Source organism: Antechinus flavipes, chromosome 2 (genome assembly GCF_016432865.1).
Source record: "Antechinus flavipes isolate AdamAnt ecotype Samford, QLD, Australia chromosome 2, AdamAnt_v2, whole genome shotgun sequence".
Classification (NCBI taxonomy): Eukaryota; Metazoa; Chordata; class Mammalia; order Dasyuromorphia; family Dasyuridae; genus Antechinus; species Antechinus flavipes.
In genome coordinates this window covers 567,848,611-567,992,789 of record NC_067399.1, presented here as the reverse complement: position 1 = coordinate 567,992,789, position 144,179 = coordinate 567,848,611, and the positions used below count along the sequence as shown (strand labels likewise).

Sequence of the window (144,179 nt, the reverse complement as noted above, 5' to 3'; positions counted from 1 at the left end):
GAGGGATATTGTAAATTCTTGAGGACAGAAAAGAGTCAGAAGGCCTACTCTCTTGTTTATCTTGCTAATTTATAACCTTAGAACAAATAGTCCTCAGTCTTACTGGGTCAGAGGGGGATTTACAACTAAAGAGATTGAGACAGAACAGTTAAGGAAACTGAGACAAGGGAAACTCGTACAGGGAAACTGAGTCAGGACAGTTAAAGAGAACTGTGGCATAATATAACAAGCTGTATACCCTTGGGAAGTCAAAACCTCATGAGTCTCAGTTTCCCCATCCATAAAATAAAGTGATTAGAAATGATGAGTCCTAAAGTTCTTTGTAGCTCTACATGATTTGGAGATTAAACAGATCTTATTCACTTAACCAGGGGCAGGGATGGCTCAAGTTGATAAAACACTGGAATTGGAGTAAGAGTTCAAATGTGACCTCAGAAACTTAACTGTGTGACCTTAGGCAATCCACTTAACCTTGTTTGCCTCAGTTTCCTCATTTGTAAAATGAGCTGAAAAATGGCAAACCACTCTAGCATTTTTGCTGAGCAAACCCCAAATCACACCACAAAGAATCAGACAAGAATGAATATCAACAACAACTCACTTAACTTCCATGATTAAACATGAACCCTGGCTTTTCTCTTTTCATATAGGGAAGCCAGAGCTTGATTTGGTTTTATATTGCACAAAAAGGAATTTTATGGTTCCCAGAGATAGGCAGTTCCTTCTAGTTCCCAGCTAATTTCTAACCCAGAACTCCTCAATTGTTGTGATTGATAAAGAAGAAATGTAATACAGGGATCTGGGCTACACTGAGAACTGACTTTTTTCCCCTTTATTCCCCACTTGAATTCAGAGAAGGAACAGATGACTAAATGTGAAGAACTCCCAAGTAGCCAAATCCACTTGGGTGGGACAGGTCTTTAGTCTTTAGGTCTGCTAAAAACAAACAAACAAACAAACAATAACAACAACAACAACAACAAAAAAAAAAAACTTCAGGTTTTCAATCTTTGTTATCCCCTCTACTGCCACCTGCATATGATTTGATAAATTTCTCCTTGGGCTATTCCCTAAGGAAAAACCCTTGCCTTTTATTCTTCCTATTTTCCTACATCACTTCTCAACAATAGGGTGCATACAGATCAATTGTTAATGTCATGAGAAGAACTTTGGACAGAAGATTAGGAAACCTGGCTTTAAATCTTGTCTCAGACACACTTACTGGCTATTTGACCCTAGGAGACCATTTAAGCTCTCTATGGTTCAGGTTGTTCATCTGTAAAATGAAAGGGTTGGATATGATCTAGTTCATAAATCTATGTTGTTTTTTAAAGAGAAAAGAAAAATATCCCAACATATTCTGGCAAAAATCTGATGTGCTATAACATCTACTAATTGGTCCCATTGCTGTTCTCCAAAGCTACACAGAAATCTGATCCCACATCCAAAATGATAACTCTTCAGGTTTTTGGGTACAGATATCTGATGCTCCTTAAATCCCTTTTCCAGGGTAACCATCTTTAGTTCCTTCAACAATTCCTCTTTTGATTGATTTTTGAAAATATGACAGCTACATGTTGAGTTGTGAGTTGAATTATAAAGCTTTGCAGTCTTGTATGTTAGGATGTTCTCCAATGCTGGTTAATAGGTGTAATACCTATATTAGGAAACCATGGCCTAGATGTTTGCAAAAACGACATTTGGAGTTTGAGTATGCAAAGGACAAAGAATGTTAATGTTTGAAGCCAGAAGTGAGTGACGTGACTATGCAGAAGCAGAGAGAGGGACAGATAACATTGAGCTAAGAGATTTCTGGTATAAACTAAAGAAAGATCAGCTGGGTGTGGGTCCTGGTGCAGACTCCTAGAGACAACCCAGCATTCAGAGTGAGTGAGCATATGTAAGTGGAATGAATTCTAAGGGCGACTTTGTAGATGCCTTGAAGAGGTTATGTGGTTTTTGTATGGTTTTAATTCCCAGTGCCAGTCTCACAGAGTAGTATCAATACCTCAGAAGTCTTGAGTGCCAATTCCCATAAAGTGATATCAATACAGAGTGTCTCAAAAAACCCTATATTTTAGGGTGAATACAAACAATAACAAAGTCTTTGCATATGCATGATATTTTACTGACATAATTCTGAGTCCTAGAAGATTTTATATAGGGAAAAAAATTATTGAGGAAGACTCAGAGTCAACTTTAAGATTGCATATGAAATAACTTATATCAAATTGCTTACTGTTTTGGGGAGGGATAGGGAAGAAAGGCAGGGAAATTTGGAACTCAAAATCTTATAAAAATGCAGGTTGAAAACTATCTTTACATATAACTGGAAAAAATAAAATACTTATTAAGTTTAAAAAAAAAAAGGTTTCACATGTGAATGGATCTGTATCAATGCTATAATTTTTCATCTTTCTGGACACCCTCCTCTGACTATATCCCTATTTGTCAATAATTCCTTTAAATATGATGTCCAGAATCTATTCTGTGTTTCCTGTGATGAGCCCAGAGCCCTAGATAAGTATTTAACATTATATTTCTATTAATGTGCCCTAAATGGAATAATAAGTTGGCATAGTAGATTGTATGTTGGGTCTGAAGTCAGAAAGACTCAGCTCCCTGAGTTCAAATCTAAACTTAGATGTTTCCTAGCTGAGTCACCCCATTTGCCTCAGTTTCCTCATCTATAAAATGAGCCAGAAAAGGCAAACCACTTATCTCTGCCACGTCCAAATAGTGTCACAAAGAATTAAACACAACTGAAAAATTACTGAATGACAACAAAATGGAATTAGCCTTTTTTTTTTTTTTTTTGGCAGACATCACATTGTTGACTCATATTGAGCTAACAGTCGATTAAAAGTTCTAAATCGTTTTCACAGAAATTGCTATTAAGTCACATCTACATTCTACATCTGTTTAGTTAAGGCTTTTTTAAAAAAAGAAATCTAAGTGCAGGATTCTGAACTTACTTCTAGTGTTTCATCTAGTTAAGCTTTGGCCCATTTGTAACAGACTGAAGATTTTTATGGATCCTGATACCGTCATCTAGAATATTTCATTTCATTTCAGCCTTTTCATTTTCATATCATGCACAAATTAAATAATCATACTATTTATCTCTTCATCTAAGATACTTGTAAAAAGTTCGAACAGTGCTGGACTTGGAGGCACTCCTCTATATACAAATGTCAAAGTTGACTTCAATCCATTCATCAACACTCTTATTTAATCACTTATGAAAACATTTAACTGTATTATGATGTATTCTATATTTTCCTAACTTGGTCCCCAATTAATGCATGAAATTGCAAGTATTTATTAATCACTTATTATATGTCAGGAACTGTGCTTGGTGTTAGAGGTACAAAGATAAAATGAAGCAGTCTTTGTTCTCAGCAAGTTAACATTCTGTTCGACAAGAGGGAAAGAAACATTTTTAAGCTTCTACTATGTGTCAACCACTGTGCTGAGAGTTTTACAAGTATTATTTCATTTGATCCTCAGAACAATCTTGGAAAATAGATGCTATTATTATCCATCCTGCTTAGAATAAGGTAGCATGGAAGAGGTAAGAGTTGTGATGGGGAAGGGAAAAGTTATTTCGTAGAAGTCATAGATTAGAGTGGGAAGGGGCCTTGGAAACCATGGACTACAAGCTCAATCACTTTTATAAGACAAGGAAATGAGTCCCAAAAAGGGAAGTGATTTCTCTGTGCAGAGAAAGGCAGAACTGGGATTCAGGTCTCCTTATTTCTAATCTAGTGCTCTGGATTTACTAGACCAGATTTGAAAGTCCCAATAATGTTGTGGAATTGGGCCTACTCTACTGGGGGTACTGTAGTCCCAGATTGGTAGTTTTTCTAAAGATCTATAAATCCCACCTGGATTCATTGAATAATGTGACCTAATCTTTTATGGAAGATAGAAGAAAATTAGGTTGACTTATTAAGTTAGCTGAGACAAAAAATTCTAGACCTTCCTTTATAGAACTTTACCATACCCTTTTCTGGCTTCACTTACTGCTATCTGTGATGATTAAAAAAATTCTAAGAGAAATAATTTCTGGGTGATTTTGTCATTAATAAGCTTACCACATTATTAATAAAAGAAGTATCATTTGACCATCCCTCTCAGACCAAAGATTCTATGACACCCTTATAAGCTCACAGTTTACATACCCTTCAAAGAATAGGTATTCTTGGGGCAGTTAGGTGGTGCAGTGGATAGATCACCAGCCCCGAAGTCAGGAGGAATTGAGTTCAAATCTGATCTCAGACACTTAACACTTCCTAGCTGTGTGACCCTGGACAAGTCACTTAGCCCCAATTGCCTCAGCAAAAAAAAAAAAATAATAATAATAATAATAATTTTTTTAAAAATAATGTTTCTATTATAGTATATCTAATATCCTATGTTCTGATGCCCATAGGAAAGAGTAAGGGCATGGGGACAGAGAGTGGAGATGGCCAGCAGCAACAAGGGAAGGAAATTACCAAGGAAATTTTTGGACCTCAGAATTTTGAGATGACCTTAAGGCCAAGGAAGAAAAGGTAAAAGGATAAGCAATAGGATAGCAATCACATTGCAGAGAGACTGCACATCCACTTATCCCAACTTGTCATCTCTCTTTTTAGTCCATGCCTGTGATGGTTGGACTTCTTATCGCCTCTCTACTAGGCAAGAGGGACACATATATTATGTTTAAGGAAGGACTAAGTTCTTAGGTCTATCTAATTTGTTTTCTATCTCTGACATCATGGATGGGGAGATGCTAGGATTTGGATTGGATACAATCATGGGACTTGGGAGTTTCTATCATGGATATGAAAATTCCCAGAAAAGGGTAGGCTATGGAGGACAAGTCTGCAGCAGAGATAGCCAGCTACAAGTTTTCAGAAAAACAAAATATACAAAGAAAAAATTTTTTTGAATCATCACCCATGGTTTAGTTTCATAGATGCTTCCTTTCTCTTGTTATCAGATCATTCACTGGAGACCCAATTTCTATTTTGCTCCTTACTTTAGCAGATACTCAGTCTTTGTTTCTTTGTTTCTAAAATTCCAGGTTCAAAAACATTCCCGGTCAAGTCCTCTCCAGAGAAGGGGAATTTTTTTCCCCATGGATAATTTAATTTTCCTCTTGTCTTTTAAGTTTAACTCTAACAATTTGTTCCCTGTTCTAATTCAAGGCCATTGTGCAACTTAACATCAGTGAGACCTTTCCTAGTCGGGACCATCTGTCAGTGAAACATGAAACTTTCCCACCTTTAAGAAGTAGTATAGTTTTTTGGATAGTTGTGGAAATGATGATGAGGCGGTGGTGGTGGTGCTTTTGATTAGCATTCATGGTGATGTAGAGAAAAGAGGCATCCAAACTGGAGTAAGAAATCTCATACTAGCTCACTAACATGACTGTGACTGTCATGTCAATTCTCTTTGATCCAATTTTATCAACTGTAAAAAAAAAAGAGATTGGAATAGCTAATCTTCAAATTCTCTCCAAGCACTAAAATTCTGATTCCTAATTCCATTCTAACAATAAATAATGAAGTTGAATCTCTCTAAGGAGGCAACACGATAAAGTGTTGATTTCCAGAATCAGAGAATTTCGTTAAAATATGTTTCACTAATTACTAGCTATGTAATCTCAGACAAGTTACTTAATCACTCTGTTCGTTTTTTCATTATTAAAAAATTAAATTAGAAAACATAAATTTATGAAGCTGATATGATATGTAGCATCCTAAAGAGTTGTTAAGGAAAAACACATCAGGAGGGAAAAGATTGTTGTAATATTAACTAGTAGTCAGGAGGGAGGCAGGAGGTGGTGCTATTAAGTCCTTGATAAACCACCTTTATGATCATTTATCCTATCCCATTTGTACCTTTGGCTCAAGCGTGCAGTGAATTGCAAAACACAGCTTTGGAACAGGCGATTCCGCCCTCTTCGCCCAAGTCCCAGCCCCCACCCAAGACTGAAGTGTTGTTCTTAGGTTAAGGAAACCGTTTTACTGACGCCAGGCCCTGAGTACTCCTAGGCCAAGATTATGTCATGTCTCATGTGAGGTCAGCACATGTATTGAATTAAGTGCTTAAATCATGCCCAAGGTGGGTATGCTCTGTCTCCTCCTTGACCTTCCTGTTCCCACCCATTTTCTGTTACTAGGCTTAGCTCAAGGTCATGGCCAGCACTGAGGGCCCGGCCTTCACACCCCACCAATACACCCCGTCAGAAACATATCTGAAGAAGAAAGACCCAACTGTTCCTCAGGCCAGCCCTCACTCTTTGGAGGGATTGAAATGGGATTTGTTCCTGACAGGGAGAACTGAGAGTTCAATACTCCCTCATGGCCTGAGCCATGTCACATTTTCCTTCTTAATCGACAAAGCTGGCCTTTGAATTTACCATTGGCTTTCTTGGAGAAGAAGAAGAGTTTTTGTTTTGTTTTGTTGTTGTTGTTTTAGCAGTAAGAGGTGGGGTCTAATTGCCAAGCTTCTCCGTGTTGCTGGGAGAAAAAAAATAGGGTACTATGAGTAGGGAAGGCTATGTCTCATATGTAGCATAGGGTGTCATGTAGCTCGAAGGGAGGTTGGATATACATCTCTGGCTTTTTCTGCTCCTATTCTTCTCTAGGGGAGGGGTTAGGACAAAAATTTGATCACTGCTCAAAAGAGAGACAGAGAGTCAGAGACATAGAGAGACAGAGAGACACAGAGAAAGAGACAGAGACAAACAGAGAGAAGATAGAGAAAGAGACACAGAGACAAAGAGACAGAAAAGAGAGAGAAAGAGAGAGAGAAAAAATATAAATATAAATATATAAATAAATATATATAAATTATAAATAAATATATAAATATATAAAGAAATGTATCATATGTCATTAGTCTAAAGCATGTGGTTTTCAAATTGAGCTCAATTTCTGATCACTGTTTCTTAATGAGGAAAGGACTTTATAGCTAATGCTCATGCTTCCTACCAAATACCAATACAACAATGAATATACATAGTATGTAGCTAAGAAACCCATTTATCCAAGTCAATAACAAAACGGAAATCAAAGAAAATCTACATAGGAGAATATATACCAAATGATACAAAGTAAAGATGCTCTCTGCTAAGTGAAATGAGCAGAACCAGGAGATCATTATACACTTCGACAACGATATTGTATGAGGATGTATTCTGATAGAAGTGGATTTCTTTGACAAAGAGAAGATCTAACTCAGTTTCAATTGATAAATGATGGAGAGAAGCAGCTACATCCAAAGAAAGAACACTGGGAAATGAATGTGAACTATTTGCATTTTTGTTTTTCTTCCCGGGTTATTTTCACCTTCTGAATCCAATTCTCCCTGTGCAACAAGAGAACTGTTTGGTTCTTCAAACATATATTGTATCTAGGATATACTGCAACATATCTAACATATATATGACTGCTTGCCATCTAGGGGAGGGGGTGGAGGGAGGGAGGGGAAAAATTGGAACAGAAGCGAATGCAAGGGATAATGTTGTAAAAAAAAAAAAAAAAATTACCCTGGCATAGATTCTGTCAATATAAAGTTATTATAAAATAAAATTAAAAAAAAAAGATGCTCTCACATGGGGAGTGAGTTCAAGGGAAGCAAGGTGGTACAGTAAATAGAATGCCTGCTCTGTATCAGAAACACTCATTTTACAGAATTCAAATCCAGCCTCAGACACTTAGTAGTTGTGCGACACTAAGCAAGTCACTTAATCCCATTCGCCTCAATTTCCTCATCTATAAAATAAAAGGAAATGGCAAACTACTCTGGTATCTTTCCCAGATGGGGTCATTTATAATTGGACAGGATTAAAACACTGAGCTACAATAAAAACCCAGCCTGACAAGGAGAGAGAGTCTCAGATCTCACTCAAGAGAAAATTTCAAGTGTCTAATGTAGCAAGCTAGGCATAGGGACATGGTAGAGATTGATAAATGCTTTCCTAGCACTTAACTGAGACTCAGACATGTTACATTATCTTCATTTTATGGAGGAAATTCAGAGAGGTCAAGTGATTTTGCCTGAAATTATACACACAGCTACTATAGTACAGAAAGGAGTGAAAGGAAAGAGAAGAGCTCACTTCATAGTTTAGTGAGAAAGCAAAGCTCATTCACCCTCTTCTTACAGTTCCTAATTTCTTTAAAAATTCAACTTGTGTCATTTCCTGTGTGACGCCCTTCCTAATTTTCCCAGATGTACATGCCTCTTCTGTCAAATATTACCATATATTTACTTATCATAAATGTACACATGTTGTTTCCCTTCCTCAGTAGAACGTAAGTTCCTTGAGGTCAAGCATGCTTTCATTTTTATTTTTGTATTTCCTGTATCTAGCACAATTCCTAGTTAAGTGATTAATTGGAACATTGCCTCAGTCTCCTTCATAGCGCCATTTAGTCACTTCTTCAAGGTTATTTGAATCATTACAGAATTTGAAAGTTTCAGGAAATCTCAGTACTTCTTTAACTTGGCCCATTATATAAAATGAATTCATATCATATCATACCATACTCAACAAATAAACAGTCATCCAGTCTCTGATAGAACTCCAAGCATATAGAAGAATTTATACCAGATACTAAGCACAGGGTACTGATTTCCTTTGGACAGAGCCCATTCTGCTTTTGAATAGTTCAGTACAAAAATCCTTCCCTGGGATTTTTTTCTGTTAAAAAAGTCTCATTGGGCTATCATCCTAAGAATATATATATGTGTGTATGTATGTATGTAGCTTTTGGAGCTTGTGAGCACTGTATTATCCCCTGAAGATCCCTTTCTTTCACACTGCTTTGCCAATCTAGCAGAAAAACAGACAAGAATTCGGGTCTTTGTGTTTTAGTATTCTTTCCAGTAGACCATAATGTAAATACATTAGTATCATTGAGATCATAGCACAGTCCTTACTTACATTTCTAACAAGCTCCTTAAAGTGAATGGAATAGTCTTGTGAGTAAAAGACCTTTTGAAAAGAGTACATCCTGCTGCTGCTAGGTTGTCTGCCTTGAGTGAGATAAGAATCAGGGTAGTAGCCTGGAAAGAGAAGAGGAATATAGGGATGAGCTATAAAGGGGAATATTATTTGGTGGCTTTTTGTTTCAGTTTGTTATTCTTGTTAACTTGGTGCTAAAATCAATCATTGTTATCAGTTGAAAATCAGTTGAAAAAATTCATTTGCTCCAAGTACCTTCTATATTTTGGCCACCTGGGGCAAAGCCCCAGTCGCCTCATCCTAGTTATGGCTTTGATTTAGAGTACAGAATGCTATTACACGGTGATGAAATCCCAGGACAGGTCCTTATACATGTTTAGCTGCAATACAAAGGGAGGTACTGGAGTCTGAGGGTAACCACAGATTTTTCTACCTGGAGTCCTGCAGTCTAAACCCTACTCTGGACCTGTGTCCAAGATTTTCCCCACCCTTAAGCCACAGGGAGAAGGAAAGACCTTCCAGTTTTTAGGATTCAACTTTGGAGACAGATAGGGTGACCATCACTACACTGTCTGCTTGCAGGGCTGAGGCAGGCAGTGATGAGAAGAGTTTTGGGAAAAGGACTATGGTGTAGGGAAGCCGACTCTGGCCAGAACCAACACAGCCTGCTTAACACTTGGTACAGAGCAGTTAAGGGGACAGTCAGAAAAGCCTGGCTCAGGGCAATTGGGCAAGGAAAGAATTTCACGTCCCCAAATCTGGGGCAAGCCTGGAAGTTGGCCAGAGAGAAAATAGGACCCCCTTCTCTTGCTTCACAGCCTACTTACAGGTGCCTGTTGGAGATAATTACATCTCCACCCCCTTTCACACCCAGCATAGATAGATGAGTCCTAGATCTCTACTATCGCAGCTCATCATTTGATAAAGTACTTGGCTTAAATGAGAATAAAGAGGAAATAGGAGATTGTATCACTATCCAACTTTTACACTGCAGATTTCTTCACCTAGGGGAGAGAGGCAGGGAAGTAAGGGAGGAGAGACAACAGACTGTCAGAGGCAGTCGCCCCAGCTCCCAAGTCCCTTTGAGCTCTGGAAAGGCCCAAAGTCTCTGCTGAATGGAACTCTTTCATATCAAACAACCAATGAAGTGAGATGTAATATCCCTCCCCCGCTTCACAGAGCTCTCTTAATCCAGGCCGCACAATGCACTGTTCACTCAACTCAGGAAACAAAATAAATACATTTTTGCAAAGATACCACAATGGGGCTTTTTAACAGCAAAGGCCAGGGAAGGATTATACCTGGGCCAAATAGGGAGAAAGAGGACTCAGCCCAAGGTGAGAAAGTGTTGTATCACTTTATTTTCCTTCCATTCATTGCTCCAGTGCTGGACTCTGCCCTTGGTCATTAGCGACCATACAACCCAAGATCCATTGCTGGCACAGATTGGTGTCACAGTCCCTCAGTGGGAGACCCTGGATCTGGGCACTGCCTAGGAAAGGGTTTAGCATGAGCTTTCTCAAAGCCAAAACACACCTCAGGCTTAAAGGAGGAGGTCAACACTGGTTCAATCAATTAATGTTAGGCTCACCTACCCAATTATTTTGCTTCCATTTCAGCTTCCTTGGCTGGATCCTTCAAGTTTTAATGCGTATGGTTCTGGCCCTGTCTCACTTCTTCCCTCCAACCCAGAATCCTATGAACAAATACCTAGACTAGGCTTCCTAACTTGACTGCTTCCACACCTACAGACTCTGGTGACCTACTTCTATCAATCAATCAACAGGTAATTTTCCAAGCAAATTACTATTTGCCAGGCACTATGCTAGTTACTGAAAATTAAAAAATAAAATAAAACAAAAATAAAACGTCAGTAGTGATTTGCCCAAAGTCACACAATCATTAAATGACAAACCAAAACTTGCGCTGACCACAAATTCAATACTCTTTCCATTATACCATGCTAACAGCGATGGATTTAGAGCTGGCAAGTGATCTTTGGAACCATTCCTCATTCTATAAAGGAGGAAACTGAAGCCCCAAAGTTAATTATCTTATTCACAATTAACTAGGTAACTAAGTAGCTCAGTTGGAATTTAAAACCATTTCTGCTTACTGCAGATTCCAACTTTCTTTACAATACTCCAAACTGCTACTCTTCCCTTTATATCTACAAAAATGTCTTTGACTATATCTGTTCCCAAATCCCTTTTTTATTCCTATCTCACCAGTCCATGCCTACCTTCATTACCTTTTTCCTGGACCTTAGCCATGAATTACCTTAAAATCCCTGAATTCTTCCACATTCTCTCCCTAAACTCTCTCCATTACCCCCTTATAATGTCCTTATTTATAATGTCTCTGTCCACTCCTAAAAATCAGATAATCCTCTTTGAATTTCCATTTCAAAGAAGACATAAGAACTTTCAAACAATTTATACTTATTCTTAAGCATTATATGAAATGGAGACAGGATTCCAAACGGGAGGAATAAGTATGAAGGTGGAAATGCACAAATGTGTTTGGGAGACTGGAAGCAGAGAAGTTTTGTGAAACAAAGAAGGGAAGAGTTAAAGATAAGATTAGAGAATTAGGTTGAGGGTAGATTGTCCAGGATTGTCCAGTAGCAGATTACTGAATATACATCTGAATGCCTATGGTAGCTTTGAGTTAATCAATTATGATGTTGGCATTCTTGTTGGAGGGAGGAGAGCCAAAAGGCAAGACAATTAAATAACCCAGAAACATGGTGAAATCATATTTTCCATGATCAACTGTAGTGACTGATGAACAGCTCAAACCTAAGACCAACATCAAGTTTTCCTGCTTTTGCCATTGAGTGACTAAAGTATCACCATTTTGGAGAGACAGAAGAGTTAACTAAATTTTCCTGATTTTTTCTTCCATCGTGCTGAAGTTAAAAGAGATTAAGAAGAATTGGATTCATACCTCGAGGAGAAGGAAATTTTATGCTTATGTTTCTACAAGAAATTATGACTAAGGCAGTTCCTGATCAATTTGATGAGTTTCCTGAGAACTAATCCTTTTGCAGGCATAAAATTCAGAGCTAAAAGGATTATTAGAATATTTGATTCTTGTTTGCTTGCTTTTTGTTTTTTTTTCCTTTTTGATCTGATTTTTCTTGTGCAGCATGATAAATATGGGAATATGTATAGAAGAATTGCACATATTGAACATATATTGAATTACTGTTTAAGGGAGGTGGGGGGGAAGGAAGGGAGAAAAAAATTGGAACGCAAGATTTTGTAAGGGTGAATGTTGAAAACTATGCATATATTTTGAAAATAAAAAGCTAAAAATTAATTACTTAGTTAATTTTTTTTAAAAAAGAATATCTGGTTCAATGCCTTTACTCTATAAATGATGAAACTCAGGCCCAGTGAGAGAAAGTGCTTTGGCCATGGTTAAACAGGCAATAAAATGAAGAACTAGGATGTGAACCCAGGTTCTTTAAAACATGGAAAAATGGAAAAAAATAATTCTCTGTGGTCAAAGAACCTGAATTCAAATCCAACCTCTGATGTTTGTAATTAGTGTAAATACAGAAAAAATCATTTAATGTCCCTGTGGATTCAGTTTCCTTACTTATAAAGTACAGAGGGATTAGATTAGAAAGCTTCAGAGGTCCCTTGCAACTCTAGGTCTTGATTTTTTTTTTCATTACTTGATCAATAAGGGATACATACCTGCTTATTGCCATTTTATTGAGGACAAAAGTCAGTTATCAATTAAATTTCAGTTGAGTAGAATTACCCCTAAGATTATCCAATTAATTTAGAGTCTTTTAGAGCAGAAATATCAAATACTTGGCATAGCCTAGCATATTTCTTGTGTATTAGAACTAGATTAAAACATAATTGAGAAATTTTTAGCAAAATAAATTTAAAAATCAGTATAACATAGATAATGTTACATTTTACATGTCACCCTTAGGAATCGTTGGAGTATATGTTAGCATCTCTCCTTTCTATTTGAGTTGGATACTTGTCTTGAGCATGGTTTTGCCAGTCATTTGGACTCCAAGATGAATGATTGTCTTGGACTTTTAGGAGGATGGATTCTTGTGAAGAGACCTTACTTCCACCTTGAATTGGTCTATTAAAAAAAAAAAAAAAACCTCTCATCAAAGACTTTGGACCCTTTTAAAACTTTTTTTCATTACATCCTTCAAAAGCTGTCTACTTCCCAATTACTTTGAGATGATAATGATTGTGTTGGGGAAGAAGCTCAGAAACATTTCCCTTTGCATACAGACTTCCTACCAGACTATCTCTAAACCCCAGTGAAACAGTCAAATAGAAAAGACTTGCTGCTACCAGAAGTGCCTTCCTCCTTGCTGTTTAATTGCTACTTGTTTTGAGTGATTTGAAGTATTCAACCATATTCCTTTCATCCTCTGCTTGCCATTGACTTTTAAAGTTCTCTTATATGTTTCTGTGGAAATCTTTACAGAGTGTCATTCTAGAATAGCCTGGCTAAATTTTGAGAGGTTCTCCATCAGTACATTGACTATAAGAGATAAATTATTGTTGGCCACAAATATCCTGGAAGACTACCTACTAAAGTATAAAAGCATTGCATTAATAGATTGAAAACCAACACAATAAAATCATGGATCTTTAGAGAATAAAAAATATTCCTCCTTTGTCATTAACATTTCTTCTCATTCTATATCCTATTGTTTTAGGTTAGTTGAGGGTACAGAGTCTGAATTATACTATTTCAGGATAGTCATATGGTCCTAGATTGAAAGCTAAAAAGTATCTTAAAGATTATCTTTCTCTTCTCCCTAATCCCTATTTTAGAGGTAAAGAACCTCAGTCAATTTCTAAGTCACACTGGCCCAAATCCACAGATCCTGCATATCAGGACTATTCAAATCCAGGTTTTCTAAAATGTAGGACTATACATCCAATTTTCTTCCCACTATAACATATCATCTATCTAGGTAAAAATAGTATAGCAAATCTAGGGAAAGGTAAGAAATTCAAAGTGTAAAGAGAGATGAGCAGGAATCTAGAATTTTATAGAAAAAAATTTTTAGCCTGAACTTCTTAGCTCAGTTAATGTATCAGAGCTAATAGCTATAAGGAAAAATTTGAATAAAATAACAAAATAATGAAACTTTATATCAGAGCAGTAAATTAAACTGGTTATTTGCTAGTAGTAGCAAAATTTAGATGGCCTTTTGGATTCTCGAACTTGGAAACAACTAAAACAATTTTGGATTAACTATGATGTACCAATAGAGGCTTGTTGGCCAGGAGTAGAAGTTTAGGAGGCAGTTAGATGTCTCAATGGGCATGGAGTCAGAAAGACCTGAGTTCAAATTCAGCCTTTAATACTTTCTAGCTGCAAGTCACTTGATCTCTATGTACTTTAGTCCACTGGTAAAGGAAATGGCAAGCCAGAGGGAAAAAAAAAACAAAAACAAAAACATGGACAGTATTCACATGTGATGGTCCATGAGGCACAAAGAGTTGGACATGATTGGATGAATGATTGAACAACAAAAGTCAGAAATCTAGTATATAAAAAACTATCTGTGAATCAACAAATAAGTGTCAGATATCTTTTAGGTGCAAAGTGCTGTGCTAGAAACTGGGTGCATAAAGACAAACAATTCCGATCTTTTCCTCTACATTTTCACTTTCTTTCCTAGTCATCTCCCTATTCCCTCAACCACTGTGGCTCAGTGGTCTATAAGACTTTTCTGCTCACTTGGTTGACAACTAATCCTGAAAAGGCATTAGCTGATTAGATGATGATAAAAAGTGAGAGGTTGGGTTGGATAACCTTTAAGGTCTTTTGACTTTAAGACACTTTTAACCTACTGGCCTCCCCTAATTGTTTTCATTTTAATATGGAAGCAAGTAAGGGATAGTGAAACCTCTAGATTTGGAGTTCAAATCTCAAAAGTCCTGGGTTTGAGTCAAGGCTTTGATCTTAATACTAATGGGTAACTAGGTGGCTCAGCAGATAGAATGCTAGGCCTGGTATCAGGAAGACTTATCTTGATGAGTTCAAACACTTAGGCTATATGATCTTGGGCAAGTCACTTAATCCTATTTGCCTCAGTTTCCTCATCTATAAAATGAGCTAGAGAAGGAAATGGCAAACTCCTCCAGTGTCTTTGCTAGGAAAATCCCAAATGGGATCCCAAAGAGTGACATGATTGAACAATTCAATACTAGTTATGTGACCTTGGCAAGGATGTGTGTGACTTCCACCCCTGAATTTGTAGAATAAGAGGTTAGACTGAAAGGTTTCTAAGAGCCCTTTAACACTAATTTTGGAACCATTGATAAATTGATCAGATGGCTTAATAGTAGAATTAGATATGATTTTATCAGGGGAAATGGTATTAAAGAAAATGTGTAATCATCTATTTTACAGATGAACCTTAAAGACCATGGAACCTCTCCTTTTAACTTGTAGCTGAAACCTATGCTATAATCTTCTCATTAGAAATGTGAGCTCAGGGGCAGCTAGGTGGTGCAGTGGATAGAGCAGGAGGACCCGAGTTCAAATTTGGTTTCAGACACTTAATACTTACTAGCTGTGTGACCCTGGGTAAGTCATTTAACCCCAATCGGGGAAGCAAAAATAAATAAATAAAAAGAAAGCAATGTGAGCTCCTTGAAAATAAAGTTTACTTTTCTATTTGTATCCCCAGTGCTTAGTATAGTGCTTTGAATATAGTAAGCATTTAATAAATGTCTTTTCATTTCATTGATTTATACAAATGAAAGACAAGGAATAAATGAAAATGGGGTGAGTATTTCCAGACAGATAGTCCTACTCAACCCCCTCCACCCACCTACTACCCTCTATAGTGAGGTCACCAGCCTGTCCAGGGGGCTCTTTCTATTTAAGAAATGAGGCGTAAATCCTGCATCAGGAAGGCAGCCTCAGGCGTCTGTCTCCCCCCACCTTTTTCCAGCCTCTATGCTCTGCCCTGTTTAGCCCGTTGCTCCCTGTAGTAGCTACAGCCAATTTGAAATTGCCGTTGCTGTGGCTGCTGTTCCAGGTTTCTGTTTCTCATTTCTCAGTGGCTGGGGATGCTGAGACAGCAGAGTCTCTTTGGCAGCTAAAGTTGGCTGCCCCTCCCCACCTGGCTGCAAGATGAAGGGGCGTGGTCCAGACAGAGCGAGTAACATCACTGCATCTCCAAATGCTACTGTTTCTGCCATCTCCCTCCCTTTCCCTCTTCTTCAGTCATCTTCCATAAGTGGAACACCTCCAACCTAGCCAAAGGCAGGGCAGTCTAAGTGGGAGGAGAGGAGCCCAATTGTAGTAAAACTTCAAAGCTCCAAAAGATTGAATTTAGGCAGATGCTTTTTCCATCAGCCTGGACTCTTAGTAAGAGCTGTTGCCCAGGATTTCCTAGTCTGCTGGAAGGCATTAGTACAATGCAGATTCCCTTCGGTAAAGGTCTTCCCAGTCACCAGCCAGACTCTCACACTAGCTGATAAATGTTTGGGGCAACGGTCAGGGACTAGTCATCACCTTCCTACTCCCAGTCAGTAGCATTTATCAATAGTAAGATCTAGTAGGCTCATCCACATTCTCAAACTACGGCCCGCGGGCCAGATGCGTCAGCTGAGGACGATTATCGCCCTCACTCAGGGCTATGAAGTTTCTTTACTTAAAGGCCCACAAAACAAAGTTTTTGTTTTTACTCTAGTCCGGCCCTCCAACCGTCTGAGGGACAGTGAATTGGCCCCCTATTTAAAAAGTTTGAAGACCCCTGCAGGCTTGTGGCTTTCTTGCAATGTAGAGGCCAATGGTTCTAAGGGAAGGTCCAAGTACAGGGCGCAGAAGCCTAGTTTTATCCCATGTCACAGGAGATCCAGAGTCTTGAAAGGCTATCTCAGTTATAGGACAGATTCAGGGCTTTAAATCTACCCTATAATATGGAACAAATTTGGTTAGAGATGCCAAGAGCATTGAAGATCCAATAGCTCTCTGCTGAATCCCTTAAGAAGTCTTAGAACTAGTTGACTTCAATGATAATTGAGTGTCCATTTTGGGAACTGTTTTATATCAGATGCTGTGATGGCATACAAAAGAAATAAATTTGGTCTCTGCTCTCAAAGAACTTAAAATTTAATGGAGGAAGTGATACCCTACTAGACCCAAGCCCAAAGAGACCAAAGAAAGAAGAAAAGCTCCTATGTGAATAACAATATTTATATCAGCTATTTTTGATGTGGCAAAGAACTGGAAATGAATATATACATCACTGGGGGATGAAGAAACAAACTATGCTATATGAATGTAATGGAATATTACTATACCATGTGAAATGGTAACAAGAAAGGTTTCAGAGAAATCTGAGAGACTTTATTGAAATGATACAAAGTTAAGTGAATGGGAGTATAAGTTATATAATAATAATGATGCGGGAAAGCTTGCTTTCTAGATTCCCACCCTCTCCTAGTTAATAATGTAAATTGCTCTTTAACTCACACATCCTGGTCCTTTTGAATTCCAATAGAAGATTTGGCCTGTTCCCAGCCCCACCCGTATATGAGCCAACTTTGGGGCTACACCCGAAAGCCCCTCGAGCTAAGTCTCCTATTATAAAAAGGCCACGCTGGGAACCCCTCTTTGCAGAGATTCCAAACATGGCTACCATGTGAGGACCCTCTGTCCACTGGACCCTCTGTCCAGTGCCCTCCTTATCTCTACCTTCTCCTATACTTTAACTTTGCTTATATAATAATAAACCTCTTTTATCAATCTAGCTCTCTGGGCCAATAAATGCTTTTATTGGGAACTCGCGCCGCTACTAGACCCCCTTGCGTCAAATCTGTACCCCAAACCTGCCACTAGACTTAACCCTAATTTCATTTAGGTACCCCAAAGCTAGACCTCAACATTTGGTTCCCTGACCGGGAATCGAACACCGGAAGCTAGATAATTTGGCGATCAAACTGGATCAACCTTTTCGGGGCACTCGGAACCAATCTGGGTTTTGAGCTGTTCAGGCAGTATTCTTCCGGGAAGAATCTGCGTTCTTTCTTTGGTCTCACTCTATCTCTAAAGGTAGTGGGGAGAATATCTGTGTTCCGTCTCACTCTACTTCCATTTCAGGTGAAAAGGCTTCTTTGATCTAGACACTCCCCTGCCTCTAAAGTCTTTCCTGGAGCAGATGCTTTCTTGAACAAACTCCCACTGACCAAATCCTTTGGAGAGAGAAAGGCCCTTCCTTTGCATCTCAATGCATTTCTAATCTTTTTTTTTTTTTTTTCGTCACCAGATAGTCCTGCTCTCCAGCAGGAACTGTTGAGACACGAGAGGAAGTGTCTCTTTAACACCACCCCAGACCAAAGAGTGGTCATGTGGCCGTTCTGGGGACCTTACCCTTCTCGGGGGTCCCAGGCCAGCGCTCTCTTTGCTCTGTTCTGGGAGATAGCCGGAGAAACGTAAGAGGAGCTGTGTTTGAGCCCTTCTCCCATGCCACTGTTAAGTGCAATGGAGTCTCTAATGGTCAGGCTGTAGCCACGAGGAGAAAGGTCACTAAATTAGGGTGAGTTTAGAGAATGTCTCTGCCCACGGCAGCTACTCCCTGGACAGGGGTAAGCGGTCTTCCCTTCAGGTTTTGCTCTCCAGCAAGATTTGGGGGCTTAGATGAGCTGCCCCGCCTTCAAGTTCCAGCCTGGAATCGCCAGAGGAGCCCTCGCCATTCAAGACGCATTGTGCTGGGTAAGATGGCATCCCTTCCTCCCCCACCCTCGCTCTGGCCTTTCCTCCCCTTCTTCCATGGAGTGGGGAGTGTAGAACTCGAGGCCTGGTTCGGACCTCTCCCATGTGGCTTGGCAACCTGCCGTTTAAATGCTCCTCTCCTGTCCCCTTCTTGGGGTTACTGTACAGTGGGGAGATTGAGGACTCAATCTTAATCTTCTCAAATCTCCGGAAAGGTTGTCACCAACTTTTAAAATAGAAATTTGCTAGTAATTTGGACAAGTGGGCCTTGCCCCTTCCAGACGTTTACCTGGCTCTTAAAGCCGCAGCTTCCAGCCCTCAGGAAGTGTGCTCTTCCCATACATTTTAAACGGGACTCAGTTCCCTGATTTGGTCATCCTGCGTTAACTGTAGAAGCCTCAGAATTATGCTTTCGCATGCTCACAAGGCTGTCTACAAAGACGGGATTTTAAACTGCTCTCGGTTTTTTTCTTAGCCTCAGGGCACTACTTAAAACCATTTCTTAGCTGCTTGTGGAGAGATAACCTAGGTAAGGCAGGCTAGGTCTGTTTGTCTCACACTTTCCTACCTAACCCTACAGGTGGGAACTCTTTTGCTCCTAATTTTCTTAGTCCTAAGACCTTTTGCTCTTAGTACACTCGGTTCTGGTTCTATTCTTTTCTGGATTGGCATTCTATGTCCCTGCCAACAAAGGGTGTTTTCCTGGGCTCCAACCCTGGCCAGGTTGCAGCTTCAAGAAAGACCTTTGGAATGATGGCTGGGAATAAAATTTTAGGTCAAGGCAAATTAAATTCTTTGGAAGATGGCTTTTTATTTCTTTTCTCCCCTCATTCCTTGACTGCAGCAAGAAATGAGTTAATGGGAGAAACTGAAGCCATTTAAGAATTTGGTGAATACCTTTAGGAAAGAAGTCTGTCTTTCCCGTGTGCTTTTCTATGTTCTCTAGACTTGTTCCCTGTTTTCCCTCCTCCATTCTTTGAGAAGTTACTGAGGGACTAAGATGGGATAGTTTACCTTCCTACTTAATGGTGTGTTTTCTAGAGGTATTGGGCAATTTGTAACTTTGAGTTATGCCTTAAAATTTGTCATCTCTGTTGGGCAATTATAAGTTATATGAAATTTGGTTCAGTTACTTGTGAACTTCAAGATCTGTGTAATGTTAAATTTAAAACTGTCTACTTAGATAAGAAAGATAGCTGTATAAGCTGTAAACCCTTTACTGTGATTCTTGAGAACTAGATTCATCTGAAGTCCTTGATTAATGATAACTGTAGAAGATAAAATCCTTTGGGACTGCAGCTAATATTTGCTGGGAGTTTTGAGTTCAGGCGCGACTGCATAGACCAGAAGCAAAACTGCCTTAAGTAGCTATTGTAATTTGTGGCCACACTATGGTTGCTGCTAAGCTTTTTTACTTCCTGGGGCTAGAGTTTCTTTAAGGTTTACTTTGCCCAGGTACTTGGGGCCACTCCCACCTTGCCTTTTGAGAAAGCTGGGAATCTCATCGCCCTGAATAGGCTTGGGCCTAGAGCCTTTTACACTGTATGCTGATGGAAGGCAGGGCTAGGCCCCTGACTTGCTGCTCAAGGAGCCCAAGGCTATAGAATATGCATACTGTCTAGTGTTAAGAGAGGAGCTATTGAAAGGAGAACACACCCACTCCTACCACTTCTCTCCTTTGCTACCTTGCCCTCAATGTTGGTGGCCCTCTTAGGAGGTTTCCACTGAGGCAAACCCACCATGTCATGCTTCTATAACGGGGGCGGCTCAAATGCCCGGGCTAATTTGAGCTCGCTGGGAGACTCTTGGCAGTCTTGGGGGGATTTGTCGCTCATAGGACGCTGTGAGGTCGAAATCCTGTTTTGTTTTGGCAAACGGTCCTCTGGGAGGGCCCTTTGTGACACCTTCTAGAGACGTCTAGGAAGGTTACGTTATAGAATGCGAAAGTTTTTGGGTTTTGCCATGAATTAGCTTTCTTAACTCTGGACAAGGTAAAAGACTTTTTTTCCTTCCTTATCTTGCAGTGGACACCCAAAGCCCTCGGGTCGGGCTTGGGTCGTCGTTGGGAGCTCTAAGCTCTGGCACAATTCTTTAAGAATTGCTGCGGATTGACAAAAGGCCTTCTTTTGTCGGCTCTATCTCTAAGAGATACGAGGGAGGCTGCAAGGATTTGGAAGAATAAAAGTTTTTTACCTGTCCACACCCCATCCCTATGGAGATTTTAAGCTTTCTCTTAATGCAGAGACAAACACTGGGCTTGAGAAAAATGCCTCATTCTCAACACCTGAACTCTGAATTCCCAGTCTCTCTGGACAAGTACATCCTTTAGCTTTTTTCTTTCTAATCCTGGGACTGATTAACACTTATGCCCTCAGGCAAAAGCGGCGAGCCAAAACACACCCAGCACTCTTGTCTCTTTTAAAGCTGAAAGACTCAGCCTAGTGAAACCTAGGACCCTCCCACCAACCTCCAACTTTTTCGGGGTCCAAACCTCAATGTTTCTTCCACTCTGCTGCTAACAGCTGTTGGTTTCCCTTTAACTCTAACCTGAGACACTGAGCTCTTTTCTCAGGACAACTTCTGCCTCCTGAAAACATTTGGAGCGGAAGCGCCGTTTAATACAAATCTCTCCCAGACTTAGGCCTGTAGGTGCCCTGGAAACTGTCCGAGGAAGACCCTCTCTGTCCTGAGTTCGAGCAGGAGGAACAACGGAAAAACTGCGTCACACCACAGGGGCTGAATTGGCCCCCAGTCCTACTCTCCGGTAGGGAATTGGGGTCTGGCCCTGTTTCCCTTTTTATCCCAGGACAGTCCCAACACCTCAGGGGCCGGTAAGCTGGGTTGGCAGTGCTGAGATACTTTGCATTCCCTCTGACCCCTTCCACCCCTCCCCCATAAGAGTGGGGAAAGTGGGGGAAAGGCTCAAGATCTTTGCTTATTGAGGAACCAACTCTTTTTAAAAAGAAAGGCAGCACAGTTAAAAGATTTCTAAGAGCTTAAATTGCATTCTTATCTTGATTAGATATATAGGCCTCCAGTTTTCCCCTGACTTCTCAGTCTACACCCTGGACCAACACCAGGAGAAATTAGCTTTCCTGGAAATTAAGAGTGAAAGGGCTAAATTCGAGGCTACTTAACACTTTTTACTATAGACAAATAATCTTTTGCTTCCAGCATTTTCTCCTACTTCTCCTTGTTAGATGGGCCATTAGCATTTTACAGGCAGCCCACAGAAGGGACCTGATGCATCTCCTGCTGTCTCCATCTCCACCATGGATGACACCCCGGTTTTAACCTGCTCCCGAGATCTGGGCTTCAACCTTTGGACTCTCAACCGCCCTTCAGCCTGGAGAACATGGGACAACTGACTGGGAATGACTAACCGGGACACACACCCCTTAGATGCACTGCTGTCATCCCCAAACCCCACACCTCATGCCTCACCTCCTGGCATGAACCCCCAAATATCTACGACCCTTGCCAGCTCGAAGCAGTTAAGAGGAGATCGGCGCCCCTTTTCCCACATGCCTTTGGAGGTGACTGCTTGAGGGGGGGGATGAAGAGGGGACTCCTGAACTTGGAAATTCCTGGAAGGAGAAAATCTTCAATTCTGTCTCAAGAGACTTTGCCCTATTTCTTTTTCCTTAAATGAATTTAAGTTCCAACTGCTTGAGGGGGGAATGATGCGGGAAAGCTTGCTTTCTAGATTCCCACCCTCTCCTAGTTAATAATGTAAATTGCTCTTTAACTCACACATCCTGGTCCTTTTGAATTCCAATAGAAGATTTGGCCTGTTCCCAGCCCCACCCGTATATGAGCCAACTTTGGGGCTACACCCGAAAGCCCCTCGAGCTAAGTCTCCTATTATAAAAAGGCCACGCTGGGAACCCCTCTTTGCAGAGATTCCAAACATGGCTACCATGTGAGGACCCTCTGTCCACTGGACCCTCTGTCCAGTGCCCTCCTTATCTCTACCTTCTCCTATACTTTAACTTTGCTTATATAATAATAAACCTCTTTTATCAATCTAGCTCTCTGGGCCAATAAATGCTTTTATTGGGAACTCGCGCCGCTACTAGACCCCCTTGCGTCAAATCTGTACCCCAAACCTGCCACTAGACTTAACCCTAATTTCATTTAGGTACCCCAAAGCTAGACCTCAACAATAATATTACAAAGACAAACAACTTTGAAAGACAAGAACTCTGATCAAAATGCATGGATCACTTACAATTCTAGAGGACAGATGATGAATTATGCTACCCACTTCCTTACAGAGAGGAGATAGACTGAGAGTATAGAATGAGACATATATATATTTTTGGACATGGTCAATGTGGAAATTTTCCATACTTGTCATAAATGTTTTCTTTTTCTTTTCCTATGAAATCGGTGGGGGAGGGTGGGAAATGGGAGGAAGAGATAATAAATTTTTGTTATTGAAAAAATTAATTTTATTTAAAAACAATCTAATGGAAGCTTTTTGTAAGGAAAAGACAAACTAAAATCACACATAAATATCTATCTGAAAGGTGAAATATCTTAGTGACTCAGTAAAGACTGAACTGGGAGAGAGGAAATTTGGTTTCTAGAGCCATCTTTGCTTCTCACTTTCTCTGCATCCTTGGAATTCATTTAATATCTTGGAGACTCAGTTTTTTCACTGTAATATCTTGGAGTTTCTTCACTTGTAAAGTGAGGATCATAATATCTATCCTATCTGCCTCACAATAAAAACAAAATGACACCAGCCCTGAAGTCAGGAGGATCTAAGTTCAAATCTGGCCTCAGACACTTAACACTTTCTAGCTGTGTGACTGGGCAAGTCACTTAATCCCAATTGCCTCAGCAAAGAAACAAAAAACAAAATGAGATAATCTGAATCCTCTATAAGTGGTAAAGAATAGCATGGATTGGTATTATATTCAAGTTGTATATAACTATATTAATAAATTTCAGCACAATTTTGGAGGACAGAATTAGGAATAGAGGAAGAAAAAGAAAGGCATTCTTCAACTCAATATACCCCAAATAAAACTCATTATCTTTTCTCTAGCCCTATCCCTTCCTAACATTCCTTATAGACTTATGATTTTTCATCTTTCTTATGTACAGATCTAATCATATTACTTCTGTGGATAAAATATTTAGTGTCTTTCCATTGCTTGCTAGATAAAGTTCAAACTTTTTTGCACTTCACAATATGAAGAGATTCTACTTTTTTAAAGCTAACATTACTTCTCCCCATCAGTTCAAATGACCTATTATCTGCCTCCACCCATGTTCTCACTTAATTCTGCACTCTTCCCTCTTTTCTTTTGTTTACATTATCCCTTATATCTAGAAAGTACCTCTTCACTATTCTTAATCATCCATTAAAACCCAATTCATGTCATCTACTCCATAAAGCCCTCCATGATCTATTTTGTCAATAATGACCCTTTCCTTTTGGGTTTCATGTGGTATTTTTTTGTTTTGTTTTATATTTCTCTAATGCATTTATGAAAGAGTGCATTATATAGTTAACTATGTTAGTTTTCCCCAGCACCTGAGAAGAATGCTCTGTACGCAGAAGGGGGTATAGATTGAATTTCCCAAGATCACAATGATAAGTAGCAAAGTGAGGATTTAAACCAAAGCCTACTCATTTCAAAGTAAATGTTATTTCCACTGTACTTCAGCAATATTGAATGCAAAGAGATCAAGGAAAAGGGTACTGAGAAAAGGTCATTAGATTTGGTGGTTAAGATGACACTGGTAAGTTTGGGAGAGAACAACTTCAGGAGTATGTAAGGGAGTTAGAATATAGGGCATAAAGGATTAAGAAAATGGAGAAGATGATTAAGAATCATTCAGAAAAAACCAAACCAAAAAAAAAAAAGAATTATTCAGGAAAGGCAGATAGGTTGGGGTTTGCCCCAGTAGAAGGAATACTTCCATCAACTATATCACAGATCCATTTGAGACTCTTAAATATTCTTCCTGATGAATATTGTGTTATTATTTTGCCTAATTTCATAAAATTTGCTTTTCCTTCCTTCATATATCTTAGATTCACAATTTTGGCATTATCTTCAATTTGTCATTCTTTTTCATCCTTCATATTCAATCAGGTGATAAATTTCCATAGTTTCTGCCTTAACAACATTTTTTTACCCACTTCTTCTTTCCACTAACATATCATTGCTACAGTTTCCTAATTGATGCTTATGCCTCAAGTCTCTAATCAATCCAGTCTACCTTACAAACTGCTGCCAGTTTGTGTGGTTCCCCTACTCAAACAATTCCAGTGACTTCCTATTGCTTCTAGAATAAAATGTAAACTCCTCTTTTTAGCTTCTAAAGTCTACTGCCTGGCCCCAATCTAGCCTTCCAGCATCATTAGCCATTTTCCTCTTCCTCTATTATACAATTCAACCAAACTAACCTTTTCTCTATTTCTGACACACAACACTCTATCTTTTATCCCTTAGCCTTTGCACTGGCCATCCAGTTCCTGGAATGAACTCTCTTCTTACCTTATAATAATAGAGTCTCCTTACTTTTAATAAACAGCTCATATACTATCTTTTCCGTGAAACCTTTCTTGATTGCCCTTCTGCTATTATACTTCTTCTTAAATTGTCTGAAATTTAATTATTTTCTGTGTCCATGGAAAAAAATTTAAAAAAACACATTTCCTGGCATATAATGGGTACTTAACAAATACTTATAAGTTGGTTGATTGTTGAACAACCCTAGAAAATATGTGGTGCAAATATTATTTATGAATGAATAAACAGGGTTTTTGAGAAGTCGAGCAATTTGTCCAAGACAGTGTCTAAGTTAGAATTAAAATATAAATCTCTGGACTTGCCATTCTATAATGCTGCTCCTCAAAAGAGGTGAGGGAAGTAGGAAGAGAATTATGAGGATGTTCTCTTACAATGCAAGGACTGAGAAATGGAAGATGGAGTATTGTGACTGAGGAAAAGGGAGAAGTTGAATTTGACTGAATCAAAACAATCAAGGAAGGAGTGTCATGTCCAGTGATGTTGGAAAGATAGGTCAAGGCCAGCTTGAATGAATATGCCAACCCAAATTGGTAGGAGGAGATGGCCAACAGTACAAAGAAATCAGTGACTATGAGACCTTTGGAACCGGTAATTAGGTGGTTACTGGTGACTTTTGAAAAGAAAGGAAAAATAAAGGTAATAAGCATTGACATGGAACCTACTACATGAACAAAACTGTACAAATATTATTTAATTTGATCCTGACGACACTCTTTTGAAGTAGATACTATCATTATCCCCACTTTGCAGTTGAGCAAATAAGAGATTGAGTGACTTGCTCATGATCTAGTTGATGTCTGAAACCAAAATTCTTCCTCATGTCTTCCTGATGTTAGACCCAGTGCTTTATCCACCAGCACTACCAACTGCCTGGGCAAATCCAGTAGAATAATAGAGGTTGAATTATAAGAGCATAAATTATAAAATGGATAGCAAGATGTGGAGTCCAAGTTTGTTGTTCAAGAAGTTTAGCAGTAAAGGAGAGGATCGAGGAGAGTATCCACATAGGGTAGAAAAGCCAAAGGAAGACTTTTTTAGGATTATGGAAAGCTGTGGGTAACTGTAGGCAGATGGAAAGGAGCCAGTCGAGAAGAGAAGTTGATGACAGGTGAGAGAAAGAGATATAGTGCTAGAGCTTCCTGGAGGAAGCTAGGGGGAAATAGGTCAGGGTACAGTTAGAGGATTAACATTGTGGAAAGAAGGAATACCAAGATGTCAGAATGGGTGATGCTGATGAAATATTTCAAGAAATTGGGTGGGGGAAGGCAGAGAGATGAAGGATCGATGCTGGATAATGATGATCTTCTCAGCAAATGAAGGGATATCATAGCATACAATGTGCTCCAAAACTCTTTAATGAACATGCTGGACAGAAGAGCAAAAATCAGGCAGCGTAAGTTGTTCAGTCAGGTCTGACCCCATTTGAGGTTTTCTTGACAAAGATATTGAATTGGTTTGCCAGCTCATTTTCCAGATGAGGAAACCGAGTAAACAGTATTAAGTGACTTGCCCAGCATCACACAGCTAGTGAGGATATGAGCCCCAAAGAGAACTCAGGCAGATGAGCCTTGCCTCCTGGCCAAGTGCTCTATAAGTTAGTATGGGATATCTGCTAGTAGGTCTGTGGTTCCAGGATCCATCCTCCAATCATCAACTTGTTGAGTGCTTGTCTTCTCAAAGCACTGGGTCGTATGCAGGAGACATGTCTGTGACATGTACAAATGCATAAATACACAAGTGGCATCAAACCAAGTCATTTCAGTGTAGTTGATCAAATAAGTCTCATTCTGTTATGACCCGAACAGCTAGTTGTTTTTCACTAGGTGCTTTTATTTAGACATAATCTTCCTCTCCTGCCTATAGCTGAGCTTCCATTATATATCTAGTTTCACATAGCAAAGAAGATGGTATTTTAAAAAGTGGTAGAGGGGAGTATCTAGAGAATATTGTAACTTTTAAATAGATAATTTAACTGGTGTACAGAGAATGCATTCTGTCTGTCTGCATGATCTTAGCTATTTACTCTATGGCTTTGCTAACTCCTTGCTGGACCTCCCTAAACACAATTTTATTCAGTGGTTTTGAATTTCTAACTGAAATGTCTACTAGACTTAAAAAAAATAGTTTAGGTCTCAGGAAGGTTTTATCCAAATGGAGAAAATCTATAAGAAATGAATAGCTAATAAACATCCAAGCCAAAATTGCATAGCAAAAGAGGCCAAACCAAAAAAATTCAGCTTTCCTGGCTGTCAGGAAAGTAAAGGCTTTGTCTGACCAGAACAGCATTTCAAAAGATCATGGGTTGCCTTTCAAAGAAGAAGAAGATTGGCCCCATAGGATTCAAATTTAGGGGTTGTGAGCTGGAAAACACATAGAAACCGTAACAGCCATAAAGGTACAGAAGGAAAGATATAGTCTCTACGGCAACCAGAACCCCAATCATAACAGCATCTCTTTCACCTGAAACCAAGGTTTCAAAAAGCAATTCAGACTGGGTCCTGGAGGTTCCCAGGGCTGAACCTCCTATCTCGTGGTTGATGATGTCATTGGAGCCTCTGATGAAATTATTTCCTTGGAATTTGTTGCAGACAGATGATTGAACCTATATATAGAGCATTGCCCATAAAATGAAAATTAATCTAACAACTCCGTGCTTGAAGCAAAAACTAAGTGGGGAAAAATCTGATTCATGACCACTCTATTAGTCACAAAGCTGGCAAAACATGTCAAAAGCACTCCCCCACCCAGGACTCTTAGAAGTCAAGGGAGACTTTTTCTTCCTTTCACAGAATGTTAGCACTGGGAGGTTCTTTAGAGACCAGTCTACCTTCCACCCACCCCCTTTTTCAGAGGAGGCTCAGTTCCAAGCAGGCTCAGCTATCACAGGAAAGTGTTAACATTTTCCAACAGCAGCTCTTGCCACTGTGCTTAAGTTCTCTTTTACACAAAAGCTTATGTCTCAATTAAATTAGCTCCCATACCTTGGACAGAATTATTGGAAAGGAGGCAACTGAGCAAGAACTTAGATAAACCACAGAACTTAGGTAAAAGCCCCATAATGCCAACCATCCAAAACAACTCCTTCCTATTTAGTCAGAGATGGAAAGACAAATGGAATTGCTTCTGTAGCAAATGTTTCTTTGGACTTGGCAGTGACTGTGGTGGCAGCTGCTTGATCAATCACAATCACCTGCTGGGCAGCTCTGGGAACACAAGGTCATGTTAATACAATAAGAAATGACAATATGTCTCATGGGGCATTGCAAGGCACCTTAGAAACCAGCTAATCCAACCCCCTCATTTTACAGATGAAGGCATTGCCACCTAGAGAAGTTACGTGGATTGATCCAAAGTTATTCAAGTAATAGGTGACAGAGCTAACTGTCATCCAAATGTAGACACTTGAGTCTAGATCTAATCTTTCTTATGCCATTACAGTGTAAAAAACCCAATGATCCTGGCAAATCCCTTTTTCTTCCCTTGGGATTACAGGGTAACAAACTCCACAAAACAATTCAGACTAACCAAGTGTTTGGGGTTAGTGGGAGAGAGGCAAGGATGTGCTCCAGCCTCCGAGCAAATGAGATAACCTGTCTGGCTCTTAGGGAAAGGAAATGTTCAAAGCCAAGTCTGCCAGGCATGTGCTTTCCTGGATCTTTCTGTGCCAGGATTTGAGCTGTCAGTGTTTGTGAAGTTCTTTTTCCTTTTGATTTCTTTTCTCCTGGAGCCAGTCTTGCAGGGAAACCCAAATGAGCCTACGTTCTGAATAAGCATCACAGTGGAAAGGACTGCAAATTTTGATACATTCATCTATGCTATACAAAATCACAAAAGATCTGGGGCAGCGTTGAGGCAGGGAAAGGGGTGGGGATAGAAAAGAAAATGGGGTTCTTTTAAAAAATATGGAAAGAAAAGAAATAAAAGATTAAGGGCTAACAATCTCAAGTCTGTTCTGGAGTTGAGGAAAAAGTTAGTAAAGTCTAAATAAGACAGAGAGAAAATTTCAGGGTTTCCAAGAATATCTAAATAATTACTGCTATTCCTGCCCTCAGATTGGTGGTTCATTTGAGTAATAGCTTTGACTGTGTGCCACAGTTTCTCCTAGAGCCCAAGCTAGCCAACCCCTCAATCCTCTGCAATTTGGTTTCCAACCACAACATTTAGCTGCGACTGTTCTATCCACGGTCATCAGTGATCTTAGTTGCCAAATTCAGTGCCTTTTTCCTCTGTCCTCTTCCCCTTTGATCTTTCTGTAATAGTGAACATATTGACCAGCTTTCTCCATCATAATACTCTCTCTTATCTTATTCTCTTAATTTTGGTAACATTGCTTTCCTCTGGTTCTACTCCTACCTGCATCACTGATTTTTCTGTTTCTTTCATTCAAAAAAGGTTTATTTTTCTTTTTCTCACCCCATCACCCATTTCATAAACTGGCATTCATATACCTGTAGATAGATTTCAGAGGCCCATGAACACAGATGTATTACATCTTTACTTCAGTATATTTCCTTTTTGTAATTTATAATTCCACTTATTTTTTCCTATGTGTTTAAAACATGACTCTGAGAAGAGATCCCTTAGTTTTCACCAGACAAAAGGATCCATGACATAAGAAAGGATTATGATCCCCATTCTAAATGGTGTCTCCTTATACTTTCTATTCTATTCCATTCTCTTTTAAACCTTTGGTGATCCTACCCACTTCCACTGATTCAAACATCAGTTCTGTCCAAAGGAATTCCAAATGAACATCTCCAGTTTAATTCTCTGTCTTGAGTTTCAGTTCTATACTTCTTGCTCACTGGTCTTGCTCACCTATTTGTCCTTGGACTCAACATGTATAAAATATTATTCTTGATCTTCTCAACTTCCCTCTTTGGTAATATAACTATTATCTTTCTAGTCACATAGCATTCTGATATTGGCCAGTGCCTTATATGACTGGGATGATCCATTTTAAAATTTGGTGGAGTTATTTAAAAATTGATTTACATATATAGAAGTCAGGCTAAATGATGGACATAGCCCCTATGTGGAATTGGATTAATAGAAACAAAATGAATTAATATGTGCTAAAACTAGATCACCATCCATGTACTGCTCCCACTTGGGAGTATATCCCAAAACTTTGTCCTGGAATTTCTCTTTACTTGCTTTTCTTTTTTACTTCATCAGCTCCTGTGGGTTCAATTATTATCTCTATATAAATTGTATATATGAATTCATATTTTATATGTGTATATAAATATGACATACATATATGTGTGTATGTATATATCCAATTCTTCCTTGACCATTAGTCCTGCTTTATCAAAATTTACAAATTATCTCTATTGTTTCTTGGATAAAACAAAAACTCCACTGTTTGACATTTAAAGACTTTCATGATCTGGCTTTGGACTACTTTTCCAGGCTTATTACCTTTCTCCCCTTTGAGCACTCTATATTCCATGACTACCTGATTAGTGATATTCTAAATTTCATTTCTTTGATATGGCTGCCCTCCTTATTTTTGCCTCATAGAATCCTTAACTTCCTTTAGAATCTAATTCAAGTGACACTTTCTTATATGAGGTCATTCCTATTGCATCTCACTGAGCTCCCCTTCTCTACCCAAGTTGGCGATATCTCCTAGAATTTATTTTTATTTCTTTTACACATATTTTGCATTTACTTATATCTGTCTATGTTGTTTTCCCACAATAAAATATAAGCCCCTTGAGGGCAGGGTTTTTGTAGTCCTACCACCTAGCACAATATCTAGTACATGATAGGAACTTAATAAATACTTGTAGAAGGATTTTCAAATATTTCCTTCTTCAGAAGAAAAAACATGTTTATAAAGTGTAGTATACTGTAACTCTTTTTGCTTGTATTTTATAAGTTGATACTTAATAATTCCATGCATTTAATTCCATGCAACTTCTTAGTTTGCCAGTTAAACAGTTTTCTCTCCATTGTAAGCTTGGTGAGAATAGTAGCTTCTTCAAATGTATTAAAGGCTATCCCATAGAAAAGGAAGTAGGCTTTTTGACTCCTGAAGACACAATCAGGGGTAATGGGTTAAAATTGCAAATAGACAAGTTTACTGTTTGGTATCAGGAAAACTTTCTAACAAATAAAAATGTTCCAAAGAAGAATGGGAGGCAAGGAGGACTTGGGAAATTTGTGGGTTCTTTAAGCCAAGGTGTGTGGCAGTAGAGATTTTTTGGGGGGATTCAATTGACGTCTATCTCAACTAAAAAATGCTGTGATTCAAGGTCATCTTGGATAATTGGATGAAACTGCTAAGTATAAGTCTTCCAAATGTTAACAATTAACATTTGTTATGGGTATGAGATATGAGAAAAAGGCTTCAATTCCCCCAAAATTCTAATTAAAGATTCATAAAGACTAACCACAAGCTTAGTCACAGGCACCATTACTTAGTCTTTTAGGCCAGAAAATTGGAAAACTCTTGCAAAAATACATAAGAAAACAAAATGTTTTTCTATATAAACAATAAAAACTCAGCTTCAGATCCCATTGTTGTAAATGATGTGCTCCTGATGAAAATTCCCTACTTCCTATGAATGTGGAAATCCACCATTGGAACAGTCTTAAAACCCCATTGTAGGTCTAGGAAGATCAAAGACAATTGCATTTTAGCATCTTTCTCTATCATCTTGATATACATAATATACTTGATATACATCTAAGTATATCATGTCCTTCAGTAAGCCCCACTTAAATAATTGAGTTATGCATGGGATTTGCTTTTATTCTTTAAAGAAATGGTACTAACAATGATGATATAGTCCATGGGTCTGTTTTCTCATCAATTTGGACTTTCCCTCCAAAAATGCAGAGGACTCTGGTCTACATCCTCACATAAATTTACTGTAAGATTTCTATCCAGTGTGCTTGGAATTCTTCTTCACTGTTTTCTTATATCACAAAGATATCAGTAGAATACTCAGAGCATCTACTTGTTATTATTCACTCTTACTTCATGACTTTTCACTTTGATCATAATTTTTATTTTTCACTTTGTCATAAACATCCTTTGTTCCTGATTTTCTTTGAAGTTCCATAGTTATTTCTTTTACCCACCATGTATCTCTCCATTTCCATCTGCATGATACTTTTGGTGATCTTTTTCTTCTTTAAAATAATGGTGATTCTCTCTGGGAGAAATGCAGTTTTCTCGGGGATGTTTTCTGGAGGCAGCCTTAGTATCAGTTCAGATCAATAATTACCCCAAATGCAGCCAGGTGATAAAAAGTTCAGATCTTTTATTGTTTCCAATATAGCCCGGTTAGCTTAGAGGCCTATCTCTCTGGTTGGTTCCAAGAGCTCTTGCAGCTTTGTCCTTTGCTTCTGCCTCTGCTTTCTTAAGCCTCCAGAACCAGCACCAAGTTTTATCTGTCTTGCCTCTGAAGAGCTCTCTCCTGACTCTAGCTCAACTCTGACTCGTGGCTTCTTCTAACTTGACGCTCCCCTCTTCATGTAATTTGGCTGAATTCTCTCCACTGGGCTTCTGCTTTCTTCTTATATACCAGAGAGAGGGATTATGGATTTTCTCCCATAGTGCTTTCTGACCCTAAGAGCTTCAAGGGAGGTGTGAATTCACAAAGTTACAAAGTTTACTTTGTGAATATCCCATACTTGTGAATTCCACTGAGTAAAGGTGTAAACACAAGCATTATATTAATTAGTTCTACTTCGTACCTTGTTTCAGGTTCTGGCCCAAAGCATCAACTCTAATGAGTTAGCAGTTTGTAAAGATTCCAACATCTCCCCCTTTCTTTTGTTTTAGAATATAGTTTGTCATGACCTCCCTGACTTCTCAAGGAAGTGAGAACCCCCCAAAAAAGGTGATCACGCTTTCCCTGACACCTCAGGAAGGGAGATGAAAACACCAAAGGAAATAGGAAGTCAAATCAGATTAGCGGGTTTCTGAAGGGGCTCACTTGAAACAGGTACACATAAATCCATCAATATGGGCCAAAACTTGAAACAGATATACATGCTATACATAAATCCATCAATATGGGAGGCATTACACATAATTTACATAAGCACATAGCAATATAACACAGGCTAGTAGTAATGTAACAAATAACATTAATCAACATGAAAATTTAAGTACTGCAATAGTCTCATCAACAATTTTTCATCTCAAGAAGTCCAATGATTCTTGCAATTACATAAAACACATAAGCACATAGCAATATAACACAGGCTAGTAGTAATGTAACAAATAACATGAATCAACCTGAGAATTTACACATGTCCATAAGTCCTAGAAATAGTCCAAAAGGATTCCATTGTCCATTAGTTCATGTGCCAGGAATCTAATAATTCCTGTAAGCTCTGAAGTACTGCAAAAATTCTCATCAACAATTTTTCATCTCAAGGAATCCAGTGATTCTTGCTGTTTTTCAAGAACTAAAACAGTCTCATCTTGTGTTAGGAAATCCAATGAGTCCTGAAGATTTTTAAAAGTTCTTTTAATAGTCTCATTGTCAGCCATGCTCTTTCAGTGTCAGATGCTTCTTAAATCTCCTTTGTTTTGAAGTTTTTCTCTTTTTTCTATTTCATCTCAGGAAATCCAATGATTGTTGCTGGTTTTTCAGGAACTGAAAGCTGAAAATTTTAAAGTTCTTTTAACAGTCTCGTTGTCAGCCATCTGATTCCTTCTCCACCTGTGGAAATATAAGCAGACCCTCTTCCCCAAGCAGTTAACCTATCTAATTCCCTTCTATTTATCACTTTTGGGATTTCTCCTAATCATTTACTAATTACATTGGAGCTGTTTGCACTGGACACTGCCCAGTTGGGTTAAAAAATCTATATTCTCCCCAACTATAATCCTGATTGCTTTTCTGTTGGTTGATGACATCAGAGTCGTGAATTTCTAAAGTCTCTCTGGGTGTAAACTCAGCTGCTATCATGCCCCACCTATCTTTTGATTGATACTTTGGAACTGGGCCCTGCCTCTCATTTCTCTGGGTCACTCTACCTTCAGAGGCCCAGTGAAAGCCTTGGTTATATTTTGGACATGGGGTTTTGGGTTTTTTCTCACCCTGTCTTCTTACTCTATTTCTATATCTACAATGAGCTCTCAAATGTCCAACTTTTCCACACTGAAAACATCTACGAGTTTCTCTAGAAGTCCCTTGCCAAGAGGGGCCCTGTCTTTCCATGTTCATCATAGTCTGGGCATAATATGCATTTGTGCCCACTGTGGCATAGCATCTTATGATCTCCTCTAAAGGAGCATCTTTGTCTAGCCCCCATATAATTCTTTTGCAAACCTCATTGGCATTTTCCTTAGCCAAATGTCTAGTCATTATTTCTGTTGCTGCATTGTCTCTAATGGTTTTTATTACAGCTGTTTGCAAACATCCCACAAAATCTGCAAAAGGTTCATTGGGACCTTGCTCTATTTTTGTAAAAGCTTTATTTCCATCTTGCTGTCCAGGAGAGAATTCCAAGCTTTTATTGCAGCCTTAGAAATTTGCTCATACACTGTTATGGGATAATAAATCTGTTCTGAATTCTCTCTATACTGATCTTCACCAGTTAGTTGGTCAAAAGTGATTTGTCCAATAGTTCCTGTTTGCCTATTGTGTTGGGCTTGAATCCTACATAATTTATGAAACTCCAAAAGCCACAATAAATTTTGTCCCGGTTTTAGACATGTCTTAGCTATGGATTTCCAGTCATTCAGGGTTAAGATTTCTTTTCAAATCTTTAATTTTTTCCAAATTAAAAGGAGTGTATTTTCTCTCTTTTTGACCTGAAGAGTCAAGCTCTTCAATTACAGGATATGCATTTATAAAATCAGATATGTCTTCTCCTTCATTTTTTGCCTTAATTAATGCTTTTTTTAATCTTGTCATATTCTGCTTTACAGGAGAAGCTGACTGTGTTTTTGCCTCATCCCCTCCCCCTTTTTCCTCCACCCAGGAAGGGTTAATTGAGGGGGGAGGGTCATGAGATGTGGAATGACCTAATTCCTCCTGTTGTGAAGTATCATGCTCAGAATTGTAATTAACTCCATTCCCATCTGATTCGTCCTCCTTTTCACCTAGTAAAGTTGGCACTTCTCCCTCCTGCACTTTCTTTTTCTTCATTCTAATACTTAAATAACTTCTTATAACCAATTGTATTAAATTATATGTATTAAATATGTCTTTGAAAATTGCATTTTTATTGTAGAATTGACAAAGATCCTCTCCTTCTAATTTCCTCTCCATTGAATTTAGATTAGATCTATAGTATTCATCCAGTTTTTCTCCTATTAATTTCCACTCATCTAAATCCAATTCCTTTTCTGTAGAGAACCAAGGACACATGTACTTAACAGTTTCTAAAAGTTCAGTGATCTGCTCCAAAATTATAATTAAACCTTGTCTTTCCATAATTTGACAGTGCTCTCTAAACATTTTCCTTGAACAGAAACAGAAGGCTGTTTTCTAAACATCTGTCCCATCTTAGATGAAATTCTACTTCAATTCTTTTAACAAAATTTCTTTGTTGCACTCACCCTAATTTTTGGGTCAAGAAGACTTTTCCACTGGATCAGGATCAGAGGCTTTTCTATTGGATCAGGATCTGAATCAGCCCCACTTTGGGCGCCAAAATGTTGAGTTCTTGTTCTTCTTTAAAATAATATAAAGGTTCTCTCTGGGAGAGAGCAGGTTTCTCAGGGAGGTTTTCTGGAGGCAGCCTTAGTATCAGTTCAGATCAATAATTACCCAAATGCAGGTAGCTGGTAAAAATGCAAACATTTATTTTCTCCTTCCAAAATAGCCTAGTTAGTTGAGGCCTATCTCTCTGCTTGGTTCTAAGAGCTCTTGCAGATTGTCATTTGCTTCTGCCTCTGCTTTCTTCAGCCACCAGCCAGCCAAGTGGAAAATGGAATGGATCTCTCTTGCCTCTGAGAGAGGGCTTCTGGCATAATTCAGCTGAAATCTGACTGAGAACCTGTCTGTCTTTTATATATGAAAAAGAGGAATTGTGGGATACGAGAGAGAGGGACTTTGGGTCTTTTCCCATATTGCTCTCTAGCCCTAAGAGCTTCAAGGGAGGTGTGAATTCACAAAGTTACAAAGTTTATTTTGTGAATCTCACATACTTGTGAACTCCAATGAGTAAAGGTGTGAACACAAGCATTGTATCAATTAGTTCTACTTAGTACCTTGTTTCAGGTTCTGGCCCAAAACATCTTCTTGTAAGATCAGATCAATAATCTATCAACTCTAATGAGTTAGCAGTTTGTAAAAATTCCAACAGTTTTTAAGTTATCAGAAACTCTAATATTCCATGACTTAACAGTCAATATTGGCACTAACAAGATTGTTCTCAGGAGAAGTTAGGGTCATTAAAGAAGCTTTGCAGTTTTTCAAAGGCAATCCAACCTACTTTCCTCTTTCTGCTTGCTTTCAGGAACAATTTACTGACCATTTGTATTGTTTGTCCAAGATATATGTATATTGTCCAAGATATATGAAGGCTATAGGTTGTTTACTTAATTGCATGTCATAATCTTGATTGATATTTTTTATTCATTTGGAGTTTTTCGTGTGTGTGTATGTGAATAGTTAGGCCAAAACTTCTAGAATTCTTAGGAATCTCTTCCAAGGTTTTCTGCAGTATTCTCAGACTTGATACAACTAGTAAAATATCACCTCACAACAGGAGTATCCATAGCTATGGAGGCTCCATTTGATCATTTCTATTGATGAGGAATTCAATGTTACAAGAGTCAAATCAAGTCAAATCAACAAGAATTCACTGGATAACTATTATGTGCCAGCCATTGTGGTAACTGATAAGAATACAAAGAAAGGGGGGAAAGTCCCTGATTTCAAAGAGCTCACAGTCAATGTGTAAACAATTGTGTACAAGTAATTTTGTACAGGATTTGAGATTATTTTAGAGGGAAGGCCTAGTATTATGAAAAACATGGTGAAGGAAGTGAGATTTTAGCTGGAATCTGAAGAAATCCAGGGAGCCAAAAGGCAGAGATAAGGAGGCAAAGAATTTCAGGCATGAAAAATAGCTAGTGAAAAATGCAGAGAGCTGGAAGATGGAGTGTTCTATGGGAAGAACACAAAGAGATTATTATCACTGAATCAAAGAATATATGAAGAAGAGTAAGGTGTATAAAGACTAGAAAGGTAGAAAGGGCCAAGTTATAAAAAAGCTTTCAAAGATAGCCAAGTAATTGGAACCTGAAGTATGTAACAAGGAGCCACTAGATTGAATAAGGGTAAAATATGGTCAGGCCTGTACTTCAGGAAGATCCCTTTGGCAAGAAGTAAAAAAATGGACTAAAGTGGGAAAAGACTTGAAGCAAGGAAACTAAACAACAGAGTTTTAATATTGTCCAGCAAGGAGGCAATGAGAACTTAGAGTGATAGCAATATAACAAGGAACAAATGCAATATTTATGAGAGATGTTTCAAAGGTAGAATTGATAGGATGTGACAACTAATTAGGAAAAAGAGGATGACACTGAAGTTGTGAGCTTATGTGACTGTCCTAGAGAATGATGATGACCTTGGTAGAAATAGGGAAGAGGAAAATATTTAGGAGAAGGGAAGATAACATGTTGAGTTTAGGGTCTAAAAAAGGATTTACAGAAATGAGATTGGAGGCTGGGAGAGAGGTTAGGGCAGATAACTATATCTGAAAAATAAATTCATGAGAATTGCTGAGGTTATCAAGAGGAATACAACCAAAAGAAGAGATCTCAGTAGAAAATCTTGAGGGATATCCATAGTTAGTGGACACGACTTAAATGAAAATCCAGAAAAGAATGATAAACAGTGGTTACACAATAATTTAAGAGAATAAAGGAAGCAGTGTCATTAAAAAAAAAAAAACTAGAGAGAAGAAAATATTAAGAAGAGAGTGATAGATAACATTGAAGTTGCAAGAAGGTCAAGAGGAATGAGGAATTAGAAAAGCCTACTAAATTCAGCAATTGAGGTCATTGGTAACGTTGGAAAGAGCTTATTTCATTTGTTCAAAGTTCTACTTTGTATAAATTGTCTTGCTTCTACTTCACCCAAAACTACTTACCTATAACTTCTACTCATTTGTCCAAATTCTCCCCAGGAACAAAATAAAAGAAGTCTATTCCTTCTTTTATATGAGAATTTTTCAAATATTTGAAGCCACTTATCATTTCCCACCCCCAAATCATCTCTTGCTTTAACTAAACCATCCCTCCTATGCGACTCACATATTTCTTTAACTTTACCTCTTATGACATGTGTCCTAGACATCATATGAGTCTAGTTGTCTTTCTCTTGATTCACTCCATTTTGGCAGTATCCCTCTTAAATTGTGATTCCCAATATTCCAAAAATTGTTTGACCAGTAAGTGCCAAGTCTGATAGAATTATTATTGCCTCCTTTGATCTTGACACCATTTCTATTGTTTTTATCATTGTTATGATGATGATAAATATTATTATTATTAAAAATAACAAATCAGCAATCATGTATTAATAATTACCATTTCCCAGATGTTGTAATAAGTCCCTGGATATAAAAATATAAAAGTAAGACAGTTACTCTTCTCAAGGAGTTTAAATTTTAGCAGGGATTCTTAAACCAAGGTCAATGAATTTGGTTTTTAAAACTCATTTAATTGTATTTCAATGTAACTGGATCTCATTGTAATCATACATGTTTTACTATATGCATTAAAAACATTATTCTGAGTAGTCCAAAAGTTTCATCAGAGAGATCCATGGTACAATAAAGTTAAAAATCCTGGAGTAGGAGAGCATAAGACATTCGTAGACAAATAATGTATACATGAATTAAGATGATAAAGATGTCTATATATACATATATATATATTTATGTGTATATGTATATGTATGTGTCTCTATTTTTACGTATCTATCATCTGTGTATACATGCCCTCACATTCGGGCAGCTCGTCTACCTTTGTTATCTACCTGTCACCCAGTTCTCTCTTGTGTCTCCAAGAAGCTACAGCATGTGCAGCAATCCTACCCCAGCAAAAGCATCTTGTCAGATGAGTAAAACCAGGGTGAAGTCCTCAACAGTCCTCAATCCTTCAGTTAGGAGGATGTCTACCTCTAGCATGTGAAGACTTCCCCCAGCAGAATGAATAAATGAGAGCAATTTGTTCCAATGGCCATGAAGGTGGCTGAAGCAGTGCTGAGGATTGCTTAGAGCTTTGTCAGATCCTGAAGACCCCTAGGCCATCCACTCATCTGGGGGTTTCCCAAGCATCTTGACTTTTGTCCTATCACTGAACTTCAATGACTAAAAGAGACTGAAGCTGACAACTTTGCACAACTCTGCCTCACTTAAATCCAATTCATGCACAAGACATCAGCCACAACGACTGTTTTACTGTCTTACTGTTTTATTCAGCTACAGTCAAACATGCTGTACCCCAACTTTGTGATGTCATTGGTATTCTTTTGCTTTAAAGGGAAAACTATATATGTGTGTGTGTGTGTGTGTGTGTGTGTGTCTGTGTGTCTGTATACATACCTATATATTGTGTATACATAATAACTAGGAGAATCAGAAAAGGTCTATTGAAGGATAATAATAATAATTTAGGCATTAAGCATTTATTATTTTGTAGAACACCTTATAAAATAGGAAAAGATAAAATTCATATCCTCAAATGGTTCAGGTCAGAGAAAATCTAGGGAAACTCTACTCATAAAAAGGATACTATATCAATAGACAGGAAAAAGGCCTTCTGATCCAAGCCTGAGACTTTGGATATTTGTTTAGACCATCACAAACTTGTATTAGGGTCTTCAGGACAAGCAGCTTTCAGATCACACTCTCTGAAGTTATCTTTGGACCCCTCACAAACCAACCAAGGAGAAGAGAGGAGAGGAGGGGAGAGAACAGGAGAGGAGGGGAGAAAAGGGGAAGGAAAAAAAGAGTGGAGAGGAAGAGATGGGAAGGAAGGGGGAAAATGGATTGGACCTCTTTTTTTTTCAGTGGGATGAATGTGTCACCTCATATAGTCCCCAACTCAAATATGGTCTGATACTATTAAAGATACAGACTAATTCTTCTTGGTAGGAGTTGTTTGAGCAAGAACAGGTTAGAGATATTGTGTATGGAAGAAATTAAACCTTTCTGTCCCCGGTGCAGCCATAAAAATCTTGAAAGCCAACTTAAAAACTGTGCCATTCTGCTTAATTTCTAGGAATTGAGGGGCCCTGGTTTCGATTTACATCAGAGGAGAATAGGGACAGCTCTGAAACCTAAAGAAGCTAATTGCCTAGTATGTAACCACAGTTCTGGGAGCCCAGGCTGAATAGCTGTAGTGTCTGGGACAGAGTCCCCTGTTTCTAGCCCATGCCTGGGCTTTGAGAGGGGCACACAGAGGGGGGAAAGGAGGTCAGCAGCATTTATAGAAGGAAAGCATTTTATGGCAGAGATGGTTGTATCAGAGTGGCCTGGAAAGACCGACACCAATCTTTACTCTTTTCTATTTATTCACTGTGCTTTGGTGGAGTAATTGGGTGGAAGGGGGGGCTAGAGGAAAACTCAGGTCAGAAGACCCCACTGTATTTTGTAGAAAGTAATCCTTAAGGCTGCCATAGACTATAACTATTTTCATTTAGAACCTTGATGCCTATTGAGAAATACTAACAATAAGATACAGCTACCTTGACTATATCCTTAAATGACCTTTGGGGCTATCCTTAGAAGCTGTAGTCATTATAGCTCAAGAATATGGTCAGGAAAACCCCAATCCTCAGGTTTTGAGAGGAGGTAGTCAGGAGAATATTGGTGCTGCCTGGCTCTACCCCAGTCTATATGGGGATAGGATGGAAGTGAAGAATGCTCAGTAAATCTAGATGAAAAGGAATTCTTTCTTGCCTTCTTATTTTCCTTCTTCAAATCTTACATATATGTTTTGTTCTATCTTATATGTATGGAGTTCCTTTAGAGGGCTGCCATGTTTCCACATCCTATTAAAGAGACTCTTTCATCAGGGACAGATTTTTGTTGTGAAGAGATACTAAAATGGAAAAGACAGGTATAATGAATGTTAATAATAATAATAATAATAACAATAGAGAGAAGAAACGAGAAATGAGAAAGGTGCTAATGGCCACTTCTTTCTGTATGCTTATAATATTTTTTTTTGATGTGAGAGCTTTGGATTATGGATTCGTAAGATATCCCTGGGTCTTTTCCTTTCTGGGCTCCTTTTAGATATCAGGATATCAGTGGATTCTTTCTATCTTGACTTTGCTCTTTGGTTTTTTATAAATAAATAGTTTTCATATATGGTTCCTTGAAATAATTTTGGTACTTTTTTGGTTGTGATTTTCAGGGAATCCAGTGACACATTTTATCTGTCCATGGCCAATTGTTTCTAATATCAGAGATGTTTTTTTATCTTATCCTATATTTTAAAATCTTTTGTTTTATTCTAGCATTTCTTACTGTCTCATATGGGCATTGATTCTGTTTGGTCTAATCTAATCTTCAGGGAGTCCAGTTTTGAATAATGTTTACCATTTTCTGTTTTATTTATTTTTTCCAATTATTTTCTCCAGAGCTTTTATTTCATTTCCTAGCATTTTCCCCCTTTTGCTTAATTTCTTGTAGATATTTATTTATGAACTACTCAAGGAAAATCTATTTTTTCCTTTGAATATAGACTTGTAGTTGTTATGGAGTTATTTGCTCATTCTCTAATTTTTCAATAATTTTTATACTGTTAAATTTTTTTTGGATATACTCATCTCTTGAACTTTCTGAAGTTTGGCTCCAGGATCAGTCTTTGCTCCCTGCTATGATTTTAAATGAAACAGTTAGCTTGCTCACTCTCATTCTTTGTTCCTGCATTGACCTCCATTTCAAGGAATTAGACTTCCTTGTATCTTTGAAGTTCAAAGAACCAGATGAATGTTCAGGTCCTCTCTGCAGAGCATAATGGAGCCACTGAGTCTAAGATGTTCCAGTATTATCTTGGTTTTTGGTGACTTGTCACTACTATTGTTTTTTAATGTAATAATAGCTTTTTATTTTCAACATTATATATTTATATTCAACATTTACCCCTGCTAAATCTTGTGTTCCAAATTTTTCTCCCTCTCTCTTCTCTTCCACCCTGTCCTAAACAACAAGCAATCCTATACAGATTAAACACGTGCAATTCTTCTAAATATATTTCCACATTTATCATGCTGCACATAAAAAATTAGATCAGAAAGAAAAAATGAGAAAGAAAAAAACACACAAGCAAACAACAACAACAAAAAGGTGAAAATACTGTGTTGTGATCCACATTCAGTCCCCACAGTCCTTTCTCTGGGTGCAGATGACTCTCTCCATTACAAGTCTATTGGAACTGGTCTAAATCACCTCATTGTTGAAGAGAGCCATGTCGATCAGAATTGATCATCATATAGTCTTCTTGTTGCCATGTATAATGATCTCCTGGTTCTGCTCATTTCACTCAGCATAAATTCATGTAAGTCTCTCCAGACTTCTCTGAAATCATCCTGCTCGTCATTTCTTACAAAATAATAATGTTCCATAACATTCATGTACCATAATTTTTTCAACCATTCTCCAACTGATGGACATTCACTCAGTTTCCAGGTTCTTGCCACTACAAAAAGGGCTGCCACAAACATTTTTGCACATGTGGGTCCTTTTCCCTTTTTAAAGATCTCTTTGGTATACTGTGACATATTTAACATGTATAAGACTGCTTGCCAATTGGGGGAGGGGGTGGAGGAAAGAAGGGGAAAAATCGGAACAGAAGTGAGTGCAAGGGATAATGTAAAAAATTACCCTGGCATGAGTTCTTTCAACAAAAAGTTATTTAAAAAAAAGATCTCTTGGGGATAAAGACCCAAGAGAGACACTGCTGGATCAAAGGGTATGCACAGTTTGATAGCCTTTGGGCATAATTCCAAATTGTTCTCCAGAATGGTTGGATCAGTTCACAACTCCACCAACATGTACTGTAGTCACTAATAGTCTTCAGGGTATCCAAGATCCCCTCCTGGAAGCTTTCTGATCACCCTGACATTTGGGAGGAAGATTTCTCCACTCTTTTTGCCTCCCGGTATAGAACCTTTCAGGATGTACATGTCCCTTTTCTCGGTTGTGCTGAGAAGATACCTTGTTTTGGCATTGATTCTTCTGGTGCCCTTCTTTTCCATTCAAGCTTCTGGTTGACTTTTGTGTAATTCTGAAACTTTTGTGCAATTCTGGAATAGAAGAAATCAGTGTATTTTCTCTTGTTCAGGCTTATGCTATAATACATACATATATATATATATATAAAATCTGGCTAGTCTGCTGAAAGTCTCCACTTTTCAGCCACTAATGATCTCCAAAATTTCCAAATCTAATGACCTTTCAGTCCTCATCCAATTTTACTCCTGGATAACAACATGTAAATAAATATTAAGCAATCAGCTTTCCAAGAAAAAAAAAAAAAAAACTTAAATCTAGACAAACAACAAAATAATAATAAACCTAGTCCTAATTTGTAGAAATTCTAACAATGATATCTACTAACAATGAATATCTCAAGAGATGGTTCAAGCTGGTGCCAGCACACTCCTTCCAGGGAGTCTCAGACATGATGATCTTCAAGCCATGGAAAGAATACAAAATTCACAATGGCTAAGCAAGAGGTTATTTTGTGAATGCTTATATATGTAAATGTATCTCTTTTCCCTTTAGACCTTAAACTCATTAAAAGCAAGAGCCTTTATCATTTTAGTCTTTTCATTCTTTGCACCTAGGATAGTACCTGGCAAAAGGCCATATATAGGCACTTAATATATGCTTGTGGATTGATTGGTCACAAGCTTCCAGATCCTGGCCAAGACTCACCCTGTACAGGGCTCTTTCCCTGATCTTAAACCCAGTGGGATTTTAGTAGACTTTTGAAAAGACTTCTTAAATTGCATTATAATTGTTTGTTTTGTGTGTTGTATGTAAAGTCAGTAAACCCAAAGAGAATAAGACTCCTCTCTTAATCTTTGGATCTCTTCCAGTATTTAGAACAATACTGTAGGTAGAGTAGGCAATTAGAAAATATTCAAAATCAAAACCTCAGGAACTACCTCTGCTATATAGAAATATGGAAGCAAGATGGGCCTTCTATATCAATAATATGGAATTCCAGAGAAACTCAGAATCCTTTTTTATCTCTCATCCCATTTCTTGCCAAATCCAGAGGGAAAGCATTACCCAAATTCACCGAGTGAAGAAAGAAAAGGAATATGGTTTAGGATACACTTCAATCTTTCCTCTATGGTTGAGGTGTGTGGGAGTAGATGTCTTCCTGAATTCCTGGAGAAGAGTAATCAAAAGATTCTTACATGTTCTCTGCATGTATCTCAACTCCTGTTGTCATAATTTCTGTTCCTTGTATTCCTCAATACTGAAGACTCATCCGTTCTTTCCTCCTTCTTTCCCCACTGTCCACATGGACATCAGACTAGTTCTCCAGAAAATATTGAGAATGAGAATTTAGCAGTCTTGTTCACTTGAGTAATTTCACTCCCCTTCTATATTATGTCTTTAAAGTTCTAATTACTATTAAATCTAAAATCCTGAAGGGGAAAGGAGGTTTCTAGTCACTGACCTTTTAACACAGGCTGATTCATAAGGAGCCGTCTCTCTACTGCCTGCCTGGACTGGAGCATTTTGGGGCCTATGAATGAGATCTTTGTCAGAAATCACTGTGTGGTCATTCAAAGGCAATTGGCTGGACCCTTTGGAGAATTTTAATTTTTCCAAAAAAGAATGAAGGGAAAGAAAAGAAGAAAGAAAGAAAGAAAGAAAGAAAATAAGAAAGAGGAAGGGAGGAAGGGAGGAAGAGGAGAAGGGAGGAAGAGAAAAAGAGGAGAAGAGAGGAAGAGGGGAAGGGAAGAAGGAAGGAAGGAAAAAAGGAAAGAAAGAAGGAAGAAAGGAAGAAAGAAAGAGAGAGAGTTAGATCAGATGGCCTTATAGTACCATTTAACTCTTAACATATGATCCTATAATCATAATATGCTAGAGCTAGAAAGCACCTTAGAGATCATCTATTTGAAGAATTACTGAGTCAAGGAATTGGGAAATGGGAATCCATTTAGAGCAAGCTAGATCTGGCTAAGAATTCCTTTTACAACACTGATCACAAAGGGTTCTTCAGCATTTGCTCCCCTGCAGAGAGGGACAACCCAATACCTCCTTGTAATAGGACTAGGATTCCTCCCATTTCCCAGCAACAGGAGAAATTGGAAGTTTTTCCTAAAAGATAATAAAATTGTTCCCAGGACTTGATTGGCCCCTGCCTCCCCTGATATCACTTCCTGGTTACTTATAAACATAAAATATCTCACCCACTTTGAATTGGGGCGCTCCCCAGGTTGGTGGATGTCTGTAGACCACAAGAATTGTTATGGCTTGTTCCTGTTGACCAGACTCATTTGAATATGTAACTAAAAGATACTATGCATGTAAAAACTAAATGTCATTTTTTCCTTGACACATAACCTTGCTGTGTAAGGACAAAGTAAACTTCTCTTTATTAATGGGTTAACAATTCATTAATGTTTTATTTGGTTCTCCAAATTAATCTTGAACCAACAGGGAATTGGCATCAGGCCATCCTTAATAATCTGCAAGTAGATTATTCCAGTTTTAGATAACTTTTAGTGTTAGGAAATCCTTCCTAACAATAAAGTCTAAGTCAGCCTGTTTGCTGCTTCCAGCCATTATTTATCATTTTCTCTTTGGGATCATGCAGATTCCAATTCCAGAAGTATCATGGTCCTGTAAGTATGCTTGTTTCCAGGATAAACATTCCCGGTTCCTTCCATTAATCTTTATGTGGCTTGGTTTCCAGTCCACTCCCCATCCTGGTTTCCTGGTTCTGGTTGAACTTGAATCTCTCAATGTCCATCCTAAAATGGAACACCCAGAATTGGATAATAGTTCAAATAGCCTAGGGTAGAGTACAACTCCCAATTTCCTCTTAGACATGGTGCCTCTAGCTTCACTTTAGCTCTCCCCTCTGACCAGGAACTCCAAATCAAAAGCTCCCCACTCCTGCAAGTCAGAAGCATCCCTGTCCAACTGCTTCTGCCCTCACCAGGTGTACTGGTTCTTTCTTGTCCAGGGCTGCATCTCAGCTTGGGCCTCATGTTCCTAATCAACCGAGATTCTTTCAGTTTTCCCAGTCTCAGATCCAAGTCTCTAAATGGTTATCTGGGAAGTGAAAGTTTCTGTGGTTCTTGCCAAGGTTCCAGCCAAGTTTAACTAGCCCCAGAGCTCCCCACTTGGTGTTTCTGTGGAGCTAGCCTGGAGGTGTTTGCACTTCACATTGATTATTATTTATTCAGATCTTCTTGGGTTGTACCAGGAGAACTCCTGTTCTGCCCCAACATTTCTTGATTTTTCACCAATGTGAAGGGCAAATATGTTCAGTTTGTAGGGAAAATCTAGAGAGCTTGAAATTTACCAACCTACTCCACCATCTTTCCAGAATTCTCCCCCTTGTTTTTTTTTTTTTCACTAAGTAATCCTCCAAATAGTTTCCAAAGCAATTTTTATAAGTATAGATCTAACCATGTTATTTCTTTATTCAATGAACTCCAGTGGTTCCTTATTATCTCAGGTATAAAATATGAACTCTTCTATTTGAACTTTTAAAACCATTTACAACCTGGTTTCAATCTATCTTTTCAGCCTGATTACATATAACTATTTTAGGAGCATTTTACAATTCAGTCAAGCAAGCCTTTTCTACAGTCCTCACAAATAGCACTCTTATTTTTCATCTCTATAACTTTTCATTAGCCACAATTTCCTCCTCCTACCTCCAATCCAGGACCTAGAATGAACTCTTTCCTCATCTCTACTTCACAGAATATCCATTTCCTTAAAGATGCAACTCAACCACCATTTACTACAAATTTTTTCTGATCTCCCCAGCTTCAAGTGCTCTCCCTCCCTAACTTCCTTGTATGTTTATATTATTTATTTATTTAGCTTATGTTTTTATGTCCCTACTAGAGACAATAGGAAACATAATTTTCTTGAGACAAAACCAAATCATTTTGTGTCTTGCATCCCCAGAACCTGACAGTGTCTGGCCCATCATTTTAGTAATTTTTCAGTTGTTTTTGATTCTTCATGATCACACTTGGGATTTCTTTGGCAAAGATACTGGCGTGTATTGCCATTTTCTATTCCAGACTTGGCACACAGGTGGTGGTTAATCAAAGTGTTATTGATTGATTGATGTCCTCAATCTTTTATTTGTGAAGTTCATTTTTTAAAAATTAATCTTATTAGATTTTGGCCCATCTTTCTGGCTTGTTGAAACTTTATAAAAAAGATCATATTATCCAATATGTTAGTTTGCCATCTTCAGATTTGTTATAGCAATGCCACAGGGCCAAAGCCAACTCCCAGAATTGTGAATCCTTCTATCTTGACATTAATATTTAATTACTCTTTGACTCCAGCCATATAACCACTTCTAAAGCTACTTAACTGAATTATCTTCAAGCCTTTAATTCTCCATCATTGGCTAAAATCCAAACATACCATTCCTCCAGCATTCCTCTGTGTCACCAGTCTAGCTCTATTTTGATTTAAAAAAAAAAAAAACTAGGCCTTTAATGTTTTTGGACTCTGAAACTATTCCCTTTGCTGATGAAGAGCAGCATTTGCTTTGCAAACTGTAGTTCTGGAGTCACTGAGCACATAAAGAATTTAAGTCTCAAGGCCAGGATACTTCAATGGTGGAACTGAAACTCAGATCTTTCGGGCTTTGGAGGAGGCTCTCTATTGGCTATACTTTGTGGTTATTTGCTGATTTGTTGTTCTACAGTTATTTTAATACCTGACTCTAGCTGATCCCATTTGAGGTTTTCTTCGTGGAGTGGTTTGACATTTTCTTCTCTGGCTCAGACGAGGAAAGACGAGAAAACTGAGACAAACAGGCTAAGTGACTTTCTCAAGATCACACAGCTAATTGGAGGCTAGATTTGAACTCAGGAAGATGAATCCTCCTGACTCCAGAGACTAGCATTCTAGCCATTGCTACTTTTTAGCCCAGTTACCCTAGTGGAAAAGGAAGAGAGCTAATTGTAGTATGATTTGTTCTCCATAAAGTAATGCTGGCTTTTAGTGATCAAGGCTTTTCTTTTCAAATGCTCAAACTATCCTTTTACACTGTATTCTGGAACCATGCCAGGATTAGAAACCAAGTTCATTGATTTATATCTTCTAAACTCCTCCCCCTTCTGTTTCTTTTTGTTTTTGAGAATTGGGATGACATTTACTCTTCAGTGCTGGGACACCTCTTTCACTCTTTACCATCATTATTTTAAACAAGAATAAGAACAAAAGCACATTTTATTGATACCTTTACATAATAGCTTCTTTACATACAGAGCATTCTTCTGTGTTGAATCTTCCTTTGTCACAAAGAAAAACAAATAAACAATAATGATAATAGTACTTGACATTATCACAATAGCAGTTAAGTGGTGAAGTTAAGTGCTGGACTCAAAGTCAGAAAGACTGAAGTTCCTGAGTTCAAATGGGGTCTCAGACACTTACTAGCTGTGTGATTCTGGGCAAATCACTTAACCTCATTTGCCTCAGTTTCCTCATCTATGAAATGAGTTGGAGAAGGAAATGACAAACTACTCTAGTATCTTTGTCAAGGAAACCTCAAGTGGGCTCATGAAGAGTCAGCATAACTGAAAAATGACTGAACAACAATAAACAATAATATTTATATAGGGCCTACTATGTTCTTGTCACTAAGTTAAGCTTTTTACAAATACCTCATTTTATCCTCACAACAACTCTGGGAGGTAGGTGCTATAATTATCCCCATTTTACAAATGACTTGAGAAAGACGGAGTATGTACCCTTTATGGAGAGTCACATAGCTAGTTAGTGTCTGAAGTTAAATTTCATCTCTGGTCTTCCAGGCCTGGCACTTTATCCATTGTACCTCCTTGCTTCATGCTGAATTCAAATTCAATAAAACTATAAATAATATTAATAGCAAAACAGTAAAATAAAATTAGTATACTCATGTCAATACATGCATAAAAAGCTTTTGACAAAAGATAATATCTATTTTTGTTAATAAAAAATGAAATAAATAGATCTTTATTTAACATGGTAAATATAGATCTAAACCAATATTATCTCTAATGAAGAAGCATTAGGAGGCTTTATGATATTAATTATTAAAGTAAAGATGCCCTCATCAATTCTCTTATTTTACATAATTCTAGAAATACTAGCTATTATAATAAAATAAACTTCTTCTTTTAATCCAAACATTCTGGAAAGTTAGTTTGAACTGTTCCCAAAGAGTAACTACCTACCCCTTGCCATAATAATACTGTTACAAGATTTATACTTCCAAAGAGCTAAAAGAAAAGAAGAAAGAACCCACAAGTATAAAAATATTTAAAGCAGCACTTTTTGTTAGAGCAAAATATTGGGAACAAGTGATTGTCCTTTGGGGAGTAGCTGATCAAATTGTGATATATGAATAAAATGGAATATGGTTTACCAAAAAAAATTATGAAAATGAATCAGAGAAATCTTAGAAGACTTAAGTGAACTGATATATAAAGAAGTGAACAGAACTAGAAGAACAATTTATATAATGACTACAAAAATGTAAAGAAAAATGATTTTGAAGTACTAAAGAACTCTGATTAATGTATAATAAATTCAATAGTCCCTTCCACTGAGATTATAGATACTGTTATTATAATTGTTATTTGTCATTTGTTCTCAAGAAGCTCAAAACATCAGGAGAGTAATATCTTAACTTGAAAATGAATTGAATTTAAGTGAGGCAAAGCTGTGCAAATTTATCAGCCTCTTTCCTCCAAAGTCATTTGAGGTATAATAAAGAGATATAGATAAGCATAATTGGTGACTGTCACTGTATTTTTAGAATTAATATTCTCTTGAGAGACTAGGAGGTTAGCTATCATTCCAGAGTCTTTTTAAACTGTCATGGCTGGAGAGCATCTGTGAGAAGTCAGAGAGAGAAAGACTAAAATAACTTTATTGAACAATTCTGTTACCTATTATGAAAAAATCTTGAAAAGGTTTTTATTAGCATCCTGAGAGAGCTGAGTTATGGGTCTTTGCTTCCAGAATTGAAGATAAGTCAAAAGTCTCTTCAACAATGAGATGATTCAAACCAGTTCCTTGTTCAGGGATGAAAAGAGTTATTATCTACACCCAAAGAGAGCACTGTGAGAACTGAATGTAGCATTTTCACTCTTTTTTGTTATTGTTTGCTTGCATTTTATTTTGCTTCTTTTTTTAAAAACTCATTTGATTTGATTTTTCTTGTGCAGCACAATAATTGTATAAATATGCCTATCTTAGATTTAACATATATTTCTACCATGTTTAACATATAATGGACTACTTCCCATCTAGGGGAGGGCATGGAGGAAGGGAGGGGAAAATTGAAATACAAGGTTTTGCAAGGGCTAATGTTGAAGAATTGTCCACACATGTGTTTTGAAAAATAAAAGGCTTTAGTTAAAAAAAAAAAAAAAAAGATAAGTTAAATGTACTAATAATGATTAGGGGTATCTCTCACTGTGATTTTTCTCCTACTTATCACATTATAAATGATTAATAATGATTTTGCTTCATTGTTTGTTATAATAATTTGTATAGCCAATAACTTTGATTTTTTTTTTATTTTAACATAGAAGATTAGGGCTTTGTTATACACAGAGAGATGAGTGAAAGATAATGAGAAAAAGTATTTTCAACAAATACTATTTAATAAAATAGAATGGGTACTCAGAACTTATTGATTAGTTAAAGACAGATATGGTCATTTTAATCCAGTGATGATTCTATATTTATAATAAAGTACAACAAATACAGCATCATTACTTCAGAATAATAATGATAAAACATTTCCCACCTCTTGTTAAAGAACTGATGGATTACAGTGATAGTTAAGAAAGACCAAATAAGGAAAATAATACATGAATTTGTTTTGCTTGTCTGTGCTTAACTGTTACAAATGAGTGACTTCCAGAGGGAAGTGTTTTGGAAGGGAGTGGTTGTATAATGATAGTAATTCAAAAATTAAAAAAAATTAGTGTCAATTAAACATTTAAAATTATATAGATAAGATTAGGATAAAAGGGAATACAAACAAGTAGTAGTAACTATCATTTTAATTTATCTTATACTTTTTAAAAACAAGCTGTACAAAATAGTCATTTGAAAAATAGTCTTTTTCTGTTCTTTGTATGTTAAAGAGCTCAAAAATAAATTTAATGTTCTTGAATAGATCAGATTGATATAGTAAAAAAAAATCACATTACTCTCCAAGTTAATTTATATTTAATACAAAATCTATCAAAATAACAAGGAACTTATCCACATAATTAAACAAAATCATAATGAAATTTGCATAGGGAAAACAAGGGAAAGAAAGGTAATATTGAAGAGAAAAAGTGATGAAGATAGTTTTTCACACATAGATTTTAAACGTATTACAAAGCACTTAATATCGGGTATCTATTTTTGGGACAAAAGAGAAAAAATAATCAAAGGACTAGAGAAGATATATTGGATATCCACCCAAAAGTATACAAAAAAATTAGCATTTGATAAGTCTATAGAAAATAAAAATTGAGAAAATGGTTAATTGCTCAAAAAATGTACTTGGGAAAATTATTTGGCACTTTGAGGGGGAAAGCATGATGGTTTATTTCCTATACCACAATATGAAAAAGGAAGAAAGAAAGAGGGAAAAAGGAAAAATTTATTAAGCACCTACTATATGCTAAACACTGTGTTAAGAGCCTTTTAAGTGTTATTAACACCCCCATTTTACAGTAAAGAAAACTGAGTCACATAGTGGCTCAGTGAATTATGCAGAAAGTATTTGTAGTAGGAAGTCTCTAAGGCTGGATTTGAATGTATTTATATCTCAATTGTAGACTGGGGATTTATTTTAAAAATAAAATAGGCATGTATGAAATTACATTAAAATTAAAAAGTCTTTAAAAATAAAAACAACACAACTGAAAGAAAAATGGATAAACATAGTTTTTGCAAATATGTTGTTAAAATTCTTTACCTCAAGAATATTTTTCTCCCTTAGTGGCTGAAATGATGCTACCTAGCCTTAAGCACTGAATGGATATGGCCTAGTCAAACTGAGACCTGTTAAAGATTTTAGCTTAAAAAGGCCAGGATCTCCCATTGCATCCAGAGCCATCTCTAGCCTTCCTGATCTACATCTGGCCACTGGACCCTGATGGCTTTAGAGGAGAAACTGAGGCAGGTGACCTTGCACAGCCCTCCCTCACTTAAATCCAATTCATTTACATGTCAAGGTCTCCCCTCCCTGATGTCATAGACCTCTTCAAGAATGAAAGAAAAACAACAACAATGTTATTAAAATTTAACATTGAATGTCAAGAAAGACCTTTCTCTTCCTGATTATGTCCAAATGATGAGGCAAAAGCTGCTGGAATCCTCTGGATGATGGAGGGTAATAATGACCTACTCACCTCATCCAAAATGGCATAAAATTATGAGAACACAACCTGTTGTTGCTTCTACCTTTGTTGTGTTTATGCTTTCCTACCGTAGGTGAAAAAAGCACAGGAGATAAAATGAACTAGACTTTAATTTCTGACGCTGAAAGGTCAGAAGAGTACTAGAGGTCCAGGAACTGGAATCCATGCCAGCAGCAGATTCTGATGAGCAGTAATCTGTATGGCTTAGCATTGCAGTGGATCAACCAAGAGTAAGGGATTCATCCATTGGCTATTGAATTTGGAAGTGAACTTAGTGTTTTGAATCAATTGTTTTAAGTTTGAGCCCATTCTCCTTGGGAAATGAAGCAGCTTAGAGGAAAGTGTGCCCCCATTTTTGGAGAGGAATGTTAATATTATTAATAATGACTTCCATAACAAGATTTCATAATATTTTATAAATATTTCATTATTTGACAAAAATTGCTGGGAAAATTGGAAATTAGTATGGCAGAAACTAGGCAATGACCCACACTTAACACCATACACCAAGATAAGGTCAAAATAGGTTCATGACCTAGGCATAAAGAATGAAATTATAAATAAATTGGAAGAGCATAGCATAGTTTACCTCTCAGACCTGTGGAAGAGGGAGGAATTTATGACCAAAGAAGAACTAGAGATCACTATTGACCACCAAATTGAAAATTTTGATTATATCAAATTGAAAAGTTTTTGTACAAACAAAACAAATGCAGACAAGATTAGAAGAGAAACAATAAACTGGGAAAACATTTTTACAATCAAAGGTTCTGATAAAGGCCTCATTTCCAAAATATATAGAGAATTGACTCTAATTTATAAGAAATCAAACCATTCTCCAATTGATAAATGGTCAAAGGATATGAACAGACAATTCTCAGACGAAGAAATTGAAACTATTTATAGACATATGAAAATATGCTCCAAATCATTAATCAGAGAAATGCAAATTAAGACAGCTCTGAGATACCACTACACACCTGTCAGATTGGCTAGAGTGACAGGGAAAGATAATGTGGAATGTTGGAGGGGATGTGGGAAAACAGGGACACTGATACATTGTTGGTGGAATTGTGAACACATCCAGCCATTCTGGAGAGCAATTTGGAACTATGCTCAAAATGGCAGGCTCTTAAGAGAAATTAGCTCAATCTATGCGGAAGGGCTTCAGATAATGTGCTCCTACTATATCTCACTTCTTGTTGGCAAAAGTCTAAAAGCCTGCTAATGCACCAGTTAAATGACCTTAAGGATGTTATTGGACAAACCCGACATTAGGGACAGGGGAAGCCTGGCATAGATTACACTAAAGGAAAAAAAGAGAAATAAAAGAAAAAGAAAACAATAGAAGAATCCACTAAAGGAATGAATGAAATGACTGAATTAAAAAGAGAATGTCCAGAAATCCCAGGTTTCACATCCCCACTTTGGAAGGATTAAGGCCCAGATCTTTGGTAGATGGCATTGAGTGCAATTCACAATAGATCTTCTTCATAAAATGACAAATGGGAACAGCGGTAGGAAAATCAGGATTACAGAACAAATGATGACACAAGTCACAGTAATTGATCTTTACCCAGAAGCAGACTCATCTTTAGTAAGGTAGCTAAGGGCTTACTATACCTGTGTGTGTCAGTACCTAGATTACTCTGTATCACCACACTTTCAGTGTTACCCACCCCTACCCCTCATCCAAGACCCCATCATGAAAAATTTAATTCAAAATCTCTACCCATTTAGAGGCTTCTTCTGAGGGGCTGCCTCCTTCTTTCATGAGGGCCAGATAAAGACTCTCCCACCTCCATCCAAAGGCTTAGAATTGCTATCATGGGGAATCTATTTCCCAATATATCTTTTCCAATCTCACCATTGTCTACTTTCATATTTAAGTCACAGGTTATTAAAATATATGTTGATTTTATTTGGGCAAGGGGGTCTTTTCAAGTTTTTTTTATTGAATTTCCTTCCTCATCCTCTGAACTATATGTTAGCACATAAGCTACAAATATCTTCCTGGGGATCTTTTCACAAATGCATACCCCTACTACCACTACATGAGAGGACTCTTATGAGTGTCCCATGAAACTATGTTTCTTGCTTCCTCAGGATTCATAAAAAATCAACTCTTTTTGTTTCTCCCAGAAATATGTGATTCTACTTCCTTTCACCTTCAGGTTTCATGTATAACATGGATATCCAGATATCCAGAGTTCTGGAATTCATTTCCTCTGGGAGAGGAATCCATTTGTTAATTACTATATTATATTTCATTTTTGAAGTATCAATATCTAAGTCAGTGTTTATGGACAGTCTGAAAAAAATGTGATTTCATGCCTTTTTTTTCACAATATTTTCATATCACTAAAAAGTAGAAGGGGATTATGTAGAATTGAGGGACATTTTATATTTTTTATCATTTAACAAAGTTGTCATATTTGAATAATTCATCATTAAATAGGCAGCTTCAGATAATGTGCCTCTCTGTGCTTAGCTAGGATAAGAAAACAGTTCTTTTGTTGCTCCATACACATGACATTTGAGTATGTGGACCATTTATTCAAAGCCTGTTGTCTAGCTTGATCAAATGTAACAGAATTTACTGCTACAATAACCTTCAAGATCTTAAGGTTACTTCCACCCCGTGACAAGGCATTGGAGTAAGGGTTTATATGTGAAAATAAACACGAATTGTTATTTTGGACAATGCAATAAAGAGAAATACTTTTGTAAAAAACAATCCTCAGAATTAGATCATTTCTAAATGGAAATTTGTTGTTATTTACTTTATAAATTCACAAATTTCAATATTTAAGATTGGCTGAAGACAAAATTAGGTATCTATCTTCTGTTTCATGGACAATAAGATCATAAAATCCTAGACTATTTATTTGTAAACTTTATCCCAGAGTTTCTTTTGACATTTCAATGGTCTTGGCTACCCTTTTAGAATATTCTCTCACTCCTGCTGACTCATAACCCTCACTCTCTAAAGTTATTAATTATCTCTTTAAGGATAAAAATAATCCTTCTTGACCTCTTTGCAGCCTTTGACACTATTAAGTACCCTCTTCTCCTTGAAACACTTATCCTTTCTTAAATATGGCTTTCCCCCATCAAGGTTCTGATATATCTCAAATCAGCATAAGAAATCAAATGGGAATTTCAGGGGGAATTTCATGGAAGCCTCAGCCAACATACAAAGACCAGAAGATGACGCAGAAAAAGTTTAGGAACTCAGAAATGCATAAAATATATGTTTAGTATTATGTAATATCAATATTATTTATCTTATATTACCATAATAATTTAGGCTTCCTCTTTGGTACAAAAAGAAGGGTCAAAAAATTTTATATAGATCTTCCAAATTAAAGGGACATTGTACTCCTAACTTCTATAATGTGGAAGGGTTAATTATACTCTCTTCTCCCTAAATTTTGGTGACCTGTTCACACTCCTATCAGTTAAGTGGCAAACTATTTAGAGCACCAGGCCTGGAGTCAAGAAGACTCATCTTCATGAGTTCAAATCTGCCCTCAGATGCTTACTAGCCAGGTGACCCTTGAATAAGCTACTTCACCCTGTTTGCCTTAGTTTCCCCATCTTATTTTGAATTCTCCCATACTGGAGTGGCCAACCACTCCAAATGGGGCCACAAAGAGTCAGGCAAGACTGGAAAACAGCAAAAGCTCTCTCCTGGTTCTCCCGCTTGTCTAACCAACTCTCGTCTGTTTTCTGCCTCTCTTTGCATCCCCAGTGCTTGGGACTCCGCCTGGCAGAGTAGACATTTAATCTTAGATGACTTGATTACTCACAAATATTCTGAAGCCACTGAACATTCTTGCAAGAATATTATTCATACTTATTACAGAAAAACACTTAAAAGGAGAAGAAAAATAAAACAAACATTTGAATAATCAATAGTTCTCTTTCATGAATATTAATTCCCAAAGATTGTCTCAAAAATGAGATTTCTTCAGAAAGAGACCTCTCACAAGTCACAGAATCAATGCTATGGAACTGCAGTTGCTGATTTACATATAAGAAAACACATTCTATAATTGTTGTTGTTCAGCCGTTTCTGACTCTCTGTAACCCCGTTTTAGGGTTTTCTTAGCAAAAAATACTGGAGATTTGCCATTTCCTTCTCCGGCTCATTTTTTTAATAGATGAGGAGCTGAGGCGAACGGAGTTAATTGACTTGCCAGGTTTATACAGCTAGGAAGCGCCGAGGCCAGATCTGAACTCAGGAAGATAAGCCTCCCCGGCTTGATCCTGCACACATTTATGCCCTGGGCCCAGCTGCCCTTAACATTGAGAACTGAAATTGGGCCGGGCTGACTCAGAAAGTAGCAGATCTCCTCTCAAAAGAGACCTCCAAAGGGAGGCGGCATGACTGCTTGTCGGGGATCTGCTGAGGGCGACTATAGGACTCGTTTTGAGGACCCTTCCTACTCAAAATCTGTAATTTTGTGGGTTTATTAGTTTCCTGGGATAAGCAGGGTGTAATGAGTGAAGATAACCAGCAGATGGCGATCCAGTCTGTAAGAAAATGTCTACCAAAGTCCAGGCTTGTGCCCAGGGATTTACCGTGCGCTGGACCAGCCCTGGCAACGGGCTCCGTTGGTAGCCGCCTAAATATGAAACTCGTCATCCCGAGTGTCAGCCTCCCCAAAGTAGCAGACCCCCGGCTCACTTCTCCCACATTTATACCCTACTTCCCCCCACTCATTCCCCCCCCCCCCCCTCCCGCGGGGGTAAGGCGGGGAAGCTGTTTCTTTGTTTTAATGCAGACGCGGCCCAGAACCCGCAAGGGACGCCTGGGATTCTCTAGCAAAGGGAGGGGCCTGTGGAGAGAGGGAGAGAGAGCTACGGGACCGGCTGTCAGAGAGAGGGAGGGGGGAGAGACTCGGGGAAGGATGTCAGAGAGGGCAGCGGGTCCCTGAGAGCAGACCCACACCAAGCTTCCCTGTCAGCATCTCGCAATTTGGTCCTGAAATGGCAATGTAGTGGAGGGTGCAGAACACTAGCTTAGAGTCTTATCTTGGCTGTTAGGTGTAGGTAGGGGGGTAGGATGGAGACAGAGACAGAGAGAGAAAGAGAGAGGCAGAGACAGAGACAGACAGAGACACAGAGAGAAAGAGACACACACAGAGAGACAGCAACAGAGACAGAGAGACAGACAGAAATAGAGACAGAGACAGAGAGAGAGAGACAGAGAGAGACATACACAGAGAGACAGCAACAGAGACAGAAAGAGACAGAGACAGAGACACACACACAGAGACAGCAACAGAGACAGAAAGAGACAGAGAGAGAGAGAGAGAGAGAGAGAGAGAGAGAGAGACAGGCAGAAATAGGGACAGAAAGAGACAGAGACACAGAGAGAGACAGAGAGAGACATACACAGAGAGACAGCAACAGAGTCAGAGAGACAGAAAGAGAGACAGCAACAGAGACAGAAAGAGACAGAGACAGAGAGACAGACAGAAATAGAGACAGAAAGAGACAGAGACAGAGAGACAGACAGAGACATACACAGAGAGACAGCAACAGAGTCAGAGAGACAGAGAGACAGAGACAGAGACACACAGAGAGACAGAAAGAGACAGAGACAGAGAGACAGACAGAAATAGAGACAGAAAGAGACAGAGACAGAGAGAGACATACACAGAGAGACAGCAACAGAGACAGAAAGAGACATACACAGAGAGACAGCAACAGAGTCAGAGAGACAGAGACAGAGACAGAGACACACAGACAGAGACAGCAACAGAGACAGAAAGAGACAGAGACAGAGAGACAGACAGAAATAGAGACAGAAAGAGACAGAGACAGAGAGAGAGACAGACAGAGAGAGACATACACACAGAGACAGCAACAGAGACAGAAAGAGACAGAGAGAGAGACAGAGAGACAGGCAGAAATAGAGACAGAAAGAGACAGAGACAGAGAGAGAGACAGACAGAGAGAGACATACACACAGAGACAGCAACAGAGACAGAAAGAGACAGAGAGAGAGACAGAGAGACAGGCAGAAATAGAGACAGAAAGAGACAGAGACAGAGAGAGAGACAGACAGAGAGAGACATACACACAGAGACAGCAACAGAGACAGAAAGAGACAGAGAGAGAGACAGAGAGACAGGCAGAAATAGAGACAGAAAGAGACAGAGACAGAGAGAGAGACAGACAGAGAGAGACATACACACAGAGACAGCAACAGAGACAGAAAGAGACAGAGACAGAGAGACAGAGAGACAGGCAGAAATAGAGACAGAAAGAGACAGAGACAGAGAGAGAGACAGACAGAGAGAGACATACACACAGAGACAGCAACAGAGACAGAAAGAGACAGACAGAGAGACAGGCAGAAATAGAGACAGAAAGAGACAGAGACAGAGAGAGAGACAGACAGAGAGAGACATACACACAGAGACAGCAACAGAGACAGAAAGAGACAGAGACAGAGAGACAGGCAGAAATAGAGACAGAAAGAGACAGAGACAGAGAGAGACATACACAGAGAGACAGCAACAGAGTCAGAGAGACAGAAAGAGACAGAGACAGAGACACACACAGAGAGACAGCAACAGAGACAGAAAGAGACAGAGACAGAGAGACAGACAGAAATAGAGACAGAAAGAGACAGAGACAGAGACACACACAGAGAGACAGCAGCAGAGACAGAGACAGAGAAAGAAAGAGAGAGGCAAAGAGAGACAGAAAAACAGAGACAGACAGAGACACAGAGACAGAGAGACAGCAGCAGAGACAGAGAGAGAGACAGAGAGATAGAGAGACAGAGACACACACACAGACAGAGAGACAGCAACAGAGACAGAGACAGAGAGACACACACAGAGAGACAGCAACAGAGTCAGAGAGACAAAGAGACAGAGACAGAGAGACAGCAACAGAGACAGAGACAGAAAGAGACAGAGAGAGAGAGACAGACAGAGACATAGAGAAAGAGAGAGATAGACAGTGACAGAGAGACACAGAGATAGAGAGACAAAGACAGAAAGAGACAGACAGAGACAGAGATATACAAAGAAAGAGACAGAAATACTCAGAGACACAGAGAGTCACAGAGACAGAGAGATACAGAGAAATAGACAGAGATATTCATAGAGAGAGAGATAGAGACAGACAGAGAAACAGAGAGACAGAAACAGAGAGAGGGACAGAGAGACAGAGACAAAGAGACAAAAAGACAGAGAGAGGGTCAGACACACACACACACACACACACACACACACAGAGAGAGAGAGAGAGAGAGAGAGAGAGAGAGAGAGGTACCTGGCATCTCAAAACATTGCCAACCATCTAGATAATTACCTTCTGTCAGACACTGGTGGAAACAGCCCAGGACCATAAAGCTAAGAGCTCTGGGAAAAGCAGAGTCCCAGATCACTAGACCTAATTCCAAACTTTACCCAAAGCCACAATCAAGGGAAACAACTGTCTCTTCAGGTGCCACAGTCCCCCCCCCCCAAAGCTGTTCCCCAACCTCCCCAACACTTCAGCAGTCCCAACAAAATATAGAAAAGAAAGCTCTTTCCAACATTGGAAATTTCATATGGTACATCACAGAGACACATTTGCTTTGACACTGTACCCTAAGAACCACTGGGCTTTCCTCTGACCTATAACTGACTCTTCCTATATGCACTGAGGACCTTTCCAACTCAGGACCTAGGATTCTATAAATATGAGCTCCTATATATCAGGGACTTAATTTTTTTTTTTTTTTGGTATCTCCTCCTTTACCCAATTATTGTTCAGCCATTTCATTCATGACCACATTTGGGATTTTCTTGGCAAAGATACTGGAGTGGTTTGCCATTTTCTTCTCTAGCTCATTTTATGAATGAGGAAACTGAGGCAAATGGGGTAAAGTGACTTGCTCAGAGTCATAGAGCTAATAATGTCTGAGACAAGATTTGAACTCAGGAAGATGAGTTTTTCTGACTTCCGGCTTGGTTCTCTATACTTTGACACTGACACACTTAAAAGCTTTTCCATTCATCCACCCATTCGTTCATTTATTCAAATCTCTAAGCCTCAGTCATTCACTTGTAAAATAAGAGATTTGGATGATATGATCTTTGAGATCCTTCTCCAACTCTAACATTATGTGTAAGATAGTGGAAATGTATGTGGCTGAATACTTAAGGCTTGTGAAAAATAGATGACAGAATGAACATTTTCCTGGGAATGATCTGAGTAGTGCCTTTCAAAGGCAATGATCTACAGTCAAACCATTTGTCAAGGATGAAAAAACATTGCCAGCCCGCAAAATGTTTTCCCAGCTTGCTCTACAGCCACAGGATATAGTTAACAGCTAAACTTTTTGTTTTTTCAGTGGGTAGGTATTTAATTTGTGGATTATCCAACCCCTTGCTTTTCTTCTTGTCCCTGTTCTTTGGTCTGTGGCTGTTTTTTTTCTGATGATCAGCATTTTCTATGCTGGGTCAGCTGGGGAAAGAAAACACAAAACAATAGATTGTTATCAGTTTATTTAACATATATTCAAAGTGCCCACAATGTGAAAGCATTTCACTAAAAATAAGATATCATTAAAGATAACAAAGATAAGTTCTGCCCTGTAGTATGGTGAAAGGTTGGAGAATGGAGTGTGATTTTTCTCTTTTGGCCAAAGCATATTCTGACCTTCTGGTGATAACAGGATTTAGAATTTTTCCATGTGATTCCTATCTGTATTAGTGAGGCTAATTAGAAGTTGGGTTTACTTAGCTACAGTATTATTTTAAATTAAATCACAAATTTTGACTATCTTTCCAGTATGAATCGCTTTTTACCTTTGGGGAGAATAATTTGCAAGATTGAGTTCCATGTATAAACAAAAACTCCATCTTTCTCTGCATTTCACATAGATAACTAACTAACCTAGACAAGGAAAATTGGGTTGGAGCTATAAGAATGCTCAGTTAAGAGGCTCATTCCATCAATAGGGCAAGTGGCTTCTCTCCAATTATCCTCCCAGAACAGAAAACTGATTTCATACAATCTAATTGAGCACTCAGAGAAAATAACCTCATTAGGAGTGCAATGTGAAGGAGATGCATTAATGTTCACATGGTTTTGAAAATAATAAATAGCTCTCATGGAATGTTTGAAATGAAAGAGAACTTAGAGATCCTTTCGCCAAGAGTTTTTAACCATATAGTGCATTTGGAGCTATAAAAAAAAATTCTGAATTCAGATTTTGAATTTGCCACTTATTACCTATATAATCTCTAGAAAGTCATCTTAACTGTATCCATAAAATGAGAAAACTGGATTAAAGAATCTCTGACCCTATGATCCATAAGGGCCTTAGGACAAGAGAAGGGAGTGAGTTCAGATGAAGTGATGATGTATGCGGGATAAAGAAACTCAGTTAGAAAGGTTCTCAAATATTATTTAATCCAGCCTTCAACCCAAACAAAAATGTCCTCTATATATCCCCATCCATTAGTCATTCCATCTCCATTTTTAGAGCTCCAAGAAAAGAGGACCATGCCATCTGCATCCTATTTTTTGATAGCTATAATTTTTAGGAAGTTTTCCCTTATATCAACCAAAACCAGCTTTTCTGTAACTTCTGTTTATTGTTCTTAGTTCTATGGGGATAGACAGATCAAATTAACTCCCTCTTTTCAGACCATCAAATATTAGATATTTTTTCTCCAAGTTAGAACAAGTTCTCCCTTTGTGGTATTGTTGTTTAGTGATAACCCCTTCTTTGTGATTCCATTTTCTTAGTAAAGATGCTGGAGAGGAGCTTGGTGGCACAGTGGATAGTGCACCAACCCTGAAGTCAGGAGGACCTGAGTTCAAATCTGGTCTCAGACACTTAACACTTCCTAGCTGTGTGACCCTGGGTAAGTCACTTAATTCCAAAAGTAAAGATGCTGTAATGTAATTTCCTTTTCTAGCTTGTTTTACATAGGAAATATTAAAGAGTTAAAGAATTTGCCCAAGTTCACATAGGTAATCTGAATCTGACTCTGAAGCCAGGTTTGAATTTACTTCTTCTTAATGCTGATGTCTATCCATTGTCCCACTTTGCTGCCCTATCTGAGGATCTCTCAATTCTGGTATATGTTGTGTTTGACTATTGGAATATTTCAAAGCATAGAGCTCCAAACAAGTGCACAGGAAATCTCAAGGGCTAAGTCCACCCAGAGGAGCCCCCAAAAGAAATAAGCTGTTGTGCTGCTCCCCTTTTCTAGTTTCTACATCTATTATCTCCCAACACATCCTTTCCCAGCTCACTCCCAGCATAGGTTGGTTTGATGAAAGTTGCAGCAATCATCTTCCTTTTGTTTGACTCTCCTAAATACCCTGGCTGTTGGTAGACTTCCAGTCAAGTCAGTCAAATCATCACATTTTTATTAAAAGCTTATTAAGTGCTAAACACAGTACCTCTCCCTTTTTAGAACTCCTATAACTTAGATAAGGTTCACTGTTTTCACGACTCATTTGGTATTTAGCATATACTGTCTTGTGTTCTTGGCATTTCATATACCTATCCTAGGACTGAGCTATCCTGATTGCTGAGGTGGTTCAAATTCACCTAGTCCACCATATCTAGCCAGCCATATTTCCCTCCTTCCATCCAGTACATCTTGCCATCTGCTCTGGTGCAAGAGTATGCTCTCTTCTTCCCACATAGCTTTCTCTTGAAAAATTAAATGAATTAATAATACCATTGTATGTAGAAAGGGCATGACAATTGATGATCTGGCTCCATTCACCATTCCTGAATCTCACCAAACCAAAAGTCTCCTTCTTTGACGTTACTCCCATCTATAGATCTATATCTATATTTATATCTATCTATCTATCTATCTATCTAATATGTATAAAATCCTTTCAGTCATGCCCAACTCTTCATGTCTTCATTCAGGATTTTCTTGCCAAAGATGCTGGAATGCTATGTCATTTCCTTCTCCAATTTATTTTACAGAGGAGGAAACTGAAGAGTTAATTGATTTGTCCAGGGTCACACAGTAAGTGTCTGAGGCTAGATTTGAACTCATGAAAATGAGTTTTTCTTGAGATCAAAGGCTGTCTCACTTTTGCATTTGTAAGTACTTAATAAATACATTTAAATTAATTCATTCATTTGTTCACAGAAGTGGAGGGGGTCTGAGAAAATGGTCTAATCATTTTCCTAATTTTATATATTTATGATTTAAATTTTCCTATATTATATCTTACCTCTGGAATTAGATTGAAAGCTTCATGAGAACAGAAAGTATCATTCTTTTTTGCATTTCCCATATCAACTAGGACACCGAAATGTCCAACAAATATTTAACTGAATAAAAAGTTTTAGCTATACCTTGAATCTAATCACATTTCTTCTGATATAACTCTGTATGATAGAAGTCTAATATAATCTAGCTAGATATCAAAAGAAATCAATCTTATCTAAATCCTATCCATCCTGCCTCTGCAGCATCTTTTCCCTACATCTCCTTCTCTCTATTTTTACAGCCACCACATTAGTTTATATCCACATCTCTTCTCATTGCAACTATTTTACTGGTCTCCTATTTCAACTCCCTGCCTTCAGTCTCTCTCTCTTCTCCAACCTATTCTCCACTTAGCAACCAACATAACATTCAGAAAACAGATCTGATTTGGGCTCGCCCCTACTCAAAAACCTTTATTGGCTCCTGATGTGACTGTAATCTCAAGAATACTATTTGAAGGAGGAATGCTGTGGTTGTGAGCTCAGGAATACTGTAGCATGGCTCCAAGTTGCCTTGATCATTTAAGATTGTCCTAAGTGTGTACTTTTTGACTCCAAGATGTCTGCCTTAAGGAATACTGCATCTTGCTTTAGTTTATATTCATACTGACCACAAAAAAAATGTTGTTTTTATTGGCTCAGTTTATGACAGCAATGTTGGCTCTAGAAGAAAGATGTCTAATCCTAAATACCCCCTCCCCACAAAAAAAAAAATCTTTTTACCTCTATAAATATATTTTGTTCACCATTACTTCACTAGCATCTCTTGGAATTTAGCCTGCCAGTCAATGGCGTAATAATAAAATCTTTGCCTCTTGATTTGGCCTACAAATTTTTTTGAGATACCTTGTGACACTGACCCAGAACCCCAATATATTTTGGGATTAATCTTTTAAACTCCAGCAACTCTTCCATCACCTGTGAGATTAAATATAAACTCTTCAGTCTGACATTTGAGCTTCTCTATGATCTGACGCCTACATACTTTTCCAGTTTTATTCCACGTTACTTCTCATGTTGTATTCCAACCAGAGTGACCTACAAGCAAGCTTGGCATTTCATCTCTCAGCTCCATGTATTCATTCCTGCCATTTTCTTTTCTGGAAGTAAGCTCCTTACTCTCCTCTGCCTTTCAGAAACCTTTCACTCTTCCTTGAAGGTGTAGTTTAAGGGCTCTGTGAAACGTTCCCTGGAAAATATTTATTTGTTAGTTCTCTTTCCCTTCAAGTTGCCTTTTTATTTATTTATTTGTATATGGTATAAGTCTCTAATTATATAGAATCTTCTTAGATTCTATATAATAGATATAAAAGATAGGGGCAGTTTCATTTTGTATCTCCAGAGATTAGCACCATTCCTTGCATGTAATAGGTGCTTAATAAATGTGAAAATGAAATTAATTTCATAAAAATCAGGGTTATAAATGGTACCTGTTGTGTTTGGTTTTTCTTTTTGAATATGTATTGGGGAAAGGGGAGTAATCTGAGTTAAGCAACTTGCCCAGGACCACACAGCTAATGTCTGAATGAATTTGAAATCAGGTTCTCCTCACTCTAGGATTATCACTCCATCCACCTGCACCACCTAGCTGCCCCTAGATTGTGTATTTTTTAAAAAAATGTTAGATAGTCATAATGGACCTGATAATTTTTTATTAGAATTATGTAATATTAGAACTAGGAGGGATCTCAATTATCGTAATTAACCACTTATTTCACACATTCTCAAGTTGTTTTTGGCAATATCATTTGTCTTTGGCTGAGGCATTCTGTGTATGAACACTGAAGCTAGAGAGAAGGGGACCTTCTACCTCTCACATTTACTAGATTATTCTTTTTTTTAATTAAAGCTTTTTTTATTTTTAAAATATATATACATGGATAATTTTTTAAAATATATCCTTATAAAACCTTGTGTTCTAATTTTTCCCTCCTCTCTAGATGGCAAGTAATCCAATATATGTAAACATGTGCAATTCTATACATATTTCCACAAATATAATGCTGTACAAGAAAAATCAGATCAAAAAGAAAAAAAATGACAAAGAAAACAAAATGAAAGCAAACAATAACAAAAAGAGTGAAAATACTATGTTGCGGTCTGTCGGGGGCCCTGGACCTGAACCTCCTGAAGTGAGTTGAGGACTCCTTTGTGCCAGGACTCACCCTAATCCAGGATTCCTTGATTACCATGCTGAAGTGGTGGAACCTGGCCCGTGGCAGGGGAGGCACCGAAAGGACGGGCTCCTCCTTCGGGGAGGGATTGGGGAGGAGTCCCTGCCCCTCTAGATGAATTACAGGTGGAGGGAAAAGGACTATAAAAGGAATGGACTCGGGATGGCTTGCGGGAGACACCGCTGACTTGTAACACCAATAAACATCGTTGCGTCTATCCACCTCGGCTCCTCTGTCTGGTATTTCCCTCCTCCCGTCTCCACGAGGAGGGCCGGAGACGTCCGAAGCCCTGTCCGGCTCGGGGAAGCTGGAAGAGACAGTCTCTGTTAAGGTTCCCAGTGACTAGGTCTCGGCCCCTGACAGCAGTCCACTTTCAGTTCCCACTGTTCTCTGTCTCTGGGGGCAGATGGCTTTCTTCATCACAAGGCCATTGGAACTGGCCTGAATCATCTCATTGTTGGAAAGAGTCACGTCCATCCAAATTGATCATACCGTGTTTCCCCGATAATAAGACACTGTCTTATTATTTTTTTGGACAGAAAAACACCAGAGGGCTTATTTTCAGGGGAGGACTTATTTTAATGAACATTGACAGCAATTTTAATAAACAGGTAAATGTGAACAAAAAAAAGTACCTTTATTCAATAATGATCATGTCATCTTCTTCAACAACATCGTCATAAGTGTCCATACCCTGAATTCCATCCTGGATGTCTTGCGCCTCTATTTCCTTCAGAAGAAGTGGACCCAATCTGTCATGTCCAGCACTATAGCTCTCTTTAAATGAACATGTCTTGTCCAGGTAACCTGCTCGTAGTGCCTTGGCGACACAGCTGTCAGTAATTTTATCCCATGACTTCTTCACCCAAGTCACGACTTCTTGCAGACAGGGCTTCACAAAGTTTCCACGCTGATTTCTTTCCATTCTATTTTCAATGTAGTCATTGACTTCCATGCGCAAATGGTCCTTGAATGGCTTGTTTATTGCAATATCAAGGGTCTGGAGATAGGCAGTCATTCCTGCAAGAATCATTACTTGATCTATTCTTCTCTCTGCAAGGAAGTTCTTCATTTCTTTAGCGCGGTGAGTGCTGGCTGAGTTCTTCTTTTATCCTCCATGATGCCCCCTGAGTTCTTCTTTTATCCTCCATCATGCCCCCTCACTCCCGCTTACATACCGGGTTTTTATGTTGTCCTGCCTCAGCTCTCCTCCGTGGCACTGCTCTCAATGGCGCCAGCAAGCAAATCATTGGAGAAGAACAGGATGACGCGCTCACTGCTGAAGCTCTGATTGGATGCAGCTTGGAGCGGGTGTGCGTTTCACCCCGGTGGGGGGAGGGATGGGGGACGGTGCATACAGAGGGTACCGTAATGTAGCATGTAGCACAAGGGATCACCTTCACTACAGTAGCAATCTTAATAGGGCTTATTTTCCGGGGAGGGCTTATTTTAGAGGAATCTTTCACAGTAAGGGGAGGGCTTATTTTCGGGATAGGTCTTTTATTGGGGAAATGTGGTAGTATAATTTTGCTGTTGCCGTGTATAATGTTCTCCTGGTTCTGCTCATTCCACTCAGCACCATTTCATGTAAGTCTTTCCAGGTCTCTCTGAAATCATTTAGCTGATCATTTCTTATAGAACAATAATATTCCATAACATTCATATACCATAACTTATTCAGCCATTCTCCAACTGATGGGCATCCACTTAGTTTCTAGTTCTTTGCCACTACAAAAAGGGCTGCCACAAACATTTTTGCACATGTGGAACCTTTTTTCTTTTTTATCTCTTTGGTATATAAGCCCAATAGTAACACTGCTGAATCAAAGATTATGCACAGTTTGATAAAGCCCTTTGGACATAGTTTCAAATTGCTCTTTAGAATGTTTGGATCCCTTAATAACTCCACCAACAATGTATCAGTATCCCAGTTTTCCCACATCCCCTCCAACATTCATCAGTATCTTTTCCTGTCATCTTAGCCAACCTGAGAAATTTCTAGTGGTTCTTCAGAGTTGTCTTAATTTACATTTCTCTGATCAATAGTGATTTAGAGCATCTTTTCATATGACTAGAAATGGTTTTAATTTCTTCATCTTAAAATTGTCTATTCATATCCTTTGACCATTTATCAATTGGAGAATGGCTTGAATTCTTATAAATTTGAGTAAATTCTCTATATATTTTAGAAATGAAGCCTTTACCAGATTCCTTAAATATAATTTCCCCCCAGTTTATTGCTTTCCTTCTAATCTTGTCTGCACTGATTTTATTTGTACTAAAAATTTTTAACTTAATATAATCAAAATTATCCATTTTGCATTCAATAATGTACTCAACTTCTTCTTTGATCACAAATTCCTTCTTTCTCCATATATCTGAGATGTAAACTATCCTTTGTTTTTCTAATTTGCTTATAATATCACTCTTTAGGTCTAAATCATGAAGCCATTTTGTTCTTATCTTGGTATAGGTATTAGGTGTAGGTCATTCTGCCACATGCTAATTTCTAATTTTCCTACTAATTTTTGTCAAATACAGAGCTCTTTTCCCAAAAGCTGAGGTCTTTGGGTTTGTCAAACACTAGATTGATATAGTCATTGATTATTCTGTCCTGTGAACCTAACCTATTCCACTGATCAACTACTCTATTTCTTAGCCAGTACAAAATGTTTTGATGACCACTGCTTTATAATATAATTTTGGATCTGATATAGCTAGGCCACCTTAATTTGATTTTTTTTCATAAATTCCCTTGAAATTATTGACCTTTTGTTCTTCCAGATGAATTTGTTATTATTTTTTCTAGATCTGTGGAGTAATTTCTTGGGAGTTTGATTAATATGGCACTGAATAAGTAGATTAGTTTAGATAGTATTGTCATTTTTATAATATTAGCTCAGCCTACTCATGAGCACTTGATATTTTTCCAAGAGATTAGATTTGACTTTGTGTGGAAAGTGTTTTGTAATTGTATTCATATAGTTCCTGACTTTGCCTTAACAGATAGGCTCCCAAATATTTTATATTATCTACAATTATTTTAAATGGAATTTCTCTTTGTATTTCTTGTTGTTGGACTTTGTTGGTAATATATAAAAATACTGATGATTCATGTGGATTTTTTTTGTATTCTGAAACATTGCTAAAAGTTGTGAATTGTTTCTAGTAGTTTTTTAGTTGATTCTCTAGGATTTTCTAAGTATACCATCATATTACCTGCAAAGAGTGATAATTTGATTTCCTCATTACTTACTCGAATTCTTTTAATCTTTTTTTCTTCTCTTATTGCCAAAGCTAACATTTCTAATACAATATTGAAGAATAATGGTGATAGTGAGCAATCTTGTTTCACCCCTAATCTTATTGGGAATGGTGCTAGTTTGTCCTCATCACATCTTGCTAAACGCCTTAAATAGATACTACTGATAATTTTAAGAAAAACTCCATTTTTCCTATTCTTACTAGTGTTTTTAATAGGAATGGGTATTGGATTTTGTCAAATTCTTTTTCTACATCTATTGAGATGATCACATAATTATTGTTAGTTTGGTTATTGATATAGTCAATTATGCTAATAGTTTTCCCAATATGGAACCAGCCCTCCATTCCTGGTATAAATCTTACTTGATCATGATGTATTATCCTGGAGATAACTTGCTGTAATCTCTTTGCTAATATTTTATTTAAGATTTTTGCTTCAAATTAATTAGGGAAATTGGTCTATAATTTTCTTTCTCTGTTTTGACCCAACCTGGTTTGGTATCAGCACCATGTCTGTATCATAAAAAGAATTTGTTAGGATTCCTTCTTTCTCTATTTTTCCAAATAGTTTGCATAATATTGGAATTAATTGTTCTTTAAATGTTTGGTAGAATTCACATATAAATCCATCTGGTCCTGGAGATTTTTTCTTAGGGAGTTGATTAATAGCTTGTTAAATTTCTTTTTCCAAAATGGGACTATTTAAGTAATTTCCTCCTCTGTTAATCTGAGCAATCTATATTTTTGCAAATATGCCTCCATTTTATTTAGATTATCATATTTATTGGCATACAGTTGGGCAAAATAGCTCCTAATTATTGTTCCAATTTCCTCTTCTTTGGTGGAAAGTTCATCCTTTTCATTTTTGATATTAACAGTTTGATTTTCTTCTTTTCTTTTTCAGATCAAATTAACTAGAGATTTACCCATTTTATTGTTTTTTTCATAAAACCAGTTCTTAGTTTTGTTTATTAGTTTAATAAATTTTTTACTTTCAATTTTATTAATCTTCCCTTTTATTTTCAGAATTTCAAATTTGGTATTTAATTGGGGATTTTAAATTTGTTCTTTTTCTAGCTTTTTTAGTTGCATGCCCAATTCATTGATATTCTCTTTCTTTGTTTTATGCAAGTAGCTATCTAGAGATATAAAACTTTCCCTAAGAACTGCTTTCACTGCATCCCATTTAATATATTGTCTCATTATTGTCATTCTCTTGGATGAAATTTTCAATTGTGTCTATGATTTTTTGTTTCACTCATTTATTCTTTAGGATCATGTTATTTAGTTTCCAATTAATTTTTGGTCTATTTCTCCCAGACTCTTTGTTACCTGTGATTTTTATTGCATTATGATCTGAAAAAGAGGCATTTTCCATTTAGGCCTTTTTGCATTTGATTTTGAGGTTTTTATGCCCCAATATATGATCAATTTTTGTGTAGGTTCCATGAACCACCAAGAAAAAATATGCTCCTTTCTGTCTCTATTCAGTTTTCTCCAAAGATTTGATACCTATGTTTTGTGCTATTGGTTTTTCTCATCAGATGACTCCTTAACACTAGACAAGGAAACCTGGGTTTATATCTTAGCTTCCTCATTTGCTGTACCACTATGAACCAATTCTTCCATCTGTAAACTCTACTAAGTTGAGATCCTCCACTAGTATAGTTGTGCTGTCTATTTCTTCTTGCAGCTCTCTTAACCTCTCCTCTAGGAATCTGGATACTATACCACGTACATATATATTTAGAATTGATATTACTTCATTACCTATGGTATTCTTTAGCAAGACAGTTTTCTTCCTTATCTCTTTTAATTAGATCTATTTTTGCTTTTATTTAATGTGCTTTTTTTTTTTCAAACTTCACCTGAAGCGTAATAGATTCTGCTCCAGCCTTTTGCCTTTATTCTGTATGTATCCCTCCGCTTTAAATGTGTTTCTTGTAAACAACATATTGTAGGATTGGCTTTTAATCTAGTATGTTATCCATTTTCATTTTATGGGAAAGTTCATCCAATTCACATTCACAGTTAAAATGACTAATTCTGTATTTCCTGTCATCTTATTTTCCCCAAGTTATGCTTTTCTCTTTCCTTTCCTCCTTTCCCTCCTCTCCAGTATTTTGATTCTGACTACCACCTCTCTCAAACAGCTCCTCCTCTATCTTATACCTTTTCCCAATTACTTCTGTTTTCCCTTCTATTAGCCTCCCCCTTTCCTTTCCTCTTTCTCCTCCCACTTCCCTACAGGGTGAGAGAAATTTCTCTGTGAAGCCAAATATATCTGATATTCTTTCTTTGAGCCAAATCTGATGAAAGTAAGATTCGCCCAATGTTCATACCCTCCCTTCTTTCCCTCAATTATAATATGTATTCTTTGCCTTTTTGTGAGATGTAATTTACTTTATTTTACTTCCATTTCCTTCTTCTAGTACAATCCCCTTTCCACTTCTAGTTTGTTTTTTATATTATCACTATAAAATCAAATTATACCTGAACCCTCTAAGGATACCCATAATAGAGATATAGTTCTCAAGAGATCTTTCCTTTTTGCCTTTTTATGCTTCTCTTGAGTTCTATGTTTGGAGATCAAATTTTCTATTCAGCTCTGGTCTTTTTATAAGAAATAAATAAAATTCAGGGCAGTTAGTCATGCAATGGATAGAGTACCAGTCCTGAAGTCAGGAGGACTTGAGTTTAAATCTGGCCTCAGACATTTAACACTTCCTAAGTATGTAATGCTGGGCAAGTCACTTAACCCCAATTACCTCAAGATAAAAGCCAAAAAAAAAAAAAAAAAAAAAAAAAGCCAAAAGAAAGAAACAAAGAAGTGAAATTCACTTGTATCATTGAATATCCATCTTCTTCCCTGAAAGATAATGCTCAGTTTTGCTGAATAATTAATTCTTGGCTTTCCTTTGCCTTTCAGAATATCAGATTCCAGGCCCTTCAATCCTTTAAGGTGGAAGCTGCTAGGTCCTGGGTAATCCTGATTGTGGTTCCTCGATATTTGAATTGTTTCTTTTTGGCTGCTTGCAACATTTTCTCTTTGATCCAATAATTCTGAAATTTAGTTATGACATTCCTTGGAGTTTTCATTTGGGAGTCTTTTTCAGGAGGTGATCAGTGAATTCTTTTAAGAGCTATTTTACCGTCTGTTTCTAGGATATTAAAGTAGTTTTCCTTGATGATTTCCTGAAAGATGATGTCTAGGCTCTTTTTTTATCATGGTTTTCAGAAAGTCTAATAATCCTTAGATTGTCTCTCCTAAATCTATTTTCCAGGTCAGTTGTTTTTCCAATGAGGCATTTTATATGTTCTTCTATTTTTCTTTTTCTTTTTCTTTTTTCTTTTTTTTCTCTTTTTTTTTTTTTTTTGGTTTTGTTTGACTGCTTCTTGATGTCTCATTGAGTCATTCATTTCCATTTGTGCCATTCTAATTTTTAGTGAATTATTTTCTTCAGTTACCTTTTTAAGCTCCTTTTGTATTTAGCCAATTGAATTTTTAAATGAGTTGTTTTGTTCAATGGATTTTTTTTTTCTGTTTCAAAGATTCGGTTCCTCAAGGAGCTGTTTTCTTTTTCCATTTTGTCAAATCTATTTTGTAAGGAGTTATGTGCTTTTTCCATTTCACTAAATCTATTTTGTAAGTAGTTTTCTTCAAATAACTTCTGTATTTCCTTTTCCAAATTCTCCTGCAATGTTTTCATTTCCTTTCCCCATTTTTTTTTTCTCACTCTCTTTTAAGATCCTTTTTGAATTCTTCCAAGAAAGCCTTGTGAGATGGGAACCAACTTATATTATTCTTTGGGGCTTCATCTGGAGATTATCTGCTTTTAGTATCTTCAGAGTTTGAGGTCTGTTCTTTTCTTTCTTCATTAAAAACTATGGTCAGAGTTCTTTTTGCTTTTTTATTCATTTTTTTAAAAAAGGTTGAGGTCTGCTTTTCAGGCAAAGGAGAGATTGTATAAGCTTCCTCTGCAGGTGACGGTGGCCGTACTGAGTCATTGCTGACTAACTTCTGATGCTGGATGGGCGTGGCCAGGTCCTACATTATTCAGAGGTTCAGGGGCAATTTTTGACTTTTGCATTTGTGTTGGATGTCTCACAGCTAATCTTCTGATCTACTGGCTTGCAACCAGGACAGAGTAACCAACGGTGCTGTAGCAGAAGAACTTTGAAAGAATTTAAGAAAAAGTCCATTATATTCTTCCCAGTGTATTCTTCTTATGGTTCATTTGTTCATAGTTCATTTGTATGTTGTCTTTTCCATTACATTGGGAACTTTGTATAAGGGATGTCTTTTTATCTTTTTTATATCCTCAGGGATTAGTGCAGTACCTGGCACATGGTGAATTTGATAAACCACAGTGACTCCCAATTGCCTCCAGAATCAAATACAATATCCTCTGTCTAGCTTCAAAGCTTTTCACAATCTAGCTCTCTTGATAGATACTGTTTGATTCAGTGACATTCCTCCTTGGCTGTCCCATGAACAAGATATTCCAAGCATTTTCTCTGGTCATCTCCCATATCTGGAATGCTCTCCCTCTTCCTGTCTAGCTATTATCTATCCTGGCTTCCTTTAAGTCCTGATTAAAATCCTATCTTCTACAGAAAGCCTCTCCTAGCCCCTCTTAATTCTAGTGCCTTCTCTCTTTTAATTATTTCCTATTTATTCTATATGAAACTTGTTTGTAGTTACCCTTTTGTCTCTGTGTATCTCCAGTGTATAGTACAGTGCCTGGCATATGACAGGGACTTAATATTTATTAACTAGTTGCCTGACAAGGCAAATCACAAGCTAAAGCTCACTTTCCTTATCTAGGAAAAAATAATAAAATAAAAATGAAAGAAAATAACATATACAACTTGCTTTATAGGATGATTGAAAAGACTAAGTGAATTTGTGAATGTAAAGTATGTTTTAAAGTATTATTTCATAGTAAACTCACATTTCTAGGTCTATACCATTTTGAGGTTAAAGAAAAATCCAGAAGCAAGACAATGTTAATTTTCACTTTGATTTTTTGTTCTGGTGTGAGTGTAAGCTCCTTGAAGGGAAGGACTATTTGAAATTGTATTTTTTTTTCTCTTTCTATCCTTAACTTCTTGGACACAGTGTCTTGAAAAGAGAAGGCACTGAATTAATGCTTAATTAAATTGAACTGTGACCCAGATCCTGTTTGTTCCATTTCCCAGACTTCTTCCTGTCCTATTTCTCCACTTTGGACCTCCTGCAGTTCAGAAAGAAGTTATGCTTATTCATATTACTGGATAAGGTGGGATCTGGAAATGTTAATTATCTCTCTTGAAGTACTAAGCTGCTCTTACCCACCTCCCTCCTTCTTCCTCCTGTTTTTCTCTTTTGATTTTTTTTGGGGGATGCTTCTTTTCACATCCAAAGCTACGTTTGGGTTTAGCCATGGTTAAGAGGGCAAGACTATGATTAGCTACATAGAGAAAGAAGACACTTTGGGGATTATCTAGAACAGACCTCTCATTTTACAGCTGAGGAAACTGAGGCACAAAGAAATGACACGTCTTACTCAAGTCAATGTCAGAGGTAGGATTCCCATCCCTTCTTTTTGTTGCCTCAAGCCCTTGAATCCCAGCTAAAACCAATCTTGCCCCTCAAAACACTAGCTATCCCTTCTGGATCAGTCCTCATCTGCAGTGTGGGGTTTGGGCATCTTTGCAGCTGTGCAAACAGTCCACGAGGCACTCCCCAGAAGCGGCTGCATCTCCACGTGGGACTAAAGGTTAAATCCACCCCGTGCGCTGCCCAGCCAGTGCCTCGACCCGGCGCTCTACGTACTCTTTACTCTGCCCGTGTGTGACTCATCTGAAATCCTGGCCAATGCCATTTGGAAAGAACAAGGAGCTAGGGGAGGGGTCAGCGAGCTGGGACAGAGGACGCTGTCTCCGGGTCTGAGTGGGGCTTTGTGAGTAAGCCAGTCCCAGAGCCTCGGTGGCTAACACTGTGTTTTCTTTTTCCAGCCACAATCTTTTTCCAGGAGATTATTATTAGCAGAGGCAACAATGCCCCTAATGACTCAAGAGACTGACTGGGCCTGCCCAAGGAGTGTGCCAGGAAGCCAACGAGTCGCGGGGCCGGCACACACTACTCAGCAAATAATTACTTTGGAAAGGAAGCAAGTCCCAGGGAGGAGTGGCCAGACCCAGGACTCCAGCGGGCTGCCTAGTGAAGTCAGAGGCAGTTTCTGCAACCCAGGGGGCTCTTTTAATACCTCCCGGGGTTCTGACTTTGGAAGAGGCACAGTCCTTCTGATCTATTTCCCTCCCTCCTCCCCAATTATACATCACCTGTGCCAAAGTGATTTCCTTTTTTAGTTTTGGACAGCGCCCCCTCCTCCGCCCCTGCAATAAGGTATCTCTAGATAAAAAGTTAAAAGCCCGAAGAGAGTTTAAAACTCACCAGCCCAACCAGAGAGCTCTAAGAATGGAAAGAGCACGGAATTTGGAATCAGAAGACTTGAGTGTGACTTTCAACTCCGCAACATCTGTGTGATCCTGGGTAAATCCCTTCAGTGTCTTCGTGCCTCATTTATCAAATAAGGATGATAAACTCTAAGATCCCTGTCACTATATAAAAATCCTAAGAACCTTCTCATTTTACCAAGAAGGTGCAGAAAATTTCCAAATGTCACACAGCCAAAATTAAAAATTTGAATTTAAATAACTCTAAAAATAGCTCTGTGTAGACGAAACAATGGTCCAGATGTGAAGAGAGCTTAATTTTAGGTTTTAAGTTCTTGTGGTAGCCAAGAGACGACTTTGTGAGACTGGGATAATTTGGGTCTCCTTCTTTCAATTTGTTTTACAAGTATATTAAGCAAGCCTTTTCTATGTGCCAGGTGCTGGGGATACAAAGATAAAGTCACAGTAGTCCCTGTCCTCAATGAACCTAAAATCAACGAGTCTAAGAATAATAATGATGACATTTCATTTTTATATTGTATTTTAAAGTTTACAACACATTTCACTTATGACCAACTTGCAGGATAAATAGCCTAAGTTTTATTAGGCCTATTTTACAGATGCAGAAACAGGTTCAGAAAAATTAAGTGACTCATTCATGATTACACAGTCAACGTCAGAGTTGGAAATCTTTGCAAACTGGAGACTTTGGATAAGTTCAGTGTGTGACCTTGGATAAGTCATCAGTTCTGAATCTCCTGATTCTTCTTTTATCGCATTTTCCATTTTTCATGCTAACCATATGTGATTGTGTCTCTGTGTACTGGTTAGCTTTAGGGCTGTTGTTCCTTTACTTAAAAGGTCACTGGTGTTGAGTCAAAATTTTAAAATTCTGACTTGCCTCAAATTTACATAGTTAAATATATGCCATATGTTGATTATCATCAATCAACAAACATTTGTGAAACACCTACTGTGTGCCAGATACTTTGTTAAGTGCTGGGGATACAAAAGGTAGGGATATTAGGAATCTCAAAGTTGATAAACACTTTGCAAAATAAAGCATTATATAAATGTATTATTATTATTAGCCTATGGTTACCAGGCTGCCAGTCTGAAGATGACTTCATTCCCTGAGTTTTCTAATATACTCCTGCTGAGCTTAAGCAATGTTTATACAGCAATACAAGGTACTGGTCAATATTTAACAACTGGCTGGGGATGTGTGGTGGAAATGTACTGCAGATCACAATTATAAGTTAAATTTACATCATTAAAAATTTCTCCATCACTTTTTAAAAACAAAAATACATTTATAACTTAGCAGCTAGATGACTCAGTGAACTGTCCTCAGATACTATCTATATGATTCTAGGCAAGTCACTTAATCTTGTTTGTCTCAGTTCTTCAACTGTAAGATGAGGTGGAAAAGGAAATGATAGTATCTTCACTGTGACATTTTTAAAAGTTTGAGAGATGTAATTTCCAGGTAATTAATCATTTTATTAATAAAGTTAGCATTTTGTTAATAAAAGAGGTCAGTGACATTCTCAAATGCCAGAGACCCCTCATGGTGGTAGATTCACAGTTTAGATGGCCTTGGAAGAGCCGGTATTCCTGAAGGTGGCAATCAACTCTGATTAACTCTGAATGAGAGGCAGACTTTATAAAGAGAAATGAGTGACCCTCACTAGAGTGAGGGACTTTGAGAGTGACATTATGTCACTTTTGTACAGAGACTATTTCTACACTCAGACCACCCCTAGAAGTGGGCAGTCTAGAACAAAGAATCTACATCCACTCAAACTAGGTTTAGTGGAATAAAATGGACAGGAATTTACCTTGTAAGGCTGGGGTCTGACCATGATTAAAGAGAAACTTAATTCAACCTTCAGAAAGTGAGCTTTTAACATGATAACTTTAGGGGCAACTAGGTGACGCAGTGGATGGAGCACCAGTTCTGAAGTCAGGAGGATCTGAGTTCAAATCTGATCTCAGACACTTAACATTTCCTGACTGTGTGAGCTTGGGCAAGTCACTTAACTCCAATTGCTTCTAGGGGGGAAAAAAGAGGACTTTAGCAAAACAGGGAACTCTGGAGATCAGTAGCTATTAATAATTTCTCTCATTGTCAAGAGAACCCCAAATGGGGTCACAGAGTTGGACTGAAAAAAACACCTTAAAACTTTATGTACTCACATTTGTACACATATTTATATAGTCATAAAGGTGCAAACATTTTCCCCCAACATGTAGAAGGCATAATCTCTCTTTCCTTTTGCCTTACCTTAGTTTCTGGGGAAGGGAAGGGGATTGGGTTCATAAGTTAGTTGAATTTTCTGGAGAATACTATTACTTTCTGAAGTCTGGATCAGAAATCAGCAAGCAAACTATGGCCCATAGAACAGATATGGTGTCATCTTGTTTTTGTATGCCTGTGAGCTAAGAATGACTTTTACATATTTAAATAAAGTTTCATTGAATTTAAAAATATAATAGATGAACAAAAACAGACATTAAGCCAGATTTGTTATTCCAGCTATAATTTGTTAACACCCAGAACAAGAAAATCAGCAATGCAGTAAATCTAGCCCTGATTTGTCGCTGGCTGATTTCAGAGGTGTAAGTGCTCACATTAAAAATTTAATCGTCAGCTGGTTCCAGAAAACTCCTATCAAAGGCGAAAAAGAAAAGGAAAGAAAAGAAAAACAATTCCTGCTCTGAAGGAGTTTACATTCTATCAAAGAGACAACATGGGCTTATATAAATGTAAGCTTTAAGCACTGAGAGCCTTCTACTTCAACTGTGCTCTTTAAAAATTTCCCAAGAGCTAATACTGCTTTTCACTAAGGTCAGTCCAAATCTCCTGGTCGTAGTCCATAGACTACAACCTGGAAAAAACAATAGGCAGGCTCTACTTAGAACATTCTGCGTCTCATTGTCATGCCAGTTCCTTCCTAGCACCCTGTGCTCAGCTCCAGCAGATGTGCTCAGGGCCAACAGCAACCCCAGAATGGAACCTGAGACATTGGTCATGAAAATGTCCTCTTTGAGTGGCTTTCAGACCGATGAGGAGCCCAAGGGAAGAAATCTAAGGCTTGTGTGTTTGAGAGATGACCCCCCCGGGGAGAAAGAAGGGTGGGGAACAGAAGGGATACAGAGGCCAGGGATGATACAGTTTACAGTAAAGTAGTAGATTCAGAAGGAAATATGACCCAACCTTCCAGGTCTCTCTTCCAAAAGGCCTCATGGTATAATGGCCCCTGTGTGTTTGGTGCCAAAGGAGTTGGTCAAATGGACCTTTGAAACAGCAAGGAGTTCACTGCTTCTCACTTTAGGGCATTGAACAAATGGGAGATGGAACCCTCAAAAGAATGCTTCTGGGGAAGCAACGTGCCCTCTCCACCCAGCAGAGTGTGTGTGTGTGTGTGTGTGTGTGTGTGTGTGTGTGCGTGCGCGCGCATGTGCAGGGGGTCCTGAATTAAGACCATCAGATTTAGATTTGGACAAGACCTTAGAGATTATTTTAGTGTTATCAAACTCAAGTAGAACCAGAGATACTAAATCATCCTTAAGGATCCCTGAGCTGCATGGTGACTTAGAAAATTATCCGTGTTTCATTGTAATTATATTTATTTTGTAAAATATCCCCCAATTATGTTTCAATATGGTTTGGACTGTGCTTGAGAGAGTGTCTTGGGTCACATAAAGCCTGCTGGTAGGGTTATTGCCCCAGACTAGCCTAATCATCTCATTTTAACAGACAAAGAAGCTGAGACTCAAACTTTGCCTACACCAGTCACACAACTGGGCAGCTAGGTGATGCCGTAGTGCACAGAGTGCCTGATCTGGAGTCAGGAGGACTCATCTCCCCGAGTTTAAATCTGGCCTCACACACTTACTAGCTATATGACCCCAGGCAAGTGACTTAACCCTGTTTGCCTCAGTTTCCTTACATATAAAATGAACTGAAGAAGGAAATGGAAAATCACACTATTATCTTTGCCAAGAAAACCCCAAGTGGATTCATGAAGAGTTGAATATAATGGAGAAACTACTGAACAATAACAAAACAACAACATAGCTGGTATTGGGAAGCAAGCCCTTTGATCCCAAATTTAATGTTCTTTCTGCCAAAAATAAAAGAGGAGGATAAAGAAAGAGTCTGGATCTTTGTTGCAAAAAGAAAATGACTGAAAAAGATTGCGTTTTCTCTATTATCCCAAGTGTGTTAATATTTCTCTCTTTAGAAGCAATGAGAATCATTCAGGGTAAGATTAAAGCACTGCTACAGGCAGTATCTTCTTAGACTTATAGAAAATTTACAGAATCACAAAATCTCAGGAGTTGGAAGGGAAGTCAGAGATCATCAAGTCCAGCCTGTGCCTGGACATTTTATCTGTGTGAAAAATGATCTTCCAGTTTTTGCCTGAACACCTTCAGTGAGAAGGAATCACTGCACTGCCAAGGTGTAGTTCAATCTTTCAGCCTACAATCCATTAAGAAGTCCAGAGGTTTTTTTTGTTTTTTTGTTTTTTTGTTTTTTTTAAAGATAGCTTCCAACCTGGGGCAGTTAGGAGGCACAGTGGATAGAGCACCATCCTTGAAGTCAGGAGACCTGAGTTCAAATCTAGTCTCAGACACTTAACACTTCCTAGCTGTGTGACCCTGGGCAAGTCACTCAACCCCAATTGCCTCAGCAAAAAAAGAAGAAGGAGGAGGAGAAGGAGGAGGAGAAGGAGGAGGAGGAGGAGGAGGAGGAAAAGGAGGAGAAGGAGGAGGAGGAGGAGAAGGAGGAGAAAGAGGAGGAGAAGGAGGAGGAGGAGGAGGAGGAGGAGGAAGAGGAGGAGAAGGAGGAAAAAAGAAAGAAAGAAAGAAAAAGAAAAGAAAAGAAAAAGAAGATAGCTTCCAACTAATCTTGACTTTCCCATCTTGATATAGAATATCAGAGCAAGAAGAGATTTTAGACATGATTTAGTTCACCTACATAAAAGACTTCTAAATGAAAGCTAGTCTGATCTTTATATTTGCTAGGATTTTCTCCCAACCAAAAAATTGTATTAATTTATATTTGCTTATTTTTGTATTGTCTCTCTTAATAAAAAAACAGATTCCTTGAAAGCAAATACTGATTTTCTTTTGCCTTTATATTGCTAGGATATAGCACAGTACTTGACACAAATGTTTAATAAATTCTTGTTAATTGACTTACCTCCTTCATTTCTCAGAAGAGAAAATAGAGGCCCGAGCAGGTTAAGTGAATCAAATTGTCATTCAAATAGTTACAGAGTTAAGAATATATTACTATGGAAAAGACACTTCTCTATTCTGTGTGTCATAATTTTTCTCATCTGCAAAATAGGGAGAAAAAAAAATCTGGTTCTGCCATATTTGATTTTATGTACTTTAGAGGCTTTTGTCCTGTTCTAGCTTTGGGGAATCTGACTTAAATTATATCACCTTTCCTTTTATTTCCACCTACTTGGTGGGAGGTGTTTTTCTCCTGTTGGACTGCTACAATTTAGATTGTTTCCATGATTCCCCCTTTCTAACTATTCAGATCACTTTGAACTGTGGAAGACCTCTACTACTCTCCTTCCATTTCATTGGCTATAAATTTTCCTTTCATAAAATGTATTTCCCCAATCACTTACCAGTTTTCAAAATCATATAGAACCTTTCCAAAAACACAAATTGCTTACATGTCTCTCCAAGTCTGAGCTTTCCCAAACATCTGTTTCTGTATACATTCCACTTTCCACTTCTAAGATTCTACAATAGCTCTAGTATTCTCAACCTTTTGGGGAATCACATCTTTCCTGGTGCACTCAAAGCAATTTCAGTGGGGAATCAGAAGTAGTATTATATGCAGATGACAGACAGAGAAACTGAGCCACAGATTCAGTATCCAATTCCCCTTTTAAAGATCAATGAATTGTTTTGTGCTATTGGTTTTTCTCATCAGATGACTCCTTAACACTAGACAAGGAGACCTGGGTTTATATCTTAGCTTCCTCATTGGCTGTACCACTATGAACCAATTCTTCCATCTGTAAAATGGGGCAAAGATCTGTGATTTAATTGGTGGGGAATTCCCCCTACCACCAATACAGTTCCTTCTTTGACTTTGAGTTGCTGGAGTCAAAAGAACATAAAGAATCAGAAAATCATTTAGTGGAATGGAGTAAAAATTGGAACCCAAATTCAAAATATGTCATGTTTCACCTCTAAAGATACTTGCTTCTCTTGCCGCTGTCAAACAAATAATGACTGAAATTTTAGTTATGGACGTACAAAGGGAAATCTGAAAATTCTCTAAAAGTGTAGAGGTCTAGATTAGGTCCCCTCCCCATAATCTATGGTAATATTCCATTTGTATCACAAGCTATGGATCACAGAGCTGTCCCTGGAACTTTTGATGGCCATGATGAGAAGAAAATTTCTGCCAGTTTATTCTGTGAATTTTGTGAATACATGTGACCCTGTAGGTACACCATCATATTTACCACAATACCTGCCAACTACTTCTATCCCTGGGCAATGTGCTGAATTTTTCATGGATCTACTCTCTTCCCAGTATAAAATGTCTTAAAAGTATAGTAGGCAGTATGAAAAAAATGGCTCCTTTCTTTTCCTGAGCAGTTTTCTGTTACCAAGGCTGTAGAGAGGAAGATTTTATGGTTTGATGGCCTTGCCTCTCATATCATTTCTAAGTAGGATCCCAGCTTTGGCTCATGTTTTCAAGTATTATTATTCATAACCCTCCAGGTAAAGATGCACCTTTCCACAGCTTGTTAATACAATGATTTTATACAATACATGAATACTGTCTCATACAATATTTCCTATCATGCAAATGATTAAATACTCCACTTCTCATGCTAGAATTTTGTTGTAACTTGGTCCGCCATGTCTTGTTGTGTGAAATGTGACTTGCCATTCAGTTTTTCTGTGGGTTCAATACACTTAGTTCACTGAGTCAATGACTATCTGATGAAGTGGAGCCCGCCAAAGCTGATTTGCAGATTACTCTCTGATCAGTGTCCTATACCAATGACATAGACGTGGTCATTGGTATCCAGAGATCTCTTCTTCATGAAGGAATAGTTCTAATTATCCTTCTGTAACCTACATTCCAGAAGATCATCCTAGAAATTGATAGAATTAAGCCTTCCATAATGGAGGTATGGCCTATGGTATTGGTCTGTTCATCCAATGTCTACTAAGTGTCTTTCAGTACCCACGAACAAACTGCATGTTAGGGTAATGAAATAATTGTCAAATATATTGCTGGAACACTGTCAATGATCTTTGAAAGATCAAGAAGAACTGGGGAAGCTGCTATAGGATTGAATAAAGGCAAACGTGTTTTTTTTTTTCCAAAAAAAAAGAAGAAAGTAAGTTTGCAAACTAAAGAGATGCCAGTAAAATTTTAGTAAATTCTTAGTAAAATTTTAGAATATTAAAGATATAAAGATATAAAAATTAGAATATTAAAGAAATTTTATTATATTAGAATATTAAATGAATATTAAAGGAGTAATAAGTGAACACCTAGAAATGGAAGCAAAATATATGGAAGAAATGTACATAATAAAATAGCATGGCTTCACTGAGGACAGGATCCTATAAGAATAAGCCCATTATTCTTTTCACAGAGTTAGTGGATTGTTAGATCAGTGAAATATTATAAATATAATTTATATAAATGTTAGCAAAGTTTCTGACAAAGGTTTTTATATTATTCTCATGGGAAAATAGAAAGATGTGAGTGAGCTACTAATTAGTTAGCTGATCTGACTAATGGCCAGACCTAAGATTAGTTATTGGATAGCTTAATGGCACAGTGGATAGAGTGCCAGGCCTTGAATCAGGATGATTCATCTTCCAGAGTTCAAGTCTGGCAATAAATACTTACTGTGTGTGTGACTCTGGGCAACTGACTTAATCCTGTTTGTCTCAATTTCCTCATCTGTAAAGTGAGCTGGAGAAGGAAATGGCAAATCACTCTAACATTTTTATCAAAATAAAAAAACTCCAACCAAATGAGGTCACAGAGAGTTAGACATGACTGAAATGACTAAACAGCAAAAAAAGAGTAGTCATTAATATAGTTATGACCTTATGAAAGGGTGTTCTAAATCATTATTGATCAGAGAAATGCAAATTAAGACAACTCTGAGATACCACTACACATCTGTCAGATTGGCTAAAATGACAAGAAAAGAGGGGACTGGGACACTGATGCATTGTTGGTGGAGTTGTGAACAGATCCAACCATTCTGGAGAACAATTTGAAATTATACTCAAAAAGTTATCCAACTGTGCATACCCTTTGATCTAGCAGTATTACTACTGGGATTATATCCCAAAGAGATATTAAAGAAGGGAAAGGGACCTATATGTGCAAAACTGTTTGTGGCAGCCCTCTTTGTAGAGGCCAGAAACTGGAAATTGAATGGATGCCCATCAATTGAAGAATGGCTGAGTAAATTATGGTATATGAATGTTATGGAATATTATTTTTCTGTAAGAAATGCCCAGCAGGATGATTTCAGAGAGGATTGGAGAGACTTACATGAACTGATGCTAAGTGAAATGAGCAGAACCAGGAGATCGTTATATCCTTCAAAAACAATATTATATCTCAAACAACAATATATCTCAAATATAAATCAATTGTGATGGAAGTGGCTATCTTCGGCAATGAGAGAATCCAATCAGTTTCAATTGATCAGTGATTCACAGAACCAGCTACACCCAGAGAAATAACACTGGGAAATGAGTGTGGACTGCTTGCATTTTTGTTTTTCTTCCCAGGTTATTTTTACCTTTTCAAATCCAATTTTTCTTGTGCAACAAGAGAACTGTATAAATATGCACACATATATTGTATTTAAGATATACTTTAACATATTTATCATGTATGAGACTGCCTGCCATTTAGGGGAGAGAGTGGAAGGAAGGAAGGGAAAAGTTGGACCGAAGTGATTGCAAGGGCCAATGTTGAAAAAAGGGCTATGCATATATTCTGTCAATAAAAAGCCAAGAGAATAAAAAATAAAGTTATTACTTTTTATAAGACAGTCTTTAGTGAAGTCCCAGGTAGAAATCCTTGGCCCTATATTGCTTTATATATCATTTGGGAAAAGATACAGATTTCATAATTTTAAAATTGTGACATGACATGAAGGTAGGAGGTATGGTTAATATGTTGGTTGACAAAGTCACAATCTTAAGAGATCTAAATGTGGTACTTAATCAAATAAGATGATATTTACTAGGGATAGATATAAAATCTTATGCTTTGGCCTAGAAGTCCCCATTTCCACCTCACCTCTTGGACTTTAGCATTCCTGAATGAAAAGGGGCCGGATCTGCTCTGCCCTAATTGTAGAATGGCATGTCCTATGAGAGAATATTAAGATATCACACAAACACAGGCACAAAAAACAAAACAACAAACCAGAGACTGACAGACAGTGGCCTTATTTATCTTGACCTATCTCAGTAGAAGCCTTAATGTGCGCTCTCTCTTTCTCTCTCTCTCTTACTGTCTCTCTCTCTCTCTCTCACACACACACACAATGTACACACACATATACACCCTAACACATTATTTATAAACTTTATAAACTGCACTTGTCTTGTTTCTTGCTTATTCTGATCTGATATTTCCTTTGCCAATCATATAATCTTCATTTCACTGATTTTTTTCCTCTTCTGCCTCTCTCTAGTCCCTCTGAAGCACACAGTTAAAAGGGGAGGAGGGGACAGAGAAAGAGACAGAGAGAGAGACACACACATAAAGAGACAGAGAGACAGAAAAAGAGAGCAGAGACAGAAAAAGACAAAGAGAGAAACTCTGTCTTCTCTCCCTGTCCCTCTCTTCCTCTCAAAAAACCTGTCTTTTACCTAGAAGTTATTCTGTTCTTTATCCTAAGATAAAGACGGCAATTGTAGTTTCAAAGCCTCTCTTAAACAGCACTGAACATTCTCATGTTTACATAATCTATAAATCTTCTATCTTCAATATAAGCATCCAGGGTAGGATTCCCTACCATGGAAGGCTATCAAGGCACAAATCAATGTGCATTTTCCAAGCATTGCATATTCATGCAGCTCAGGTCACCCCTTCTACATTCAGTTAGATGTGGATAACCAACCTGGGATTCCCTCACAAGACATTCCACCTCTTCCTCAGGCATGAGGATGGCTAAGATTTCAATGAGGCCTCTCTTCTCCAACCTATTTCTTCAACATGCTGTAGACTTTACCAAATATAAGAGGCAGGATCTGTTCTGCCCAGATTATGCCAATTATAGAATGGCATTCTCTAAGAGAATATTGAGATGCCTAAGGAAGAGGGGCCTGTGAGAGCTTGGTTATTATTAGTAGATTTTATTGGGGCTAATTAGGGGAGTTTACTCACAAGAAACCCAGTCCTTGGCAGCAGAGGGACAGAATGGGGATCCCTGCATGAACTCAGGACAGCTATTATATAGAAAAAGAACAAAGAAAGTGTAGTATCAGGAATAGCTTAGTGTCATATACAAGTTCTCCCATGGGATAGTAAGAGCTTTTTTGCTGTTTATATTTTCTGTGAAGTCATAGGTCACGTTCCCAGGCTCTGGCTACTCTTATATATTGAGAAGCATTAGTTCTTCAGATGGCCTAGATTGCGTTTTATGTTCTCTCTTAGATCCTGGGTTTAACACTGCCTCTCTATTCCCTGATTGGTATATACTTTAATGCTTGGTACATTTTCAGCTCCCTGTGAGGGATATTACTTGGCTTTCTATGTTGGTCTTTATCAGGCAAAAGCAGTTACAGCTGCATCTGGAGCTCAGAAGAATGATAGCAACCAGTACCCAGAATAAGATGCAATTATTCATCTTAGTCAAAGTCATTGCTGGCCATAAAGGTCTAGCTAGAGACAAGTAGTTTCATTGGCCAACCAGTACCACCTTGGACTTCTAAACCGCAAGAAGGGCATTAGTAGGAGTAGTAGCACTGATGGTGACATCATTGTCACCATCTCAGTATCCTCTCTTTCCCCTTCTCACTCCCAATCTGCACTCCAGCTTGAAACATTTGTCAATAGAATACTAAAGTTTAAATTTTTATCATTCTTTTGCTTCCCTTCTAGTTCTTGGTCCCTTTACATCCATCTCTTCCACAGTTCTCATTTTCTCAACTAGAGTGAAAGCTCCTTGAGTATTTGGAGTCAGGAGACCTTGTTTCAAATCTGACCTCTGTCATTTACTATGTGATTTGGGTACAAATCACTTAACTTTTATGAGCCTCAGTTTTCTCTTTTATTTCTAAGTTCCTGCTATTTGTTTCCTTGTATTGCCTATAACACACCACACATTTAGTAAGTAAATATGAAGATTGATTGATAGTAGAAAATAAAACACTTAGCTACAACTTCAATAGTCATTACTGTCCTCGATACAGAATGTATGGCTAGACACCCACCAAATCAACAGACAGCTTCTCCCTCAAGCTCTATAATAATAATAACTCACACTTATTTTGTTCCTTACAATTTATAAAAAATATACAATTTTCTCTCCCAAACCCTGTGAAATAAATAGTACAAGCAGTATTCCCACTTGATCACTAAAGAAACTGTTATCCACTAGAAAGACAAAAAGAAAACCTGGGTTCCAATGCTTCTCTGCCAGATTATGTGGCTAGAGAGTAAATGACTACCTAATGTCAAACACAGAGTTAGTAAGCTGGTACTATAACCCAGATCTTCTAAATTCAAATAAAATATTCTTTCTGTGATATTGCAGTTGACTTTGAAGCAATGGTAACTAGTTTATTGCTGGCAGGAAATCAGAGGAAAAAATGAATAGTTCCACCCTTCTACTCCAGACTTTTAAAATGAAAATCCAGTTATTTCCATTAGCTGGGGATATGATGGAAATAGAACTCAAAGACAAGACTAAAATCAGTGAGTAGCCAATCCAAGGCAGAAGAAAAGCAATAAAAAAGACAAGCATGATTCCCAAAGAATTGTCTGATTAGCTATCTCTTGAGTCTAAATTAGAAGAGCTGAGATAATCCATAAAGTTATGAATTAAAAGACTTTTCCAGACACATTTCCCTGAAGTGGAAAAGCACCCCAAAATGGGACCATGAGAAACATAATCTTGAATCTTTGTAGTTAGAAGTTTATTACTAATTCTTCACTCCTAATGCAGATGGTATTTTTTAACAACCCAGATGTACTGTTCTGAGAGTCTTGAGACCTTGACAACCTGATAAGCTTAAAGAAATGCTGCTTGCTGCTGCCTGAGAATGACCCCCTTAGAATGATAACTTTTTGCCTCCTGTTTAGAATAGAAATTCCTTTATTATGACAAATGCCTCAAGAAACATTTTGATGTCTCTCTCTTCTTTCTATAAATATATGGCCCTGAGGCTATTACTGACCCCTCCAGTTTTGGTGTTGGGTTTCAGTTGCTAGCTAGCAATAAATGCTCTTAAAATTTCATTATTTTGGCTGCCCTGTTTTTTTCTCACCTGGGTACTTCATCCCTATGGTGAAAAGGAAAAATAGTTTATAGAATGTAGCAGAGAGCCAGCATATTGAAGCATCAACGAATCAGCAGAGAGCAACTGAGCTCAAACAGCAGATACAAGTAGAGTAGAGAGAACAACACTTCACTACAGCAGAGTGTAATGGTGAAGAAAGCACTTTGCATTCCATTGATATCAAGACCCAAAAATGATGCTGGTGATTCCTTGGGGAGTTAAACAGAAGAATGAAAGGCAGAACAGTGTTCCAGCAATGATACAAACACAGGAGGATGAGTTGCCCTGATTGTGTGCATTCCTTGGCCACAAGTGTTGCTTAAGCCTTTAAATTAGTTCCTTGGTCCCTCGTATTCATTGTGCATGTGATGCTCTGGCACATTTCCTTGGCCAACTTGTTTATCTTATAATTCTCTTCCACTGATTCTGTACATGGAATGAAGATAATTTTGCCATTTATTTTTGCTATGCTGTTTAATATACTTTGCTTTGAAATGGTATGTCTTCTTGATTCACTAAAAAAAAACAATGGTGGGGACTCACATGTAGTGGTATTGAGTAAATAATAGTACCTTGAACCTGGAGTAGATTTTAAGGAGACTATGTAGAGGGAGGTTCAGATTTTCTACTTCTTTAAAAATATTAAAATTTCCTCAGTCACCTGAATTTTCCTTCTTACCTCCATATTTAAAGAATCATGATGATCATCTGTCTGCCAATAGCAATAGCAGCCAGTGGCTAAAGGGGTAAATTGTGGCATATTTTCAATGTGTGTTCAAATTTTAATCTAACCACATCTTTCTCTGATGTGTTATGATGGCATTAGACTAGATGCAGACCAATTTGGTTTTTGATTTTGGAAACTTTCTTTTTTTTTTTTTAAAAATAACTTTTTATTGACAGAACCCATACCAGGGTAATTTTTTACAACATTATCCCTTGCACTCACTTCTGTTCCGATTTTTCCCCTCCCTCCCTCCACCCCCTCCCCTAGATGGCAAGCAGTCCTATATATGTTAAATATGTTGCAGTATATCCTAAATACAATATATGTATGCAGAACTGAACAGTTCTCTTATTGCACAGGGAGAATTGGATTCAGAAGGTAAAAATAACCTGGGAAGAAAAACAAAAATGCAAGCAGTTTACATTCATTGCCCAGTGTTCTTTCTTTGGGTGTAGCTGCTTCTGTCCATCATTGATCAGTTGAAACTGAGTTAGGTCTCTGTCAAAAAAGTCCAATTCCATCAGAATACATCTTCATACAGTATCGTTGTTGAAGTATATAATGATCTCCTGGTTCTGCTCATTTCACTTAGCATCAGTTCATGTAAGTCTCTCCAAGCTTCTCTGTATTCATCCTGCTGGTCATTTCTTACAGAACAATAATATTCCATAACATTCATATACCACAATTTACCCAACCATTCTCCAATTGATGGGCATCCATTCAATTTCCAGTTTCTAGCCACTACAAACAGGGCTGCCACAAACATTTTGGCACATACAGGTCCCTTTCCCTTCTTTAGTATTTCTTTGGGATATAAGGATTTTGGCAACTTTCAAAGGAGATATGATTGATAGTGGTGAGAGCAACAACAACACCATTTTGTTTGAAGTACAGCTTAGTTTCTGGGCTCCTTTCCATAGCATTGCTCATATCATATGGCATGGTGTAACATGTATAACACTCTACCACCAGCTAGTGAAAACGTTAGAGGTATTGGAACTAAATAGACTTGATCAAGACACCAAATACTTTGTGGGGACCAGCTCTAAGCTTCTTACTGGCTTTTTTGAAAAGGAGATGAAATTCCTACTGAGAACAAAGAATGAGGGACCTCAAGCTTGAGAAAGATGGAGAATTATGAGATTTGATGGAACAAGAACAACATCCTGTGGAGTCCTTAATATGAACTTTTCCAGTATCAAAAAGGACTGTATGACTCATAACTCACCAATCAGAAGAGTACTGGAGAGAGCCATAAAAACTGAAAATATTGCAATGCAGAAAGGACAGCCTAGGACATGCAAACTCATGTCTGACCCACAGAAGTGGGTGTCAATTGGTGAGACCACTCTCATGCTCCTCTGCAAATCTGGACCCATTCTCCATGAATTTGCTATCATGTATTGTCTTCCTTGATTAGCCCCTCCCAGGGAAAGCAGAATGAATGAAAGGAATAGTAGTCTGGTTCAAGTTTTCTTTTCTCCTCATTTGCAAAGAGGAGGAATGGCCCCCTCCCTAAATCCTTTAAGCAATATTGTTTTCAGTTTTCTCATTATGTGTGATGCTGTATTAAAAGCTAAATGTCTGTTCAAATGTGAGTTAATTCTGTTTACTGGATTACATGCAAAAGATTCGGAAAGGAAGAAACTCAAAGGAGCAGATTTAAGTTATTACAAATTGGTAAATAAAATTAAAGCTGCCAGAGAAATGTAAATTGTGAATGGGGAGTGGTGGTAGGGTGGTAGTCCTGATCCACACATTTAATAGAGATGAGAGCACATTTCAGGAAGTAAGAATAATCTTTGAAATCTGATCTCCCCTGAAATTTAAAATAATTGTTTTTTAAAAACACAGAAAAGTATTTTTGTGAACAAGCCAGAGACTTTCTAGCATTCCTTAAAGATAATGCAGCAGAGGAGGACATTCTGTTGCACAAGGTTCAAAAGAAAACCAAGCTTTCATGATAAGAGAAGGAATAAATTACTTGATGCTCTTGAAAGAGAATAAGCTATTAGAAAAACTTAATCCACTGAAAGGGCAGGAAGAAAGTGTCCTGGACATGGACAGTCATCACAGACTTAGGGGATGATTAACAACTTATCCTGATCTGCTTCCCAGATCCACTAAGTCTCAGTTAATGTATAACATTGGAAAGTATACCTTGTATCAGAGAATCATAAAATGTTAGACATCTTTCAGTCTATTCCTCTCCCTTTATAGGTTGTTGTTTGTCCTTTGTTTTTAAGGAGGACCAGTGACACCTGAGTTACCCAAAGTCATCAGCCTAACTCACTTTTTGAGTCAGCAAAGTCTAGTGCAAGACAAAAAGTTGGCTTAACTGGGGATGACTCAGATGTGCTGGATGACTTTGGATTCTTTGAGGTCTGATCAAGCTTTCCTTAAAGCTTGATCCATAATACCTTTAACTGCCCTCATGGTTTCTGGAACAAATTATTCTCATCTGCCCACTCCTTTGGAAAAAGTCTTCACATATTTGGGCTAGATAACCCCCTAACTCAATAATGGGTTGGCTTGTTGGTTATCCTCAACCTGGTTTATTCTATCTGACAAAATAGTTTACTTGGTGTGGCTGTGCCCATGCTCAAGCTATAGGTAAGAATTGGGTGAAAGGTGGACAGCAAAGGTGGATGAGCACTGAAAAGAGTTTAGCAAATCCTTAAACCAGAGGTAATAGTCCTACCTGAACCCTACACACTCCATTTACATGTAACATGATTCAATAACCCCTACAGAAACTAGGGATGCTGTTACTGTGTCTTTAAGAAGTTTAGAAATCTTGGGAAATGGTAGTTTAATTACGAATCTTTGAAAAATCACTGGTGAGGACATACGTTTTAATCTCTATCACTGAGGAACTGGCAAAGAGACAAAAGACTTTAACTGCCATTTGCAAAGAGATGGATGTTAACTGTCATTCAGGAGAGACTGTTAGCAGTAATGGATGAGAAAAACTGAGAAGTGAGTGAGAGAGGGAATAAAAACCAAATTCTTTCCAGATAGAATTTTTAAAAATTCTTACCTTGTTAAGAAATAATAACAACTAGTATTTAAAGGTTTGCAAAGCATGTTGTATATATTATTTCATTTGATTTTCACTACAATCTTCTGAGGTGGATACTATTATTATCCCCATTTTAAAGATTAAAAAAACCTGTCTGAATCATATTAAGTTGCTTGCCCATGATCACACAGGATCTGAGACCAGATTATGAATTCAGGTTTTCCTGATTACAAGTCATACTTTCTAACCATTAAACTATCTAGCTAAGAGAATCTTCAGAAACTTTTGCTGTAATCTTGAAAGCTAAACGAGGGGAAGGCATGGAAGTGATTTCTACAAGTAGGGAGAAGCTAAAAGTTAGAGTCATAGTTAGAAAAACTCTAGATGTGATTTTTCTTACAATTAAAACATTGAAATTCTTTATGACTATGTTTATTGTTCATTACATTATTAATAAATTATATAACCAACAACTTATATTTATTTAAAACTAGGAGATGAGATATATCTTAATACAAACATATATACATATACATGAAATATATTTCTCTAGTTTACTTAATTTAATAATTAATTTATTTAATAAATAGTGACAATTAACTAATAAAGAATTATAATATTACTAATAGATACAGTCACAATATAATTGACAATGGAAATATACTCAGATGATTGATCAATTAATGAGAAGTTTTTAAATATTTAAAATTAATAAGAAAATATCTAAGTATATTCCTGAATTTTCTTAGAATTTGGGAGTAAGGAGAGTAAATGTGATAGTGTCAAGTAGTAAGCTCAAGGGTGTCATCTCATTTAGGCTATATACATGAGGTTGGCTGACTCATAAAAACTCTGCTTTTTAACATATGAGGAAACCAAGGGAACAGAAGCAACTTGCCCAAAATTACAGTTAATATCAAAACTAGGACTAAAACTTAAATCTAACTCTATATTTATTATACTATGTTCACTTTTCTCCTAGTCCAGTACTGTTATTACTATATCACTTTGACAGATGGATTTCAACCTTTCAACTCAAAAACCAAAGGAAACATTTTCTGGAGTTGGAATCTGGTTGGGCAGATCTTTTGATACAAAATTCTGTGCTCATTCCAATACATCATGGCTGTATTTCCATGTGTTTTTATAGAGTCTGACTATCTTTATAACTTCCCCATAGCAAGGCAAGCATGAGTGTCTCTACTTTATAGATTGTACAGATTTACAGAGCACTTAAGGATCTGAGGTAGAACAAGAATCCAGACCCTTGGCCCAGATCCATGGATCTTTCCACTGGGTTACAAGGCCTGTTTCTACAGAGCTCTGGTTGCTGAGACCTTTTCCCCACCTCATCATGTTCAGTGCCCTTTGCTAACAAAGAACCCTTCTCTCATCTCCTTTTTCTGCACAAAAGCCTGACAGATTCCTGAGAGAACTTACAGAGAGGGCTCATTGGGCCAGTGTCTAAAATCCCTTTCACTTCCTCTCTACTCTGAAGAGCCTCTCTGGAAGGTGCCAGGACCCCAAACAAGAGCAGCATATATAGGAAGTTGAATGAAGCCAATATTCAGGAGCCAGCATTGAAAAGAATGAAAAAAATGTCTGCTCATTTCTTCCCATGAGCATCCTAGCTCCATGGTTTTTCCAAAAAGTGCTTCTTGGAGCATCTGTGTCTCTGTCGCTAGGCTGGATAAACTCAGGGAACAGGGTAATATTGGCAGGGATTGAGGAAGTTCTGTGGGGACAGACTGCAGATTGAGGGGCTTCTCTGAGCTTAATCATGTGAGGGCAAAGGCTGCTGCTTCAACAGTTTAATCTTCTTGTCTGCCAAATTAACTATAACTCCCCCCCAAAAAACAACACAGATTAGGAAAAGAAAGAAAAGTACATGGAGAAAACAATAGCAATCTTTGTTTCTATTAATAAAAAAGCCTTTGGAAGGCTCCAGCTGCATTAGTCAGCTCCCTTCAGTCCCATCAGTTGAGTGACTGGGAGTACTACTTCATTATCAGAATAATGTACCATATTAAAATTTGTCCCCAGTCTTCCTGCTGATTTTAGACTGGTTTTAGTCATTTTAATATCATATCACCAATGTCTTTCATTTCATGTCATTAATATCATATCACCAATATCTTTTGATGTTCAGAAACTGTCTTTATGTCAGTTTTGGCCAAACTGTTTTCTGTAAAAATCTGGCATTCCATGTATTGTGAATATTTTGATTCTAGCAATATTTTCCCATATAAAACAATGTACTTCAGAATATTCATATTTCATCAACATAAAGACTCTTAACAGAAATCTTAAGCCACCTTAATAGATGGCCTCTTCATGAAGTGCTTGCTATAGTGAGAGGAAAGAGAGGAGGGAGGGGAAAGGGAGTGGGATCACCTAGTATCCAAACTTCTGATACAGAGGAGCCACTCTGTACTTAGAAAGTCTGATCTGAATAATAAACATTTGGCTCATCAACAGGTCTGTACTGAATTCTTTCTTGAAAGATCTATACAGGAGTATTCTGGAGCCAGCTTCTACTGGTTTGAGAAAGCCAAATGCTAAATTTTTAGTGTGAGCATTTATAACTTGGAAATGGGCAAACACTACAAATCAAGATTTGATTTGCTACTTTGTTGATTGTGTAGCCCAAAAAATTATGGAAAAAAAATAAATTTGAAAGTCAGAATCTTTTTTCCTCTAGAGAGCCTGTTGTTACACATTTACATTGTTACACATATATCATTACTCCTATCAAATCTTATGCTCTGCATATTATAGGTTTTGATAGCTTATAGTTAATTCAATTTCTTGAAGCCAAAACAGAGCGGATGTGTTGGAGAAAGAAATTATGTAAATATATAAATATATATAGTATATATATATATATATAGTATATATATAATATTCTATATTATATGTAATGTAATACAAGTAATAATATATAAATTAGTTAATTTTTTCAGGCATGTCTAACTCTTTGTGACAACATTTGAGATTTTCTCAGCAGGGATATTGTAATGGTTTGCCATTTCCTTCTCGAGCTCATTTTACAAATGAGGAAACATAGTTAAGTGCCTTGGCCTGAGTCACATATCTATTAAGTGTCTAAAGCCAGATTTGAACTCAGGAAAATGAATCTTACTAGCTCGAGGTACAGCATTGTATTGCATGAAGCAATATTTTGGTATGAATGTGACTTTGTTTCTATTTTGCTCCAAAATTACCCTGATTTTCCCCTTTGTATGGCAAGATCTTTTTGACCAAAAATCGGCAGGTTCTATCAATGTACTTTTAAGCCCAAAAAGGTTCCATGGTCAATTTAGTTGGGCAACCCGTGCTCTAGATAAATCCAATTTACTTTCATAAGCCACAGATCAAGTGTAAGTCTTTCTTGGAATTGAAGAGCAAAAGGGAATGAGATTCTTCCATAGGATACATACATAAAGCATGGAATAAGGGCAGCTGAGAATGGTTACATATGGAGGTTCTGGTAGATGTATGGAGATGCAGAGGGAAACATTTTCCCCAGCAACAGGAATAATATAACATTCTTTCCATACAGAGGATAAATTGTGCCACATATGAGTAAACCATTTGACTCCCAAGCACATTTCAGCCCCACAGAATGCTGTGCGGGAAATTAGCCAGTGATCCTGGTATTGGAAACAGAGGTCCAGATGTAAAAAATATTTCTCTGACAATAGTGTCCAAGGTAGAGTTTGGGTGGGGAAAAATGGATCATTATATGATGTATCAGATTATACTAGTCTACAAAAATCAAAAAGTGTTGAGAATAAAAAAGGAGGATGAGGAGAGAAAAAAAATTTTAAGTTTCTTTTCCTCTGGTTATAGATATTTTTCTCCATTCAAGGGCATTTTACTAGGTGGAGACCACTGAAAAAATATCATGGCAGAAAACATAAGGGGATTTTGGCACTCTGTCCTCAGGAATGCCAGGTTTCAAATCTTTTAATCTTTGAGTGTTGATTTAGTGCTTCTTCTGATGTAATATTTTTTCCTGCCCAGCATGTGACTTAGAATGGGGGCATGTTAGTGTAGAAATGTGCCAACTTAGCGCCAGAAGACTGATTTTCAAGGCCTGACTCTGATACATACTATCTGGGCAACCTCTGGTAAGTCACCTAGCTAATCCAGGACTCGGTTTCCTCATCTGTATGTAGTGTAGATACAGGATGATCCAAGGGGATAATCTAATCCCCACATGCAAGAGCTGCTTAGCTGATGCTGCCAAGGACTGAAAGCTTATCCTCTGAATTACTGTAAAACCTGCTGTGGCTCTAATTCCTTTCAGCTAAGTCTAAGACTGAAGATTCAAAATGTTTCCTAGTTCTATCACAGATTCAGTTTGTTATGCCCCTTCACCCTTGAAAATCTATCCTTGGAAAATCTCCAAATAAAACTCCTCATTAAGATTCTTATTTCTGTCCCAGAATGACATAACTCCAAAGGAAAATACACTCATAATTTAGCTATATTCATTGCAAGAAATAGGAAAATAATAAAATATGGCATAGAGATTCTCCAAATGGCTGATCACTGGTTAGGTTAAAAGGTCAACCATGTCCCATTACATTTCCAATGCTTCTAACCTATAAATGGCTGGAGTTCACATTTATTCTTCCCAAAGAGATCCTTGTTTAGACAACTCCTGTCCCTATTCCCAAGTTATCAGGTGAGCCCAAACACTTGCCAGCTCTACCTTCAAAATCTCAGAAAGAAAGGAGGTAAAAGTGTCCCATTAGCATCCATATCAGCTCCCCTGCTTAACTCCCTTAGGCCCTCCAAATCCCAGCCCTACCTCCTTTGCCATTCTATTCTCCCATGGCTATTCTCAGGCAGAATATGCTCCATCCTGAACAGCAAAGACCACTTCTGTCTGAAAGATGAGAATGAATCCTCTACTATGCAAAATGACTTCTCCTCTCCCAGAGCACCATGTAACAATTATCTGTGCTGGTCCTTCAGTGCTTCCTCATGACTCCCAGTGGCCCCCCAAAAGCGGGTCAGTCTGATTTTTCAAAGTATTGCATGCAGCACACTTTGCAGTATCCCACCAGCTTTTAGTTGCAAGAACTTGTCTGTCTGGTTCCACTCCTAGGATGCACAGTTGTAGAGAGAGACCAAAGAAATTTGGAGGAGAGTTCTATTTAAATGTAACAAAAAATGAATACAAATAAAAGCATTTATTAAATACTTATTATATGCCAAGCGCTGGACTAAGCTTTTTCAATAGAAAAAGTGAAATGGTACCTGCCCTCAAAGAGTTTACATTCTAACAGAGGAAACAACATGTACTGGAGGGTGTAGCTGTAGGTCAGAGAGTAAGTCCCAATGGTCTAATTGATGCTGAGGAATATGCTAAAACTTAAAAATATTTCCAGAGTAAATTCTAGCACCAAGCAGCAGTTCAAGGGGACTTCTGAAGACATGGCTACTGGTACTGAATCATGAGACCAGGGAACAAAGAGAAACTTTCTTCTTATCAACTCCTCTATGTCCTGGTGTTTATCTAGTAATATATTCATATAAAATAAGAAGCTTGAATGAAATGGTCTTGGAAGTAGGTGGCTCAGCAGATAGAGCACCAAAAAATGGAGTCAGGAGAACCTGAGCTCAAATCTGACTTCAGACACTAGTTGTATGACTTAACCCTGATTGTTTTTAAAAAGGGAGGAAGGGAAGAAGGAGGAAGAAAGGAAGGGAAGAGGGGAAGAAGGGAGGAAGGGAGGAAGTTTCTTTCAGCTCCAAGTTTATGATTGTATGGTCATTCAATTCCATTTTTAAAATGTAAAATGCCTACTGTCTATAAGGTACTATGCAAGGTGAGATACAAAACTTAATCTCAGGGCAGCTAGGTACAGTACATAAAGCACCAATCCTGAAGTCAGGAGGACCCGAGTTCAAATATGCTTTCAGGCACTTAATACTTCCTAGCTGTGTGGTCCTGGGCAAGTCACTTAACCCCAATTGCCTCAGGGAGGAAAAAAAAAACCTTAATCCCTATTTTTATAAACCTTATTAGTTACTACAAAATAAATGTTATACAAATACACACACAAACTCTGAACACAACAAAACAATAAAAACAACCTTTTATTCAATGAAACTAGCAAAAGTAGGATTCTGTTGGAATAGAATATAAGGGAGAAAGGAACTCCTAATTTTGGAGCATCCTGGCAGAGTTATAAACAATCATCAGGCTCTGGGGGATTCTGTGAGTTCAGAAGGCCAGAATAACCTTTGCTGGAAAGGAGTGGAGAATTTTTTGAGCTAGAGCAAAGGTTTTAGAGAGGCTGAAAATGAGAAGAGTTTTTTTTTTTTTTTTAAGCAGGTGGCAACTCAGAAGAACTGACTAGAACACCCTGTGCTGAGGAAGGAGAAACTAAATTCAGGGAAATTTTAGGGGATACAATCCAGGAAAGATGGTTCATGTGATTTCTAGGAGAGCAAGTTTGCTTGGCATGAGAGAATAGACCTGAAGTCCAGAATATGAATGAGGTTTTAATCCCAGATCCATGTTGAATTTCAGACTTTAGGCCCAGTTGCTTATTCAAATTGTATTATAGATTTAAAGGTCAAAAGCTAAGGTCATGTAGTTCCTTCTTCCATTTAGTAAATGAGCAATCTGAATTGATAAAGTGAATTGTCCAAGATCACACAAATGGTGACAAAGTTGAGATATGAATCCAATTCCTTAACACTCCAAATAAAGTCTTCTGAACAGTATGTATGAGTATGTTTGAGTATGCCAGAAGAGGCAGAGGAGCTGTGTCTGTCCAAGGTTGGACACTGAATCTAATTTAAGGTGAGAACAGGCCAGCCATCTTCCCCTGTGAATCCTAGGACTTTGAGACACGATGCTCCAAAGCACCAGGGATGCTTCCCTGAGCAAGGATTCACTTTTTCCCCTGCAGAGGCCCCTTGGCTCCAGAATCTCCCAGCTCCTAAGCAGCAGGGCCTGGGTGTTCTGATTGGAGAGTCTGCCTGTGGCTTTTCAAACCCTTGGCTTTGTTGGCTCTTGCCAGCCCAACTGCTGGGAAGGTGGGTCTGTCAGCAAACAGGCCTGAGTCAGAGTTTATTCAGGCTCCTGTAGGACCACAGGGCCATTTTTAGAACCTCTTCTTTGACTGTCCTCTTGAGTAGCCCTGAAACTCTCACAAGCCTTCCTTTGTGCAGCACAGCTTTATATCTCCCCCTTCTCATTTTAGGTGACAGTAGGTGACTGTTTCTAATTGGCAGCACTCATTTTGTGTTGTTTCTTTCAATTTCACTTTTCTGGAAGGAAGGGGCTCTCCTCTTCCTTTCTAATGTTACATTAGGTTCGATGATAATGGCACATTAGCATCTGCTTGTCTGGAAATAGCTTGTTAATTGGTTGAAAGCTCTTTTAGGACAGGACGAGTTAAGCTTTGTCTTTGTATTCATAGTGCCTAGCACAATGCTTGGCACCCAGTAGGTGATTAATAAATGCTTGCTGAATTGTGTTAAATGAGATAAACACATTCCAAAAAATATCCCTAAATGGTGTTGGGACTCAACTGGTCCAGGGACACATGTAACAATGTGTGAATCAGTAGCAACTATTTATTTTTCTCATTTTAAGAACCTGATAAGGAAAAGGGTAGCATGCCATGGTGGAAAAGCCACTGGGTTGGAGTCAGAGGTTCTTCTGGCTTGAAAAATCAGTTAACCTCTCTGGGGCATAATTTCCTTACCTGTAAAATGAAGGGGTCACACTAACCTCCCTTCTGGCTCTAAATCTAGATTTGTAAACTTCACTGAGAAATCTAGCTGTGCTGGTGACCTATTGGAAAAGCAGACTAGAGAGCTGATTGTGACAGGAAGGCTGAAGGCCCAATTTAGAGTTGTGTTCCTGGGACCTTCTAAATGCCAAGGAAAGTTCAAACTCTTTGGAATTGTGGGCATAGAGATGTTTGCAGGCTTTGAGCATCCTGTGCTGATAGCAGGCACCCCAGTGCTTAAAAAGACCCAAATTAACCACTACCACTCCTTTTAATTCCTCTCCCAATAAGCCAAGTTCATCAGATGGGACCTGATACCACTTTAACTCTTCAGAATACTTTAATATCACTAACCCTAACCTGAACTTTCCCATTTTTCAACCTGGGTAGTGATATTTACATAGAGTGAAGTCATGGTGAAAAAAATTCCTTTTTAAAACTGCCTGATACACATCTATCTGTGTTTTTTTCCCAGGAAGTATGGTTGAGTTGGTTATAAAGGAGCAACTATAAAATGCTTAGGATCACAAAGGTCACAGAACTAAGGCTGGAAGGGATCTCAAGGACCATCTAATTCAGCTCCCTCATTTTATAGAGAAAAAAATGTTATGCCACAGTTCTCTTTAACTGTCCTGACTCAGTTTCCTTGTACAAGTTTCCCTTGTCCCAGTCTCCCTAATTACTCCCCTCAGCTGTAAATCTCCCTCTGGTCCATGAAGGCTGAGGACCAATTAGTCTAAGGTTATAAATTGTTAGCCCAAGCAAGATAAACAAGAGAGTAGACCTCCTGATTATCTTCTGTCCTTGAGAATTTACAACATCCCTCTAAAATATTCCAAGATATTTCACTAACATCTTTATCTCTGGGTATTCAGACATCCTGTCTCTGGGTTCCTTTTTGATTCATAGCCTTTTCCATCTGGGCTTTCCCGCTGTTTCCTACTCTTTCCCTCTTCTTTGTCTCCAAAAGATATATAAAGGTTAGAGATTCTCCATTCATTGCTGGAGAATGGCGGCTGGCGGGTGGATGCTGGACGCTGGATTCTTTGGGATGACAGTCTCCTCCAGACCTGGGACCAACATGAATTCCTTGGTCCCAGTATATCTTTATCTCTGTCTGACTGGATAATTTGAGACGAGAGTCCTGTCCAGTCAATCTTACTCTCCCATTAATAAAATATTAAAAACTCTCTAATTTCTCTCCTGCCTCAGTTTCTCTGGCATTACAAAAACTAGATTCTAGAGAAATTAAATGATGTGTCCTACGTAGGTCTCATGGGTTTTAAGAAGCAGGGCTGGAATTTGAACTTAGATTTCATCACTCCAAGGACACTGCAAGAATTTGGTACTCTTCCACCCTAGCACACTGCCTCCATACTCCAGTTTTGACTAGTTCAGGGCTGCAAGGCAACACAATCAATGGAGCCCTGGACCTGGAATCAGGAATACTTGAGTTCAAGAAATGTATTAGCTGTTGACCCTAGGAAAGCCATATAATCTCTGTCTCAGGTTCCTCATCTGTAAAATGGGAGTAATGACACATATACCTCAGTTCTAGAGAGAATAAAATGGGATATTTATAAAGTGCTTTCCTCTTAAAGTACTATATAAATGCTAGCCAATTACATTATTGGGAAAATCACTCACCCCCCAGGTGTCATTTTTTTCATCTCTAAAATACATCACGTGATCTCTAAAATTCCTTTCAGCTTTAACATTCTAAGCCTGGTTCTGCATCCCAATCAAGTCTTCTACATCTAGTAATCTGGTTATGTGAATAGACAGGCCAAGAGCACCACCTAATGTTCAACCCAAAACACATACACACAAAGAGTCCTGGACTCACCCTGCCCAAAGACACATCTAAAAACCTTAGACACAAAGTAATAAGAGAAGGTCATTGTCCAAAGATTCCAGTCCTTAGCTGTACCAGAGATGATAGGAAGAAATCAAGAAATCTTTCCTATCCAAGGCAATTCCAATAGATTTTGGATAGAAAATGCCATCTGCATCCAGAAGAAGAACTATGGAGATTGAATATGTCAATACATGCTATGTTCATGTCTTTTTTCTGTTTTTTTTTTTCCTCTTCCATGATTTTTCTTTTTTGTTCTGATTTTTCCTTCCTAACATGATTCATAAAGCAATGTGTATTAAAAAGAAAAACAAGAAATCTCTCCTGATACCTTCCCATTCCCTTGTCCTCCCTGCCCCACCCTCACCTCCAGACCAAGAAAAGTTTCTAACCAAGATTCTGGTAAAATCCTGATAAGATTTACATCTGTAAAATCAGAGCCATAAGGTTTCTTCATGGACACATTTTTATAGACAACCTGGGTTTTTGGTTTTTTGCTTATTGAGATTATTAGTTAATAACAACATAATTTCTAAGGTTTATGAAAGGGACATTCCCTCTAAACAGTGTATTTTATATCCTCATTTTGCAGATCAGATAGTAGGTAAGTGGGGCAGCTAAATGAAGAAATGAGTAGAGAGCATCAGCCCTGAAATCAGGAGGTCTTGAGTTCAAATCCAGCCTCAGATACTTACTACCTGGATGATCTTGAGAAAGTCACCTAACCCTGTTTGTCTCAGTTTCCTCATCTGTAAAATGAGCTAATGAAAGAAATGGCAACCTTCTCCATTATCTTTGCAAGAAAACCCCAGATGAAGTCACGAAGAGTTAAAAATGACTGAAACACAACAAAAATAATGTCAGAATTTAAACCAAGGTCCTATGACTCCTGAGGCAGTAGGTAGTTCATTGGATGGATAACTAGCCCAGGAGTGAGAAAGATCTGAATTCAAATCCAGCCTCAGACACTTAGTGACCCTTGAGAAAGTCATTTAACCTCTGTTTAACTCAGTTTCCTCAATTGTAAGAGGGACATAATAATAGGCCCCTCATCCCAGAGCTGTTGTATCAAATGAGAAAATATTTGTAAAATGCCTGGCATGTAGTAGTGCTTAACAAAAGCTTGTTTCATTTCATTCCCCATATAAATATAGGGGAAAAAAATTCTTTCTACTGCATACCAGAGCTTTTTACATAGCTCAAGACTCCATGATCCTCCACTCTCCAAATCTACTCCTACCTATAGTTCAGAAAATCTTTTCAATTCAGGCACTTATTAAGTGTCTGTTACATGCTAGGTACAAATATTTTCTGGCTGTTAGCATGATTCTGTAATTCTACAGTATAGATTCAGATTCAGAGCCAGAAGACACCTCAGAAGCCGAATTTAACCTAGTTATTCTACCAGTGAAGAAACAGGGTGAAAGAGGATAAATGGCTTGTGCAAGGTCATAAAGCTAGTACTTATAAGGCCAAATTTGAACTCAGGTCCTCTTACTTCTATCCTCCCTCCAATCCAAGGATATTCCAATCCATCATTCCATAAAACCTTCTCACTTGAAACATATTAGAAATAAAGACAGATTTGGAACAAGAGGGCTTCAGTTCTCAAATCAGAGTTGATCCTCTTTGCATTATTTATGGATCATAAGTTAGAATAGACTTCAAAAGTCATCTAGTCCAATCTTCTCATTTTACAGATAAGAAAATTGAGGTTCTAAGAGAGTAAATAGTCTACCCAAGATTACACAGAACATAACATCCTGGGATTTTAACTTAGATTCTCTGGTCCCACCTCCAGTCCTCTTCTACTAAAACATCAGTAGAAATGATAATATTTCCTGCTCTAGACAAAAAGTCTATATGTCTGGGATAAGGTAGAAGTTTGATCAAGACCAAAGGGGTCAGCTATCTCAGTGATTGAGACATTGGGCAGTATTAGTTTCATCCTTGCCTCTGGTGTCAAACTTTTTCATCAGCACTCTTATTTGTCATTTACTAAACCAGAAAAAAAAAAAACCCACTGCTACATATTTAGATTTCTGAAACATTTAGTTATAGTGAATCAGGCCTATGGACCATTTGGAACTCAGAATATCCCTCTACAGTATCATTAGAAGCAGCCTGGATCTGAATTAGCAGCTTTCCAAAGGGATTCAGTGAAAGGAAAGTTAGAACTAGCAAAAGTTAATATAGGATTTAGTTTTTAAAAAGAGGCTGAAGGAAGAAGTTCTCATGACTCCATTTCCCATTATGCTCAGACCCAGAGAGCATCACTCTGAGGAGAAAAAATATGATAGTCCACATTCCATGAGACTGTGGGTTGTCTAGACATAATGTGAGGACTCTAAGCAGTACAAGAGTCTTCTGAGATGCAAAAAGTTTACAAAGCAAAAGAACGGTGTGTGGAGATTAATTATAATGAAGGGGTAAGGCTGGCCTGCAGTGGAACCTCCAAACCAAGAGTCCTGACAGAATGCCAATAACCCTCTGGGACAAATCAAGACAATACTTACACAATAGGGGTTTCAGAAGATTTTCATGTTATCTGACAAAAAGAAGAGGTTAGAGGGAAGAGGTGAAGAGGATAGGGAGTTAGGATGGAGAGAAAGAAGGATGTAGAAAAAAGAAGGGAAAGAGAGAGGGAGGAAGAAGAGAGAAAGAGACAGAGAAGCAGACCCAGAGAGATGGAGACGAGAGAGACAAAGTCAGAAAGACAGAATTGTGAGGATTCAGAAGTTTTCCAGTTGTAATACAAGATAAACACTAGCAGGACAATATAATCACATGAGAAATGGGTGTTGAGAGGGTTTCTAACAAACATTTTATGTTTCCTTTTCTGTTCCAATTAAATGGTTTTATTGATTCTGTGCTACTGAATGCTTAAGTTTCTGTTAGCACAGAATTAACTGGTTATTTAGCTTTCCAGCTGACTTGCAAGTCATCCCATTTCACCTGGGGATGGGCACTCAAGCTCTGTAAGATATACTTATCAGAAGAGTCTCCACAAATATGAATCCAAGTTCTCGCAAAGGCAGGCTCTATAGCAAAGAAAGATGGTCAGGAAGTAAACAAGTTGGCAACTTCCTTTTACCAGTATTTTATGCAAGGCAAATCCACTAACTCAACATGAAAAGGAGAAGGCAAAGAAAGGAATAAGTAATTAGGTCACATGCCATAACTCTCAAGATATTGGGAAAAACTTCTCCCTAGTAAGTGATATCAATAGACTATTCATAATACAAACTGGGTTCTTTGTTACTGCAATAATCCTTGAACAATTATATGTTCCCTGTCTTGGGGACCATAAAAATGTTGATGATATGAAGATGATAAAGATCTTGATCATGATGATGATGATAGCAGATAACATTTTAAAAATGCTTTGAGATTCGTAAAGTACTTTACAATATCTTATTTGATCCTCACAACAACCTTGCAAAATAGGTGCTATTATTATCATCCCCAATTTGCAGATGAGAAAACTGAAGCAAGCAGAGTTAATGAGACTAGTTCAGGATCACACACCGTGTGTGTGTGTGTGTGTGTGTGTGTGTGTGTGTGTGTGTACATTTAAATTCAGGTGTTCCTGTCTACATATATGCACTGCCCCATTGGACTGTGTCATCAAATAAGCCTTTTTCAAGCATTAACTCCTATGCCAGCTCATGGTGGCAGAAAAATAAAATCTGAATAGAGAAAATAGAGATCAATTTTATTATCATAAAACAAGCAAGAAACTAAAAGGCTTTGGGAGATGCTGTTTTTAAAAGAAAGAAGATTTCCCTGAAAGTTTGTGGCTTCCATCTATCTTCTTGGGATCGACTTTTGAACAGCAAGACAGCTGTGTTAAGGCCATCTTCCCCCACATTCTCCTCTTTTTAGCGGGCCCTTATTATTCTGGATCTTTTATAAAGTTCCATAGTAGCTCTAGCATCTTCCACAGAGGAGTGTCCAAAACTGCTGTTCTGTAAAGATAGAGAGAGAAATATTCAGTCACCAAAGTGAAGAGGATCAGCCAAAGGATGATTGGGGAAAGTCCACCATGGCTGGGGCACAAGCTCACACAGGCACTGGGTCATCCCTTTCTCTGGTACCAAAGGCTCTGAGTGCTTAAATCTCATCTCCACTCCTTGGAGCCAGGATTTGGGTTGTAGAGATGCCCAAGATTTGCCAGACAAAATCATATAGACTTGGATTTAGAGACAGAAGAAGTTGGGGCAGCAAGACATTTAGTGACTGGCCAAATTGGTTACCCATGTGTTTGTGATAGCTGGTGATATAGTAAATGGTTATTAGACTTGGAGACAGGAGACCTGAATTTAAATCTGGCCTCAGGAACTTGCTACCTGTGAGATCCTGGGCAAGTCATTTTACTTCTATTTGCCTCAGTTTCTATTTTCCTCCTTTTTAAACAGGAAATGATTACAGCTCCTACTTCACAGGATTGTTGTGAGGATCAAATGAGATATTTATAAATGCAAAGAAGGCAAAGAAAGAAGGAATGTGGTCACATGCCACAGCTCCCAAGATATTGGGAAAACTTTCCTTAGTAAGTCACCCAATAGACTGATTGTACAACACAAACTGGGCCATTTGTTACTTCAGTAACAAATACTTTGCATAATTAAATGCTTCTTGTCTTGGGGGCCATAATAATATTGATGATGATGATGATGATGATGATGATGACGACGACGACGACATCACAAGGCCTGGCATATAATAGGCACAATATAAATGCTTAATCCCTTCCCTTCTCCTTATCCACAAAGTAGGTTCAATAATCTTTCAGTACCACCTGTGTGACAGTAGGCAAGTCACCTAGCTCCAATTTCCTCACCAAAGAAAATTTTTTTTAGTTTGAACCTCACGGGACTGTAGTGAGGAGAGATTTATAAACTATGAAGTCACATATTAACGTGAGCTATTGCAGTTAGTGTCACTTCTTAAGCCCTAAGCCATAGACTTGTTCTATCCTACCTCCCACTAGAGGACCAAAGTCTTGGAAGACCCAGGAGGAAGAGACAGGGCTCTGCTTAAGGAGCAGTCTAGGGTGTCATAACAAGACCAGAGGAGATACCAAAGGTATCTTTCTCCTTCAGTTGTTTCAATTGTATCTGACCCATTTGGGATTTTCTTGACAAGGATACTGGAATGGTTTTCCATTTCCTTTTCCAGCTCAATTTACAGATGAGGAAACTCAAGCAAAGAGGCTTAAGTGACTTGCCAATGTCTGAATATTTGTTCACTATCGTGTCCTCTCTCAGTTCTTTTTTCTAGAAAGTTCTTTACATCTGCACAGTTTTCTTGCTAACATATACTCTATTCCCTATGAAATGTTAATTCTTCCAATAATTCCTTCTTGGTGACAGGAATGGAGATGGGGAACCTCTTTTTTTTGGTTGTTTTTTTGTTTTTTACTAAGCCTCGAGCACTGTGGATGTTCAACATCATGTTGGTAGTGTGACACATTTATAATGTGCTTTAAAGTTTACAAAGTGTTTCACATATATTACCATTATAACAACCCTTCAATGTATCGGTTATTATCCCCATTTTTCAGATTTGGAAACAGAGGCTGAAAGGTGTTAAATGATTTGTCTTGGGTTACACAGCTAAACATCTGAATCAGGATGGAAACTCATGTTGCTGATTTCAAGTCCAATGCTCTATCCCACTCCACCACCTGTCTAGCTCTAGAGATAAATTCCTCTAACATTTACCAAAGAGCTAAGGAATCCCCAAGGCATTTAGATAAAATCCTTCAGCGTCATAGAAGGTAGAAAGGATGCATAATTAAATGCTTCTTGTCTTGGGGGCCATAATAATATTGATGATGATGATAATGACATCACAAGGCCTGGCATATAAGAGGCGCAATATGATTCTTATTCTGAGCCTCAACTTCCTATCCTAGAGGAGGAAAATTTGGCGGCAACTGTGTGTTAAAGGGAAAGCCAAGGAATATGAAAAACAGCAGTAAACCTGAAACCCACTACTGGCATCAGCACCACCACCACTGGCAGACTCCTATACCATGTTCAGGGATTTGAAGTATCCACAGACTTTTTTGTCCATGAAAAAAAAGTCCTCATTAAACTACAACATATTATTTACAATAATGCAAAACTCCTTTTCCTCTCCCTATCAGAGGGCTCCTGGCAAGAGCACCAGTGGCTTTGTACACTTTAATGTTGTCATGCTGGTTGATCAAAACTGTTTGGCAGTTATTTTTTAATTAAGGAGCCCCAGAATGGAAGGAAACAACTCAGGCTGAAAGTAAGCAATGAGGAGTTTCATTGACCTGGCTTTCCTGGTGTGTCCTGAAAGCAAAGAGGCAAAAGTATCATGGGGTCCACACTGGCAAAGAACCAGAGAGAGGTGTGAGGCAGGATTGATCTCACAACAACCTTAAAATAAATGCACATATTGCAGGGAACTTTCAGGAAGGCTTTCATTAAGTCTTGCTACAAGAAATGGAGACATATTTCTATACTGTAGAATTACAGAATCATGCTAACAGCCAGAAAATATTTGTACTTAGCACGTAACAGACACTTAATAAGTGTCTGAATTGAAAAGATCATAAAATTTGCCTGAATTCATACAAAAAGTAATAGAAGAGTAGGAACTGTGAAATAATAATAACAGCTAATATTGATATAATGCCTACTGTGTGCCAGGCACTGTGTTAAGCAATTTATAAAGATTATCTCATCTGATCCTCACAACCCTGGGAGGTAGGTGCTATTATGACCGACATTTTACAGTTGGAGAAACTGAAGTAAATAAAGTGACTTGAACAAGGTCACACACTAGTGAGTATCCGAGATAAAAATTGAACTCATGTTTTCCTGGAGACTGGCTAAGCTTCCCAAAAGGCAGGAGCAAACCCAAGAATTGTTAGATTTGGAGTTGAAGGACTTGGATTTGAATTTTCTGCCACAAATTCTACCTTAGACAAACTACATAATTTCTCTGAATCTCATCTACTCCTTCATCTGTCAATTGAGAAGATTGAACTAGAAGAACTAAAGTCCCTTCTAGACTCCAAATCCTATGGTCTTAAACCATCCAGCATTTGGGTTTTTATAGTTCTGTCCTTACAAGTTTCCAACCATTTTCTTTCTAAAGATCTCAGAGAAGATATTACCTCAAGCTCCCTCAGGAACTATCCCATTCCTGGGTCTATCAGAGCTTTGAATTAAAAACAAAAATCCCTTCTTTGTTCTATTTGTGTCTGCCATGACCATCTCTAATTATTGCCCTGACATGTGCCTCATGAGTCAATGTTTGGCTGCTAGTGCTTGGGCTCCCTTAACTGTCATTTTCAAGAAAATATCAGTCACTGGTTGGGTATCCTCAAGCATTTAGAAGTCTTGGTGAAAAGGATCTGACAAAGGAAAGACCGGGTTTCTCAAGCTGAAGATCACTTCCTCTGCAAATAAAATATGCCTTTCAGAGTGCAGTTGCTCAGAAACAATTCTAGAAGTAAGTTACCTTGCACTCCTCATGGTATGGGGCAAAATCTCACAGTAATGTAGGCAGAGGACTGAGGGTCAAGTCCTATTTTGTGCATCCTCAGTTTCCTCATCTCTAAAATGGATCTCTAAAGTCCCTTCTAGTTCTATATTCTGGGGTAGGGATTCTATGCTATATGATATGGGTTCTATGCTATCTGGTTAGAGAAATAAAAAACAGAAGTTGGGCAAAATGATTTAAGGCTTGAATGTCAGCAAACATCACAACAACTTGGTATAAAGTACTGAATGTTGGATTCAGAATAAAAGAATCTGATCTTAATACTTAATAGTCTGAGTAAATCACTTCATATCTCTGGGTTTCGGATTCCTTTTTATTAAAAATGAAGATTGCACCAGACAAAGCCTATAATTCTTCCCAGCTTTAGCATTATGGTCCAGCAGATATGGACCATATTTCCAAGGCTCAGGCTTATCGCCATGTGTCCACAGAAAACCCAGTTTAACATCATGATCATTGACCCGAGCCTCAAAGCCTCCAAACCCAATTCCTTCTCTCTGGACGTTAAAGGATATTATCACCTTCATGATAATGAAGAGAAAAGTGAAGTTCATGAACAGTAATCACAATTCTTCTAAGCACATGGGCCTAACTACCACCCAACAGCTGAATGGGAGGGACTGGGCAATATTATCTCTTGGTAACTGGGACTTTCAGGGAAACTGAGATAAGGCTACCTATCATCATCTCACCCTATTATGGAAACACAAAAAGGATGAGGAAAGGAGGGAGGGGCTTTAAGAGCAACTTTTATGTAAAGATAAGAATAGTAATAATGATCCTTTGCAAATGAAATGGAATTATACGCATACAGCAATTTTCAAAATGCTTTCAAATATTTTCTAGTCTATTTGAGTCTAATGGGCTCTTGTGACGCAGGTAGGTTTACATTGTTGCCATTTTGCAGATAAAAAAATTGAGACACAGAAGGAATGATCTGACAATGGTTAATGTAGAAGCTGGGACCAGGTCAGAAGTTCTTGAGGGTTTTTTTGCATCATTGAGCCCTTTGGCAACACTGGCTGTTCTCTAGACCTGGAATTTTCTTCCTCTTCATCTCTACCTCCTGGCTTCCTTCAAGTCCCAATAAATATCTTACCTTCTACAAGAAGCTCTTCTTGATCTCCCCTGATACTAGTGCTTTTTTTTCTGAGATTTTTATTTGTACATAATTGTTTAAATGTATCTCCCCCATTAGAATGTGGGCAATTTTGAGTGCAAGGATTGTTTTTTTGCATTTTTTTTCTGTATCTCAAGCACTGAACACAGTACTTAATACCTAGTAGGCACTTAATGCTTGTTAACTTGCCAAATAATTGAAAGATATATTTTCAATTAGAAGTTAATATAATATGATTTTTTTTCTCATTCAAATTCATGAATCCTAGGTTAAGAACTTACATAAGGATTCCCTGATATCTCTAAAGTCTCTAAAGTCCTGCCCAGCTCTAGCTCCTTTACTCCCAGGACTAGAATGACTCCATCTTCTAGTTTCATTTCTAGTATTCTTTTTACACCATCATAGCGCTAGTTGATCGATCTTTTACCACTGGCTGGCAATTCAACTATTTCTCTGAATCACTACATTATACAAGTTATATGGGGGCAGATAGGTGCTCCAAAGGGCCTGCTGGGATGAACATCCTGATTTGCCCTCTTTTAGTTTAAAAAGCTGGAGAATGCTATTATTCAGTAAATGTCTGAGCATCATAATGGGATCCTAAAGTGATCTTGATTTTTCTAACCATAGGTCATTAAAGAAGAGATGACATCCCAGTTCTAATCCAATCCCAATCTCACCTGAATTCTTTGCTTAAGGATCCTCTCACACAGAACCTTGAGGGATACCCTCCGGCAGCCGGCCAGACCTCCCTCTGCCCAAAGCAGCCTGTCTTGGGAGGTATCATAGATCTTGTATCTTGTCATGTCTTCTTTCAGTGCCTTAAAGTCATACCGGAGGTCATGGCCTACCACCAGCTTGCCTCGGAGGATCTCCAAGATCTAGACCAGGGGACACAAGACACATACATCACCTTAGATATTAGACCAAAAAGATGAAAGACTAACATCTCACTTCAAACTCTTGTTATGGTTTAAGCAAAGAAGAAAAGAGCACATGTTCCCCAATCACTGTGGGAGTCCACTTGGCCGGATATTGCTCAAGGAAAAAAAATCATTTGCTTGGTGATGGAGCATCTGAGCAGTCAGACCATCTACTATTTGAAAAAGTATGTACAACACCACCACCACCATCATCTCACTTCAATTACTGTTTCTTCAACATCTTGGACCATCACCGTGACACCTGTGATTTGACATCAAAAAATAAATATTACTGAGTCAATGGAGAGTGAAATTTTCTGATGTTCAAAAGTTATGTAGTATCTATATCTCCCATTTTAGCAATCAAAATGAGAGTCTTTATAACCAAGGGTGCTGCAGGTTCAGGTTTAATTGTGGGGAGGATAGTGTGTAAGAGATGGCGTCAGGGGGAGGCTGTTATAGGAAAGTATCAGTCCATATTCAGTCAGGATCATGAAGAGGGTGTGGTCAGCATGGACTTTGCAGCTGTTAAGTCCCCACCCCCTTCATTTGTTTTCTATCCAAAGTCCACTTCTTGCTCCTAATAGGAGGAAAAAAAAAAAAAAAAAAACCACACACACCAGAGGAAATTCAGTGATGAAATAAGAATCACCCTAATATAGAAAGAGGAATTTCAGACATAGGACAATTGCCCCATTGCCCCACTCAAGCACTGTCGAACTGATGGCCACCAGATCATTTCCTATTTCATAAGAGCCTCAACACTATTTGTTCTGTGCTCCACACTATGAGTAATTAGAATTTAGTAGAAAAAAAGCACTTGGTGAGTATGAAGGCCTGGGTTTGAATTCTAGCACGATCATTTAATAGTTGCATGACTCTAATCAAATCACTTAATCCCTTTATACTTCAGTTTCCTAATCAATAAACGGGGATAATAATACTTGGATTTTTTTATTTCACAGAGGTGTTGTGAAGTTAAAATGAAAGAATGAATACAAAAGCACTTTATAATTGCAAAGTCCTACTTAAAAAAACAACAACAACAACAAAAAAAAAAAACCCAAACCAAACCCTTCATGCATAGAGTGCCAAGCCTAGAATCAGAAAGACTCATTTTCCTGAGTTAAAATATGGCCTCAGACAACTACTAGCTGTGTGGCCTTACACAAATCACCTAACCTTGTTTGCCTCAGTTCCTCATTTATAAAATGAGCTGGAGAAGGAAATACCAAACCACCAGTCTCTGCCAAGAAAACCCAAAAAGAGATCATGAAAAGTCAGACATGACTAAAATGACAGAGCATAACAATGGAAAATTATCACATGCTACTACTGAGAGGTAGCACGGGATTAACAGATAGAGAAAACAGCCCCGGAAAGAAAATCCAGATCCAATAAAATCACAGGTTCAAAAAAGCTAAAAATAAATAGTGAATGAATGAATAACTACATGACCATGGGAAAGTTAAATATTCTTTTATTCCCCCCAACCAACTCTCTTATACTAAAATTTATAGATGAATTGATCTTCATTAGTGAAGGGAGTTTCCATGCCAGAAGTTCTAATAACATGAAGGGAAGATAGATAAATGAATGGATGGAAAGAAAGAGAGAGAGAGAGTTTTTATGCTAAGAATTATGACAAAATCACAGATTTAAGATAAATGAGTAGGTGAATGAATGGATGGATGGATGGATGAATAAACAGATAAGTAAATAAATAGGTAGGAGTTCTAGTAGAACTCACAAGTATAGAAAAATAGATTGATATCTAAGCAAACAATAAGCTTCCAAAATAGGAGTTCCAATAAAATCCCAGGTTCAAGATAAATAAATGGATAAGTGAATGAATAAATAAATGCATGCATAAACAGAAAAGTAAAAAAATTTAAGTTTCCATGCAAGGCATTCCAATAAAGTCACAGGTTGGGGATGAATAAATAGAAAGATAATTAAGTAAATAAATATCTTAAAGTTTTTATGATAAAAGTTCTAATGAAATCACATGTTCAAGATAAACAAAAAGTAGATTAATAGATAAATAAATAAGTAATTAGAAGAATGGAAAGATCATAGAAAAATTAAGTAAATAAATAAAAATTTCCATGCAGGAATTCCAATAAAATCACAGGTTCAGAATGGATAAATGAATGAATGAATGAATAGATCGATAATAAATGAATAGATGAAAAAAGATAGATAGATTGCTATGATTATGCCTTCTAGACATATGCTTCCTGTTCTCTGAAATGAAATGTTAGTAAAACTCTGAAGCACATACCCAGCAGAAGCCATGTGGTATGATGGGGAAAAGTGCTGGATTTAGATTCAGGGGACCCATATTCAAATATCAGATTTGCCACCTCAAGCAAGGTATCATTAATTTGACCTCAGCTTCTTCATCCATAAAATGTTGGGGGGAAGAGAAATTAAGATGGAAAGAATTCTGCTGAAGACAGAAGACTTGATTCATATCTCTACCTTTGATCCTTAATACCTGTGTGACTTTAGGTAAATCATTCCATTTTTCTGGAATTTCCTTATTTTGTATAGTTTCTAAGTTGTCTTACATTTCTAAATCAATAATAATCCTTTGATTAGATAAAACTCTAAGAGGCCTTCTAGCTCTAAACTCATGACCCTTATTTCTCTTTTCATTCAAGATTCAACACATATATATGTATACATAAATGCAATCATGATTCTAAAAAATTCAAAAGAGACTTTTTGTTCCTTCTGATGTAAATAGGAGGAAGTGAAAGTACCACTTAATCCTGGGGGCTAAGGCCAAGCCCAGAAAATGAAACAGTAGAAAATGAAAACACTTTAAAATGAGAATTCCAAAAAGACATCAATCTGACTAGTGAGACCACCAATGAAGGGATCATCTTTCTTTCCATTTAGTTTATCACAGAGAAAGCTGTTACATTCTTAATTACAGTCTTCCCCAGCAAAGCTCAGAATGGACATGGGAAAGTGCACTATGCACTTGACTGAAAATTTAATTATGCTTGACAAGATGAGTGCCTGAGAGCTGTGGGCTCCTGAGTAATTTGGCACCTGGTTAATGTCATCAATCAGCAGAAACATAATCATTCCTATTAAAAAAGAAATCAGGTTTTTAAAAAAGACCCATTTTGAGAGCTGTCAATCCATGCAAACTTTCCCTAGTCCTTTTCTCATTGATTAATGTCAGAGCAACAATGCATCTGATGACAGAACTATTTGGAGCTAACCTGAAGAAAACTGAAGGGAGGATGGAAGAAGATTTTCTTCTCTAGGCCTTTTGAAATACTTCCATGTTCATGCTGAAATGAATTCTGGGCTCTGATTGGACTGAATGGTCTATGCTATTAACAATTAACAAACTAATATGCTGGGTCCTTTGCGGGGGTAAGAGGGTAAGGGTGGAAGGATTGTTCTTTCTGAAGGGCTGGATCTATGTTATTTCCAAAAGCTTCCAAAAGTCAGTGACTGATAGAATTGGAAGGAACCTTAGAAATTATTTGGCTCAACCTGCTCTTTTTTGAAGAGGCTTAGTGATTTATTCATTCCTTTCACATTTATCAGGAACCTATTATGGGCCAGGTAATATACTAGGCCCAAAACATACAAAGACCAAAATGTAAAAGTTCTTGCCTAAAACAAACTCCTCTTATATTCTACTGGAGAGAGGAAGGAAAGAAGAAAACAAGCATTTATTTAGCACCTATTTATTATTTGGTACTTTACAATTTATCTCATTTGATCTTCACAACCACCCTGGAGATAGTTTCTATGAGAAGCCCCATTTTATAGTTAAGGAAACTGAGGTAGACAGAGGTAAAGCTATTTGCCCAAGTTAGTGACAGCCAGGACCATGTCTCCAGTTTCCCAACCTCGAGGAGTTTAACACTGAGATACATAGCACTTTTAACCCTCCCAAGGCTGATTAACAAGATAGACTGGGCCTCACTGGGCCAACCAGGTGTTATTTGATCCCTCTGGAGGTAGGGTTTGTTTCATTCTTTGTATTTATAATTCTAGCACCTAACCTAGTGCCTGGCACACAGCGGCAGCACTGAAGAAATACTCATCCAGCATTTCATTACAAAAGCTTCTTACTGCTTTGTCTTGCTATGACCACTTTCTTTAATTGTTCTGCCTCTTTGGCTACCCTTTCTTTACCCTTTTGCTGACTGCTGTCTCACCGTTTTTTAGTCTCCCAATTATGTCTCCAGGCAGGAAGAAGCTGGGAATCTCCCAGCGTCTGCTTTTGCTTTGGTTCAATGCCAAAATAAGGTTTGGAACAATCAGATTCTGAGAATAGAAGGGAGCCTCAAGGAGTCATCCAGCAGGAATTCTCTCCAGATGGCTGTCCCCTATGCCTGGAATGCTCTCCCTCCCTATCTCTCTCGGAGAGTAGGGACTGTCTTTTGCCAATTATTTTTTTTTGGATGCCCAATGTTCAGCACAGTATCTGGCACACAGTAGGTACCTAATAAATTGACTGATTAACAAGTAGCCACTAACCATCCAGATACCATTACAACACTTCCAGTGGAGGAAGGTGGGGAAGAATACTTCCAGTGAAGGGGAACCCTTTGTAAGACCTTGATTAATCATGTTTTCCTTATTGTCTCCCAAACCTCACTAAATAGAAAATTAGCTGTATTCCTTGCTTCATCTAGGTCACTGGTCCTGACAACAGTCATGGGAAGTGGTGACTAGCCATTACAAAACTTTGATTTCAGTTAAATATGGAAATCAATTTGCAATAGAATATAATCTGTAGTATCCCAGTAGGGTAAAGACAGTGCTCAGAGAAGCCCTTGGTGTCTATATAATTGTTCTAAAATATGGATAGGGCCTCTGTTTATCCCATTAAGCCCCTCATCCTGCATGAGAACAGTATGGGAGAAAAGTCCCGCAGGCCTGCCACAGAATTCCAATCTTTATCTCCTTTTGCCATAATATCAAAGGCAGAAGGCCTAATTCATTTTTAAAGGAGATGCCAACAAATCTAGCCACAAATGGCATCCTGTGCTTAATGGATCACCACCCCCTCTCCAACTCACTCTTCCAGCCCTGTGTGAGGACATGCACAACATAAGTTGTCTGATGAGAATAATGCCAGAGTATCATGATCACAGCAGTCCTATCAGGTACTGTCATAGTGTAATGAAAAGTGCTTTAGACTGATAACTGGGACTCAGTTCCAAGGCTGGCAGTTCCTAGCTGTATAACAAAACTCAAGCCACTTTAGTTCTCTGTGGTCCAATTTACTCATCTGCAAACTTCAAGAGTTGTGATTACTAAGGTGTCCTCTAGGTCTGTGAGGTCAGAGGGACTGCTCTCTAGCTCCCATAGGCCTGGGACTTTCTCCACTGCTGTGTGATTCATCATTAGTTTCCAATTTACAGTGTTCCTCCCCATAAATTCCACTTAACAAAACCATGGAACCAGAGATGTCTTCCACCTGCCCAATTTCCTACCAGTGAAGACCCCTCACTTACCTCTTCTTTGGCTCTTGCAAAAGGTATGGCTATCAGCATGTGGCTGGGTTGTATCCCACTTACATGGGAACGATAATCTGTGATCTCCCCTTCTGGCTTGATGTATTTGTCATACACCACCAAGCCATGATAGTTCACGAGACTGCACCGAGCCAGCCCGCTTTCCTGAAGAGGTCCCACTCCTACCATCTCACAGTCCATGGCGATGACGTCTTCCTCCCTGGTATAGTCTCCCATGGTCAGCAGTGGCCACTCAGATGCTCTAAGAAGGGAGATTATGGAGCAGTGATTGGAGAGTCTTTAGCTGATTAAACCATCATTAGAGTTCAATAGTGTCTGGACTTATTCAGGGAAACTAGCTCTGAACTAAACTCTCTGAAGCTTAGCAGTCAGGTTAAATAGTCTCTGCCCTTTGTCACAAATGCCACCTGGCAACGGTAGGAGGTGGCACCCTGCCAAACCAACCAATTTCCTTATACTAAGCATGAGGGGGAGAGAGAAAAGAAAAGAAAGAGGGAGGGAGGGAGAGAGGGGTGAAGAGACAGAGACAAAGAAAGAGAATGAATCCTGGCCCCTCCCCAATCAGCCAAATAAGAACAGGAACAGATCTTGGCGAGCCTTTCTATCAGGTGAGATCAATAAAAAATAAAGTTTAGCCACAAACAACAGATCTAAATTATTTGTGTTCTCACCTTCTATCTCTTCAGACAGGACCTCACTCATCCAGCCACCAAAAGTGCTATCTGCTCTCAAAATAACTTACTATTTGCTGTCCCTCTACTTTTTAGTTTCTGCAGCTGGTATCACAAATGACTCATCTCTGACGGTGAACCTAGGAACCCTGAAATCTTAGTTTCAGTTTCCTTTTCTTCAGTTTTAGTACCAAATGGAGTCAGAAGAGCCTGGAGCACATCATTTAAGTTTCTATATCGATTCTCTCTCTTGATGGCTACATTTCTTCACAGAGCACTTGATTGTGCTTTCTCCAGTGTTCCATTTTTCCACATACTCCCCTCCATCAAAACAAACAGGAAAGTCCTTTGCTCTATCATCCTGAATGAGTCATTTGAATTGACTGATTCTAATGCAACATTTTCCTTCCTTTTATCATCAGTCTCCTCCTCCCTGAATCATCCCTCTACAATAATTGTAGTAAAGTTTGGACCCAGTAGGAGAATATCCCACAATGTCACAAGGCTCTTGCCAGTCTGACACTATAGGAAGAAGAGTTGAGGAAATTTGTTTGGTTAAAATAAAGTAATTGGATTTCTGTGGCTATTAATTTGGAACTGGAAGGAGAAAAATAGGTCAGAATGGTGTATAATAAAACATTAGGTCAGAGGACTCTGGGCTTGCTTCACCACCATGCACAAGTCACTTACTTAATCTCAGTTTTCTCAACTGTAAACTGTAAGGGTTTGGAGTTGACCTCTAAAGTCTCTTCCAGCTTTGATCCTTATGGGCTTAAAGGAAGGAGACCCACACTGTGATTTATCCAGAGAAGGTGGTCTAGGATCAAGAGATAGGGAAAGTGAGCCAGTCAGTAGATAACAAAGTGAGATTATCTTTGTATATAGTTCAACAGGATGAAACAAAAACCTTTAAAGAGGGAAAGGGTAAGTAAGGGCAGAGCATAAGCATTTATATAGGTACCTACTATTGCCAGGCACTGTTACTCAGTTTTTACAAATAATTTCATTTGGTCCTCCTAACAACCTTACAAGGTAGGTACTATCATTTCACTCATTTTTCAATAGAGGAAGATGAAGAAAATAAAGGTGAAGTGATTTGTCATACGTCACACAGCTAATAAGTACCTGAATCGACATTCAAACTTAATTCTTTCTGATTCTAGACCCAACACTATCCACCATACTACCAGCTGTCACCAGATCTCATAATACCATAAAGCCCAGGCACAAGTTCTCCTGCCCTACAAAAATACACAGACACCATCTTTTCAAAGTCAGAGGAGATAAGTTTGTTCTGTAAGGCCTTCTTTAGTGGAATCATAGGTATCCAATACTTTAGGGGTAGGGAACATAATATAAACACTATAGGAAAATCTGAGATCCTCAACAAGCAGCACTATGAGTGGATTATTATTACCAAATAGTTTTAGGGAGTGGAGTACAGCCTTTAACCAAGAGCCAAGCCAATACACATTCTTTTTATAGGAAGCATTTGCAAACATGGAGGAAACAAGATATAATGAAGAATATCAAAGAGGCTACAGGAAGAAATTTGCCTTTTAGCCCCAAGCAATAAATATAGCTGGTATTGCTCCCTAACATGAGATAATATCCACAGCTCTAAATTGTAGTCAACAGAAATGTTGTTTGTCAGTGTCACAGGGATTAGAAAAATGAATATTATTAACACGGTGCTTTAAGTGCTTACAATGTGATTCTCTCACAACAGCCATGAAGGGATGAGGAAACCAGTTTGAAAAGGTAAAATAACACTCCACTACTGTCACTGTAATTCAATCAAGAAAGGAAATGTTGTCAAGGGAATTTAATTTTCAATTTAAGATTAAAAAGTTCTTAGGGGTAGGGCTAGGTTTTAGATGAAACTATGGGCCAGCAATGTAATATATGTCTAACCCATTTCACTGTAGCTATTTATGTGCTTGTAAGATTCAAATATCTACTTAACATAGTCAATGGGAGATTTCTTTCAAGGGCATGCTTTACCTCCTGACCTTGGGTGGGTGGGTGGTGGGGGAGTACAAGAGGTATGGTCATTTGATTGCCTAGTGTGGTCCTAATAAGCATTAAGCAAAAAAGCAAGTAAGCATTTATTAAGCACCTGAGTTAGATGCTGGGAGTAGATACAAAGGTGAGATGGTCCTCACCCAGCACCTGGTATACAGAAAGTGCTTCTTAAGTGCTTGCTGATTGACTGAAGAAGTTTACATTTTACTAAAGGCATTTTTTTTTTTTTTTTTTGTAATTGAGGGATGAACTTGATCAAGTACGAATGAGAAGAGTCCAATAATTATAAGGATCAAAGTGGACACAGCTTCTAACAACATAAAACTGGAGCTTCACAGCAGCTGAGGTAGGTGAGCAAGCAGTCATTGACACAGGTGAGGCCTGTCCTCGAATCCTCCTTGACCCGAAAACTATCAAACCTGCAGACAGTAATTGTGTCGGCTTAGGCCAGTCTGAAGCAGGAACATCAGCCCAGGCACAAGCTTTCTGGCCCTACAAAGTTACACACATGCCATCCTTTCAAAGTCGGAGAAGATAAGCTTGTTCTAAAAGCCTTTAATGGAATCCTATCTATTCAATGGGTCAAGGATGGGGAACTTTTTTTTTCTGCCAAAGGCCATTTGGATACTTATTTCATCATTCATGGGCCATACAAAATAATCAATTTATAGAACTCAAGCAGGAGTTGTTGTATCTTTCAGTTCATCATCACCACCATCTGTGGTTACCTTAATAAATGATTTCTCCAGCCTTATACAGCTTCCTGGATGGTCCTCATCCCTACAATAGCTCAATGAATATTGAAGATCTGAGTCCTTGGCTCAACTTTGGAATTAGAAAGGTCTGGGTTTTAAATATCATCTGTCCCTTATTAGCTTACTAATAGCTAGCATTTATATGGCACTTTAAGAGTTTAAAGACCATTTTCTATTATTTGTGCCTCACAATAACCCTGAGAAGTAAATACTATTATTACTCCCTTTTTATAGATGAGAAAACTGAGGTTCAAAGTTCAGCTGCCTTGCCCAGGGTCATACAGCTACTGAAGTATCTAAGTTTCCAAATTCAGCTTTTTTGGACTGTGCTTTATCTTCTGGGTTCTATCTACCACACCACTAAGCTGCCTCTATGATTGATGAGTTTACTTAACCTCTGGGTGTCTTGAAGATCTTGAGTGAAGAAGCCTTTCTTAAGTACCTACTCTATTGACAGGCACTGTGCTAAGTCAAAGGTTGTTATTTATTTTTGCGTCTTGGAGATATTGGTGAATCTAAAACCTAAGGATTCCTCAGAATAATTTTAAATACAAAAAATATGTAGAATCACGAAGTAAACAATTATATTGAAAAATTGTCATTTTTCTCTCATTCAAGTTTAGTTCCACTTAAAACTAACCATAAACAAACCCTTTTAGGATTTGGACCCCACAGTTAAGAACCTCTGTTCTGTTATAAATGAACTAGACACCAGCCCTGAAGTCAGGAGGACCTCAATTCAAATCTGGCCTCAGACACTTAACACTTCCTATCTGTGTGACCCTGGGCAAGCCACCTAACCCTCAACTGCCTCAGTTAAAAAAAACAAAATAAATGAGCTAAACAATAGAGTGTTCTACATCAAATGAAATCACTCTTCTCAGATCTACTTCAAGTTCCCAATAATTTGGGATTTAATGATGAGACTGCTTTATGTACCGGAAGAAGAGATGGAGAATAGAGATACTTATGACACAGAATTTACATAAAACCAGTCCCTAACTACACAAAGCATATAGATCTTAGAAGTTTTTAATGATAGATGGGGCAGGGTAGGATAAAGTCCATGGATATAAATGGGGAAAAAAAATTATATCTTCATTTTTACTAACCTATCTGAAATTCAGCATTTCAATTATGAATTGTTAAAATATATTCTGAGGAGTCCATAAGCTTCACCAGACTGCCAAAAGGATTTAGGATTTAGAAGATTTAGAATCTTGTTCAAAGACCAAAAAGATTTAGAAGTCTTGTTCAAGACTATGACTCAGAAGATTTTAGCTTGCATGAAGAATGGCATCATGTACGGATAGTTCTTGCTTAACATAAATTTGTATTACACAAATTCAATTTTATGTAAAGTACCCTGAAAGAAATCCACATTCCAAAGAAATACCAATGCTATCTAAAGTTAATCTAGTATTGTGCTCTTTGTCCCTCAGCTTGGTGCTAAGTGGTCTCTCAACACCCAACAAAAACACCCTCCAAGTAAAAGCATAAGAACAGATTTGAGGAGAAACAGTGGTCCAATTGGATTGAGGTCTTGGTGCCAAGGGACCTTACCTCCACTCCACCCACCCATGTCTGACCCCCTCTTTCCATATATCAGTACTAGCTGCTGTGTTGGAACACACACAGTTGTATCACCAGTCCTCTTCTGTCTTTATCCAACTCCCCTTATCCCTGGCCTGAGCCCTGTATTCCTCCTAATCTTGTTTCTCTGTCCCTGACACCTTGTGTCCTTGAGCAGCCTCCTCCTTTCTTCCCTTCCCCACGTCCACAGACAAATTCTCAATAAGTAAAAAATCACTTTATATAAAGGTCTGTAGAATGTTCCACTTTAAAACATGAGAACCATCTATATTTGCTAGAGGGCTTCACCCAGAGAACAAGTATCCACCACTAATTCTAGTCAACTGTCCCACAATCTTAAGAGAGACTAGAAGAAAAGTGTGGATAGTATAACACAAAGCTACTCCAAAAACCAAACTCAAAGCCTACTGCTGGAAGGCTAGGAGAGAGCCTCTTTCTAAAGACAGTGTTTCTTGGAACTAAGAGATGAAATGGGACTGTTCATCCCATCCCCTACAAGGGGACTGTTGCTTCCATAGAGGAAGAGCTGGAAGATAAAAGTTAAATCAAAACACACATACACACAGAGCCAGATATTTTCAAATGAGCTTTAATCAGTCAATGGCAACAGTTTCTAATAGTGGTTTCAAAAATAATCTAAGTCTATCCCAGTCCCTCCCTTTACCCACCAACACAGTAAGAGGTCAGAATATAGACATCCCTCCCTGTCCAGTCAGCCAGCAATCCAAGATGTTTTAACCTGCTTTTTTCTTCCCCTCTCTTCAATTCTGGGCTCAATGACTCCATTGCTATAATTCCCAGCCAACCTGGAAAAGCTCAGAGGAAACTAGAAAGCCCCAGAAACAATAGGACCTGCTGCTGCCATATTAAATGCTAGGAAGTTAGTCTTCACAAACCAGATCAGCCCTGCTGTAAAGTCATGAAAGATTAGCACTCTGCAATTTAAGCGAAGAAAATCCTCAGGAAAGGCAAACAATTACTATGTTACATAGTTAACTCTCAATCATCTGCATAATGGTTAGAGGCAGTGTCAAAAATAAAATTAGTAAGAGCAGATAATCCCAAAGCAATTGATATCTGGCTTTGAAATGCATCATGTGATTTTATTCTTAACTGCATCAGGATCCAAGACATCCTTCAATCAGGACATATAAAAATCCATTTCATTCCCTTGACACACCAGTTAAACACAAAGGAAACCTCGTATTAAATCACTAGAAATGCAGGGAAAAGCAAACAAGCAAAAACAGACTACAGCAATTATCACTGGCCAATTCATCAACAAACATTTTTTGAGTGTCTACTATGTGTCAAGCATTGTTGGGCTTGGGGATACAAAAACAAAAATGTCCCCTAGTGGCCACAAAGATCCTCCCATCTAAGAAACCTTTTATGCCCTCTCCCACACCACCTAAATAAAGCACCAGCATAAATGACCTACTGATTAGCTGGGGGCAGGGGATGAGGGATAAAGGATGGGGATTTCAGGCAACTAAGAGGGCTAGGACTGGATCCCTAGTCTCTCAACAGCCCAGGCCAGTGTTCTGCTAATTGATTATGAGGCACAAGTGTTCCAGTGCCTGAAATGAGAATAAATAAAACTACCAGGTAGTGACCACATCTGAATTGGGGTCACCTGCTGGAATATTCAAGTTTAAACAATAAATAGTTCTGTCTAAGCCAAGGGTTCTCACGTGTTTTCTGGAAAATCCTAGCACACTCAGACATTTCTAAAAAGTGTTCTTAAGAGTGAAATGGCACTTGAGAAGACTAAACAACACAAAAGCAAAGAGTTGAAAGAACTAAAGGGAGGGTTGTAAGAGGAGGAAGAGGCACGAAGAAATGAGGGGGGAAATGAAGGCAAAGCAAATGTTCTTTAAAATGAAGTGAACTGTTGCCAATCAATGTACATCAATACCAAATGTAATGAATGCAAACCAAAGGGGATGATCTTTTCATAGGATTAAGTACCCTTCAAATCTAACCAGACAGTATATCCTTGTTCTCCAATTAATAGGTTTTACAATCAACTAACTAGATGACCTTGGTCAAGTCAGTGCTTCTTGAGATTTTATTTTCCTCATCTATACAGAGATATCCTAATGCTTTCTGGATTGAAAAGGAAAGCATTTTTACTCAGAGAAGCCCAAGAGTACAAATAGGCCACTTTTTGAGGTGAGCGCTTATAAGAGTTCAGCATGGTGATGGGGAAGAATTCCTGATCCAAGCCAATGGAAGTGTATCAATTAGGAAGACTGAAATTTGAGCAGTTTTCTCCTCCTCCTCCCAAAACACTAGCAAGCAAGCATGTAAACAAGGACATCAGGCCACATAAGCTATCACAGGATGACAAAAAGCTTTAGAACTGGACTGGTCCTTAGACATCGGTCCAACCCGCTCATAAAGCAGAGACATGAAAGACTTACACCAAGCCACACAAAGTAAGGAGCAGATATGGGTTTCTACCCAATTTGGACTTAAAAGTTAGTCCTCTTCCTATTATATGACACCTAACAAGCTTAGAAGTGCTTCTGGGTGGATTTCTTTCCTCTTGTAATATTCATACTGGTCCTATAGAAAGATTGTAGGAGTTTAGAACTATTGGGGCTCAAACTCCTTTACCCCATTGATATAATCTTGGTTAAATTAGAGAATTTCATACTTTTAGTTTGTTACAGCCCCTTTAACCTAAGCTCAAAACCCAAGCTATAATTCCTCTACTCCCTGAGATCATAGGTCTGAGCTGGAAGGGACTTAGAGATCCATCTAGTCCAGCCCCCTCAATTTTATAGATAAGGAAACCCAAGCTCAGATCAGTTAAATGATTTGCCCAAGGTCACAGAGGCAGGTGACAGAGACAGGATGTAAACTCAGATCCACTGACTTTAAATCCAGTGTTCTGCAGCCTGCCCCTGAATGGCAACGACAAGAACCCCCATTTTAGAGATGGGAATAAAAGTTTTGCATAGGAATAAGTACAAAGGAACAGTGAAAACACATACCCTGTGCACAGTATATTTTTAAAAACCAGAGTAACTCGAGGGTAGGGAGGTGATGCAGTTCACTGTGCATCATTGGCCCAAGATGAACACACAAGCTCTTGGAGGGTCTTGTGAATTTCACAAAACACTGTTCACCAGGAGACATCAAAAGCCGTAACCTCACCAGCAGGCTGGTTTGACAGTTTACTATCAATATGTCTTCCAAGTAATGTGGCTGAAACCAGAGGAAGCTGGCTTCTAGAATGTCCACAGAGGGTGGGGGGTTGGAGGGAGAAAGTCCCCAATCCACAGCATTCTAGAAGCCAAAGCCTTCTCATGTTACTACCTGACAAAGGATGGTAAATGGGAGATCTCTTCAGATCAGCCCATTGCCTCATGTGCATGAATGGGCCCGATGGCCAGGGTACCAAAAGAGCCATTTTTCCCCCACACATTACAAGGCCAGTTTTACTGGGTTATCCACAGAAGCTCATACTTTTCCCACCCTGGGAGCCCTTCAATCATTTACAGCCTTCAGTCTGCTCTTCTAGCCAGAACTGGTCTTCCATGTAGTGCTCCGTGTCTGTGCCGCTGTCCTGGGGGCTCTCCTCACAATTTGAGGGGTGGCTGCTGGCCTCTTTCCGCTCCCACTGCACCTCGACCAGCCGGTAGAGCTCCATGGCAGTTGTAGCGTCTTCCACAGACGAATGCCCATGCCGGCCAACCTGTAGAAGAAAAAAGAATCAATGTCCCTGGAGGCTGAGGGAGTTTGTGAGCTCCCAGAGAACAGAGATATAGGCTGCACTGGTGGCTTCTGTCCAGGGCCACAAAGGAGCAGGCATTTTAACAAGTAATCCTAATGAAGATGGACTAATTTCCGCATCTTTTTAGGGGAGAGAAAAAAAAGGCTAAATCCAGACAGAAATAGAATTGAGATGGAAAAGTGGAAAGCTGGGAGAAATTGGGGTCTGTGAAAGGACCCCAGAGAAATAAATGAGTAAAGGAAGGATCTGAGCTGGAAGGGACCTTAGAGGTTGTCTAGTCCAGCCCCCTCATTTTATAGATGAGAAGACCAAGGCTCAGATTAGTTAAATGATTTGCCCAAGGTCACAGAGGTAGATGACAGAGGCTGGACTAGATAGGCTGGAAACTCAGACCCACTGACTTTAAATCCAGTGTTCTCTGCCTGTAGCTGCAGCCTGCCCAGGAATGGCAACGACAAGTACCCCCATTTTAGAGATGGGAGTAAGGGTTTTGCAGAAGACTAAATATAAAGGAACAATGAAAACACGCACCCTGTGCATATTATATATTTTTAAAACCAGAGTAACATATCTTTCAGAGTACAAATAAGGGGGAAGGTAGGCAAAGGGCACAGAACATAGTGGTACTCAGGCTTATGAAAAAAAGAAATCATTGCCTAAAGTACCCTGGGCTTGAGTTGGGGGAAAAAAGGAATTTCAAGAAAAAGTAAACCACAAATAGTAATGGAGAAGGAGAGATTCAAATCCCAATCCTGCCATTTTATAGCTCTAGGTTTTTGTTTATTTACAAAAAGAGACTCCAAATCCAGGATCCTATAATCACACACACACACATACACACACACACACACACACACACACACACACTCTCACACACTCTCTCTCTCTCTCTCTCTCTCTCTCTCTCTCTCTCTCTCTCTCTCTCTCTCTCTCTCTCTCTCTCTCTCTCTCTCTCTCTCTCTCTCTCTCTCTCTCAGATTGACACAGACACAGAGAGACACAGAGAGATATTTCTTCAAGTTATAGCCACACCTGGGGCTACCACCCCACCTGATATGCCATAAGCTTTAGCTCCCATTCCACAATGTGAATTCTCTCTTCATCTGTCTGTCCCTTCCTTCCTCCCCCCAACCTTCACACACCTGGATTCTTTTGTTCAGCAGCTGCAGGGCCAGGTTCTTGAGAGAAGAGGATTGGGCTCGGACAGGGAAACCCGTTTGGTTGATTAGGCTAGGGACAGAAAGGGTGTCCCGAGTTTGTCTGCGGGGATGGAAGTATTTGAGAGCCTGGAAGTCATTATGGAGTGCGTGGCCCACCACCAACTTGCCCTTCAGCAGTTTAAGGATCTAAGAAATGTGAAATGCATCAATGAGATTCTTACCACTTTATCAATGAATACCTGCTACAAGTGGGCAGCATCTTTCAAGGGTTCAAGGAGTGCCCCAGGGAGAGAATAGGCTTGTAAGAGGATCCATGACCACCCTCCTCCTAGGGTCCCTGTCCCACACCTGATCTACCACTCTAGTATAAGAGTACAGTCTGATTATCTCTTATGAAGAAGATTCAATCCACTGACTGTTCAGGGCTTTTATTGGGCAATAATTGCAACTTAGTCATATTCTACATATCTTATTGATTTCTTCCCTTTCCTATCCTCATACATGGTATAGCAGATAGAGTGGAATCTGGAAGAACTGAGTTCAAATCCTACATCAGACACTTTAACTATGTGACTGGGCAAGTCATAACCTCATTCAGCCTTTCCTCATCTGTAAAATGGGAATAATAGTAACTTATCCCATAGGGTTACTGCAAGACTAAAATCAAACAGCATATGTAAACTATCTGGCAAATCTTAAAGCATTATATACATGACAGCTAACAAGAGTTTATATTATAGCCTGTTCTGCATATGAATAAAACTTGTCTCTTTAATTAGACTATAAAGGAGTCTATCCTTTATATGCTTTTCCTACTTATTGCACTCATTCCTAATTTCCCATCTTTTGAGAACAGATTTTCATACTTCCCCTCTCATCTGACCTAACCCATTTTCTTCTGTCCTATTTTCTAGGACAACTTCTTCAAGTGGAGTGAGGATTTTTTTTCATCCTCCATTTATTAATCTATCAAAACTATCAAAAGCCAGTTACTGAGCACTACACACCCCAGTATAAAAGCTGCTATACTGAACCTGTGATTTCACTGAAATCCCAGAAGAAGAAATTCCCTCTTCCACTACAAGTTAGCCCTTCTCTACACATTTAGTCTTGGAGAGTTGCTTAACTAATTGGGAAGTTCAGTGATTTCCTCAAAGTTATGGCCAGTAAGGGTCACAAGAAATACTAAGTTTTCCTGGCTTTGAGGCTGGCATTTTCTGCACCATATGTCATCACCAGCCTCTACTGCTGGGGGTACGAAGGATACAACAGTCTAAAGTTATTCTGAAAGCTAGTCTGAAAGACTATCTTCCACATGATGAAACCAGGACAATTGTCAGAAACCATCCTACTCTCAGCACCAGGCTCAGGCTACAGGTGATAGAAGGATCAGGATCTGCTGTCAGTTATATAAACAAGATCTATGTAAAAGGAGGTAGAAGTGGGGCCAGATGAAGACTCCACAAGCTTCCCTGTTCTGTTTTTCAGTCTTATTTTGTTCTCAGTTGCCCCAAATCCTCTTCGGAGAAAACCACCAGAGGTCCCCTAATAGTTAGCCCATTAGCAGAGCTTTCCGCAACCATGATCTTACCTCCTTCTGTGCCACCCTGAAGGGGATAGCATTCTTCATATGCTGGCGGGTGATACCGCTCCAGCGGGTCCGATAATCCACAATGGGTGTCTCAGGCCGGATGTATTTGTCATACAGAACGTCCCCGTGGTAGCTTACCACTGAGCATCGGGCCAGCTCACTCACCCGCCCCCCAGGGCCAGTGCCCACCATCTCACAGTCAATGGCCACACACTTGTTGGGCACAGAATGGCCAGAGGTAGTGCCTTTGCTGGATTCAATCTTCTGAATGGGCTTTTTTCTGGGCTGGGTGCCAAGTGATCCAAGTGTGGCAGGATGTACATTATACTTGGTCCTCTCTGTTTCCTCCAGAACCCCTGATCTGGCCAAATGGAGGGTGCCCTCTGACTCTGGGGGGGTACCCAACACCCCTCGCTTCTCCAGAAGGGCCTTGTGCATCATGAAGCGCTGGTGCCGCCGGCTCTTCCTCTTATGCCACCAGCGGGGCGCGTCCTTGCCGCTGGAGTTGGTAAAAGGCGCACTTGAGCTCTGAAAGTATTTGGAGCTTTCTTTTGGTGCCATTCCTGCCAACTCAGTGAGGGGGGCGTGGGTGGCCATCTCTCTATCAGGCTGTGACCCACTACTGCTCAGTGCCCTAGGAAAGGGACAACAGAAAAGTCAAAGAAATCACTAGAACTCATTTGATCATTAGAGTTACAAGGGACCGTGGAAAGGATTTCATCCGCCCCTCTCTACCCATTTCATAGTTATGTCAGCTGAAACCCAGAAGGGAATCTGCCCTGTCATTAAGTACAGGGTCACACATATAGTAAATATCAGAACCTAGATCTCCACATTCAAATCAGATAGGATGAACGGTTTCCTCCCGGGTACAATGGGAACACTGATGGAATCTTTAGATACATACTCCGAATTTTGTTTGTTTGAGGATACTTGCCTGCCAACTCTTCCCCTTCACTGTTACTAAAGAAACCCCAGGTACAACTTGCTGATGGACGAAAGCTGGTTAGATCGGGCCTCTTCCCCCAGAGATAGAAGCAGGGCACATAGACAAAAATTGCTACAAATAAAAAAGGGGAAGAGAAGAGAGACTGCCACATCAAGGAGTTTAAATTCAGCACAAATAGAGGAATGATGGTTAGGGACAAGGCAGAGGAAGAGGGAATTCACAATGTAGAATGGGAGTCAAAGCCTCTGGCATCAGAGAGGTTTTGGAGGATACAGGTGGGAGAGGTAGCCCCAGGCATGACTACAGCCAAGCTTTCAGTTTTGAAAATATAATGAGTTGAACTAAATGAATACAGTAGTGGAGCTGGATTTTTTTTATTTTCCCTGACCCTAAAACAATGAGTTTATCTCAAAGATTTCTCTTATAAGCCATATTTGGCAGAATTAGAGTACTTCTTCAGGCCCATGTATAGCAGGCAGAAATCCTAGGGACCAGTAACTTTTCCCTACTTTCATTCAGATCCTTTTTCCAGCCTGGTGCCTGAAAGGAACAGATCCTAAGCTTGAACTGAACCAAGTGTTTCCTCTAGGAGAGTAGGGATGAGCAATAGAAAGAGTACAGCAGGATGACACACATGAATTATACTCATTTGTGAGTTTTATACATCTCCACCCTGAAGCAGTCAGACTTGATTCACAATCTCATTTAGTCATTTTCCTTCAGGTCAAGAATCTAGTAAATAGACTGACTGACATTACCTGAATTTTATTTACAATGCAAGTATAATAGAAAAACCCTAAACAGGAATCAGGGACATCTAGATTCTATTTTTGACTTTGCCATTTGGTAACTGTCACTTTGGCCAAATCATTTAGCCTTGATAAGCCTTGGTTTCCTCATCTGCAAAGTAGCAAAGACCAGTTTTAAAGAGTTTTGATAGCAATGCTTTTTCTTCCTATCATGCAACTGAAGAATGAGAGACACTGAGAAAATGAAATAACTGAGAACCCTCTCACCCTGTATATAAGTTAAGTCATCAGAACTGACTTCCTGAAAACACTGCTGAGGCAATGAGGGAGATTGCATCCCTTCTAATGTGTTCTCTTTACTTTCAGACACAACACATTAATTTCCCAATGTATTCCTGACTGCAAAATCAATACAATTATCTGTAACCTGAAAACTAAATAAACATGAGCCACCTGACCTTTTTTGGGCCCTGTGGAAGTTGGGAGGTTTATAAGTGGGACAGAGACTGAGCTCTAGCAGACAAACCCTAAAGCTGTTTCAATAGGATCACCTACAAAAATTCACCATCACATCCATATTGATAGACAGTAAGACACATTTGGAGAGAAGGTAACTATGGCAGGAAAGTTTCAGAGCTTTGAGAATCCAAGTTAAGGGTTCAGGAAATAAATTATGAGTAAAGTAAGAGAATCTGAATTTGTCTGGATAGAGGCTTACAAGGAACCAGGAGATTAACATTCTACACAGTCACCAATACCAGATGATTTGAAAAGCATGAGATTAGGGAAGGAGGTCAGACCATCAAACTTGGCCACCATCTCCTCTGGAACAGTTTTCTTATCAGCTAAATGAGGAGTTTAGACTAAGCACACAGGATCACTGGAAGGAACCGAGGTAGGCACCTATTCCAACTCCTTAGTTTAACAGATGTGGAGAAAATGAGACTCAGAGACATTAAATGATCTGCCCATGACCATATATGTGGTTGCGAAACCAGACTCTTTGATTTCCATCTCAGAAATCATTCTCCCTTAAAGAAACTCTAACCTCTCATCTAAATCCTAAGGGGTAAAATTTCTTCTAGTATAATACTTAAGTCCTTTAGATTTCAATTAATAGACAATGCATGAGAAATCTTTAGGACCTCTTTTCATCCTACAGGAAGAGGTGAAACTGAATGCTAAGAATACAATACCTATGACCTCATCAAAGGATGGCTCTCCAGATTCAGAGTAAGTTATGATTAGTGCTGACAAATCTTTGAGTGACTAATGCTCTGAAAAACAGCCCAGACTTGGCACCCTCAAATCAGGACCTCAGGAGGAGCTTTATTAAGTAAGAGTCATTGGTCCAGGCTCTTTCCTCTTCTATCAAATCAAGTCTTCTGGGTCCAATTCACCACTACCATCCCATCCCTCCAGAATTCTGGAGCACCCAAACAACATAATGCTTGAATGAGAAGCTTTATGTTCAAAGTCTTGAATGGCAGGAGGCACTACTATTCACAGTGAAGAGCTATAATCACAGGTTCTGGGCTCAAATTTTATTTCTGCTTTGTGTTTGTTCCTTTGTTCCTGAAGATCACATCAGGGAGGTGATGCCATGCATGACATGCAGGTGAACTGGATTTTGAGGGAGGGAGGAAGGGCTGTGCAAGGTCACTTGCGCCAGAGCTTTCTGTGTCCAGTGGCTAAATACAGATCTGAACTGGAGATGGCCCTGCAGGCAATGGGAGACCTTGACCTTTTTAAGCTAAAGTCTTCAATAGGTCTCAAGTTTGACTGAGGCCACACCCCTTCAATGATTAAGGCTAAGTAGAAATTGAGGCAAAGACTGCCCATTTTCACTTAGTGAAAAACAAACAAAAATTAAATAAACAAATCTTGGAGAAGACCCTCAGTGTTTCTGGTCAAAACATTAACTCTGGGGACCCAGATCAAGTCGCTCTGCCCCTCTAGACCTGTTTCCTTTGCAAAATTGGGAAATTGGCTAGGTGATAACTAAAGTGTCTTTCAATTTTTAATATTTATGACCCAGAGAAAAGCTTTAAGGAAAATAAAGGCTGAGTCTTCCAAAGCAAGGCCTCCAAGTGAATGGACAGTCTTCAAACTGGAAACCAATTCAAGGAGCCACAGGATGGGACCTGAATGATTTTTTTTTTTTTTTTTTTAAATTTAAAGCCCCCCAAAGACCCTTGTAGATCATTTAGACCACTGCATCCTTTAGAGCAAGGGAAGCTGGACTCCAGAGAAGTCAGTGTGGCTCTATGGAAAGCGCCCTGGATTTGGAGTCATAAGGTCAGGCTGGAATCGACCCTCGTCATTTAATACAAGAAGAAATTGGAAAAAACCCAGAGAGATGACTTGACTTGCCACAAATAAGTATCAGGGATGACATTTGACATCTGGTGCTCTGACTCCATGAACCCACACTTTCTGCTGTACCACGAGTCAGGGAACCGGAGTTCAAATTCTTCCTCGAACCCTGACCTTGGATATGCCGGTTAAACTCTTGGGGGCGGGGGGAAAGGTGTCTCCATTTCTTCCTCTGTAAAATGAAAGGTCTGGCCGAGATGCCCCCACTGCCGCTTCCTCCATCTCGGGGGAGAGGCTGGAACCTCTCTCGGCCCACCCTTCCCTGACGGGGATCTCTCTGCCGGCTCAGATACTCGTGGCGAGGTCATGAAGGCGGCTCTGCCAGGGGCCCGATCGTGGGAGGGTAAGGCTGCCTCCCCGACCCCAACCCCCACGCCCCGCACTGCCCTTGCTCCCAGCCCCACGCCGGTTCCTGGCCAGGCCTTGCCCCCCACCCAGCCCCGCCCCGCCCCGCCCCGCCCCAGCCGTTCCCAAGGGTCTCCTCCTTAGCTCAAAGTCCTGAATCCCTTCCTCGAAGGGGTTCTGCATTCCGGCCCGAGCCCCCGACTCCACAACTTACCGGACGCCCACAAGTCCCTCTTCCGGCCTCCACATGGTCCCACGGAAGGCAGAGGCTCCCACATGCCCGGACTAGCCCGGCTTCTGCTCGCAAGAGATTGGCTCCCACTACTGCACAACCCACCCCCAAGCTCCTCTGATTGGTCACTAGATAGAAATTCGCGAGCCGGCTGGAAGCCGGGGAGGCGTGGCTTCAGGGAAGGGGCGGGGTTTTCCAGGATCCTCGGGTTTACTTTTAGTGCGGATTTAAAGGTAAAGGCTGCGGGAACGGGGCGAAGTGCACAGAATTGCGTTAAGTAGACACCTGAGTGCAAACACCGTAGCATAATAATGAAGGAAAAGAGAGAAAACTTCCGAACTCTGATCTTAACTTTCGGGACTGACGATGTAGTCTCTTCTAGAGAAAGATGGTGGATTCTAGGTACAGAAAAGGCTGCTTCTCCTGAAGAAAAGCAGGGGCCACAGATCCAGAAAGGGCCATACGTTTTCGCTTATACCACTATATGGATTTATTTGATTTGACTATTTCAAGAGAATTCGGGGATGAGGGGAAGGGCAGGGAAATAGTTTGATAAATGAAGGGACGCAGAAAAAGAATCAATGAAACACTTTTAAAAGCAAAAATTTCAAAGTATAATTGCCAGTCTCCTCTTTCTGCCCTCTTTTTCACTCAGCCTGTCACATGTTTATTTGTCGTTGCTTTAAGCCAGTAATTCTCAAACTTTTTGGTGTCAGGACCCCTTTGCATTCTTAAAAATTATTGAAGATCCCAAAGAACTTGTGATTATATCTCTTGATATTCACCATGTTAAAGTTTTGAACTGGTAATTTTAAAAAATACTGTTAATTCATTTAAAAACAACAATAATAAACCAATCACATGTTTAGAAATGTATTTATGAAAATTGTTTCCTAATGCAAAAAAAATTAGTAAGGAAAGTAGCATTGTTTTACATATTTTCTCAACTCTTTTTTAAAGTCTGACTGAATAGAGGAAATTGGATTTTCCTATCTGCTTCCACTTTCAATCTGTTGTGATACCCTGTTGTAGTTGAAAAAAATGAAGAAAATCTGGCTTTACACAGATATGTACCTGGAGAAGGGAAGAGTATTTTAATAAATAGATAACACCTCAGTATTATTATAAAAATATTTGATTTCATTGACCCCAAAAATTTTTCTCAGAGGGGATTTCTAGAGGAACTCCAGGGATCATAGGACCACACTTTAAGTTCTCTAATCTAACACCTGCCTTTTGATTCAGGAATATAAACTAGAGCAATGTGGAAAGTGTTAAGAATGGGTTAGTAAGAATGGCTGAAGAAGTTATATTATATAAAAGTAATGGAATATTATTGTTCTATAAAAATTGATGAACAAGCTAATTTTAGAAAGGCCTGGGAAGATTTACACAAACTGATGCTGAGCGAAACAAATAGAACCAGGAAAACGGTGTACACAATAACAGTGTGATGATCAACTATGAAAGATTTGGTTCTTCTCATTGGTTCAGTGATCCAAGGCAATACTAATAAACTTTGAATAGACATTCATCCGCATCCAGAGAGAGAACTGTGGAAAATAAATGTAAATCAACATATGCTATGTTCATTTTTTTCTGGTTTTTTTCTTCTTGTGGTTTTCCCCTTTTGTTCTGATTTTTCTCTCCCAACATGATTCATAAAGTAATGTGTATTTTTAAAAATCTACTTATATCACCAGAAAAAAGAAAATAATAATAAAAGAATCATTAAAAAAAGAATGGGTTAGTAAAATGATGAAGGGGATGGTGACTGGGTAAACTAACACTGATGTAAAGTGAAATTAGCAGGACCAAGAAAACAAATTATATAATAACCATAACACTGTAAAACCAAATAACTTTGAAAGACTTTAAAACTCTGATCAATACTATTTCATCTTCTCTGGTCTCTTAGTTTGTCCTCTTTCCACTTAGAGGGGACTTTTCCTATCTTCAGAGAATAAAGAGATGCCATTGCTTTATTCTTTCTCTCTGTTTATCTCTTGGCTTGACCTGACCTTCCTGAAAGAAAAAGGAGAAAAAAACCTATTTTGTTAGCTTCCTGCACTAGTCCCTATCCAGAACTGCCTAAGAACCTGAGAGGATATAGAATATAGATATTCTAGTGATTTTATCAACCTTTCAAAACTAAGAACTCATTTGACAGTGATTAAAAAACATCCAACCCCATCCAAATGATCCTGAAATGCTCCTCCTTCGTTTTGCAAAATCCATTCACATATACTCCTCCTCATCACTGACTGCAGTGTTCCATTCTGAAGCTACTTACCTTCTTCCCTGTGCTCCCATTGTGCTCCCCTTGTGCTTCCCATTGTACTCCCTGGAATATATGCTTGATAGATAGCAAATACTTTCATCCTAAAAACTTTTCCTTTCCCATTACTTTCAACTCCTGGCTCTTACTGGGACCTAGATACCTATGTGTAAAGGGCAGATATTCTGGAAAAATATACTTAAGGCTCAGTATGATTGATTTAATCCTATAACAAGGTGTTAACTCGGTGGAATTGATAAGACAATGGTTATCTAGTTTATCAGGTGAATTCTTTAGTTCAGTATGATTGATTTAATCCTAAAACAAGGTATTAACTCACCAGAATTGATAGACTGGTTATCTAGTTTATCATGTGAATTCTCTAGTTCAGTATGATTGATTTAATCCTAAAATAAGGTGTTAACTCAGCGGAATTGATAAGACAATGGTTATCTAGTTTATATATACTTAGTACTTAGCTTGGTAATGTAATAGTCCTACAATTGATGTAATTGTAATAGAGTATTTAAACTGAGGACAAAGTCAGCCACAGATTCCATTTTTGATCTGCCTCCTGCACTGTGGAAGAAACTGGTTCAGACTTGGAGACTAAAGGAGACAATAAAAACTTTGGACTTTATCCCTGACCATTCTCATGGTTATTATTCTGCTGAGACCAAGGCTGGTCCCGAGACCTCCAGAAAGCTAACCAGGACATTATACCTATGGTCTACAAACATATCCATGTCTTGCTTATTCTCACTTGATCCATCCATGCTTGCTAGTTATGGTCCCATTTCTTTCCCCTGTTTTGTGGAAAAACTACTTGGAAGAATTTTCATAATAAATGCTTCTACATTCTTTCCTTTTCTTTCCTCTCCTTTCACTCAGTTCTTCACTTTCTATAGTCTGGTATCCCACCTCATCATTCAAACAAAAATGCTCTCTCCAAAGTCACTAATAATCTTAATCACCAAGTCTAATGACTTTTTTCTTATTCCTTGTTATTTTTCTTTAGTTCCTTTGACATGTCTGTCACCCTCTTCTTTATATTCTTTCCTCTCTAGGTTTTTGTTGTCCCATCTTTTCTGGTACCTATATGACCATTCCTTCTTAGTCTCCTTTAGTAGATCTTCATCTAGACAATACCCACTATCCTGGGTATCTTGAGGCCTTTCTCCTCTTCCTCTATTCTATTTTATTTGATCTCACCAGTTTCCATAGATTCAATTATTACCACTATGCTAATGATTCTCAAATCTATTTATCCAGCCCTAACTTCTCTGCTGACCTCTCATATCCCATCTCCAACTGCCTATTAGATATCCCAGACTAGATGAATATAGAACTTAAACTCATGTCCAAAACAGAACCCATTATTTTTCCCTCCAAACCCTTCCCTCTCCTTCTCTATTATTGTTGAGCATATCCCCATTCCTCTGGTCATCAGACTCAAACTTTAGATGTTCTTGACCCCACCACCTCCCTCATCCCCAGTATCCAATTTGTTACCAAGGATTGTCAATTTTACCTTTGCAACATTTCTCTTGGCATCCAGGGACATTTCCAGTTGTCCTGATCTGGCTGCAGATGTCTCTGGAGGAGAAAGTAAGGGAGGTGATCTTGCACATATTTCCTTCACTTAAATCCAATTCACTTGCATGTCATGGCACCTACCTGATGTTATCTCTTTGAGATTAAAGGAAAACAACAACCTCTGAGAGTAGAGCTGTCTTACTGAGGACTCAACTAGAAGTGGTCAGTTGGGTCCTTCTTTCCATTCTTTCTTCCTTCCCTCCCTCCTTCCTTTCATCTTTCCCTTAATTTCTCTTCTTCCTTCCTTCCCTTCTCCCTTCTCTCCTTCCTTACCTCCCTTCCTTCTTTCCTTCCTCCCTCTTTTCTTCCTTTCCTCTTCCCTCCCTTTCTCTCTTCCTTCTTTCTTTCCTTCCTTCTTTTCCCTTACTTCTTAAAGACCATGTCTTAAACTCCAATCACTCTGACTAATTGATTGGCCAAAAGTAGGTCACAGGCCAAGTCTCAATTGATCATTATTTGGGTTCTTATTGACTCAGAGTGAATGTTAATGACAATTATTTTTGTTGGGTCAGAAAACCTGAGGGTCTTCTTCTCCCAGATTGATTGGTTGATTGATTTATCTGACCATCTATCTATCTATTTGACTAGGGGAAAGAGGCCATTCTTTGCCTCAATTGTTACCTAGCCTTAATCCCAGAATGAGTGTGGCCTCAGTCAATCTGAAACATGTTAAGATTTTAGCTTAAAAAGGCCGGATCCCTCCCTGCATCCAGGACCATCTCCAGTCATCCTGATTTATATCTGGCCACTGAACCCACATGGCTCTGGAGGAGTAAGTGAGACAGGTGACCTTGCACAGCCCTCCTTCACTTAAATATAATTCACTTGCACATCATCCCTTCCCTGATGTCTTGGTCCTCTTTGAGAATTTAAGGATAAACAGCAACATCTCTTGCCAAATCATGTGGGATGTCTACTTCAACATGGTGCTTTTATCCTTAAATAATACTATCTAAGGAGGTAGGCAGCAGGTGCTATTGAAAGCATGGGGTTCTGGGGGAGGTTGTTGTCTTTCATCCTCAAAGAAGACCAAAATGTTATCAGTCCAGCATGGCATGAGAAGATGCTATGCTCCATGAACAAAGCAGAATCGAATTAGCTTAGAAGAAACAATATGCACAAAGCTACCCCAAATGTTCATAGGGACTACTTCTGTTCAACCTGTGGCAGAATATTCTGAGCTCATATTGATCTGATCAACTATAAGTAGGCACATAATTCACCTCCAACATAAATGATATTATAGAGATGGAGTTCTACCGGTATAAATGTGGATGGTACTTTCCTTTAATCCTTACCTTAGTTTCCTCAATGAGAATTTGGATTAGATTTGCTTAAGACCCTTCCAAGATTTAAATTGTAATTGTATAATTATAGTTAGAATCTATAGTTAAACTAGAGAAGTTAAACTAGATAATCTCTAAATTCTCCTTAATTTAAATCAATATGTATTATGGGACAGAACTCTGAACTTGAAACAAGGATTCTCACAAGGTGTTGTCAGTGGAATTGATAAATACAATGGTTATCTAGTTTAGCATGGTGATTAATAGTTCTCTAGTTCAGTACATGTACTTAGTATTTAATATATTCTACAAGATTCACACTTATGATAATGTAATTATAAGAGAGCATATAAGCTCAGACAAACTCAGCCAGAATCAGAGCCAGAGAAGACACACAGACTAGAGACAGGAGCTCAAGTTCTCAGACCCAAGAAGAGACAGATTCATTCCATCATCCATCTTTGTGGTGGCTGGAGGCTGAAACACAAGCCTGGGAACCCAAAGCCAGTTTCATTCATCTTGTCTTATACCACCTTGGTGGCTGGCTCTCCTCTTTAGCTTCTCCACTGAAACCAAGACTCTGGAAGGCCTCTAAGAAAGCTAGCTGAACCCCAGGCAAGGAGACAAGACTTTGAAAGAGATAATAAAGGATTTGGACTTTAATACTTGGCTATTCTCATGGTGATTACTGAACTGAGATGAAGGCTGCTCCCAAGACCTCCAGAAAACCCAACAAGAACACTATATTTTGGCCCCTGAATGTGGGACTAAGGACCTACATCTGTGACCCAGAAATTAGAATAAATACAAAAACAGACAAGAAGAAAATTTTGTTAAGGGCTATAAGTAGTGTTTCAACGGAAATGGGACAAATGTTTAGATAGGAGCCTTTTCTACCTCAAAGAAAATGTGTAGAGAGCATGGTTAGAGTCATAAAAAATCAAGGTTTAATTGTAACTTGAATGCAAATCATTGAACTCTTCGAAATATTAAAATATACATTTCCTTGGTTCTCAAAGGAAAAAGAATCAGATCCAGAGGAGTGGAAATTAGTAGGAGAGCAATTAATTGAATACTACAATGATAATGGCCCTGATTCAATTACTAAAGAAATGCCTTATACATATAACAATACAATTGGCTTTAAAGAATTATATGTTATAGAATAAAGAAAAAGAAGAAAGTGCAAGAGGGGGAGGATACTTACAAACTAGGTGAAATGCATAAAGAATTAGACAAGAATGTAGTTAAGTACAATTCTAATGAAAGTAAGGAATGTGGTGCTTCCCAGCAGGAGCCATTAGGGCATTCCCTATCCCCTGACCTCCCTCCCTCAATTAACCCTTCATGGTGGAGGGAGAAGGAGGAGGGGGAGGGATAGTGACACCATCAGCACCACCCATGCAGGAGCTTTGTCCACCTTCTATGACAAGATTACAAAAGGCACTAGCTAAAGCTAAAAAGGAAGGACAGGATATATCTGATTTTAAAATAAATGCATATCCTGTGATTGAAGAATTTGACTCTTCAGATCAACAAAGGAGAAAATATACTCCTTTTGATCTGGAAAAAAATCAAAGATTTTAAAAAGGGTTGCATTCTTTATGGGGCTATATCATCTTATATTAAGATGTTAGTAAAGAATTTGGCTTATGAAATCTTAACCCCCAGTGATTGGAAATCTATATCAAGGACATGTTTAGAACTTGGACAAAACTGGTTGTGACTTTTGGAGTATAGTGAACTATGTAGGATTCAAGCCCAAAGCAATAGGCAAACTAGAGTTAATATACAAATCACCTTTGACCAACTAGCAGGTAAAGATCAGTATGCAGATAATTCAGCACATATTAATTACCCTTTGATAGCATATGAGCTAATTGCTGCTGTATCAAAGCATGGGGCTCCCTCCCAGGACAAGATAGAGGTAAAGCCTTCACGAAAATAGAGCAAGATCAAAATGAACCCTTTGCTGATTCTGAGGGACATCTGCAAACAGCTGTCACAAGAACTATTGAAGAAAATGCAGCTACAGGAATTATGACAAGACAACTCACTAAAGAAAATGCTAATGAGGTTTGCAGAAGAATTACATGGGGTCTACACAAAGATGCTCCTTTAGAGGAGATCATAAGATGCTGTGCCACAGTGAGCACAAATGCTTATTATATCCAGACTATGATGCAGAACATGGGAAGACGGAATCCCTCTTGGCAAAGGACTTCCAGAGAGACTTGTCAGTGCTTTCAGTGTGGTAAAGTAGGGCATCTGAAAGCTCAGTGTAAGCATAGAGACAGAGTGAAAAGACAAGGTGATAGAACAAGATCCAAAACCCCATGTCCAAAATGCAATAAGGGCTTCCATTGGGCCTCAGAATGTAGACTGACCCAAGGAAATGAGAGGTGGAGCCCAGCTTCAAACCTCAAACTAAAAACAGGTGGGGCATGATGGCAGCTGAAGTTACACCCAGAGAGTCTTTAGAAGTTCAGGACTCTGATGTGATCAATCAGCAAACAAGGAATCAGATGGCAGAAAAGGATTACATGATCAATCAGCCAAAAAGCAGTCAGATGGGAGAAAGGGATTATATGATCAACCAGCCAAAAAGCAGTCAGATGAGAAAAAGGGATTACATGATCAATTATAAGAAAAACAATCTGATGGGAGAAAGGGATTACAATTGGGGAGAATATAGGCTTTTTAACTCCACAGAAGGGCAGTGTCCAGTGCGAGCAGCTCCAATGGAATTACCAGGTGATGAGGAGAGATATAGAAAGTGGTGAATAGAAGGGACTAGACAGATTAACTGCTTGGAGGAGAGGGTTTGCTTGTGTTTCTACAGATGGAGAAGGAATCACATGGGTGCCAACAAGCACTTTGAGAGAGAAAGAAAAAGAGAGAAACCTTGAAACAAAGGAGAAGACCTAAAAAAAAATCTGACACTGAAAGAGCATGGCTGATAATGAGACTGTTGCAGAACTTCAAAACTCACAGGAATCATTGGATTCCCTGAGATGAAAAATTATTCATAAGACTGTTGCATAACTTCAAAACAGCAGGAATCATTGAATTTCCTGAGACATGATAAGACTATTGCAGGACTTCAGAATCTGCAGGAATCATTGGATTCTGACACATGATGAGACTATTGCAGAACTTCAAAACTTGCAGGAATCATTGAATTTCCTGAGAAATTCCTATTGCAGGACTTCAGAATCTGCAGGAATCATTGGATTCTGACACATGATGAGACTACTGCAGAATTTCAAAACTTGCAGGAATTATTGGATTTCCAGACTCATGAAATAATGGACAATAGATTGATTTGGGACTATTTCTAGGATTTATAGACATGTATAATTCCTCATGTTGATTCATGTTGTTTGATACATCACTACTAGCCTGTGTTACTATGTGCTTGTGAAATACCTTCCATGTTGATGGATTTATGTATACCTGTTTCAAGTGAGACTCTTCAGAAACCAGCTAACTTTGTTTGATTACCCATTTCCCTTTGGTTTTCATCTCCCTTCCTGAGATCTCAGGGAGGGTGTGATCACCTCCTTTTTTGGTGTTTTCATCCTTTTTTGAGGAGTCAGGAAGGTGTGATCACCTCCTTTTTGGGGTTCTCACCTCCCTGAGAAGTCAGGGAGGGTGTGACCACCTATGTTCTAAAAGAAAAGAAAGCAGGAGATGTTATGGGCCAGAACTCTGAAACAAGGATTCTTATAAGGTGTTAAGTCAGTGGAATTGATAATGACAATGATTATCTAGTTTAGCATGCTGATTAATAGTTCTCTAGTTCAGTACATGTACTTAGTACTTAATAAATTCTACAAGATTCACACCTATGATAATGTAATTATAAGAGAGCATATAAGCTCAGACAAACTCAGCCAGAATCAGAGCCAAAGAAGACAAGTGAACTGGAGGTGGGAGCTCAAGCTCGCAGAGCCAAGGAGAGATAGATTAATTCCATCATCCACTTTTGTGGTGGCTGGAGGCTGAAGCACAACCCTGGAGACCCAGAGCCACATTCATTTATCCCATCTTATACCACCTTGATGGCAGGGCTCTCCTCCTTAGCTTCTCCACTGAAACCAAGACTCTGAAAGGCCTCTAAGAAAGCTAGTCTGGGCCCCAGGAATGGAGGAAAGAATGTGAAGGAGATAATAAAGGATTTGGACTTTAATACTTAGCTGTTCTTGTGGTGATTACTGAACTGAAATGAAGGCTTGCTCTCAAGACCTCCAGAAAACCCAACAAGAACATTACAAATATGGACCTAAGTACAGGCATACTTCATTGTTCTTAACTTTATTATACTTTGTAGATAGTGCAATTTTTATAAATTGAAGATTTGTGGCAACCTTACAAGTCTTTCAGCACCATTTTTTCAATAGCACGTGCTCACATTATGTCTCTGTGTTGCATTTTGGTGATTTTTAAATATTTCAAACTTTTTCATTATTATTATATATGTTATGGTGATATGTAGTCTTTGATATTCTGATTGTAATTGTTTTGGGATGCCACTAACTTAGGGCCATATAAGACTTTGAACTTATTCGATAAACTTTACCAAGCAGTCCCTCACAGCTCCTTGTTCCACAAGATATAACAACATTGAAATTAGGCCAGATATATTGTTTGTCCTTCATTTTTAAGAGGACTAAGGACATCATGGGCTGATATCTTGAGTCATGTGGGAATTGAATTTAAGTGAGGCAAAATTACAGCAAAATTTTCAGCCTCACTCTTCTGGAGTCATCCACATCAAATGGCAGATAAAAGTTACCAAGAGATTTGATGGCTCAGGATACAGTGGATGACCTTGATGTCTTTGACGTCTGATTGATCTCAAAGCACTCCACAGTAACTGCATCAGCAACCTTCCTGGTTGTTGGCACACATTGTTCTCATCTGTCTATTTAGCAAGGGGAAGTTTTCTATGCTTGGGGTAGTTTTCTTAAAGTTTCTTAAACTGTGAGTTGTACTCCAGGTGGGGTTGTATAGCTGAATGTTGGAGGTGGTCATGAAATTATGATTTATTATCAGTAAATGTTTGATTTGTATACTTATTTTATATATCTACCCAGTATTGCATAATAATCTCTAGGACAAAAAAAGGTTGTGAGCTGAAAAAGTATAAAAAGCCTGATCCTAACTCACCTATGGGTTTGATGCCAGTCAGACCAGGATGTGAACAACCATCCCAAACTTCAGCAATACTAAGGCAAGACCCTCACCATCAAAAAGATGACTCAGATAACAGAAGCTCAGATAATGCTGAGCATTTTTAGCAATAAAAAGGATATGTACATTTTAAAGATATAATTTATTAAAAACTTAATAGACTATAATATAGTGTAAGCATAACTTTTATATGTATTAGGATTCCAAACAATTTGTGTGATTTGCTTTATTGCTATGGCCTGGAACCAAACCATACTCAAAACAAAATGGCACCCCAGGTCTGAGATAAAAGGTTCTTTGGTAGTGGATCAGCTTGGAAACTAGTTGATCCATAAATAGTCTCATTTTTTAAGTTCTGGGGTATCTTTTTTATGTGATTCTCATTTGACTCTTGCTTAAAGGATACAAATATGGTGGGGATTGGAGAGAAAAAACCCAGCCCCTGCTCTTAGAGAATTTAGAATCATAATTGCTTTTTAAAATTTTCATTATTGACTTTTCTTCCCTAATTAGTCTAAAGCTTTTAGAGATGACCTTTTTCAGGCACTAGACTCAACTAGTCTGGAATTTAGAATCATAATTGCTTTTTGAAATTTTCATTATTGACTTTTCTT

General features: G+C 38.5%; 2 protein-coding genes across 5 annotated transcripts; both read right to left on the bottom strand.

The window, feature by feature from the left end:
- Positions 1-61,197: 61,197 nt before the first annotated feature.
- Positions 61,198-117,234, bottom strand: ISG20 (interferon stimulated exonuclease gene 20). 2 transcript variants are annotated; one of them, XM_051981075.1, is made up of 3 exons: positions 116,998-117,234; positions 111,257-111,457; positions 61,198-61,325 (listed from the first exon to the last, which is right to left on the bottom strand). In XM_051981075.1, exons 1-3 carry the CDS (start codon positions 117,232-117,234, stop codon positions 61,302-61,304), a joined length of 462 nt encoding a protein of 153 aa, XP_051837035.1. In that variant the 3' UTR covers positions 61,198-61,301. The 2 variants fall into 2 exon arrangements, with proteins under 2 accessions (XP_051837035.1, XP_051837034.1); XM_051981074.1 differs by lacking the exon at positions 61,198-61,325 and adding an exon at positions 105,606-105,879.
- Positions 117,173-133,301, bottom strand: AEN (apoptosis enhancing nuclease). Of its 3 annotated transcripts, none has more exons than XM_051981072.1 (5): positions 133,192-133,301; positions 128,559-129,192; positions 126,950-127,153; positions 125,573-125,768; positions 117,173-117,259 (listed from the first exon to the last, which is right to left on the bottom strand). In XM_051981072.1, coding segments are annotated over exons 1-5 (1,071 nt in total). In that variant the 5' UTR covers positions 133,227-133,301; the 3' UTR covers positions 117,173-117,257. The 3 variants fall into 3 exon arrangements, with proteins under 3 accessions (XP_051837032.1, XP_051837033.1, XP_051837031.1); XM_051981073.1 differs by lacking the exon at positions 133,192-133,301 and adding an exon at positions 129,496-132,996; XM_051981071.1 differs by lacking the exon at positions 117,173-117,259 and having other exon boundaries at positions 125,565-125,768; positions 133,192-133,300.
- Between the last annotated feature and the right edge of the window lie 10,878 nt (positions 133,302-144,179).

What these genes read in the sequence shown, in the direction of transcription:
- ISG20 (XM_051981074.1), bottom strand. Translation starts at nt 117,234, where the DNA reads ATGGGAGACTATACCAGGGAGGAAGACGTCATCGCCATGGACTGTGAG. An exon ending in TTGCAAGAGCCAAAGAAGAG is followed by an intron (nt 111,458 to 116,997) that starts GTAAGTGAGGGG and finishes CCCCTGGTCTAG; the next exon opens with ATCTTGGAGATCCTCCGAGG. An exon ending in TCCTTAAGCAAAGAATTCAG is followed by an intron (nt 105,880 to 111,256) that starts GTGAGATTGGGA and finishes CTATCTTTACAG; the next exon opens with AACAGCAGTTTTGGACACTC.
- AEN (XM_051981071.1), bottom strand. Translation starts at nt 133,226, where the DNA reads ATGTGGAGGCCGGAAGAGGGACTTGTGGGCGTCCG. An exon ending in GAGGGACTTGTGGGCGTCCG is followed by an intron (nt 129,193 to 133,191) that starts GTAAGTTGTGGA and finishes TCCCTTTCCTAG; the next exon opens with GGCACTGAGCAGTAGTGGGT. An exon ending in TGCTGAACAAAAGAATCCAG is followed by an intron (nt 125,769 to 126,949) that starts GTGTGTGAAGGT and finishes TTTCTTCTACAG; the next exon opens with GTTGGCCGGCATGGGCATTC.